The following is a 144,179-nucleotide window of genomic DNA, read 5'->3' as shown; positions in this document are numbered from 1 at the left end:
CTGTCTTTTAAAACTAGGCTTCCAGGCTAACATTGCATCTCCCTACACTTGAGTGTCCTCCTGTAAGAGGTCTCGTGTCCAAGGCTTGCTGAGAGCCAAGCTACAAGTGACGCCTGATGCAGGTTGGACACTTATCAGCTTACCTCAAGATTTGATGGGAAATGTAGGCATCCTGGTCTTACAGCTTGGCTCTCCATTTAATTGAAGTTCACAGAACCACCCCCACACACACACACACACAGCAGAGGGGAAGGGAAGGGATGGCGAGAGCCCAATGCCTGCACTCCCCTCCTGACTGCATGTTCTCCCTCCCATAGACTGCAGCTCTGTAAACTTCAATTAAATGGAGAGCCAAGCTGCAAGACCTAGGCGCCTACATTTCCTATCAAACCTTGAGGGAAGCTGACAAGTGTCCAACCTGTGTCAGGCATCACTTGTAGCTTGGCTCTGAGTCATCTATTCCAACAAGAGGGGGAGGAAAAAGAGGCTCTGGGCTTTCATGAATGACTGCAAGTTGTAGCCACAAGTTTCCATCCAGGGGCGAGGTATTCCAATCCTGAAGGATATGGAGTGGCTAATGCATGCCCTGCTGTGACAATTTTTCCCTTGTAGTCTGTGCTTTCCTGATGCTTTTCAAACCTAATCCGTCTTCCGAGAAAATCTCCCTCCAGGTTCTCTTCCTTCTCCCTGCCTGCCCACAAGCCTTATGGTTCTTGTGTTGCCAAATGCTCCTGCCCCATCAGTCGGCCTCTTCCTCATGCTACTTTTCTTCAAGCTCTCTAACAGCAGTGCTGTCTGTGTTACTGTTTGGAATCTTTCCTATCAATTCTCCTATATACTTTAATGTAAATGTGGGTGCCTTTCATCGCCTTGAAAGCCAGCGGGGTGTGTGCGCTTTATTCTATCTGTCAGAAAATTGGCATTGTGGGTGTCCTTGGGAAATACTGCAATGTGCCTATGTCTTGTTCAATTTGGATGGAAGACCATGAAGGTACTAAGGGAATCTTCCATTGAAATCAACGGGAAATGATAATGAAACAGAATTATGTAAATGAAACAACAATAACGAAAGAAATAAAATGTGAAACAACCCATTAGTGAAACGGTTCCTTTTGTAATGAATAACAAAAAGGAAAGAAACAAATTTCCATGCACAGGTCTAGACATTGCAGTGGGGCAGGTAGTTAATAGGAAAGGGGAGGGTCTACACAAGAGTCACTAACCAGGTCGTGATGCGATTGCATCTGAATTTAGTTGCAAGATAATATGGGCCAGCAACCACAATTGTCAAGAGGCGGATGACCTTCTTCCACACTAGCCACAGTGAGTGCAGAAACACTGAGCACATGAGTTGCATCCTTGGCCTATCAAGTTCAGTATTCCCAACTGACAGCTGTCTGTCAAGATCAATATTGCCTGCTCCAGGGTCTCAAGCAGTGATCTTTCACATTACCGACTGCCTGGTCCTTTTAAACTGGAGATGCCGGGGATTGAACGTGGGACCTTGTGCATGCGAAGCAGTTTCTCTGTCACTGAGTCATGGCCCCTTTCAGCAGAGGAAGCATAATTTCTGTGCTGGTACTTCTCATCAACTGAAGTGGAGGAAGACAACGGAAAAGTTTTAAAAGATGTGTGATTTGGCCTGAGAGCAAAACTGTCATTGTTATACGATTCCAATGCACACTCATTTCAGTGGACAAAGACGTCTGTTTTGTCTGCCAGAAGTCGCATTAGATATAGGCTGCTTTCTACTCAGTACAAAATGAAGAGGCGTACAGGCATGTCTGCATTGCACCTGTTAACCAACACAACCATATTGCTGTCTCCCAAGGGATCGTGGGCATTATTATAGCTCTGAATGAAATATCTCAAGCTACAAACGTGAAGTATTGAGTAGTATCTTTGTTTGCTGTGTTGAAGGACCACTGTGCAGCCCTCAGGCTGAAACCAGCAACTGAAAACAATGAGATGAACTTTTGATTAAAAACTTGGGTTAAAAGAAAAATCGGTCTAGCACCTCTCAGCTAAAATAGCTAGCAGGCGTGTCTCAAGGGGGAGGGTATTCCAAAGGTGAAAAAGCTCTGTCTCTAATCACCACCACCCACCTTACTTGCAGACCACCTAAGTCTGCAAGGATCAATTGAACCCCACCGAAAGTGGGGAGCGCAAGGTCCTTCAAGATCTTCTCCTTCCCAAACAGCATCACTTCCATCTTGTCTGGGTTCAGTTTCAATTTGTTCCCTTTCAGTCGCCTGACCACAGCTGTCAAGACCTTACTGTGTCACCAACAGGATTTAGATAGAGAGACACAGAGCTGGGTGTCATCCGCATATTGATGGCCTAGGCATCCAGTTCTATAGCTACAAATGATTTCTCCTACAGGCTTTACATAGAGGTTGAATAACACAGGGAATAATCTTGTGCCTTGTGGAACCCTGTGAGATAATTCCATAACTAGATAATAGTAATAAGGAAGATAACCATAGAGATGACAGACCTATGTTTTTTAAAATTATACTATTACAGTGCAGTCCTAAGCATAATCATACCCTTCTGAGTCCTTTGATTTCTTTTTTTTTCTTTTTTCCCTCTGTGATTTATTTTGAAAAACAGAATAATAATAAGAGAGACACAGAAAGAAAAAAGGGATTATATAACATAATTGTGTAAATCAGAGATAGTTAAATCTAACAGAATATGTAAAATGCAAAGTATTTCACCCCACCATCCCTTTCATTAGTTTTTTTGAGATACTTTCTATGAGATACAATGATACTTACTTAGGATCAGGCGTTTTTTTCTGGGAAAAGAGGTGGTGGAACTCAGTCGGTTGCCCTCAGAGAAAATGGTCGCATGGCTGGTGGCCCTGCCCCTGATCTCCAGACAGCTGGTGGCCCCGCCCCTGAGTGGCGCGGAGGGCAATCTAAACTCCCCTCTGTCTGGAGATCAGGGGGCGGGGCCACCAGCCATGTGACCATTTTCAAGAGGTTCTGGAACTCCGTTCCACCGCGTTCCCGCTGAAAAAAAGCCCTGCTTAGGATATGCTTATATTCAACAATTTAAATTACAAACGACACATTTCATAACTAATCTATTTTTACTAATAGTAATTCTTGGTTATTCTTAGTTTTCAACTACATAATCAGAAAAAGCTTTCCATTTTTCCTGAAATTCTAGGGTTGGCCTATTATGTATATGTTAATTTCGCCATTGCTGCATATTTGTCCATTCTGTCAAATTCCATTTCGCTGCATATACTGTCGCCACATATTTAAATAGTTGACTTCAATGGACTCAGAGAGATGTACCCCTGCATAGAATGCATTGGGAATTGATTGGCTGTTCTCTGCATGGGAGGTGGGGGTGGAAACTTGGTTAATATCCAGCAGCCGCTCAGTGCCTGCTCCCTGTGTAATACACCACCTGATAAAAAATTCAGCTCAACCCGGGGAAAAGCCGGTAGATCAATGGATTTGCAGGCTTTTGTTTCCCAGCAGCAGCTCCCTGTGATGTTACAAAAGAAACTCCTCAGGATCAGACTCATTTCCTTGTGCAAAAAGCTCCTGTCCCTTCCAGGGTAGCTTTGAGGGGGACCAAGGTACAGGATATAGCCTCACGGGCAGGCAGGGGCCAGCGCGATGCAGTAATGCTGCTTGTTTCTATAAAATATGGACAACAGCCACAGACAACTGGATGCACAGCATCCCCCCATTTGTAGGGAGATCCTCACCCATGTAGAAAGATAATCTTCAAAAGGAACACCTAAAGGGATTGGCACCCCCCTATTGACACACGTGAGGAAGCTCCATCACTGGAAGGTCTGAGAGTGCATTGCAGCACTTGGAATTTATTTATTTACTGCAATCATTTTCTACTTTTCTCCTCAATGGGGACCCAAAGCATCTTACAACACTCCTCCCGCATCTGTTTTATCTTCACAACAGTCCTGTGAGGTAGGTTAGGCTGAGAAAGGGAGTGTGACCGGATGAAGGTAACTGGGCAAGCTTCGATGTTGGGCAGGGGGGAGGTCTCCCAGATCCTATTCTGACACTCTAACCACTATACCACACTGGGATCAAGATGAAAGTCTGTTAAACACTTTGAGCATCAAACATGCTGTGTAAATTGTTGATTTACATCATCATTGCAGTGATACAATTTATTATTAAGAGACATTCCTGTATATTTAACAATGTTAAGTAGCATTGCCAATTGAGGGTTGGGAAACTCCGGGAGATTTGAGGATAGAGACTGGGGAGGGAGGGGTTTGGGGAGGTGAGGGACCTCTGTGGGGTATAATGCCATAGAGTCCAAGCTCCATAGCAAGCTCTAGGGGAACTGATCTGTTGTCTGCAGATAAATTGTAATTCCACATCTCCAGGACCTACCAGGAGGTTGGCCACCCTAGTTAAGGTGTGTTTGCATATGTGTGTGTGTGGGCAGGAGGGATTTGTCCTTGTTTTTAGTTCTAGAACAAGGTTTAGTGACCTTTGCCCCTTACTGTTTTCCTTACCTGAAATGGCCCTGGGTTACTATGTTGCTGTGTTGGGGAACTGTGCTTATAGTCCATTATTGGAATATTTAGATTGCACTGTAACAACATATTTTTATCACATTAAAAAGCAACACAATCTACTTTCTAAGAGCATTGAATAGACTTTAATGCTGTCCACATAATCGTATCTATCCAGACAGAGCTTATGAACAATTTCTATAGTCCATTACCTATTAGGTATCCCTGACAGTTTTACTGATCTAGGAAAACCATTTTTTCTGTCAGGTTGCCTGTATATGGGTCTGAAAGCCAATTAGGGTCCAGTGATAACCATGCCTTAGTAGATTCCGACAGGTCTCATCATGAACCATCTATCTGCCTATCTCCTGATTTATCCATCTCTCTAGTGCAATAGCAGAAGCTAAAAATATGTCTCTAGATGAAGGGAAATGATAAAGAAGCAAACAAGGGCTTAAATGAAAAGGGAAGATATATGCAATAACAAATCCATCGAAATCCAAATTTATGTGAGGCAGTTACAATAAAAATAATTTGGGATGAAATATAGCCCCCAAAATGCTGAGCTTGTGTTGCACTGTCTCGTGTAAATTCATCAAAAATAAAATGCAGTATTAATTCTTTTCTTTGACTGGGTTCTTCTGAAGCATGAAAAGAAAACCTTCCATCTTCTATGCATTTATGATAATTGGGTATCTGAAAATGTGGCACAGCATCAAGTTTGAAATCATCTCCAGAAATACAAAGACAGGATCCACATGTCATTGAATATTGAGCTGTTGTAACCATTCGTTGCCTGGGATCCACAGTCCTACATGACTAACGGCGCAATCCTAAAAAGAGTTACTCCTGTCTAAGCCCATTGTAATCAATAGGCTTAGACTGGAGTAACTCTTCTTAGGATTGCACTGCATGAGTCTCTCTACGCAAGACATTTGACACATGAAGAACACGTGTCGGGAGTCAGATTGTCAGCCAGGAAGGGTAGTGTAAAAAGACAAAGCCGGCAGCAAGGCAAAGGCTTTGCTATGAACTGGAGCTGTGTGAAGGGGCTGTGAAATGCCAGAATGGAAACTTCAGCCTATTATAACATCTCCAGGTCCAAGCTCAGCTCTAGAAGGCAGCTCCAACCCATTTCCATTTCTCGCTGTCCTTTGGTTGTGATCCCGCGCAGTTTTAAATGGGAGAGGTGAAATTGACAGAGCCTTTGGGGAGGGGAAGATGAAATTAACAAATGCTCTGAAGAGCGATCTCTGCTGGCTCTGTCTTTTTAAACTATGCTTCCCAGCTATCATTCCATCGTCCTACACTTGATGAACATGAGCCAAAGCATCTTGTGTTGAGAGACTCTAAGTTACACTCACTCAAGTGAATGATGGCCTTGTGTTTCTCAAAGCACTGCCCTCCCATACCTTCCAACCCAAACAAGTCCTTTTCAATTGTTATGTTTCTGTTGTATTTACCTCATGTACTGGGAGAATGTGCTATGTACAATTCTCTCCAGTCTCCATATTATGGCAGCAAGGTCTTCTGTTATAGCAGGACAGCTCCTGCCCCAGGCCCTGCCACAGAAGCAAAATGAGGAAGAATGGCATTATGAATCTGTATGGGATGCCACCACCACATCAGGGTGATACAATAGGATTCACCTGAAACTTTCCGGTAAAACCACAGAGTTTGGGGTGAATCCTAGAGCATCACCCCAATGTGGGGATGCCACTTCCTGGTTCACCCTGGAAGTGACATTGTGTTGATATGAGATCGATCTCCACCTCCCTGTCTCACCCAGTGGTTGCCAATGCAACCCTATTCCATATGTGTGGTCGCCATTTCATGTGACTAGCACAACACAGTCTTTTTCTGCTTTGGTACGTGCAAACTCAGAAACCAGGCATATTGCAGCTTTACGTGAAAAAATGTGTATTTCCTTGTTCACACAAGCAATCGGGTGTACCAGGGGGGATCACTTTCCCATTAGGTGGGATAAGAACACCAAAATCATCACTGAATGGAGCTACAAAAATCCACTTTTGAAACTGGGGGGACTTTCAAAAGCAATTGGACATGAGGGTGGGAAATAAACTGTTCAAAGAAATGTATTGTCGAAGGCTTTCACAGCTGGAGAACGATGGTTGTTGTTGATTTTCCGGGCTGTATTGCCGTGGTCTTGGCGTTGTAGTTCCTGATGTTTCAGCTGCTGGCAAAACGTCAGGAACTACAATGCCAAGACCACAGCTATACAGCCCGGAAAATCCACAACAACCATTGTTCAAAGAAAATCCCATTGGGAAGGTCATAAGAAAAGAACATAAGAACATAAGCAAAGCCATGTTGGATCAGGCCAGTGGCCCATCCAGTCCAACATTCTGTCACACACAGTGGCTAGAAATCCAGTGCCATCTAAAGGACTGTCAGTGAGGCCAGGACACCAGATGCCCTCCCACTGCCTTCCTTCCAGCACCAAGACAACAGAGCACCACCTCCCCACAAAGAGAATACCATCTATCTCCTGTGGCTAATAGCCACTGATGGACCTCTGCTCCATATATTTGTCCAGTCCCCTCTTGAAGCTGGCAATGCTTGTAGCTGCCACCACCTCCTGTGGCAACGAATTCCATGTGTTTATCACCCTTTGTGTAAAGTAGTATTTTCTTCTATCTGTTCTAACCCGACTGCTCAATAATTTCATAGATCTAATAGATCTATGAAATTCATAGATCTTTCATAGGTCTAATCCCCGGACCACAATTAAAGCAGCACTTTTGTCCTGGTTATTGTTTTCCATTGGAATGGTATGGTATAGCCTGATCCATCTGATCTTGAAAACTAAGCAGGGCCAGTACTTAGATGGGTGACCCCCAAGGAAGACTCTGCAGAGGAAGGCACAGGAAAACCACCTCTGCTTTTCACTTGCCTTGAAAGCCGCTCGCTGAGGTTATCATAAGTCAGTTGAGAATTGACAGCATATACATGTAGACATATTGTTCTTCAGAAGTGTTTGCCTAGGGTTACAGTACCTGGATTAAACAGATTCTTTATATTTTTTTATTCATACAACATCCTGGTGACTGGAACCTATTTTTACTTGCATTAAGTTGCACACTTAACTTCTGCATTGGACTTCAGCAAAATGCAAAATGTGCTCACAGAGGAAGCAGGCGCTCTATCAGCTCCATCCCTGACTTTGAATTCAGTTCTTGAATAGTTCTTACACCATCTGTTGGGCCACCTGGTACTGGGGCAGGCCTTTAGATAAACTGTGCTATAGAGGAAACAGATCTAAAGCAATAAACAAGCAAAAACTTGGTAAGAGAGGCAAAACTAGCATTAAACAAAACCACAGCAGTTGACTAGGATCATTAAACACCAGAGCTCAGAGGAAGGAGACAAGACCTGATCAGTCAAAGCAGGCATCAAAGCCCTTCCTAGAAAGCCAGGTTTCCCAGCAGCCATCTAAAAACAAGCAGCAAAAAGGACAATTGCATTTCTTTGCATTTCCATAAATATGGGGCTGCCACCAGAAAGGCCTTGCCAAGCATCCCAACTCTCCAAATCCATGAAATTGTGGGGTTGCATGAGAAGCTCTCAGAATCTGGGTAGATACATACAGGAAACAGGACATTTGTGTAAGAAACAGAATAACATGGACCTGGACAAGTTGATAGGATGGTTTGATAACCACAATCCTTCTGAAATTATCTGTACCAGTTTTAGAAATCTAGCAAGTAATTTTTTGTGCTGTGCCTTGAGATGGCATTGTAGAAGAAATAGGTACCTACGGAGATCATGAGTACAGGGTTACCAGCTCAGCACTGGCATCTGAAAAAAGACTGTGAGGGGACAAGGGCCCAGCTGACATGCCAGCCCCCTAGTGCCACTTCTGCCACAAACTAGAAGTGACATCATTGCATCAATGCTGAGGTTTTAAGGGCATCTCAAAGCATTGTGCCAATGAGACAACGTCTGGTTCACACTGGAAGTGACATCATGGCATTGGCATGATGCCAAATCACTTCCCATTTCCCCCTGACGCTCTGTTGAGCTATGGCAGAAAATGGCGGTTTGGGGGTGGGAAAGGCAGGAGTCAGGAGACTTGGCTTCCTTACATCAGTGCAAAGATTGTATCACTATGAAAGGCTGATCAAATAAAGATGCTCACATGTCTGCAAAAGAGAACCAAAGTTGGTCTCTATTCTCGCAACTGGCCATGCAAGCCTAGGCAGAGCTACCTATAGTTTTCAATGGGCTTACATTAGAATAACTGTACATAGAATTGCAGTGGGATTATCACCATGGAAAGAAATGGAGATATAGTCAATGTCCTCAAGCGTAAGGTGACATATGACCTCCAGCAAGGACTGCAATGGGAATCCAGTGTGTCTTTGATGGGGGACTTCTACCCCATTATTATATTCAGGGCTCATTTCGAGGGGGGATGCACAGGAACACAGTTCCGGCAGTTCCCCAAATAGGTCACATGTCAGGTGGCCCCGCCCACTTGACTCTCGGCCATTTTGGGCCCGTTTCAACCTGGATTGGGGCCGAAACGGTCCGGATCGGGCCTCTGATGGGTGGTGGATCACTCTCCCACTCAGCAGCAGCCACATCCTGACCATTTTGGGCCTCTTTTTGGCCATTTTCAATCCCTTTTGCCATTTTGGGCCCAATTTCAGCCCTGAATGGCCAGGATTGGGTCCAAAACAGCTAGGACAGGTGATGTCAGGAGTGTGGCATATGCAAATCAGTCATGCTAATGACACACTTCGGGTGATGGCAAGGGGCGTGGCATGTGCTAATGGGTTATGCTAATGAGCTATGGGTTCCTCCAGCTCTTTTTCTATGAAATGACCCCTGATTATATTATATATTAATGCTCATATATACTATTTTTCTTCCATCATAGAAGTTTGGGGGATCTCTCTCTCTCTCTTTCTGTGGTCCGAGAAGATGTCCCATCCAGGTAGTGACCACGCCCGGGCCTACATCGCTTTGACAAGATGGTTGGATTAGGTACTCTTCAACCATTAGATTTAATCCAACAATTCTGAGACCCATCCAGACATGGTTAACTAATACTTCCAGCATCTTTCCAAAATTTTATAGCCCCCAAATCAGCAGATACTTACTTCAGGTCAACGTCTGCTTGGTTTTGAAAAAATGGATGTCGAAGCAGACTCTATGTTTTTACACCATTATGTAAGAAGAAGCTTGTTTGTTGTATGGAACAAATACAAGAAATACATGGAAGAGTCTATACCAATGTGGATTATCCCCATGGAAGTAGTAAACCCAAGAACAGAATATGCAGGGGAAGACTGGTTGACATATAAAGAGATTCTTGAGATAAAGCAGAACAATTATTTGCTTAAAGGTAATGATGAATTGCCATTCCAATATGGATGGTTTCAATATATGCAGATAAAAGACTTATATGAGAAAGATAAAAGGAAAAATGCTTTTAGATTACAAAATTCTGAGATTGAGAATTGTTTGCTTCAGGGGGGGAAGAAAATAATTTCTAAAATATATAAGATATTACTGAAATGGTTTACAGAGGAGGAAGTTGTTAAAGTTCAGATGGTCAAATGGGCAATAAACTGTAATAAGGAAATTTCAATGGAAGCTTGGGAAAAGGTATGGAAAAATGTAGTTAAGATTTCAGCACGTACCACTGTGCGTGAAAATGTATATAAAATGTTGTATAGATGGTATTTAACACCGAAGAAGTTGGCCAATGGTAATAGCCAGATGTCTGATAAATGTTGGAAATGTAAACAGCATGAAGGTTCATTCTATCATATGTGGTGGACTTGTGATAAGGCTAAGCAGTTCTGGGGGGATATAGTTAAAGTTGTCAGATATTTTACAAAGGAATATAAATAAAACCCCGGAATTGCTGTTATTATGTATGAACCTAGAAGATTTTGATAAAATGGACAGAGTTATGGTGTTTTATATGATCACGGCGGCCATAATGTGTTATGCACAGATGTGGAAGACTCAGGAGATACCATCTATGGAAGATTGGATTCTGAAAGTTTTGAATATGGCAGAAATGGACAAATTAACAAGGAAATTGAAAGAACAAGAAGAATTGGACTATACATTAAGCTGGGAAAAATTTAAGAAATATGTGGAGAAAAAGTGGGACATGAAGGGGAAACTGTGGTCTTTGGAGAATTAGGGGAGATAGAAACTTACTTAAGCTTAAAAAGGGGTATATTTTACTGTATTTTATTGGATTAGTATAGTATATTTACAGGGGAGTATAAGTATGAGTAATAAGGTTATAGGGAGTATATGTGAAATATAGATAATATAGTTAATTGGTATGTAAGGAATAGTATGTTACATATATATATGTAGTTTTTTTCCAGTTAGTATATGTACCTATTATTACTTATATAATTTTTATATTTTTAACTAAGATAAGCAATATAGTTAGTGTAGATAGTTAAGATAAGTAAAGAGATTTGATTAGTATGTATAATATAGATATACATTATAGATTTTAAGAATTTATATGATATACTTTTTAGATTAAGTTGGGTATGGAAAACTGCTGGGAGTCACCAGAAAAGGGGGGGGGAGGATGGGGAAAATGCAATGGGGTGGATAATGATAACGATTTTTATGTTTATGTTTGTAAACCCATCCAATAAAAAATTCTTTTTTAAAAAATAAAAAAAAATAAAAAATGGATGTCAATATTTTTAAAACTTTATTTTGCAGCTTCTTTGTATAAGAATTAGACACATTTTCACATGTCGTGAGCACGCTGAGCCGCTAAGGAATTTATGACTGTAACCAAAAGGCCCCAGAGTGATTGCTCTGAACACATAATAAGCCAGCTGAGTGCTAGCTAAATTATGCATGAAAATAACTCATCAAAAAAACTTTTTAAAAAAGGCCGACCAATTATGCACTGGATTGAATTATTCTACCGGTTTGTTGTCAAATAGGAATTATTTGAAGACAGCTACTTTTCAGAAGTTCTTGTGAACAACTGTGTGAAAAATCAGGATGGTTTACTTATTTGTGACAGCTGTTGCGTGAATGTTTTCTTTTCTGCTTCATTAAAATGTGCCAAAATTAATACAAACCCAAACAGCCCTCCTTTGTTAAGTAGGTTTGATTCCTTAACAAGATTTCCTTGCTGGGCACCTGTAAGCAAGCTCACTAGAGATGCTGAGATGTCAGATACCAGGGAATTGCTGGCTTCTTCACTTTTATAACAACAGCAACAACAACAACATTCGATTTATATACTGCCCCTTCAGGACAACTTAACGCCAACTCAGAGCGGTTTACAAGGGCCGATTCCAGACGGCCCTCCCCATCCCGAAACGTCGTGCATCATCGCGTGGAAAACATGAAATATCGCGTTTTCTCGCGCGAGTTTTGCGTGACGTCGCACAAAACTCGCGCGAGAAAACACAATATTTTGCGTTTTCCGCATGACGACGCGTGACGTTTCGGGATGGGGAGGGCCGTCTGGAATCAGCCAAGGTGTGTTATTATTATCCCCACAACAATTACCCAGTGAGATGGGTGGGGCTGTGAGAGCTCCAGAGAGCTGTGACTGACTCAACGTCACCCAGCTGGCTTCAAGTGGAGGAGTGGGGAATTAAACCCAGCTCTTCAGATTAGAGTCCCACTGCTCTTATGCATCCATGGCAAGTATAACACCTTCTGCTAGACTTTTTCCTCCTTGGCGCAATCCTGATAAGGAACTCTACTGAGGAGTATGCTCCATCCTGCACTCCGGGCTCTCTGCAAGAGGTCCATTTGTGCCCTATTCTGCAGCCCTGTTAGTTGAAGGTGTACCTTCCTCTGTGCCTCACTGTGTCACCTCAGACAAGGTCACCCGCTTGAATATGTCATTTCTGTGTTAGGTTCAGAGGGCAAGGCCTTAGAGATGTGGCCCATTTGGTTTTCCCCCAAACACCAACCCACCTTGCGTCTGCCCACTTTCTTTCATGGATAAAGTCTAAGACATTAATGAGCCAAAGCTTGCTTAATAGGGTTGCCAACCTCCAGGTGAGCTTGGAAATCTCTCAGAATTACAACTGGTCTCCAGACGACAGAGATCAGTTGCCCTGGAGAAAATGGCTGCTTTGGAGAACAGACTCTATGGCATAACCCACTGAGATCCCACCCCTACCCAAACCCCACCTTCCCCAGGCTCCACTTCATAATCTCCAGAAATGTCCCACCCAAGACTTGGCAACCATATTAACAACAACAACAACAACAACAACAACAACAACAACAACAACAACAACAACAACAACAACAACAACAACGTGCTTATATACAGCTCTTCTAGACAGATTAGTGCCCACTCACAGTGGTGAATAGGGTTGCCAGATCCCTTTATCTTCCCAGCGGGAAGGGGGGAATCCGACACTCACATTTTTGTTTCACAGGCGCATGACGTGCAGGAGCACTTTTGGGGTGGCAGAATGACATCAGTTCCATGGCATCCTCATGCCGGCCCCAGGAGCGCTCCCGCACTTCACAGTAGGTTGATCTTGGCTCCAAACGGACATTTCAATTCAGGCCTGAATAAATCAGCCCATTGTGAAGTGCAGGAGCGCTGCTGGGGGGGGGGGGCGGGGCTGATGACATTAGCGACCTCACCGCATCACCAGGGAGAGGCCCCGGGAGACCCGTTCCCCCACCTTTCTCCCCACCAGCCAGGTGAGTGGTGGTGGGGAGCAGAGAATGGGAGCAGGGGACTCCCTCCCGCACTGGGGGACCTGGCAGCCCTAGTGGTGAATAAAGTCAGTGTTGTTACTATCCCCACAATACAGCTGGGAGCTGGGGCTGGGAGGAGTGGCTAACCCAAGACTGCCTCCTGAGTGTGAGAAGTGAAGGACTTATACCCTGTCCCTTGTTCTTGGTCTCAGGTTACAGAGGGGACCGTACTATAGAGCTAGAGAGGAAGACACACTTGCTCAATCTGATGCCATCCCTTTGATGTGTAGATTGCTACCCTCAGGGAACTTTCTTCCTCCAACTCCCTCCGTGCGCGCACGCACGCACGCACGCACTCTCTCTCTCTCTCTCCATCTTGCCACCACGGAGGACACAGGGCTTGCTGCATGGAGGACACAGGGCTTGCTCCCTGTATCCACCAACATCCCAGCTTAGCTAGATTAGATTCTGTCTCTCCTCTTTCTATCCTGAGTGTAGTTCCTGAATAAAAGTATTCTTATTTTCTTTACTGAAGTAATTAGACTCTGTATGAGTTTGTGGCCTGATCAGCACGCACACAGAAACACTTAGCTGTGCTCTCGGAATTGCTCTGCTTTACTTACTTACTTACTTATCCTACATTGCCGGCACTGAACTCATGGCAGCAGCGCAATGCAAACCTGCAGAGCACTGATTTGCCACCCAACCATTTAACCGCTGTGCTACAGCAGCTATTGCTTAGTCTAAGACTGAATAAAATCAATGTTGAAGAAAAGAGTTTCTAAATAATGTGTCCTTTATTTATATCTGTCTTATATTATTATTTACCCTGACCTGGATAGCCCAGGTGAGCCTGATCTCATCAGATCTCAGAAGCTAAGCAGGGTCAGCCTTAGTTAGTAATTTGATGGGAGACCTCCAAAGAAGACTAGGGTTGCAGAGGCAAGCAATGGCAGACCACTTCTGTTAGTCTCATGTCCTGAAAGCCTCACCAGGGGTCACCATACGTGAGCTATGACTTGAGGGCACTCTCCTCCTCCTCCTATATTATTAATTAAACAATTGAGTAATTCTGATCAAATAGGCCATTCAGAATTTGGTCAGCACAGAGACTTAAGAGTTAATTACAATAGTGGTCTTCAACCTTTCCAGACCCAGGACCCATCTTTAATCCTCAGGCAACAGCACAACGCACTCTGAACTGCAATCACATGACAGGAAGTCTCATCATATCAGTCACATGACAGGAACAGGTGGAACCAGAATAATGACGTCATTAGTGCATTGAGCTGAGAAGGGACTTGGGGACTAATATTTGGGAACACAAATGAACCTCTGTGATGCACAACCCCATGTGAAGTATTGAGCTGCCCAGTAGGGTTGGCAGCCTCCAGGTGGTGGTTGGAGATGTCCTGGAATTGCAATAGATCTCCAGGCCATAGAGATCAATTCCCCTGGAGAAGCTACAGAAGGAAGACTCTATTACATTGTACCCTGCTATCCCCAAACCCCACCCTCTCCAGGTTCCTCCCCCAAAATCTCCAGGAATTTCCCAACCTGGAGCTGTTAACTGTACTGCCCAGGCATTTTATATTGGCTATCTATCCTTCCAAGGAGGCCAGGCAGCATAAAGGTTATTATTCCATTTGACCCTCAGAGCAACTCTGAAATAGTGGTTTGTCCTGGGTAAATTAGCGAGCTTTGTCAGGATTTAAATCCTGGGCCGTTTCCACATGTCTTACCTGCCTGCCCTGGTCTCTAAAGAACACAACCATCTTTTCGCTAGGACATCAGTCCGCCCACCAGGTACCCCTCTTTCCTGTTAGAAATGCAGCAGGATTGTATACAAGATAGCTGCCATTTGTTGTTCTGGCGCTTTGCGAGGATGTTTTCCAAGGGCTTGGCACAAAGTAATTAAGAAGTAATGCTCCCACTGTGAACAGGATATGGAAGCGACACATAGGAAATTGATTGCTGCTGCTTTCTACCCTTTAACTCCAACAAGATACGGAGTTAAAAACGGAAACAGGCATCAATATAAATGTGGCACCTAAGAAAATAGCTCAGCTAGATTCAAATTTGTGTTATATATGAAGCAGAAGCTTTAGTAATGATTTAGTAATAAATATCTTTTGCTCGGTCCTTCTGAAAGCTACATGCAGATATTTGCCAGAACAAGTCCCTCTGCTGCTGATCCCTTCCTCCATGCCATTTCCCCCCTCCCAGATATTTTCCTCTTTTTTAAAAAAAACTATTAGTGGAAAACAGGAAAAAGAAACAGGAAAAAACAATGCAGTTAGGGCTGCCAAGCCTCTGATGGGGGCAGGGGATTCCCCCACCACAAGCTCCCATTGCCCACTACCACTTGCAGTGGAGGCAGTGGATTTAAAAACCCAGCAGTGTCACAAGTATAACAGCATCTCTCCTGGGGAAAATCCAGAAGTGACAGTGGGTAGCTCTATGAATCACTGGAAACTCTATCGTTTTTACCATAGAGGGCCAACTGGCAGCCAGGAGCAAGCTGAGTCAAATGGCCCCCCGAAGTGCTGCCAGTACTGCAGGAAGTGCCCTGCAATGGGAACAATGGTGTAGATTCATTGAGCCTCTACCCAGTCTGAGCCAAGCGACCCTTGCAGGGATAGAATCATAGAAACATAGAGTTGGAAGGGGCCATACAGACCATCTAGTCCAACCCCCTGCCCAGTGCAGGATCAGCCTAAAGCATCTCTGACAAATATTCATCCAGCCTCTTCTTGAAAACTGTCAGTGAAGGGGATGCCGGAACTCCAAGCATCACATGGCTCAGATTTCTTTAGGGTATCCATGTTCAAGAAGGATGAATTCACACCGGAGTGGCAGTTACAATGAATCCCAGATCGGCCGGTTTTACTTAGGGTAAAAGGAGGCTGAGTAGAGACACACTTGGAATCTACGGCTGCCAACAGTCATTGCTGATGAACAATGGAAGGTACTTCCCCTTTGAACTCACTGTAATACTTGCCATTCTCTGTTACTGGAAGCTTGCAAGCAACAGAAGAGGAAGGCGAGGGGCTCTTTGCTTCAAGAAGTAAATCCAATTAATTCCTATCTGGATCCCTAATGGAAGCCATTTTCCTCCAGTCCCATAAAAACCAATGGTGTAGTGAAACTGACTGGGCCAGATGAGGCTGGCCACTGTTGGAAACTGATGGACTTTGGTCTGACCCAGCAAGGATCTTCTTATGCAACTATCAAGCCCATTTACCACTTCTCTGCTCTATATGTAAGCAAATGATTTCCTCTCTTAATAGGTTCATTTCCTGCCCCTAGATCAATGTTCACCTTGAAAGGAAGGACGGAAGGAAAGTTCTCAACTCCAGATTAGGAAATTCCTGAAGATTTGGGGTGAAGCCTGGGGAGGGGAGGGTTTGGGGAGGGGGGACCTCAGTGGGATATAATGCCAGAGTCCCCCAAAACAGCCATTTTCTCCGCAGTATGGAGATCAGTTGTAATCCTGGGAGATCTCCAGGTTACCATTGTTTTCTAGTTTGGTTGGTTGGTTGGGACTATGGGGCTGCCCATAGTTAGTCAGGATCCAAAGAGGAGGCCGCATCTGCTCCCTTACTCTGAGGCTATTTCCCCCTTGCCACCATGGGGCAGGCTAAGCGGGAGGGGTAGGGAGGAATGGACAGTGCAATCCTAAGCAGTCTACGCCCAATGATTTCGATGGATATCGATCGAAGTAACTGCATAGGATTGCAGTGCGAGTGTCAATTGGTGCTCTGCCAATAGCCTTTAATTGTAACAGACTTTGAAGAAGAGGAAATTAGAGTTTTTAAAAAAAACCTTGGGATAATTAAGGGGGGGGGGGGAGATTTCCAGTCTCTTGTTACCATTACTTTAAAAAAAGAAAAGAAAACCTTGAAATGTTCGTAGAGCACCATGGTCCAAACTCGCACACAAGCACATTATAAACCAAGAAATGATTGTAGTCCTTTGTGCTGTACTTTGGAACTAATTATGAACAAGAAGCACTAGATAATTAATCCCTATAACATTGCTTCCCACCAGGCCTCTGTGTTTGTGCAGGAAGAAGCACGGAGGAGGCCACGTGTAGATGGGGCAAATGGAAAGCTTTCCATGATCAGCTCTTTGTTCCCTTCTCTTTGCTTTCCATTCCTTTTGCACCCTAGGCTTTAAAAATTATTGTTATTTATCTTTGTACGCTTGGTTTCTTGTATTTCTTGGACTCGCTTTGAAGTCCTGGTAAAATATACAGGGCATTATCTGTCCTGGCAGTAGGGTTGCCAGCCCTCCACTTGCAATTCCCTGGGGCATTCGGGGAGGGGGAGATTGAGGAGAAGGAGCTGTCCGGGGTCTGAGGCACAGCCCCTGGACTTGCCGGGGGGAGGGGACAGGGGACAGCTGGGAGACAGCTGCCCAGCCGGCACCCAGGGCCAGAACCTACCTACACAGGAGGGAGGGCAAGAAGCACCTAAGCCTCAGAGGGTTAGAAGGGGCAGGTGGAGGCCAGCTAGTCCCACCCTCCCCACCCCTGTTTAGCTTCAGGCACGATTTCTATACCACACATCTTATGACCATAAGTCTCAGGCTCTAATAATATCCAGAGGAACTGTGGTCAACAGTTTCTCAACAAAGGGTGGCACTAGGCTTGTTTGCCTATCCGTGGCAGGTAAACCCTGCCCTCAGCCCCAATCCCCCAACCTCAAGAAATTGAGCAGGAGAAAAAATGGCCAGAAAATGTCCTGCATAGTGACACTTTAGAAATTTCCCTACGTTTTTAATGGTTGTTACCATAGAGATCAAGGGGAATTCCTAGAGCATAACCCAGAAGTGGCATCACATCCTCCCCAAACTCCATCCTCAAAATCTGGCTTTTGCTGAGGCAGTGCTGGCAACCTGGGGTGACCGTTGAAACTTGGGTGGCCCTGTCTCTGCTGACCGCAGCTAACATGCCTTCTCTCCTTGTCACTCAGGCATCTTTAAGCACAGAAAAGCTATGCATGCTTGCTAGTATTTTCCAAACTGCTGCAAGATTAATCTCATGAGTAGCCATATTATGCATGTGCATTTTGCCACACTGAGTTTAAAGTTGCCTAGTAGAGAAAGGAGGAATGGCATGTTGGCTTCTCTGGCTCCTGGGAGCACGTAAGGGGCGAGGTGGTCATGGCAGTGATAATAGGGAGGACACGCAGAGGTGGCGATGAAAGCAGAGCGGCAGCCCCCCCCCCTTCATTGCCTGAGGCCTTTGTCTCTCCTTCCCTTATGACAGATGCTGTGGCAGAGCACCATGCAAAGAATCCCAGGTTCAATGCTTGACATAATTGTGTTAGCAAGAAAACAAATTTGGTGAAAAAGCCGAGATATTCGCTTGTTGGGTTAGAATAAAATGCTGATTGGTTAAAAGCATTTCAATATGCGCTGGCTAATTGCTGATCAGTTAATTCAATGAAAGGTCATAAATTGAGTTATCTTTGACAGGCTCCATTAGCGGAGACATGAAGTCTAGGTTGTAAGGGATAGAAGCAGGAATAAAAAAATCTCTGATTTGCCATATTATTATATGTCTTCGTATGTCTGTAGGATTCTATTGAATTGTTTCAACGTTTTATATAAACCTTATTTTAAATGCTGTTTTAGTTTTTTTTAATGTTTTAATATTTTGATGCTCCCCGCCTTGGGTAAAAAAGTGGCATAGAAATGTTTTAAATAAACAAATTAAACCAATAATTATTCTGTCCTGAAGCCTTTGACCTTTGTGTCTCTGCCTTTTGTTTGGCATATATTTGATACCCAAAGGCCACCCTCAACCTTCCATTCCTACACAGGGATTTTCCCGGTTTTCCTTTCCTCCCATTTCCCCTTGCAGCTCCAAGTGCCTACAAAAAACAATTTCTGAACACTTTCTGTTCTCCAGATGTTGGATGCAGGATAGGCAGCTGCAGCTGGAACTGAAAATCAGCAACGTGTTCGAGCAGACATTAATACCATTTATTTGTTTGTTTGTTTGTTTGCTTCATAACATTTCTACTTCACCTTTTTGTCCTCAAAAGAGCCACCAAGGTAGCTTACTAATGAAAACATACATAACAAAATCACATTTTCAACCCATTAAAACCACCACCCCCAACACATCATTAAAATGATTAAAACCAGAGAGAATATATATATGAAACCATAAAGACAATTAAAACATTGGGCAGGAAGGAGGGACTGTGCTGATGAAGTTGCAGAAGATTAACAGTGTGGTCCTATGTGGGTTTTTTTAAATCAACAGGCACTGTAACAGTGCAATCTTGCTAGTACTACACTGCCTCAGAAGGTGGTGGCAGCTTCAAGCATAGACAGCTTCAAGAGGGGACTGGATAAACATATGGAGCAGAGGTCCATCAGTGGCTATTAGCCACAAGGTATAGATGGAACTCTCAGTCTAGGGCAGTGATGCTCTGTATTCTTGGTGTTTTGGGAGGGGGGAATCAGTGGGAGGGCTTCTAGTGTCCCTTCCCCACTGGCAGACCTCCTGATGACACCTGGTTTTTGGCCACTGTGTGACACAGAGTGTTTTACTGGATGGGCCATTGGCCTGATCCAACATGGCTTCTCTTATGTTCTTATGTTCTTAAGTGCTGTCCACCAAAGCAGCCACGGTTGTTCAGGATACTAATCTGTCCAAATTGAAAAACGTGCCAAAAGTGGTGGTCTGAATTAGCAGCAAGCAACTAGAGAACTGGTACACTGCCTATCCATATGCAAGATGAGATCTACATGGGGAGAAACAGCTTTATGCAAGTCCTCTGTGAACCTCAGAAAGATTTTGCAGTGCCAGTACTGGAATTCTCACCAGGGCCTACAGGACTGGCAGCTTTTTTCCTGGTAAATTATGGATTCTCTAGGCATGCAGTGCTTCAGTGGCAAGGAACAAACTTTTTGCAGCCACATTATAAATCATGGGCTTCTTGATGCATCGTTTAAAATTAATGCATACAAAGTTGTAGAAAGACTTAACAGTAATTAATTAGTGTATTTCACTACCTTGTGGACAACGCTAAGAAGTTACCTTATAACTAATCAGCTCACTGGCCCATCTAACTCAATACAATCAGCTCTGACTGGCAGTGGCTCTCAATAGGCTGAGGTCTTCCCCAGCCCTGCTGCCTCAAAACTTTTGCCTGGATATTGAATCTGGGACTTTCCATATGTAAATCATGTGTCCAGCCACTGACCTACGGACACTTCCCAGCAAATTAGGCTTGGTAAGGTACTGGTTTTGTAACATGACCCCAAATGTCACCCCATCCAAGCTAATGGTCTGTACTGTACTTTACTGTACTGTACTGTACTGCACTGCACTGCACTGCACTCTACTCTACTTAACTGCAGGGAATTGAAGGGGGAACCTTCTGTATACAAAGCATGTGCTGTACCATTGATCTATCCTTTTTCTCCCAATTGTGTTTACAAAATTACAGAAAGCTTGAAAAAGAGATTAGACATATACATGGAGGAAAGGTCCATCTATGTTTACTAGCCATGATGACTAAAGAGAACCTCAACATCCAGCCTCAACATCCAACCATCCAACATCCAGCCTCAACAGCCAACCATCCAACATCCAACCATCCAACATCCAGACTCAACATCCAACCAGTGACAAGAGAGAACAACAGGGGGAGGTCTTGGCCTCTGTGCCCCATTTGTTGGCTCTTCAGGGCAACTGGTGGGCCACTGTGTGGGAAAGGATGCTGGTCTAGATGAATCACAGATCTGATCAAACAGCACACTTATTATGTCCTTCTAGCAATTCAACTTGATTGGTTATTATTTGTATGAAACCGATGAATTCCTCTCAAAAGTCTGCTCTCCCCCAACACGTATATTGAAAGGTGAAGGCAGAATGCAGAAATTGTTAGAGCACGTTTTTCTGCCTGCACAAACTACCCATTACAGGTTTTCTTTTCTTCTCAAGGCCATTGCTCCCAAAGTATGAAGAAGCCATAAAAGCTGTGAATCGGCGGTAGCTATACAAAAACGCAAGTCAGATTTTTAAAGAAAAGTGGAGGGAAAATTCCACCTGCAGATGGAATTTGATTCTGGCCAATATGCTGCAATCCCGAGGACAGGATCTTTGGCTGTTCCATACCTCATTATCTTGAGGTATACTGAGCAGTTGCAACTAATCACTGCGATGTATCATGCTGCTAAAATGTGCGATGGTGTGGTGCACCCAGGGAAAAATCTGAACTGCTTATGTTGTACATTTTGTTCACCAAAGAAAGCCGCAATTGATTCTGCAATGGTTTTCCTTTCTTTAGTGAAAACTGCCTACAGGACTGAGTGGCTGTATTTGTATTCAAGTCTCAAAGGGAAAGCGGAGAAAGAACTCTGGGGTTGAAGGGGCTTCCGCACCTCGTCTCCAACCCATCATTCCCCCACAGCATGTCCTTTTCTGGTCCATTGTGTGTATTTTAGTTTAGGGGAGGAAGACGCAATTATATTTAATATTTTCCATCATGAGATTGCTGTGTCATTCTGTCAAAGCTGCTGTTCTTCCCTGCTCTAGGCAGCAGCGTGAGTTCTGGAGCAGCTGCTAAGGAGCCAAAATGACAGCCAAGACCACCAGCTGTCCATGACTCCTGGAACAGGAGAGTTCTGGCAGATGTCAGGCCGCAACAGGAATTCAGTGAGGCTGGAGGTGTATGGTTACAGCAGAAGTTTGCCTGACTTCTCTAAATCTGCCCTTGCACATTTTCTTGCTGGAGCTAAAGTCCTTGTTCTTGTTCTCAGAGCTCTTTGCAACGTCAATGTGGCATAAGCAGAAGTCTCATAGTACCGTAAAGGCTGAAGCCACACAGCAACAATTCTCTATTGTGAATTCATTGCCACTGCAAACGCAGAGGCGTTCTCAGCTGCCTAGGATCCTCCATATCACGGTTCCCTGAACAATTTCCTTGCTGGTTTTTGGTGATGTGACAGAGAAAACAGTGGGAGAAAGAGGATGGCTGCAGTAAAAATGGCGTGGATGTGGTCGGGAGGTTTGGAAATGCACACCTTCCCATCGAGATGGTATTTTAACTTACTTGGGCAGAGATCTTTCTGAGAAAGGCTTGGGAAAGATTGGAACAAAGCAGGGGGAAACCTGGAGAGTGGACTCCAGTGGCCAAAACAGAGCAAAGCAGCTGTATTGAGGAAGCCAGAGGGTAACAAGATTTTATTCTGGCAGAAATATTTTTGAACTAAAATCCACTTCTTCTGATGCTTATTTGCAATGTGCTTTTCAAGTAACAAACAATGCTGGGGGGGGGGTGGAAATGCTCCCCCAGTGCCCTTTTGGATGGAAGAATTAATGCACAAAACTTTCTTGGGTTGCCGGGGTTACTCCAGGCTGCAACATGATGACTATTAAACTATTAAACAGCCTTGGGATGGGAGTGCATGTGGAGAGATAAGATGGATCCTTGGTATATTGTGCTTTGTCTGAGACTAGTTTATGCAGAAGAGAAAATGGGGAAAGAGGCTTTTGTGATGCAAACGAGCCACTAGGGCCAGATAGGGATTGCCCATGCATGACAAAGCGGTAAGCCCTTTGAGTCTTCTCAGCTAATATGGTCTAAATTGTGTGGCTTTTTAGCTGATCCAGGTTTTTCCTGTCCCCACCAGTGACACTAAGGGCCCTGAAAAGCAAGGGTGGATTTGAGGTTACGTCTACATATCATACAGTCTTTGTGTTTGTTGGGAACCACATAAGGGCTCTATATCATATGTGTTATGGTAATTTGGTGCCTCCCAGCTGCACACTGGCTCTTTTCGGTTTGTGATCATGGAATGCAGCTTTAGCCTCCCCCGTTCACATACCCACACATAGTTTTCGCATCCTCAAACTACCCCGTGGGCTTCATTGTGAAATATATGTGGAGCCACATAAGTAACAGGATTTTATAGAGGAGCCAATAGCAGCCCCATGGGGCAATTTGCAGATGCAAAAACTGCAGTGGTGGGAGATTCAAGTGGCTTCTGCATGCCATGGTCTCATAGTAAGAAATGTGTCCAACAGGGCCTGTAGACTATACTACTGGGTATTATCTATTGCTGTAGATATACTCCTCCTGAGATTTTCCACATCATTTAATGTGTTCATGTTAAATTACGCATGTTTTGTTTCTTCAAGTTTTCATATTTGTATTCAGTTCTAGGCTTGTTTTCAAATTTCTGCAATCCATACCCCATTGTATTATTTGTTGGGTTTATCAGCAATTGACTGTATTGACTTACACTGTGTAATCCACCTTGAATCACAGGTGGACTATAAATAACATGAACAAACAAACAGAAAAGAGCTGGTGTGTGTCTGGGAGGCACAAAACTCCTACTGCACGTGTGATACAAAGTCCTTGAGTTTTCCCCCAGACAAACACGAGGAATGTGTTGTGCGTAGACGTAGCATGAGGGGCAGGTCACTAAGTACTATGCCAGGCTCACTTAATGTTTTATTTGTTATTTACGTTCTGGTTTTCTCCCCCATGGGGACCCAAGGTATCCTGTCATATTGTTCTCCCCTGTGCCCTATTCTCAAAACAACAATCCTGTGAGGTAGGTTGGGATAAGAGAGACAAGCCCAAGGTCACCTAGTGTGCTCACAGGACAGAACAGAAATCCAAACTTAATTCTCTCAGGTCCAGCACTCTGACTTCTTCCCACAATGGCTCCTGACAGGGTTGAAGTATACCTGTTGCTGGCTACCAACTCAGCTGTCCACTCAACAGTTGACATAAATGATTATAAACCAAAAGGACTCGGGTTAACATTCTAACCTTCCACAACGCTATTTGTGACGGTGCATCGTTCAGTTCCTTGGTGTTAGACTATTATTCTCAAATTCAGAAGTTTCCCTGAATTGCTAATTGCTCCAGAAAGGGCGGATGGCCATTTACAACAGACATACGTTGCTTCAGATGGTTCAAAAATAAATTAAAAAGGTGCGGGGCAAGGACACAGCCTTGTTTAACTCCCTTCGTAATCGGGACGTTAGATGAAAGTTGGCCATCGAGGGATATCTTAACGACACCCGAAGTAGCTTCGTGTAATTTCTTAATTAAATAAAGTAAGCAGGGTTCCATCTGCAGTGTTCTGAGTTTCTTCCACAGCAGGTCCCTAGGGACTGAATCGAAGGCCCCCTTTAAATCAATAAAAGCTGCATACAGTTTCCCTCCTTTAGGCTTCAAATATTTATCTGCCAAAAAAGCAAGGGTGGCGCAATGATCGATTGTGGATCTCCCTTTAAGGAAGCCAATTTGTTCTGGTCCAATTATTTTCCCTTCGGCAAAAAGTATAAACCATACAAGTAAACTATGCATCAGAATTGCAAAACCGGCTACAAATGGGGAAAAAATAAGATGCTCAAAAGTTAAACAAATCAAGAGGGAGGGAGCAAAGAACTCCCTCCCTGGTTCCCCATTGGTGCAAAGCCAACCCTGGCAGCACCATCAACAGGGACACTGTTATCTGGGAGTTTTGCACGATTTCGTGCAAAAACTCCCAGATTTTGCAAAAAACTCCTGGATAACAGCATCTTCCAGGTGCGATTTCACGCGAGAAGACGGTGTCTTCCAGATCTTTCGTGCGATGTTCCGCAGGCAGGTAAGACATGTGGAAACGGCCATGGTTTGTTCACTAATGCTCACCAAAAACCAGGGGCAACGAGCACGTGGCTTTTGTTTGTTTTGTTTTTGACATGCATTATTAATTATAGCACCAATGTGAACTGGAGCATTGTGGTTTTCATGCGAATTACATCCTTTCACGACACAGTCGATCATCCTTCATAATTTCTCTCATTAGAAAGCAAACATCCATTCCTTTGGAAACAGCAGTGAACCCGAGCTACTCTAATTCTTTCACTTAAATATTGCTCCTGTTTGATAGATGTTCAGGCTAACCTTGTTCTCCAGATGTTGCTACTTTCGGATCATTTAAACAGCAACAGAATTTAAAGCAAACAAAAAAGGGGCTGCTAATTACTTTGGGGCAATGTGTGAGTTTATGCTTCATTAAGTGTTCAATGGGTGCTTTGTTTTAACTGCTCTTTAGTGGCTGGTGGTTATTCAGGCTTGCAGAAGCGGTAGGCTTGTTTTTAAGAAAAACTACCCAGAGGTGGCAGAAAACAAGCAAATTGTTCAAGGGTGAGGTGAGGGAACCCCTTCACAACTCTGCAGTTCTTAAAGAGCTTGTGAAGGCCAATCTTATGGATACCCCAGAGGAAAAAAAGGGGGGGGGTTAATAGAAGCTTAATGTGTGGAAATGGGCAGGAAAAGCATGGAAGTAAATAACATCGCCTGGTAAATAGCATTCCATTAAGTCTCCGTTAAAGGGGCAAAGCGTTTTTCCTCCCCATCTGGAATGCTGATATTCATGTTTGCACTGAGATGTTATTTTATTGGTTCTATCTATTGTACCTAATTTATGATTGTAACCCGCCCTGAGCCTGCTTGCAGGGAGGGCAGGCTAAAAATCTAATCCATCAATCAAATCAATACTACTAAGCATACAGTGGAATGAGAGGGTTATGAGAGGGAAGAGTGCTGAGGTGGTAGAATGGACTGCACCACTTCAGACTAAAGAGAGAAGTTACATTTTTCAGAAGTTCCCCTCCATTAACAACACCCTGTAAATAAAAAACAAGCATAGTCTGTGAAGGTATAAGCAAGAGCCCTTCTCTTCAATGTGTTAATTTTTAAGTTGTAGGAAATTTTACATTGGGGAGCATTTAAAACGTAGCTGTCCCTACCTACAGTCAGAAGTGGTACAGCCCTTTCTACCGCCTCAGAATTCTACCATCCCATTCTGTAGACCAAGGTTGTGTGTGTATGATATGAATCAGGCTGGCAGTGCTGGGAAAGGGTTAATGTTTAACTTGTTCTCCAGTTCTAATTCCCAATAAAAATGGCTTTCCTAAGCTGCTACCTTTATTGTGACTGTATTTTTCCCTACTAAACACATCTGGAGTGGGGGTACTTTAAGGTAGGAAAGTGGCACCTTTATCTTTCTAAATTGAGGGTTGGTATTTTAAAGGAATATAGACTCCAGATATCTCCAGGTCAGCATGACGATAGAGTAGGGTTGCCAATTTGCGGTTGGGAAATTCCTGGAGATTTGGAGTGGAACCTGGAAAGATCAGGGTTTGAGGAGAGAAGGGACCTCAGGATGGTATAATGCCATGAATTCCATCCTCCAAAGCAGCCAATTTCTCTAGGGGAACTGATCTGTATAACTGGGAGATCAGTTATAATTCTGGGATAGCTCCAGGCCCTACCCAAGGATTGGCAATCTTAGTATGGAGAGAGATGTAACTGAAAAGAGACATCTAAACAACTTGAATAAAAGTTCCTGAGCGGTCCAAACATTGTGAAGAAAGTTTGACCATTTCTGAAGGTTTTGAAGGAATTTTCACTATCTGGAAAATCTGCAGTTTTAAAAAGTATCAAAGAGTAAATGATATGCAAGACCTTGACCTGAGAACCTGGAGAGTTGCTGCCAGACAGAGGTGGCTGTACTGACCTTGAAAGACCACGGGTCCGATGCTGTTTAAGACAGTTTCATAGCATTAGCCACTGAAGATTATTACTGTTGAAACACATTCAACTATTTTGTTTTACTTTATTAATTATTATTTTAGTCACCAACATTTTCCCTTGCCTTTCAGCTCTCACAGGGCCACCAAGGCGGCCAATAAATGTAACACATACAAATTAAAATATTATCTTAAAAGCCATTAAAACCAACATATAAATGCATCACTAAAATAATTTAAAACCAGAATTTAAAAAAACCACAAAGATAAACAACAGTTAAAACATTGGGGAGAGAGACAGGATCACTGCGGGAATACCAAGCAAAACAAAAAAGTCTTCACCCAGTGGCAGAAGTCAGCAACAAAACTAGGGGACAAGTGATTCTTCCTGGACAGAGTTTTGTAGCCACTGCTGATAAGTCCCTCTTATTCTATTGCACACAGAAACCGTTTTTAATATTTTCAGGATTGTTGTTGTTGCTGCTGCTGCTGCAAACTTATGGGTTCTTTCAGATTTGAAGAAGTATCTATCTACCCTTGTCCTGGGTGGCCTCATTGTGTAGATTTTCTGATCCGCATGGTGGATTAATGGGAACAAGATAAATGATATATGTATTACCCACTCTGACTTGCAGCAGCTGTCCAGAATCTCAGCCAGCAAAAGATCTTTACTAACACTTGCTACTTGAGTGCAAAGGCTACATTCAGTTAAACCAGTTTATAAACCACTATTTGATTAAACTGCAGCGTAGTGGGGCTTCTCAACAAACTGCAGTTTGATGGTGGGTGCTAATCTGAGGTTCTAAATCACACCTCGTATGTGGGCTTCACTCATGGGCATAGGGTGACTGCTTAAGTTGGTGGTGCACCAGAACACTTGCTGCTACATTGTGACTCAAAAAGAACAATAACAAAACATGGGACACATAGCTCCTTAGGAAGAGGTATTGCTCATGGTGTCTATACCTGCTGACTTTGCTACCACCGATGAGAGAGAGATTTGAGGTTTGCAGCAGAGTTTGGATTAGAAGTAGTGTTATAAAAAAACCTCCCAGCAGTGCTTTCTGTCCCCCACCTGCACTCAACTGATGGTGGTGAGAAGTGTTGCAATAGAAAGATGTTATTTAATGTGCAATCATTGTCACATTAAGTGACTCTCTAGGAATCCCAACAATATCTATGGTAAAACCAAATTTTTGGGCGGGGGTGTGGAAAATGAAAAGTGTGGCATCACTTCCAGGTGAAAACCCAGAAGTGACATCAACATATGGAGTGATCCTCTAGAGATCCCGTCAACCTCTTTCTTAAAAACCATAGAGATAAGGTGAAATTCCTAGAGTTTTACTTGATACTGCGACATCTTTTCTCCCATGCCCCACCTCCAAAAGTTTCCCAGGGGTTTCAGGCATGCACCTGGCATCTTTAAGTGTGGAGATAAGCATAGAGATAGAAATAGTAGAGTAACACACACACACACATCAATTTCCAGTTTGATTTGGGAAATCCATTAACCTTTGCCTAATCTGCTTACTGGGCAGGGTTGGCCCTGCTCACAATAGAAGCCAAAAAAAATTGTGCCAAAGTGATACAATACAGCAGCTGGAGCTGGCCATAATTGGCGGTGCATGCTGTAAACTTGGTAATGCAATGGCATTGCTGGCCACTGCTAATGCTATCCCTATGGCTTATCTGTGATTAGTATTGACAACGGTTTATCTGAATGCAGTAATCCATCAGCTTGTTCATACAGAAACAGCTGTGCAGAGCATCAGAAAAAAATCTTGTCACTCCAGCTGCATTCAGCTAGAGATGGCGATTTCTGAGGACATTTTTCAAAAACGATGTTTTATTCAAAGGCTGCAGTCTTGTGCACATTAACTTGGGAACTGAATCGCCAAGTGGCCAGTTCTCCATGACCACGGCCGCTTTTTGCCCCTTCTGTGCAAGTGAAGTTTGTTTCATATATTGGATGGGACAGGAGAGAGGTTAGTTTTGTTTAGTGCCCTTTAAGGCAAAGGACTTTACTCTGATCCCTTAAGACCTCTGTAGCTCTAGACTTGTAGCTGATTTTAACTTCAGTTTTTCTTACGGGCATTTCTGTGTTCAGCTTCTCTAAACTCCACAGCTGTCTGACTACCTTTTTCCAGTTCCCTTCACTCCTAACATCACCTCAGTCAAAGAGCAAGAAAGAGAGGGTGGAAGGGGATAGAGACAGAGCACGGTAGAGTAGGGTTGTCAGTTCCAGTCCAGATCGGGAAATTCCTGGAGATTTACGGGTAGAGCCTGGAGAGGGAAGGGTTTGGTGATGGGAGGGACCCCAGCAGAGTATAATGCCACAAATTCCATCCTCCAAAGCAGCCAATTTCTCTAGGCGGACTGATATGTATGACATGGAGATCACTTTTAATTCTGGGAGATCTCCAGCCACCACTGGGAGGCTAGCAACCCAACAGCAGAGCCAAAAAATTGATCTAAGCTGCTTGGGCCAAACACTTTAGATAAGTTTTACCCTTTGATCGCACTTGTCCCACCTGATGGGGTGGGCCAGGCTATATTCCTGAGTGGGGCCTGCCTTTTGCCAGATTTGTGCCTTCCAAAAGTTAGCAACTCTGCTTGTGAGTAAGCTCCGTTGACAACCAAAAAATTACATTATAAACCATCTGCAATGACTTGTGTTTGGATATTAGGGTTGGGAGAAATCAATTTGACTAGAAAAAGAATTCCAGCTAAATAGAAGCAGCTCCCCCCGCCTCGGGCATATTTTTAATGCATAAACATTGTGCTGTCCTCAGACCCACCAGCTGTGTGAGAACACATCAAGTTATGTCTGAATGGTGACACTGAGAGATCTCTGTCTTTTGGTGCTACACCTCTGAAGATGCCAGCCACAGCTGCTGGCGAAACGTCAGGAACTACAATGCCAAGACCACGGCAATACAGCCCGGAAAACCCACAACAACCATTATGTCTGAATGCTTGGAGAGGATTTCTAACTGTCAAAAAACTTACATATCAGTAGTGGTAATATATCAGTTTTTTAATACTAGTATTTTTTTGACTGACACTTGTTGGGAATTCTTTTTTCATGGCCTATCCCAGCTTTTGTTATAGGCATTGCGGAATTTGGGGATATTAATATATTTGGGAACCCATAATATAGCACAGTAAGAAGTTCATGGGGGATGGACTATCCCTCTTGCCCTTATCCTCTCAACTGTTTCCCCTGGTGGACATATGGGCCTGCTCTATATGTGCACCAACATAAAATAGTAATGAGGTAGGAGCAAGGCTTTTTTTCAGCTGGAATGTGGTGGAACGGAGTTCCAGCACCTCTTGAAAATGATCACATGGCTGGTGGCCCCGCCCCCTGATCACCAGACAGAGGGGGGTTTAGATTGCCCTCCGCGCCGCCGGTGGCACAGAGGGCAATCTAAACTCCTCTCTGTCTGGAGATCAGGCAGCAGGGCCACTGGCCATGTGACCATTTTCACCGACAGCAATTTAAACTTTAAAAAACTCCCCCCTTGTTCCAGCTGACCCAAAGTGATGTCATTGTGCGGTACTGTGAGTGTGCGCACACTTTGCACATGCGCATGTAGTACCAGGGGCACCACCTCCCACTAGGAGTTGTCCCCTGTGCTGGCAACCCACTGAGTTCCACCACCTCTTTTCCCAGAAAAAAAGCCCTGGGTAGGAGAGTGCTGAAGTGATCAGATGGACTGCTCCACTTCAGACTGCAGGTGAGGGATGACATTTTCCAACACACTCTTCATTCGTAATTTCATGAATATGGCAAACTTAGAGCATCACATGTGAAGCTGGGCTATTAAATAAGGTTAAAGTCAAAAGGCAGGTAGGCAGGTGTTTGAACTGACGTAACAGAAAGGTTTTCATACAGGAACTTCACTGGTGTGGGGCACAAAACACTTGGTATAACACCAGGTTGCTGGCTTCTTTCAGAGGTTGACACTGCTTCACAAATGTTTCCCTTTTAAAGCACAGACACAGCATGACTTTCCCTCCTCTCCAGACTTAAGGGTGCTCCACTGAGACAACCCCTTCCTAGATACTGGGCAGGCGTTATAGTTATGAGCTATAACCCTGTTCCTGGCACTGAAGGGGAGACTCCTCTCTACCCACTTCCTTGGCCCTCTAGAATTCCCAGATCTCTCAAGTCTAAGCAGGAGTTAGTGCTGGTTTTTCCTGGGCTACAGCTTACATCTCTGATGGGCCATTTTTTAAGGATTTTTTTTACATGGGGCTGCATTAAAAATAGGAACTTGTCCGCCTGCAGCCTGAAATGGTGCCGTCTGTTCTGCCACCTTGGAATTCTGCCTCCTCATTTTCCTGAATGAGGGAGCCAGGCCACAGACCCAGCCATTAGAGCATCGCCTCGGAGCCACTGCGCCCCAGAATCTCCCAGAATGCAGTGGTTTCATAGCAGCGGCACCTTCTGGAATGTGTTCTTTTCACAGCTGTGGCAGATCTTTCTGTCTGCCAGTTTCGTGGCATGAACACAGCACTGCACCAAACTTGTAGAAAGCTTCAAGTCAGCAGGGCTGAAGGAATTTTTAGAAACAACTTGGGACAGAAATGGATTATTATTTTAATTTAATTTGGCATGAATCTCAGATAGAGGAAAACCTGAAATTAACCGTGAACATTTTAGAGTATGTGAGGCCTTCCAACCCTGCCAAGTCGGAGAAGGAACTAGAACTACTTAAGGTTGTTGCTTAGCTGCAGGCAGTGGCAGAGATTGGACTGGGATGAGATTGCTGGTCTAAAATGGTATTGGTTTTCCACTCTAACTCAGAGTGCAGATTATATAGGATTTCTTCTGCAGAGAGGTGATGGGCATATGCACCTGTCAACTCCTAATGCAAGCATGGGCCACACAAACTGTGTGAAAATATCATAAATGATGCCGATGTCAGTAGAGTCACCAGTTCTTGTAGATTTGGGGGCAGAGCTTGGGAAGAAGAATCTTGGTGCGGTATAATGCCATAGATTCCACCCTCCAAAGCAGCCATTTTCTCCAGGGGAACTGAGACTTGTAATCTGGACATCAGTTGTAATTCTGGGAGAATTTCGGGTCCCACCTGGAGGCCGGTGACGCTAGAAATCAGCCTGCTGTGTCTCTTTGAGAGCCATATATTAGGCAGAATTCACACATAAATAAATACATATCTGATATGGCAAACTCAAGGATCTCATTTTTAACTTTTTTAAAGAGTAATGAGAATGAATATATCTCACATTCTAATTGTGACACAAATACCCTGGGATTTAAAAGTAATCTAGCCTAAGTATTCTTAGGTCTGGCTCAGCCTAAGAGAAAACATGCTTATGGTAAAAGGGCTGTTTCAAAATTATTTTGGGGGTACCAAGCAAGGTGCATCCAGCCCCTCCTTGGCCTAGCCCTCACTGCATCAGCTCCCCCCTCATTGTGATGCCTCAAGAGGTGGCTTGGGGATCTTGGCTGGAGAGCGGTCCTTGCACGGCTGCACCATCGAATCCAAATTTAGTATCTGTATTACAGGATTCTAGAGATGTGAATGGTCTCTATTTTGTTTTTTAGAAATAAAGTGAAAGCTTTGTTGTTCAGTACTCTTGGAGAATGGAAGTTGCTGGTTAATCAAATGTGCCAAATATTCAAGCTTATTGTTCTGGCCCGCCTGATACCCAGAGGCATCCACAGCAAGCAAACTTTAACCCATTGGGAATGCCATGGCGAAACCCGCCAGGTCTGGTAGGACACTTTCCCTCTCCTCCCAGGCCATGGAGCAATCCAACACAGCAGTCAGCTGCCCAGGAGCTAGGGTTGCTTGGCTACAGCCAGCAACCCCAGGAGTAATGGTGGTGGGGCCAGGCATTTCAGCATTGTGCTGGCGCTGATGTCACTTCTGTGGAACCAGCAGGGCTTTTTTTTCAGCGGGAATGCGGTGGAACGGAATTCCGGCACCTCTTGAAAATGGTCACATGGCCGGTGGCCCCGCCCCGATCTCCAGACAGAGGGGAGTTTAGATTGCCATATGTGCAGCGCCATGGAGGGCAATCTAAACTCCCCTTTGTCTGGAGATCAGGGGTGCGGGCACTGGCCATGTGACCATTTTCACCAAGGGCGATTTAAACTTTAAAAAACTCCCCCCTTGTTCCAGCTGACCCAAAGTGACGTCATTGTGCGGTCCGGAGTTCCACCACTGAGTTCCACCATCTCTTTTCCCAGAAAAAAAAGCCCTGGGAACCAGCATAAAAGGAATCATAAGCGGCCCGTGTGTAATATGGTGTCCCCCCTTTCCTTCCAGCTTCTTCCATGGCTACAATAGAAAGTTTTCTATTTTGCCACATAGTGGAGCAGTTAAAACATTCCAAGGTTGACTCTCTCTCCAGAAGTGGCAAGAGATGAGCAAACACCCCTCCTCTCTTGAAAGATAACGTTTGGCACTGTGTAGATCATGGTGTTGGAAAAGGGGTTGGTGTTAAACTAAATAAGGCAAAAGATGCAATTTAGCAATATGATAGGCTATACAATGCTTGCAGAAATCTCACAAGAATCATTGTGTGAAGTGAAAAAACCAATCAGTAGATATATAGGTCAAGTGTATGTGAAAATCAATAATTAACCACTGTAAAGTGATGCCCTTAGTGATGTAAGCAAAAGGTGTAAAAGATCAGGTATTTCTTTGTCTTACTAGAACACATGGAGGCCTGCTTTGAGGTCGTGTTCTCTATATTGCAATATATAAATAAACTTTTCCAGCCCTTGTCTCATTCTGTTTCAAATTGGGTCAGGGCAAAGGTGCACAGTTCTGTGTAACACTTCTGGTAAAAACTGGAAGGGCTTTCTTTAGGTACTCTGGCATTTACAAAAATTCTATGGTTTTACCATAGAGTTTTTGGGAAATGCTAGCACGTCCACCATGTCACTGACTCAAGCGTGCCAGGACATTGATTGCGCACACTCCTCTCCCACCCCCATTTTCTCCAGCTGGAGCCTTTGGATACCAGGACACCTCCCACTCCAGCAGGAGGCCTGGCATTCCTCCTGGGAGCCCTCTAGCAGCTCCTGTTCTCAACCACTCAAGCTGGTGGGGAAGGAGGCAACGATAGATGACATCAACTGGTAGTGCTGGCTGTCAGAAGCCCAGCAAAGGCAAGAGGCATCAAGTTGGCCAACTGGAGAGGCAGAAGTAGGATCCGCACATGTCTGAAGATGCAGAAGTATGGAGGCTGAGGGGGAGGAGCTTGCCCTGGGAGAAGAGCAAATTAATTGAGCAGTCTGAATAATCAACTATCAGATAATAAAGCTTTTATTGTTTTAGTTCAGATTTTGTCAGTGGTTTTTGTTTTTTGCTTTGTAGATTTGTTTGTACTGTGGATGCATGCTGTCCTTTTTCACATGCAATGTATACAGACAAGGTGTGTGTCTGCAGCTAATTATAATGCAGGCAACACAAACTCGGTTCGCGGGAATAATATCCACTAAACCATGTAACGAAACACTAATACAAAACTAATGAAGCTCTCAAATGCAATTATATCAATACAAAATTATCTGTTCAATTCATACATACATTCAGTTCTTAAACATGTTTGATACATTCAATGTGCAAAAAATAGACCATATAACGTCACTTGTATCTCACAGTGACGTTATACGGTCTATGTTTTGTACGTTGAATGTATCAAACATGTTTAAGAACTGAATGTATGTATGAATTGAACAGATAATTTTGTATTGATGTAATTGCATTTGAGAGCTTCATTAGTTTTGTATTAGTATTTCGTTACATGGTTTAGTGGATATTATTCCAGGGAACTGAGTTTGTGTTGTTATAGAACTATTCCTTGGGACCACCTCCTTTTCTGATATAATTATAATGCAGGGGCGGCGGCATCCACAAAAACTGTATTTTACAGAAAAATTCAGTGTGAGGAAATAAATGGGAACAGAATTTAACAGGTTTGATACACAAAAGGGAGAAGCAAAATGGAAACAAGATTTTCAGGTGAAAATAGCAGCAAGGATAAAATATTTGGAATTGCCCTCATCTGAGGATTCTAAGGGCCAAACTGGACATGAACACATCCATGGGTCTGACCTATGGATGCTGTTGCCTTTTAAAAATGCCACAAGGGACTGCAGCATGGTGGGTCGAGGTGCTTTTTGTCCCCCTGTGCCTTTTCAGGGGGTACAGTCCCTGTGGGGGTGCAGCTGTTTGGGCACTTGAAAAGCAGGATGGGGGTGGGGGGACAAGAGCACCTCAGCCCATCTCACTGTGGGCTGGATCAGGATCGAGCTCTCATGGTATTTTTAAATCCCTTTAAAATGGTACAGATCCAGAGGAGTTAGCCGTGTTAGTCTGTAGTAGCGAAATAGTAGACTCCAGCTCTCTCTGACGCTGAGCTGTGGCTCTTGAAAGCTTATGCTACAATAAAGTTGGTTAGTCTTAAAGGTGCTACTGGACTCTTTACTACTTTAAAATGGTAGCCACTTCCACAGTTCAGACCCACAGATGCTATCATGTCTAGTTTTGCCCTCAGCGTATGCACTTAAAAAACTTTTTCCAAAATTTGCAGTTACAGTAGTGACTGAGACAGATCAATCCTAGTTCACCCTCTAGTGGAATATATTTGCATTGCAAAGGCTTTTCAAGGACCTTGAACGTCATGATGCTCTGTATGCGATTTAGTCAAATCTACTGAAGAAAATTAATAGTGTTCTACACTCAAGGGAAGAGGGATGTTTTGTTTATTTTATATATTAGAATTTTGGAATTACGGGTTTGGAGTATTCCATGTTTTCAGTTTTAAGTGCGTAGCCGTGTTGGTCTGCAGTAGAACAGCGGGATTTGAGTCCAGTGACCAAGCTTTTCAGGATGTAAGTTTCCAGGAGTCAAAGCTCCCTTCTTCAGATACCCTTCTTTAGCCATTTAAGTTCAACTTTCGTGAACAGGGAAGGTTGAATTCCTGAATGAAAATCAGATCTCATTAATAGTTTCCTCAGATAATGTATCTATTTAAATAAATGCTGCCCTAACAATGTTAAATGCAGATGGGGCAACCGAAGAAGGAATCTCAAAGGCTTAGTTCCGGTAGGCACAAAGATGGTTTAAAATCCAAAATTTCACAAGCAGGAAAACATCTGAGTACCTCTCATTGCTCCTGTAAATGCAGAGGCATTTAGAGTGGCAAGCAACAGTGCCCACATGGCAGTTTTCCCTGCACTTTGTCTCCCCCTCCCCTCACATTCCCCCCTCTATTGGAAGTCTTTAAAAAAAAATAATAATTGCCACATCATGATTGTGTAATAGTGAAATAACACATGCAGTTTTCCCTCCTTTTTTGAAAGGCTGAAAAATGTCTTCTGGTGTTAGAGGAAAACGGAGGCTGCCCTCAGGGGGTTGAGGCAAGGAAAAAAGTACGTGCAGGATGTTCAAAACTATGCACCTTGATGGCAATCTTGCCAAGAAACATTGTATCAAACCAGGTTTGGGAAACACAAACACAGAAAATGGATGATTAGGGATTATGTTCTCTGGATAAACTAAAAACTCCACTCGTTTAATTGCCAAACCAGAGCACAATCACTATGTGGAAGTCAACTAAATTACTGTGACTACGGCCGTTTCCACACACGTTGAATAATGCACTTTCAATGCACTTTAGTTATCCTTTAGAAGTGGATTTTTTGTTCCACACATGGAAAATCTGTTACAAATGTGCACTAAAGCGTATTGAAAGTGGATTATTCAACGTGTGTGGAAACGGCCTCCATGGATACAAACGTTTTTTAAAGTTTGGTATATATTGAGATATATACCAAAGACGGAATAGAAATCCAAATAAAATAAAATAAAATTTTACTGATTCAGTCCCTCTGAAGACTCATGCAAGATTGCACAACTGAATGACTTAATGATATTAAAATCATGTAAAACCTTTGACACACTGCGTCAATAAAACATTATGCAAGCTGTCAAGTTCTCTAGAACCCTTCATCAGCAGGTGTTAATTTGTTTTTAAGAAAATTTCCCAGGTCCATATTGCATATGAAACGGAGTCTAAAAAATAATTCGTGATTGGAGTAAAACTCAGCACTTCATTGAACTTTAAGGTCGGCGGCTTATACTTAGGAGTAAGATCCATTGGAACCAAAGGGACTTGCTTCCAGTAAGCATGCATATGGCTCGAGGGTTGCCAATTCCAGGTTGGGAAATTCGTGGTGACTTGGGGGTACAGCCTGGGGAGGGTTGGGGAGAGGAGGGACCTCAGCCTGGTATATTGCCATAGAATCCACATCCCAAAGCAGACATTTTCTCCAGTGGAACTGATCCCTCTGAACTGGAGAGCAGTTATAATTTCGGGAGATTTCCAGCCACCACCTGGAAGTTGGCAACAATCGGTTTCCCGCTCATTCCTCACAAGCCTCATCCCTTTTTCTAGAAATACGCGGAGCTTTCCTCTGCGTCTGCGCGTGGGGCACGCGTGAACGCCAGAGCGGCGGCAAAAAGGAAGGGAAAAAAGCCTCGCCCCCTTCCCGTTTGAAACGGAACTCGTTTCCCTCTGTAACGGTCAATGCCAATCCTCCAGGGCTTCAACCACAGAGGTGCCAAAGCTAGAGCGGCTTCACTCTCGCAGTCATGGAGGCTTTCCCGTTTTGCCGGAACTTAAAGCGCCACGTTAATGCCTCTGAAAGTTGCGCTTCCGGGTCAGGGCCGCGGCGCTGAATGTGTCAGGGAAGGCGGCGCCGCTGCGGGCGGCCTGACGGGCGGCGATGGAGCGGGATCTGCTCCGCCAGGCGCTCGGCTTCCACGGGCCCGCGCTGCTCTCTCTCCTCCGGACGGAGCAGCACGACAATCCCGATTTCCGCGGTCTCCTGCCGCCCGGGGGGCCCGGCCTGGAGACGCTGCCTCCTGCCAGGTGAGGGAAAGCCGGGGGTGGGCGCGGCTCCCGGGCGGACAGCGGCGCTGCAGTCCGCGAGGAGGGGAGCCAGGGCCGTCGAGCCTCACGGGCTTTGGTCCCAGGACCCCTTTTAGAGTCTCTGAGGTGCCGCGAGACTCAAATCCTGCAGCCCAAAGGGCGTGGCTGGGGAGTCAGTCTGGAAAGGGGGCGTGCCGTGCCGTGCCCTTGTCTGCAGGTTCGGTCCCCGGCATTTCTGCTTCTCGGCTTGAGACTCTGGAGTGCTGAAGCCGGATAGTGCAGAGCTTAGGGGTGCCAGTTGCCTGCTTCACGTGGGCAGTCTTCCGCTGCTGGGCCCCTCTGTGCCTGGCGAGAGAACAGTGTGTGTGTGGGGGCGGGGATGGGAATGATGCGTTGCTGCTGTCAACAGCTGATGCTATGAAAACTATTTTCCGGAGCGTTGGCTGATGTGTTGATGTCATGTGTGTGTTTTCACGACATCACTCCCGAAAAGCTCCCTGTGCCTCTGCCTGAACTAGATCCACCAAAAGTCTAGCTCTATGTTCTTTGTGTTTGTGTTCTTTGTGGCTTTGTGTTCTTATATGTCCCATGCAAAACATAATTTTTCTATGTAGTGATATTGAGTGTGCCATGTAATATTATTGTCCTATGTAATTAATGTATATTGTTATATGTGGCTGTGAATCAGCAGCCACAAAAATGCTTTCTACAACCTCACTCAAGCCTGGAAGATGGCTTCCTACTTTGACGTGGCCGATCTGTCCACCTGGATCCATACTATGGTAACATCAAGACTTGACTATTGTAATGCAATATGTCTAAGTTAACTAGGAGACTCCAATTGATGCAAACGATGCAAAACTGAATTATTCAAAAGGGATTTTTTACATAGATAGGAGGGCTGTATTGTAGGGAGATGGTCTCAAAGAGATGCTTTGCTAACAAGTTAAGGACCGTAGACTTCACCACTGTGTTGCCGTACACACTATATATTGCTTTAAGCATGTGCTCCTATGACCTTACTGAATGTTGACTAATGTCAGTTCTAGAATTGCTTATGCTTTATTTCAGCATCTCTTCAACTTCGTATTGGATTTTTACTGATACAATGTCTTTGTCAACTTGTATTGATTTACCCTATGGCATTGTTCATTGAAATGTCCTTGATAATGACTGTGCTAATCTCACTGTATGTAATCTGGCTTGAGTCTCAGAGAGAAAGGCGGACTATAAATGACATAAATACAAAATAAATAAATAAAAACATATTAATTGGAAATTGGTTTACATTAAATTGAGAGCCAGTTTGGTGTAGAGGTTAAGAGCAGCAAGACTCTAATCTAGAGAGCCGGGTTTGATTCCCTGCTTCTCCGCGTGAATGGGACTGCTCTCTCAGTCTCACAGTTTGCAAACTGCTCTGAGTGTGGTATTAAGTTGTCCTGAAAGGCAGTATATAAATCGAATGTTGTTGTTGTTACTTCTAATTCACAACCACAATCTTTCAATTATTTTTGCTCTTGCAGGCAAACTGTTTCACAGCATTTTCGGTCTGAGTAACATTGACATCACTAAACTTTTGTCCCATTGGTGCTTATCAGAATCCTGAGTACATTAGGGAGTAGTTCACACTGTACTGTGTTAAGATTTAGCTACTGAAGAAGCAGGCTGCATAAATCTTGGTTTTAGCCTGTGTTAATGGAGTGAGATGTGACTTCAGCATATTTCTGAAGGATGAACATAGTGACTGTAAAGAGCTCATTGAAGTGCAAAAGTGGTCAAAGACACAAATATCAGAACTGCACCATTGACTTTAAGTATGAAACATTAGGGGCTGGAATCAGCTGAAAATAGGTGCTTTATATTTTGGGGAATGAATAAGCATTTAACGATAGTTGGTAAATGTATTGTCAAATCAATATATCTAGTTATCAACATGGCGCCATGTTTTAAAACACCCAAAATAACAGAGGCTGTGCTCGATCCTTTATAAAACGAATACCATCTGAGGTCTCAGTGGCCATTGTGAAGATTGCTAGGCAACCATAACAATAGTGCCAGCTTTCAAACCTTGGTATCAATAAAAGGCATGGAGGAGGGGATATGACCCTTTTTAGGGCTTTTTTGGCCTCCCAGTCCACCCAGCTATCCTTCCTCTTGCCCTGGAAGGAGAACTCGGCAGGGTCTGAGTCATTACCAGGCAATAGCATAGAGTTGGAAGGGGCTTTGCAGACCATCTAGTATAATGCCCTGCCTAATACAAGAACAGCCTAAAGCATCCCTGACAAGTATTTGTCCAGCTGCTTCATGAAGACTGCCGATGAAGGGGAACCTACCACATCCCTAGTCAGCCAATTTTAAATACTTAAAGAGAGCAATATTGTCTCCCCTCAACTTCCTGTTCTCCAAATTGACCATTCCCAAGTCCCTCAGTCTTTCCTCATAGGGCTTGGTCTCCAGGCCTCTGATCATCCTGGTTGCTCTCCTCTGCACCAGTTCCAATTTGTCTACATCCTTTTTTGAAATGAGACCTCTAGAGCTGCACACAAGTACTCCAGGTGGGACCTGCAGAAAGCAGTATATAGTGGGACAATGGCATCCTGTGATTTGGATGTTATGCCTTTATTGATACATCACAAGATTGTGCTCACCTTTTTTGCTGCTGCATCACATTTATATTTAGCTTCCTTTCCACCCATGCCCCAAGATCTTGTTCACACATACTGCTGCCCAGAAGTGTAGTCCCCATCCATTATGCATGCTTTGTATTTTTGTTACTTAGGTACAGAACCCAGCACTTATCCTTATTAAATTGCATCTTATTCAGTTCTGCCCACTTTTCCGATGTGTTCAGATCTCATTCAATTCTATCTCTATCGTCAAGGGTGTTTGTTACTCCTCCCAGTTTGGTGTCATCTACAAATGTAATGGGTAATCCCTTCACACCTTGTCCAGATCATTTATAAAAACATTGATAAGCACTGGGCCCAGAACTGAGCCCCGTGGCACTCCGCTGGACACCTCCCTCCAATCAGAGATGATGCCATTGACAACTACTGGTTATCCAACCAGTTCTTTATCCATCTAACCATCCTAGTGTGCAGTCCACAGTTGTCCAATTTACCCATCAGAACATCATGAGTGACCTTGTCAAAAGACTTACGAAAATACAGATAAACTAATCGACAGTATTCCCACGATCCAATAAGCCTCTTGTTCAGTCATAAAAGGAGATGAGGTTGGTCTGGCAGGACCTGTTGGGGACAAATCCATGTGGACTTTCTTTCTTTCTTTCTTTCTTTCTTTCTTTCTTTCTTTCTTTCTTTCTTTCTTTCTTTCTTTCTTTCTTTCTTTCTTTCTTTCTTTCTTTCTTTCTGGCTTTCTTTCTTTCTGGCTTTCTGGCTTTCTGGCTTTCTGGCTTTCTTTCTTTCTGGCTTTCTGGCTTTCTGGCTTTCTTTCTTTCTGGCTTTGTTTATTTGTTTATTTGCTTTTGTTTATTTATAGTCTGCCTTTCTCATTGAGACTCAAGGCAGATTACACAGTGTGAGATTAATAAAGTCAATATCAGGAACATTTCCATAAACAATGCCATAGGGTAAATAGATACAAGTTCACAAAGACATAGCATTAGCAGGAATCCAATACAACATAGTGGTGAGGTCTGTGGTTCCTAACTCATTAGCAGGTCATCTGAGATCCCCTCCCTTCAATACAGCCCTCTTATCTGAGTTAAAAAGCGTTTTTGAACAATTTGGTTTTTCATAATTTGCGGAAAGCCTGGAGAGGGGGGGGGGCTCTCCTGACCTCCTCAGGCAGGCCATTCCATAGAGTGGGCGCCACCACAGAGAAAGCCCATGTATAGGCTGCTGTTGATTTTGCTGATGTGCAAGGTGGTGCCTGCAGGAGACCCTGTTCACAAGAGTGAAGCTGCTGTGGACAAGCATAGGGAGGGAGGTGGTCCCATAGGTATGCTGGATCAAGGCCATGAAGGACCTTTAATATCTGCTCTGGTATCTTCCCTGGGACAGAGGTTGGCCTGTAGTTCCCTGGATTGTCCTTTCCCCCTTTCTTGAAGTTTGAGATAGCATTTGCCCTCCTCCAATTTTCAGGCACGTCACCCTGTCCTCTTAAGAGGCCTGGAAGATGATCAACAAAGGATCTACAAGATCTTTTGAAAGTTCTTTAAGCACTCACAAATTGCTACCCTGCAATTTGTGCAATGCAGCAGTGGCTACAACTTGATGCTATGCTACTTGTCTGGCCCAGCAGCTTCCATCACACAACTCACATGAGTGGCTTGCTAAAGCATAATTTTCGCAGCATGGCAAGACTTTTCTCAGGGAGTGAATGCCAGGGGAGGAAGGGAGGGAAAGTTGAGAGCCAGTTTTGTATAATAGAGTGTTAGATTAGGATCTGGGATACCTAGGTTCGAATCCCCCCCACTCTGCCATGGAAGCTTGCTGGGTGACCTTGGACCAGTCTCGCTCTTGCTTTCTTGTTTGCTCTCTCAGTCTAATCTTTCTCACAGGATTGCTGTGAGGAAAAAATGGAGGAGAAGAGAATTATGTAAACTGTATTGGGTTCCTACTGGCGAGAAAGCTGATATATATAATGAAGTAAATAAATAATGAAACTGAAAACAGGGGCAAATAAAAGAATTTAATTTAATTTATTATATTTATATTCCGCCCTCCCCACTTTCGCAGGCTCAGGGCGGATAACAAAATACAAACATCACCCACCATTAAAACATTTAAAAGCATTAAATAATACATTTAAAAACATTTAAAAGCATTAAATGTTACGGTTCATACTGCACAGCGGTTCATACATGCATCTGTGTTCGCATAGGGGCGATGGTTTAACCCCCCCTCCACGTGGGGGGGGGGCACCGCCCAGCGTCAACCATATGCCTGGCGGAATAACTCTGTCTTACAGGCCCGGCGAAATGCAAGCAAATCTTGCTGGGCCCTTGTCTCGCAAGACAGAGCATTCCACCAGGCCGGGGCCAGGACCGAAAAGGCCCTGGCCCTGGTCAACGCCAGGCGGGCCTCCCTAGGGCCAGGGACACTTAAAAGATGTTTTCCACCAGAGCGGAGAGTCCTCCAGGGCTCATATGGTGAGAGACGGTCCCTCAGATACGTCGGTCCCAGTCCGCATAGGGCTTTGTAGGTTAACACCAAAACCTTGAACCTGATTCGGTACTCCACTGGCAGCCAATGCAGCTGGCGTAGCACCGGTGTAATATGCTCCCACACCGGTGCTCCAGCAATGACCCGCGCTGCTGCATTCTGTACCAGCTGTAACCACCGGATCGGGCCCATGGGAAGCCCAGCGTAGAGCATGTTACAGTAATCCAACCTAGAGGTGACCATTGCTTGGACCACTGTAGTCAAGTCACGGGGAGACAAATAAGGGGCAAGCTGCCTGGCCTGCCGAAGATAATAAAAGGAAGACCTGGCAACTACAAGTGATCGGGTCCTCCATCTTCAGGGAGGAATCCAGAATCACCCCCAGGCTCCTAACTCTCGGGGCCAGTGTAAGTGCTGCCCCATCAAGTGTAGGAAGCCGGGGTCCCAAAGCCATCTCCCCACGACTCACATACAGGACCTCCGTCTTCGTGGGATTCAATTTCAGCCAACTTTGTCTCAACCAACCAGCCACAGCCTCAAAAGCACGCTCCAGGGCATCAGGGGCCGATCCAGGCCGCCCGTCCAACAACAGATAAAGCTGGGTGTCATCCGCATATTGGTGAGGTTGGTTGGTTGGTTGGTTGGTGGCAATGAGGAAAAAGACAAGGAAAGGAAAAAGGATACAGGGGGGAAGTCTTTGCTTGTAAATTACTGTCTAATTCACAGTCTCAATTGTGTTTGTTGTTTCAGGAAGGACAGAGGAATAGATAATGTTGAAATACAAAATTTCATTGCAAAAAAAGCAGATCTCCTTTTTTCTCATTCTTGGAAAACAAATGTGCCAACAATAACTGAAGCAGATGAAGAAAATGAAGGTAATATTTCCATTGGCATAATGCAGGAAGAAAATTGATTCATTTGAAATGTGGTGCTGGGGGAGAGTTCTGTGGATACTATGGACAGCCAAAAAGACAAATAAGTGGGTACTAGATCAAATCAAGCCTGAATTCTCCCTAGAAGCTAAAATGACAAAACTGAGGCTATCGTACTTTGGCCGCATCCTGAGAAGACAAGATTCTCTGGAATAGTCCATAATGCTAGGAAAAGTGGAAGGCAGTAGGAAAAGAGGAAGACCTAAAACGAGATGGCTTGAGTCAATAAAAGAAGCCACGTCCTCCAGTCTGCAGGATCTGAGCAAGTCTGTTAATGATAGGAAGTTTTGGAGATCTTTCATTCATAGGGTCGCTATAGGTCGGAGACAGCTTGACAGCACATAACACACACAATAAAGTTGTAAACCAGTGAGATATATATCTCTGTGTGTGCTTCAACTCTCATATTCTTGTCATAAATGGGAAAGTGCTTGGCATGGGATGTGCATCTGTTCTTTCTCGGAATGGGAACCTTTGGGAGGGGTAATTAGGAAATAAAATCTTGTATGAGATGTATTGTCTGTTAGAATAAGTAGCATTTTAAAGTCATGCAGTTGCAACCAATTCAGAATCCTCGTAGATGCAAGCCTTGCTGTTACAAATGACTGAATGACTAAACAAGACTTTTCCTGAACTTACCATGAAGGGCTACCAAATCAGACTCTGGAAAAACTGTCATTGAGTGGATTAAGCCCAGGAATACAGCACTTAATAACAGAGAGTGCCTGTGGACCCGTATTGAGTATCTTTTCCCCCCGCACTGAGTAACTACTTCTAGCTAGCCTCCCACATATCTGAAGTTAGAGGGAAGTGCTTTACCTGTGAAAGCTTAGATTTTAGACAAGCTACATCTAATCACCTTTTCTTTAAGAGATCAACTCCTGACTTCCAGAAGTGACACAGCTTTCTTTAACATAGGAGGGAGAAACCTGTTCATCATGTAAAGCCACAACAATAAGCTGTCATTTGGTGGAAGCCATTACTTGCATAATTAATGCATATGACCTTAATGTCCTTTTCCATTATTAAAAGGGATCAGAGCAGAGATGTTTTCTTTTAAAAACTGTTTCTGAAATGATGGCCATGCAAATTTTACAGATAAATAATATTTTTGTTGTTTAAAAGTACTGCAACCAGCAGTGTGATAATTTTTTTTTCTTGCTAGGACTGATTAAAATATCACAAAATAGTGAATGCAAGCATTTGAGTTACTCAGGATTCTTCACCAGGCTGGATGTCAAATGCGCTAAAAAATGTCCTGCTATCATATTTTAAGAACTGGTTACACAGTATTTAAGCACTGTTCTTTTTGTTTCCATCTGTTGCAGATTATTATGCTATTATGCCTCCTTTGGAGCAGTTCATGGATGTTCCCAGTGCAGAGAGGAGAGAGCTGTTTTTCCGTGATATCGAACGTGGGGACATAGTGATTGGAAGGATTAGTTCTATTCGGGAATTCGGTTTCTTCATGGTGCTGTTCTGCCTGCGAAGCGGCGTTATTCGAGAGATAGCAGATTTAGAAATCACTGTAAGTCATGAGGATGACAGTCAATAAGTGAATTGTTACAGAGGAGGCATGCCTTTCTAATAGCTGTGCCAGAAGTCCTGGCAAAAAGAAACTCAGTGGGTGGCAGTTTGCCTTAGGGGAGTGTAAATGCTAGCGCTGGTAAAATTTCAGCTGAGCCTTGGCTTCCTGGGCACATGTGGGACTTGAACCAGCAACTCTTGATAGGCTATGCCTACCTGTTCCTCCCCACCACACTATGACTATCACTACTGACCTTATATGGCTGGTATCAGTGCCACAGTGGCTAATACCTTCTGCCATGTTATGCTGCTGTGTGCCCAGTTGTGTGCGTGGCTAGAGGACTGCCTAGGAAGCCCAGGCTCAGTTGAAATTTTTCCATCATTAAGCATGATCACTCGGGATGGACGGCTCGTGCTGCCCTACATATCCTTCCTTTTGGCCAGCAAGCTTTCATGTACCATCTCCATACCACATTCAGGGCTCATGACTGCCACCAGCTACCTTTTGCCCTGGCATCCATCCATCCTGCCCCCTCCTCGTCTTTGCACAAATTGCAAGGCTAGCAGACACCAGCTGTAGTTTGAGGAATGTGCCACCTGGGAACCCGTCCTGTCCCCCTTGCAAGAGAAAATCTTAGTGCACATTAGACTGCCCCCTCCCACTTTGAGCAGCCTGCTGAATCCAGAAGAGGTCAGTAATGAGCGTGAGTAGGAGTAGATCCCTGCCTATCAAACCGCATTCAGAGCAGACTGTACAGCTGTCACAGCTTCGGTTTTCTGTCAAGCTTGTACTCTTCTGACACAGCCTTGCTGCAACTGCTCTCTGCACAGCACAACTAGGGAATTGCAGAGGTGGGGCAACGTCCAGGGCAGAGTTTCCAAAAACTGCCCCCCTCCACTCACACTTGGCATTTTAAGTTCTGAATCAGTAATTCGTGATGCTCCCATACATTTGCTGAGGATTCTGCTGCGGTTTCATAGCAGAATTAATGATGAGATAGTTGCTTCTAAATTAATTGAAAGGATTTTCTGGACCCAGAAACAAGGTGAAAAAAGCTTTCTCTGCAAATGACTAGGTTGAGAAATTAATGCTACTGGATGCAAGCTCTTTCTTTAATTTGTAGTGGCTGGATAATTCTGATCAGTGTATCTCAAAAAGGACATTGACGACCTGGAAGAAGTACAGAAGAAGGCAACAAAGATGATTAATGAATTTGAGCGCCTTTCCTATGAGAAAAGGGAAGAGTCTGGGACTTTTCAGTTTAGAAAAGAGATAACTAAGGGGGGACATGATAAGAGGTTTATGAAATTATGCATGGAGTGAGGAGAGTGGACAGAGAGAACTTTTTCTCCCTCTCCCAGAACATTAAAACATAGGGGCACCCAATGAAGCTGATGGGCAGTAGACAGAGATGGACAAAAGAATATTCTTCTTTAGTCAACAAGGGATTAAAATGTGGAATTTGCTGTCAAAGAAAGTAGCAATGGCCACAGGCATAGATGGCTTTAAAAGTGGATTAGATGGATTCTTGGAGGATAGGTCTACCAGTGGCTACTAGCCATGGTGACTAAAGGGAAGATTCATATTCAGAGGCAGTAAAACTTTGAACAAGAATACCAGGAGGGAACACCAGGGAAAACTTCAGCCTCTGTGCCCTTTAATTGGTCCTCCAGGGCAACTTGTTGGACAGTGTATGAGACAGAATGCCAAACCACTGATCTGATCCGGCAGGGCTCTTCGTTCTTATGCTATTGGATAACTTTTTCTTGGTTTCTGTTTTAGGCTCTTTGTCCACTGAGAGATGTGCCTTCCCATAGCAGCCATGGTGACCCTTTATCATACTATCAAACTGGTGACCTCATCCAAGGCGAGTGCCTCCTACACAGCCTTTTGCGGCTTCTCTACAAGACCTCCCTTTATGTGTTTGCTCTCAACATGCTTGATGGATGATCTGCTTTGTGACCCTTGGGGAGCACATGTGTCTGGCCATTCATACATGCAGCCCCAACTCTGGGCCTCTTGGGACCTGAGCCTTGGTATACACAGATTGCAGATCAGCACAGTATTTTCCCATAAAATAATGAGTCCATTGTTTTAAAAGGGCTGACTTTTATTAACTACAAGGAGATTAGACTGAAGGTAAGACAGAAAGGAAAATTTAAAAGCCAGTTGGCAATCAAAGTGTTTGGCAAGTCAAAATAAAATCCTTCAGCTATCTACCTGTGTAAGTACTCAGTAATTCATCAGTTACTCAGTTATTTGATTAAGGTTATGTCTCAGTCATGGCTAGTCCATGAAAGAGCTGCACGGATGTGTGTGCGAGCCTCTGCAGAACATGAGAAGAAAGGCTAGATGAGAGAGGGAAAGTGAAATGCAAGATAATGCAAGAAGAAGGCTTGAGGATCTGAGAGGGAGAATTATGCTGAACAGCTGGACCCAAACAAGGGCTGGCCCAGAGAGCCAAGGGATCTGGAAAACGGCTTTGGGAGAGACGAGGGGGAGGGGCTTGGCAATGAACTCCTTGGGACTGAGGAGGAGATCTGGTCAGCCTTTTCTCTCTGCAGGGATGCTTAGACTCCTGACATTTGCAGAGTTAAATTTCATATCTAGCACTGACAAGGTCCAGAAGCCATGTCAGAACAATGAGGAGAGATAGTGTGGGGATCGTAGGCCATAGTAAGAAAAAGAGAGAGAGAGATTAAGAAAGAGGGAGAAGTTAAATCATAGATACCAGGGTGTTTTTTTTTTACTTTTTATTTTTCATTTTTCTTAAGTACAAATAACAAACAGGAAACATACCTTGGAATGGTCAATAACAGAACAGCCAGTACAATAATTTGCAATGTCGGCACAAAGGGTGTAGCAATGGTAAAGACCCATAATATAGCTAAAAATAGATACCGGTCTTGAAGAGTGAGCACCGTCTCCTTAGTGGCTAAGATAGGTTAGATGGAAAAACCTGACCTGGTGTGTATGGCTGAATCCCAGACCTTATATACTTAATTCTCTGTCTGAGGGATGTGTGTCCTGCAATAGTGAGTCGAATTGAATTGTCTTATTTGCTAGTTTCAGAACGCTATAAACTTATTTCCTTTATCGCTATTTGTTTGGGACAAATCCTGTGACCTTAAGTTGTATTGATATCCTGATTAACTCAAAACCAACGATTGAATATTTGCTTACAGGTGTGCTAGGATTCCAACTCAGGAAGGAGACTATGTTGCTCTCTTGAATGTGTTAGACATTTAGCTTAAGAAAATATCCCTTTATCTCTTCTGTAATATGTGTACTTGATTGTTGCAAGCACTGACTGTTTCTTGCGGGTGTAATCTGAAATGCTCTTAGCAAGTCAGGATGGTTCGTTTTTAGGATAAGCTTTCTTGCAAAGGGTATCTTGAAACACCTTTTGATAATTATTTCCTCTGTGCTTGGTCAAGCTGCTTCTTCCCCTTGGCCTTTTTACATCTTTTCTCGGGTATAAAAGTGCGGTGGGGGGCTTGTAGCTGCCCCCTTCTCTGTTTTCTGAGGCAGCCTGCAGCCCTAGATGAGTGTAGTGGAGCTGACCTAACAGGTTGTTTAAATTCAATGTTGTTGGTTTTTTTATTTTAACAGCTGCAATCAAGGATATTGATCGCTATCATGAGAAGCTCACAGTGTCACTGCACAGCTCTGCTCTTTCTCCCAGCCTAGCAAGTACCAAATTAGGAGTGATCAGCTCCGAAGACTTGCCTCTGCACTATAGGTATGGAATTGGAATGAGCTGCGTCTTTCTTTAGTCAATCAATAATCCTTTTGGCACACACTGGGTTTTTTAAAAAAGGGTAAAGAAAACACCCTGTTCCTGTAGACAGAAGAAAGGAGATGATAATTTTATAACAGTACTTTGATAATGCTAGTACTCGCTGGCTTTGTCGCTGCAAATACTCAGGGGTGGTGCATTCCAGCCCCTAGACCCAATTCAGCGGTTTCTGATGCAGGCAGGAGTTGCAAACACATATGCTGCTGTTTCAGCTTTTGTATGAGATTCCCCATTCACTTCATTGCAGGGGGACAGTGTGTACATGCACATACCCATCCACTTACCTATGGCCCTTTGCAAACGTGAAGCTGCTCCTTCTGTTGGAATGAGTGGGAAAGCAGAATTTTCTTGCAAGTATTGGAGCACCTGCAGAGCTGCTCATCAGGGCCCTTGTTTATCATTCCTAATGTCCCCAGTGGCAATGACTGACTTGTATTAAGCAAAAGTCTCTTCTATAGAGCTTGATGCCTGCAATCCAGCAAGTGAAAATAATGAATACAACCTGCTACGCAGCAGTTGGTGTGTGTGTGTTTCCTTCCTTGAGTGACAGCGGGGTCTGGTCGCAACTCTAGGCCTCTGGTTTCCAGCCAGTGTGTCCTGTGAAGGAAAACCTTGAGGCAGATGAAACTACAAGTGACATAGACTCTAATCATATGTTGCTTGTGAAGGGTCCATTTCCTGTGTAATTGGGGGGGGGTCAGCTGTGAGAGGGAGGGTGTTGCTGGACTGAGGTTGAAGATTGAGTCTCATGTTGAGCTATCAGAAGAAATGGCACAGGTGGGGGTGGGTGGGTTTCAGATAGTTTATGCCTGGATGTGGTTAATAGTGCTGGATAACTTGAGAGCGAGCTAGTTCGTCATTTCCGTATGAGATCTTTTTCTATTTATTTATTTATTTATTTAAACATTTATTAGCTGCCTTTCCTCCAAAGGTGCACAAGGTAGCTTACAGTATGAAGTATAAATATAAGTATATTATAAAAACAACAGTTAAAATACTGTCCTAAATAAAACTGTCTTCAGCTGTCCCCTGAAGCTAGAGAGCGCAGGGGCCAAGTGCACCTCCCTGGGGAGATTGTTCCACAGTCGTGGGACTGTCACTGAAAAGGCCCTCTACTGTGTACCCACCAACTGAGCTTCTTTGTTTGATGGGACAGTCAGGAGGGCCTCTCCCGGTGATCTTAACTCCTGGGCAGCAGCCCTAGAATCATACGGTTGGAAGGTACCTCTAGGGTCATCTAGTCCAACCCCTGCACAGTGTAGGAAATTCACAACTACCTCCCCTCCCCACACCCCTAGTGACTCCTGCTTCATGCCCAGAAGATGGCTAAACACTGTCAAGTTCCCTAGTCCAACTGACCTGGGGAAAATTGCTACCTGACCTCAAGTTGTGTATGGGAGAAGATGGTCCCAAGCCATGTAAGTCTTTAAGGGATAGAACTAGCACCTTGAATTAGGCTCGGAAGCAGACTGGTAGCCAGTGTAATGGTAATACCAAGGCCCCATGTTCCTGATAGCTGGCCCCAAACATCGGTCTAGCCTCAGCATTCTGCCATAGCTACAGCTTCTGAACTGTCTTTGGGAGCATTGCAGTAGTTCAGTCTAGATGTAACGAAAGCAAGGATCATTGTGTCTAGATCGGATTGAACCAGGAATGGACACAACTGATGCACCAGCTGAAGCTGGGCAAATGCACTCTGAGCTACCGCAGCCACCTGGATTTCTAAGGTGACCGCTGCGTCAGGCAGTATTTCTAATCTGTGAACTTGACTTTTCTGGGGAAGTGTAACCCCATCCAAGACCAGAGATCTCACATCACTGGTCAGCCTTTCTATTAATGCAAAGAACCTCTGTCTTGTCAGGATTAAGTTTCAGCTTGGGCACCCTCATCCAGCCCATTACTGACTCCAAGCAGAACATCAACAGCATCCTTGGAATTAGATGGAAAGGGAAGGTAGAGCCGGGTATCATCCACATATTGGTGACACTGTAGCCCGAACCTTTTGATGACCTCTCCCAGTTGCTTCATGTCCAGCCCTGTGGGACCCTGTAGATCTGTGGCCACAGGGCAGAACGGGAGTCCTCCATTACCACTTTCTGGGACCTGTCACCCAGATGGGATTCAAAACACCATAATACAATGTTATTTATACTGTATTTATTTATAGTTCCCTTTTCTCACTGAGACTCAAGGGAGATTACGTGATAAACAGTGTGCAGTCAGAAAGCATAAAACAGCTAGTGAACAATACAGTAGGACTAGGATTACAGAAGTAGAGAACAATGTGAACAATAAACTATTTAAAGCAAGGTATACTATAAACAATACAGAAAGTGGATTACAGGGTAGAGATAACACAGTAAAAAAGTTTCTGCATAATTAGCTTATTTTCTGTCCCTAACAAATGTGCAACTGTATCCTTCCTTGTGCAGTAAATAAATACTTTTACAGGGATTACTTAATCACTGCAACTACTTAATTATTGAGGTCTCTGGGGTAGGCATTTCTGGAAAATATTAGTAAGACTAGATGCTGGAGGCAATGTGACATAAAAGGATAACAGTGAGAAGACAAAGGAGGCTGCAGTGTCAAAGTACAGAAAAGGAGGTATTGGGACAAAGGTGGCAAGTTGGAAGGAGTGGGACAAAGCATCTTTCTAGAACAGGGTCTAGAATATAGAGGCTTGAAACTAGTTAGATGGCTTGTAGCTGTTCTGTCAGATAACCTCTTCATAGCAGTTTGGTGTTTAGTCCTTCTTGTTTCCTTAATATGATGGGAAAGATGTTCGAATGGAAGCCTCGTGTTCATAATTCTCCTCCCCCCTCCCCAGGAGGAGTGTTGAAATATCCAGTGGTTTGGAAACATACGAAAAAGTTTTGCAACACTCCTTGGGCTTCGCCAATCCAGCAGTAGTTGAGTTTCTGGTAGGCAAACTAGGACTGAGTGAATCCAGCCCACCATCCTTAATGAGAAGACTCCAAAGGTATCTAAGGAATCATCCATATCTTCTCTTACAATTTTTTTAGGCTTATTTTATCTGCATGATTGTTGACTAATGTCGGGGGGGAGGTTTCCAGAAAAAACACTTCTCTTCCTGAACTTGGTTGTTTTTTAAACTGAGCTGCCTCATCTAACAAAGCAACATTTTCCATACTTTGTATTTTTCTGACCCACAGTCCGCTTGAACTTTGATTTCGACAATTCAGTGCCAAGCTAAGCCAGGTTGCAGGGATCCCCATATATTTTATATACACATTCATCTCTAAAATGGGACGCTGGTTGGGGTCATATGCTCTTAGCAAAAGTAATGCATAGGTGAGGAGATTTAAACATTGCTCTTCCTCCTCTTTTCTTACATCCCTGCACTCTGATGCTTTCAGCATTTTTGTTTAATAAGGCCCCCGCTGTGGATGTGAATAGGTAGACTCGTATAAATACACCTAGGTTCCCTTATCCTTCTGGTTTGGCCCTTGATCTCATTGAAATCATTGGAACAAATAAATAGACTTAAATGCATCTATGTTTGTCCATGTATAAGAATATAAATTGGACAGCAAGTAACATGGGAAGTGGCTGAGGAGAGCCAAGAACTAGTTTACGTTTCTTTCCCAGGGAAATACTCAACTAAACTTTTGATACTGCTTATTACCACTGCAGGAAACTTTGGGAGTCCATTGAATCAGTGCCTGTAAATGTAGGTGACTCCTGGGCCTGGAAAATCCTCTTAAACCAGGGGAAATATAATGTTCTCTATCTTTCAGCTTTATTGTATCTTATTACTAATGGAGCCGAATACCAAATACGGGTCTTCCAGCCAGACTGTGTGGGCTTGGTATCAGATCAAATCCTCTTGACATGTTTCTTGGTTGTTGTTTTTTTTCCCCTCAGCCAAAATTTCCATGAAGAGGATTTTGCCACTGCGTTGAGAAAAAAGCAGTCTGCCTCCTGGGCCTTAAAATGGTATCCACGCTTCATTGCTAATGCCAAATGTTTATGTAAATTTAGGAAGAACAGATTGGTCATTTTCTTCTAAGCAAACGCATGTTGCAATGAGCAGCTGAAAACTCTGCCCACAATTTGGGAGAGAAAGAGACTTGCTTGGGACTGACATAACTGATCAAGGATAGCGTTAAGGTGCTCATGAAGGGAACGGTCCGATATTCTTAGGGCTTGATGGCCGTTGTTACGATGTGCCTCTAGCTCACTGCACTGGAAAAATCTTTTGTAGTGTTGTGCATGCTTGTACGTGCATAAAAGTGCCAGATGCACTATCAAGAAATAATGGAAGATTGAGATAATGACTACATTATCCTCATCTTACCTTCCTAAGGGTTGAATTTCATCTAAACGTTTGATGCATGGAAGCATACCCCTGGAATGCTGTTCCTGGGGGCAGCGGGGGGGGGGGGGGTGGCTATTGCAGGGAGAGCAGAATTGGTAAAAATCCCTCCTTGAGTGTACAGATTTTTTTTGATGGACTCAACCTTGTGACTTGAATCCCCACCACCATCTTTGTAGACTGATAAGGAATTCTGGAGATAATAATGCACAAGGGTGGTAGACAAGAGAGAGATTTAAAAGTGGAAGAAAATTGGGGTGTTATTACCAGCTTCAGTAAACGGATGCATTGGCAATTATTGCTAAACTTGTAACTCTTGGAATGTGTACTAGTATTTTTTGTCTGAGGAATGGATAAATTGATAGGTAACACATTCTTTGTTCATTTTTTTAAGCGTGAAGATTGGTGTTGATTATTTTAAAGAGGGACGCCATGTGGATGCCATGAATGAATACAACAAAGCACTGGAGATTGATGCGCAAAACGTTGAAGCCTTAGTTGCCCGCGGAGCCCTGTAAGTGTCTTATTTGCTACTGGAAGGGTACTTTAAAAAAAAAGAAAAGGAAGCACATGAACACATATAAAATACTTGCATTGTGATTTTCTTTTCTTTTTTTCTAGATATGCAACAAAAGGCAGTCTAAATAAGGCAATTGATGATTTTGAAATTGCTTTAGAAAACTGTCCAACGCACAGAAATGCACGAAAATATCTGTGTCAGACACTTGTTGAACGAGGAGGCCAGTAAGTGTAGCTTTCTATTTTTCGTTCTTGCCAGAAATTTTTTTGGGATAGTAGTTGGAATGTCTTAAGATAACAGCTCTGTGCAGATGACCTATCCACATGCTGAATCACCACACAGGGAGGGAAGGAGCTCAGGCGCACTGGTCCAGCTTACACTTGGCTGCTGGTTTGAATGATGCGAACATGCAGAGGGAGGGTCTGCACATACGCTCTCTCCCTGTGATCAGTGATGCTGCTTTCTGAACATGGGTGGGGCTGTCATATGGGCACTTTCCCCATGCGCTTGACTTGGCGATTGAATGGGTGGGGTGGTGGGGGTGGTGAAGCCAGTTCTCCCTTGAGTCAACATGCAAACAGGCCTTCTGCACAGAGCTACTGTGTGGCTTTGTCCAGTGCAGCGCATAGCCAAATCCAGCAAGTCAGATGTGAAGGAAGATACGCGTCATCTGCGTCTTACGTTGCTGCCACCTTTTCTTTCATAGAGACGATCAGCTATATACAAGTATGGTCTGCCTTGGTCCATAGTGGTTTTAAGGTACATTAAAAGGTACCCTCTCCCCTCAGATCATCCCCAAATCGGCTCAAAAGAGCATGGAGAAAACAGCATCTGCTGTGAACTGCCACTTGAGGAGTGAGGGCTGAGGGTGGTGGCCCTCTAGGAAATTTCTAAGCCACACTAATTTTCTCTTAGCTGTTGTCATGCTAAATCTCCTCCCCACCCCCACCCGCTGCCTTTGTATCTCTTCTGTACCTCTCATTCTTGTCTTCATCCTAACGTTTTTATTTTAGATCTTTTCTGTGTGTTTTTAACCGTGTGAGATTCCTATAGGCGTATCGTGACCTCACTGTTTCTTTTCCTGCTTGGGTGTCTGGCCTGGGTAGAACTCTGTGGTTGCTCCATCTTTACCGTTTGGCTTGGGGCTGCTTCATGAATCTGCCTCTGCTGAATTTCCTGCTCTCCCATGACCGCCAGCTTTTATAACGAGCAAGTGCCTGCAAGCCAGACATATGCATATCTCTGTGTTGTTGCAATTCTTGCTATTGCTGTGATTCCAGAAATTACTTGTGGTCATGACTGTTACAGTTACCTGTTTCTCTGGATCTTCTGAGTGCATCCGAAGGACTGAGTGGCTAGCTTAGCCTCGTTGATCTCCTAAAATGTCCCTTTAGTAGGCTCTGCCACCTCCCAAAGATTTTATGTATATTAATTGGCTGTCCTAGGTCAGCCAGTAATTCTTCCCTGAATGTTGTCTGCACCTGTATGTAAAGTAAGGAAAAGGGTTCCACTTCCCTTTTACTGTCTCAGCTGAAAGAATGGCTTGTGCAACTGGTGTGTGAGGGAAAGCAATCAGAAAGCCTCTCAGGAATTTTTTTAAAAAGTTGTAAAAAAGGTTTCATTCCTTGCACATGCAAACAAACCAAGGAGGAAGGCTGAGAGTTGAAACTACAGAATGCAGAAAGTAAAAAATAAAAGTTTCTTGCTACCTAAAACTTAGAACTCTTCAGACTTCTCACTCTTTGGAGACCAATCTCCTTTCCCCAAGTTGACATCTGGAAATGGGCTTAGCAAAAGAATGACAAAGGCTTGCAATTCTGTGTTTCCAAGAGATCCTTGGAAGCAAGGCAGTTCTTTCTGGCGCAGTCAGAAAGCGGGGTGTTCATTCAAACTTCCTGCCAAAAAATAACCTGCACGACTAACTCTTTGATTAGAGCCACAGGATTCTTTGCAGACAGCTGCTGTAGTATAGAGAAGAATCCATGGGTGTCAGACCAGAGGAAGTTTTTCCTTGATTCTCCCCAGGTCATTGTGACGGATGGCCAGGTGTGGCATCCGTATGCTGACCCTTCTCCCCCACCCCTGACCCCACCCACCCCCAATCCAGAAAGCTTGCATGTTTTGCTCATCTCAGTGCAATGGAACTTGTGGATCAGCTGAAAACTCTCACAAGGCTTAGCCTGTTTTCTGCGCATAATAGAGGGGTGTCCCATTACAGCAGGGCTATCACCCCTACCTGTGTTGGCTGGGGATCAGTTGCTTAGAGCGTGTCTCCCTCTGAATGCAGCTCGAAGCTCAGAAGCCTGCTGGACAAGGTCTTGTCTCTCAGTGCTGACCCTATTCTCTGTTGTGGGATGCTGGTGTACAGATGCACTTTGTTCTGTACTGGAGTTGTGCTTGGTGGATAAAGATGTTTTGAGTCTGATGACTACTGAAGCAAGGAGCCATCTTCCAAGCAAAGCTACACATTCCCTATTCAAAAACACTAAAGCTTTAGTAAGAGCAATGCTTTCTTCAGTATGAGTAACTGTGGAGTTGGAATGTTTTTTATGTGTGCCGCAAAATCATTTTGCCAGGTTGGAAGAGGAAGAAAAGTTGTTAAATGCTGAGAGTTACTACAAGAAAGCTTTAAACATAGATGAGACGTTTCAAGAAGCTGAGGATGCCTTGTTGAAACTTCGTAAGCAGATGCAGGTGATACTTTACTTTCTCTTGGTAGACTAAGAGAGATGATGATAGAAAACTCTACATTAAGAGGCAATCGTGTGTTAGGTGTTCGATATGCTGTCCTCTTCCATTTAGTCCCCTGCATGCATCAAGTAAGGGGAATGTTTCTATACTTATGAAAATCAAGCCTTTGTGTGTTGCTTTATAACTGCTGGTAGTCAGGGAGCAAGAATTGCCTAGAGATGCAGTCATGATTGCTGAATTCAAAGTGGCCAAATTGAGGGGAGTCCAGAGTCCTCTTAAAGTTAAGATCAATTGTGGCTAGTTACAGAAACTATAAATGAGGCTGTTCAAGAATACGTTTATTTGGAGATAAGTTTCATTTAAAGTCACTGGAACTTACTTCCAAGTTAAGTCTGTTGAAAAGTCTTAAAACAGCTGGCTAAGAATATCTTTTGTTCCAGCAGAACCAGGAAAAAAAAGCTACAATGAAGGCCTTTATTTTTGCCCTGTTGCAGTTGAGTTAGTACAGACTGAAGACCCTGTGTTACTCTTAGATATGAAGTCAGAATTCCCTGCTCAGTTTTTAGACTCCCTGGTCAGCAAGTGAATCTAATTTCACCAAAAATTCTTGACCTACAGGATGAGTTAACAAGCATTCAAGGGTTGCTAAGCAAGGTTTTCGCGACAAGATTTATTTATATCACGCATTTCAAAAGACGTTGAGGGTCACTTTGTACGTGCCTGTACTGGGTTTCCCCCTTCTGCGTTGGGACTCTGTGATGTGCTAAGTGGGATACCACATCTATTTTTACCAACAGATTTCCACATAACGTTGCCAGCAGCAAAAAGCATCCTGAAGCATCTTGTTAAAAATAGATATGGCGGCCCTCTTTTGCACACCTTTGCCTCTCTCCATTGTGGGGAGGATTAGGCACTGAAAGAGCGTGAACAGGCCTGTGCAAAGTTTCCGTGAGTGACATCTGGAAGTGTCAGGCTGTTTTCCCGTAATACTGATGGTATGTTTTTTTCTAATGCCTTTTTCTCTGAACTGGAACTGTTGCTGCTGTGTCTGACCTCTGGCGCTGCTCATCACCAACAACCCGCTGGAATATGATTACGTGTGTAAACCATGCATCAAACTGGGCTGTGGTACGATTGCCAAATGGTTTGTATTCATACATGGCCCCTTCTAATTATATTTTAATTTGGATCACATTTTAATACATAAATTTCGATAATGGTGCTTTCTGTGATCTCCCCATCACCCGGCTTGGCTTATTATTTGACATGGACAACTACTTGTAATGCTTTTTTCGCCTTCAATTTGGGTTGCTAATGTCATTACGTTGGGCTATGGGCACCAATGACCGTCTTGGCCTTACTTTTTCTTTTAAAATGTGGGCTTATATATTGGACATACAATCCTTAATACCATTCTTACTCATCTCAATGCTTTGCGCTCCATTTATACACAACTGTTTTGTCTTGAATGTCATTTTTTGGACACGATGCCCTTGGGATTGATGGAAACTGTGCATATTGTGGGGTGGGGGTGGAATTTTGGCAAAATTTTGGGGTTAACACTCTGGCTCGTTAATGCAATATTTTTGATGTTGGAATTCAAAAAAGAAATCTTTGGAAATGAGAGAGAAACAAGCTGCAAAAGAGGAGAGACAGAAAGAGAAGAAAATAGAGACAAGTGTGGAAAAACTGCGTAAGCTCTTAAAAGAAGAGAAAAGGTAACCTCTGTTCTGTTCTGTATACCTGTCCTTACTTGATCTTTCCATGGCTCTTTAGGACACGCTGTGCATGTCAATAAGCTGTCTGGTACCGTAAGTATAGCACTTTTGTTGCCCCTTTAAATTTTTTTGTAATGTTTAGTTTTTCGTAGCTTTTCTTAGAGGCATTTATAAAACTGCCTTTAAAAAGGAATTAAGTATCAAGAATGAAGCATGACATTTCATGATCGGTACCTGATTCTGAGGAAAGGCCTTTCAAGTCCAACCTAAGCCAAGTTGCATCTTTCTAAGCTCTATCAAAATATGCTCTTCTCACTGTGGCATGATTCAGATATAAAAACAAACATTGCTTGTAATTATGTGAATGGACCAGAAAGAGACTCAAGTTTGTGTGTGCCGTCATTTTGGGACAAAATACCAGTCCCAAGATTTTTTTGAAAATCAGTTAATAAACCCTTAGCTTTTTCATAAAGAGCAATACCGGTCCTGTTCTAACCTGAATAGAGTAGTATGCAGTGGTGCTGGCAAGCTGATAGCTAATAATTAAACCAGCAAACAGGAATTCCATAGCTACTATCCATTACATTTAAAAAGATTTGTACTTGTAGGTCAATTGAGTGTCAAGTGAAACTGCAGTTTATAAGATCGTTGTAGGGTAGTCAGAATGTTGGGTTTTTCAGCATCAGCACTATAGGGGGATGGGCTCAGTATGTGATTCATACCACATACGGAATCAGCCCCACAGCTTGAAGGACAGGAAGCATTAGCAGGAGGTAGATTGCTGCATGGTCCTTGGGTCCATCCCATGGCAAATAAACTTAAGAGGATAATTCAGCAATAATAGCATATTCTTGAGTCTAGGTCCACAGCCTTCACTAGGGAAATCTTTGTAGTTCCATTGTTGTTTGTACAGAGCAGTTAGCACATATGGTGCTATACTGAGCTTCATAAACACAGCAAGAGGGATCCCTAACCCCATGAGAGATACGAATCTAAATTACAAATTCCAGAATTGAGTCCCAGTGATGTCGACCTGTTAAAGCAAAACAAAGAAATCTTATGACACCATAAAGATTTATGAAGGTCTTAAGCTTTTGTGGTTTAGAACTACTTCATCAGATGCATAGAGTGTATCTTGTTGATGCACATTAAGAAAAACAAACATTGGGGTCAAAAGTGAGGCTTCATTGCCTTTTGACTCCACTTTCTACAACTTTTCTCCTCTCTGTACCTATGTGAGTATATATCTGCTGAAGGCTTCCTTTATTCCTCTTATGGGTATCAGTCCAACAATTATGCCATTATATAGCATAAGTGTGACTTTTGCTTTAATCTAAATTACAACAATATTGGAGGTTGATGAGAGACACAAATAGTATGGGATGAAAAGTGAAGTTACTTGTACTTGATTATAGTTGAGAGCGAGGCTTTAAGGAGTTAAGATACCTGGGGAGGAAGGTGGAGTTGATAAGAAGGGCAGCAAGGACGAATTAAGATTTTAGATGTTGTATATCTCTCATCCGTTCGCCTGTAGCCTCCAGGAATCTAGAAAAGCATTCCTTATAAAATCAGGATCTGTTTTTGGACTGGTCTGAACTGCTATAATGGGGGGAAAGGCCTTGTCATCTTGTAATTGGAACTTCACTCCTGCTTGACTATGGAAATGACAGAGCTTCTATTGGAGATGTGTGGTTGTCAAATAGCATATTAAAATGAAAATATTTTAACATGGGCACTTTATGCAGCAGTTTTGTTTCCCAGAAAAGCTGTGTAGCAGAAACAGAGTATCTTAACAGTGCAGTGCTAAGAAGAGTTACTCCAGTTTAAGCTCATTGAAATCAATAGGTTTAGACTGGAGTAACTCTGCTTGGGATTGTGCTGTAAGTCAAATTTCCAAATATATTACCCAGACTTGAAACCAGTCTTTCACTTCACATAATTATATGTTTGAAAGCAAATCTGCTCGAATCCCTTTCCTGTGGCTAGTCAGAACTTTTTTTTACATAACGGTGCTGAAGGTTAAAAAGTTTAAGAGCTTCTTGGCAATCTACCACAGAGCTTTGCCCAAAATGTTGAATTTTGGATCCTACTGGCAATGCCTCATGGTTAATTAAAACTTCTAGGTTGAAGAAGAAAAGAAAAAGGTCAACCTCCTCCTCCTCCTCTTCCTGTGATTCTTCATCTGATGAATCCACTTCCTCCTCCTCCTCCTCCTCTTCTGATCACAAAAAGCGTAAGAAAAGGGATCGGAGCCGGTCCGAATCCTCGCGCAGCTCTAAACACACACCCAAGAGTTCCTTAAATCAGAGTAGGAAAGATGACTGCTATTCTCCTCCAGCCAATACCTCTGCTTCCTTCCTTAATCAAAAGCATGAAATGGAGAAACTGCTGGAGAGGCAGGACAGGTTAGCTTATCAGAAGCCAGAAGCTAGAGACAGGTATTACTCTCTCCCAAGGACTTCTCTTTATGAGGAAGATCATGGAGGCAGGTCTGAAGATTCCAGGGATTCCTACAGCAGCGCCAAAACTCAGGCAAATAGTAACAAAACTGAAAAACAGGGTAAGGTAGACAGAATTTTCTTTGATAGGAGGGAGAGCACAGGTCCCTGTCGCAGGAAGTCTGATGACAAAAACAAGACACAGTATTCAGGAAAGTTAGAAAAAGATGGGGGGAGGAAGGAACAGCACCGGAAGTATAGCCCAAGCCAAACAAAATATTCCACATCTCCAACAGGGTCTGATTACTCCACCAAATCAGTTGAACACTACAAACGATATACTAGCCGCTGGATAAACGAATCCAGTCGGTACAGTGCTGACAACAGACCCGAGTTGGCACAGAGTAAAAGAGAGAGAGAACCTCGGAGCAGGGAAAGAGATCCTGCCCAAACACAGGAGGTAGATGAGGAAGCTGCCCTCAATGGCAAAGAACAATCAGGAAGTGGTGCTAGGAAAAACCTGCCTCAGAATCTACTCAACATATTTAATCAGATTGCTGAATTTGAGAGAGAAAAAGGAAGCAAGCAGAAAAACCAATGATTTTTTTAAAAGTTACTACCGGGTGCAAGTAATGGATATTGTTCAGCCTCTATAATCACTGGAGTCCCTGCTGTTCATAGAAAACTAGAAATGTTTTTTGTTCTTCCCTCCAGTCTGTTTGTTTATGTAGAGAAGGATAAATATGCAAGAGCGGTGTCATCTCTCTTTAAAAAACGGATATTTCTCATGCTCTTTAAGATCTAAGATGTGCTGATGTGAAAGGTTGAAAAATTCTTAGCTATTACGAAGGCTGCCAGCTGTGCCAGTTGGCATCTGACTTGCACTTTACAGAGGGAATTTTTTCCAAGGGCACCAATGACTGTTATTTTGTAATGTTAATATAACCATAAACTTGAAATGTTTCTAATGAATGTGCCATCAGTGTATATAGCTTGTTTTACAAGTAAACTTTTTAAAACAAAACTACTTCCCCCAGTTTTGTTCAGTGTCTGTGATTAATGCATTGTTGTTCTACCTTTGTCTTCCAACTACCCAGGAGGCTGCATGTAGGTTTCTAATGCTTCAGGTTCATTGAAACATACTAGCTAATAGAAAGTTTAAACGAGTTGTAGGAAGGAGGTGGAATTGGATTTGTCGAGATGGTTACAGTTAAACTCATTGGTTGCCTTTAAACATGAATCATGGTTGGTTAGTGATGAGAATTAATTGGGTAGTCCTCGGGTTTGCATGTCCTTTCCCTCACATGCTTTGCCAAGATTGAGGACTTCCTCATTTAGAACAAATTGCACTTTGTTGTGATGTACATATTTTAAAATTGCAGTGGTTTTTGTTGCTGATGAAACAACAACTAATCCTGATTTTAAATCTTGGCTTATAAATAAGTGCTGTTTGTTTAAAAGGTTTCTTTAAATGTCATAACTGATTATTTTAAACCAGGAAGTCTTCAGTCTTGGAGGGGCATGCCCAAGAGAGAAAGGAGAGAGTGCAAGAGGCTAGGCTGAGCTTCTTTGTGGACCAAACCGAATATGGAAATTCTCTGCATTCCCCCCTCCTATAATTTGGCTGTCTGAAAGCAGCCATTAGCTATAAAATATTAGTGTAACAAGTGACATGATACTCTGAATACAGAAAGAGTTGGTTTAATTATGCAAGAGCAATAATCTTCAGCTTTCTCATTTAAGACTTTTATTAAACTTACGTTTTTCCAACATAACCTAAAGTTGATAACTTTCAGCTACTTACCTACATCAATAAAATATACCACAGTTTAATAGAAATATTTCTAAGTAATGCTGTAACACCTAATCTCTTAAAACAATAGCACATTCCGTGCTCTGCAACACTCAGCCCTATTTTGGAGTTCTGCTGTGAGGAGTGCTGGAGCTGCTACTTTGGGTTGAAGGGCGTGAAGACATCACAGAAGTAGATGGTAAAGTCAACGAGACAACTTTGAGGTGTGCCTGACTAGAAGATGAAGCTGAGCTCTTCAGAGAGCTAGAAGGCAAAAAACAAAAAGAGAGAGAGAGAGAGAAAAGGCATCTAAACAATCAGGAAGCTGAAAGTCAGCTCAATAGAAAACAAAACCTGGTTATTTAAAGTACCTCAAGAAAAACTTTTAAAACCCAGTTGGGACAACCCAGCCCTAGCTTTGAGGTCCTGATTCAATCCCCTCCAAAATACAAGGAATTTTCCTGAAATCAGCCTTTGAAATTCCATGCCAATCCCATGGACATACAACACATTCCTTACAGGAATGTGGCAGTACAGAGAAAGACATGGGAACATAGTTGCCAAAAGGCAATGGGGGGAGGTCAGAGATACAGGCTCCCCTAGAAGCCGTCCTCTTCCCATCATAATGTCACAAGATGCAATGTGTTCTCCAACTGCTAGGGCCCCATTGCTCTTCTGCAAGAAGCACGAAGTTTGTTCTTTCTGATTTGTTCTCACGTACTCATATACAACCCATGTAGCCCATATTCCCCTAATGGGACTCTGAATGCATCAAGGAATGGTGGCTCAGTTGCTGCCCCCTAATTCAAAAGTCTTCTTATAATAAGATGATTATGAAATCCTACTAGGGAGAATTTTGTGATCAAATTTTGATATCCCTTGGAACTGATCTTTGGTTTGAAAGCTAACCTGCTCTGGGGATTTGCACTTCTCATGAGTATACTTGTCTGAGACACTGACGTTTGGGAAACTTGGGGAAAGCATACATGTTACAACAGAGAAACAAACCAAATTAGAAATCCCTTCAAAATTAGCCCTGTCCTAATAATTTCATTTATTTATTTTATGTCATTTATAGTCCGCCTTTCTCACTGAGACAAGGCGGATTACATAGAGTGAGATTAGTACAATCATTTATTGAGGACATTTCCATACAGTGTCAAGGACATTTCCACAACAATGTCACGAGGGTACGGCAATGCAAACTGAAGATTTTTGTTACAAAATCCTACCTGGATTTCCCCAAGCATGGAGGGGAACAATTTTTTGCTGATTCCTTCTTCCTGCAGCAGCCCCAAATGCCCCCTGAAATGGTACTCCTGGGGGAGGGGGGCAGCATGGTGGTGGAATCAGAGGTCTCCTGTGAGAGCAGGGACTGGTGAAAACTGCACACCCCTGCACCTATGGAAATCAAAATGGCATCCCAGCCATTGTTTCTAGCTAAGAATCTAAGCTGTATGAATGGAAGTGCCCAGTTCTACAGGCTGAAGGCCGGACCCAAACTAGGTGGGGGCTGTTCCATTAACAGTGATAGTTGCTTTGTGACTCAAAAGGGACCTGATTCAAACTGCCTTCCGCCACTAACAGACGGGCTCTCCCGTTTATTTCCCTGCTGAACTTGTGAGTCTCTGCAGCATTTCTTTTTGCCAAGTGACCTGTCGGAAACTGTGAGACATAACCCATGTTTGTCCTCACTGGCACAGGACTGTATGTGCTATTCAGTAAGAAACAGTTTAAAGCCTTCTATAGTACTAGCACTTACATGCTCGAGGTTGAAGAGCTGTGACCAGATGAGCGAGAACTATGTCGGCAAGAAACAGCAGGAAAGGATATGGCAGCCTAAAAGGTTTAAAAAAAAAACCCAATAATTCTGGAATTCCAGCAGGCTGACAGAAGTGAACAAAAATACTGACTTTATGGGACATGATCTTGTACAGCGCATGCAAATCTTTCAAGTAAGTTCACTGGATTGGATCTAAGGAACCATGAATAGAATGAGCTTATGGAATGGATCCCTTCCCCCTGGAGCCTCCTGTATCCCCACAAAATGCTGCAGAAGGTAGGAGAACCCTTAGTAACCAAGTAGGGTGTGACCCTCCCTCCCTCCCTCCTCCATGATGAGTGGTTTCTGCTTATTTTCCCTTTTAATGCCAATAATTTCTGAGCAGCACAGGAGGCTGAGGGCACATGGGGAGGAGAATCCATTCTGTGCTCCCACTCCATTTCTAGCTCATTGGACTCAAGCCGCTGTTGATGAGGAATATTAAGTTGGCAAGAAATGGTACCTGTTCAAAATATGTCTGGAGCACTGAGCTTAAATCTGGATTTGCCTCTGAAATCTCGAGGAGCATTTTATCAACAGATTTGCTGAAGTCTTTCAGCTCACGAAAATCAATATCTTGTTCTTCTAGTGTTTCTGACGTTGTCTTCTTTAGCGAGCGGAGCTCTCTGGATAATCGGAAAACCTTTATAGGCATGAAACAGTAACAGAGTTTTCTTTAATAAAAATGAACAGATGATGTGGTAAAAATGGAAATGCATTTCTTAATACAGGACATGTTTTACCAGCAGCTTACAATGTCCTCTAATATTGAAATGCTGGACTTTCAGACAACACTGATTATTCTGTGTTAATTTAAACCAACCTGTTTTATGACTCGTTCTAGTTTGGGCTTTTGGTAATCTATTTCTTTGGTCAGCTGTACAATAAGTGCATTTTTCTCCTTGGATTTTTCTTTGCACAGAGCTTCCTCTTTCGAAAGGTTATCAAGGGTAATCTGCATGGCCTGGAGAAATTAAAATAAATAAATAAATAAATAAATATATAAAAGCTTGTTTGAAACAACAAATATGGTATAAAATAAAGTGAACAAGGAAAAGCAAGTATACATTTGTTGTTTCTTTCTGCAATCACTTGCATTTTGGTAAAGTAATCACAACTTGAGCCCCCTAAGGAGAATTTGAACAGAGACTGGGCACCTATTTTTTGCTTAATAATAACATTCGATTTACATACCGCCCTTCAGGACATCTCAATGCCCACTCAGAGCATTTTATGAAGCGTGTTATTATCCCCAAAACAATCACCCTGTGAGGTGGGTGGGGCTGAGAGAGCTCCGGAGAGCTGTGACTGACCCAAAGTCACCCAGCTGGCTACAAGTGGAGGAGTGGAGAATCCGACCCGGTTCTCCAGAGAGTCACGCTGCTCTTAACCACCACACCAAACTGCTTCTTAATTTATATACCAATCTTCTGGTGGTACAGAATATAAACACAAAGTTATTCTCGCAGGTATTTGTTGCTATTTAAGGTGAGACACAAAGTTGCCTGATGCTTTAGCGCACCCCTTGAGTTGTGCCTAGCGAATGGCATGCTTGCTTAGGGGCCTATGGGCATACAATCAAATGAAATGTTCATCCTTGAACTCTTTAGTCAGTGCTGCACCAACTCTGTATTATAGGCATAGGGGCTTACACACACACAGTGCGTCATCCAGTGTACAAACTTAAGTTGGCTGCTGTAAGCTGACAATCTGTAACCCCTACCCAATCTACCCCCCTACCACTTTGCACACAGAAACCTATTCAGGGTTACATATTGTGGTCTTGATCTGAAGAACTAATGTATTGGGATTGCACAGCAGAAGTCAATTACAGGGTTGTGCAGTTATTAGGGGGGAAACAGGACATTTGTATCCCAAAAGAGTACCTTTGAGTAAGAAAGGAGCCCCCATCCTTGAGTCCTGCATCGCCCAACAACTTATTGGCCCTGAGAGACTCCCATTTTGAAAATATACTTACCATCTTTCCATATTCAGATTCATTTAATGTATACATTTATTTCGCATGTCAAAGGGCAGAGAGCTTATTCATTTTCAACTCAGGTTGCACCAAAAAGAAGCACTTAGAGCAGAGAACAATTAATCCACACTTTTAGGAACTAAGTTTAAAATGTTGCACAAGGGCCAGGGGGGAAGATTTGATATTTATCCCCACCTCGCACGCACTGGCTTTAGCAAATTCTGCTTAGAGGAGGAGGAGTTCTTCAGAGATAGAGAGAAAGCAGGTGATGACAACACTATTCCTTCAAAAGTTTATATCTGGAGAAGATTTACGCAAGCACTGTTGCACCCAGTTAAAACCAGAAGCCTTTTTACCTGGATATCCTCCTGCAGCTCCTTAATCTGCCTTCTCTTGTATCTGTATTTCTCATCAGCAGCTCTTTTCTCTTTTTCCAGTTGCACCTTTTCTTCATACTCTTCACCTATGAAACACTTTCATTGAGTGCCAGATCTTCGACAGGGTCATGTGCACCCCACATAGAAAAAAACAGGCTGCATGATTCTCTGTTCTCATACAACAGAATGGCTGCACTTCAAAAACAAGTCCTTTGGAGCCAGCATTTGTATCTAGGCTGTTTGGGATGAAGGCTCCTTAGGCTGTTAAGCGTGTGCCAATGTTAGCAGAGGGGACTGGCAGCTTACAACCCACCGTGGTGTTAAATACATTTGATTAATCTAAATGGTGATGCTAGGATGTGATGAGCTGACCACGGCCAGTGAGTGGGTAACATCTCTTGGCCGTGGTCAAAAGGCCGTCGGCATTATGTTTGCAGCCGCCCAAAGTTGCCTGATTTGTCCCAGTCTCTTATTTATAACAACAGCATAATAACAAACTCAAAGCCAGCAAGAGCTGCATGTTAAAAGCCCGTGGTTTCTCCAGAACTCTGGGCAAATCGTATTTTAACACTGAGGTGCAAATGAACAGATTCATGAGCTCTTGTTTAATAGCACGTTTTGCAAATGCCCTAGTATTTCCATCTGCACTAAAAATGATCTTGTCTCCTTAGAAAAAACAGCAGCCCTGTCCATTTGAAAGGACTCCAAAGCATCCTGCCAAAGTTTCCCCTGGGCCCGTCTTCGGCAACCAGGGTCGAGGGCCACATGAAGCCTGTTAAGGCTCTGCGACCAGCCGGCTAAGTATCATTTCCCTAGCTGTCCTTCCCCATTGTAAGCGTTGCCCTTTCCCCCCTCTCCACTGCTCCTAGAGCTTCTGTGTGCGGCATCAGAAGGAACTGGGAAGGCTGGACCTTGCGCACTGTCAGCATATGTAGGGGGCAAGTCATGGCCACAGGGCAACAAGCCAAACAGAGAGGGAACACAGGGCCAAGAGATGTTTAGTAGTATTTTACTAAAGACACAGTTCTGACTCTGCATTTCCTTAGGACAATTTCCAATCTCTCTTTGAATTAAATATTAACACAAATTTTAAAGCATGTAAAAACTCGCTGTTCAGATAAGCACATCTTCTCCCTTTTATTTTTTAAAATTTATTTGACTTATACCCCGCCCTTCCTGTGAGCCTTCTTTTCACTCATATCCTACCCTTACTTCAAAACCTCCTTCCTTATCCTTCCAGTAACCATTTCAGGAAGACTTTGTTCATTGTGCGGATAACTTGCTATTCAGTGAATTTCATAACAGAGCAGGGATTGGAACTCACTGAGCTACTCTCTCTCATCTTGTTCTGATTCCAATAAGATGACTTAAAAATTACTGATGGCTCCAAGACAGTTTGCTTCCCCACTCCCTGTCAGGAAGTACTCTGAATGTCAACTACTTGCAGTAGAGAAGGGAAAGGGCACTGGCTCCTATCACTGACGGGGGAATAAGGGACGCAGGTCAGAGTGTCTCTACACAAGACATCTTATACGAGCATGCTCAAGTGTAGGGAGATGCAAAGTTAGGCTGGAAGCATAGTTTTAAAAGAGAGAGCCAAAGGGGAGGTGTTAAATTGACAGAGCCTTCGGGGAGGCAAATATGAAATTAACAAACCTGAGGAGCAATCTCGGCCTTTGGCTCTTTTAAAATTATGCTTATCAACTAACATTGTGTCTCCCTACACCTGAGCATCCTCGTGTTAGGATGTTTCGTGTAGAGAGACTCTCAGTTGCACCACTTTCATCCATGCACAAGTCCCTTTGGCAAAATCAGCCCTGACCCAGCTGCATATCAGTTCTTGCTGTCATACTGATCTCCGTCCTTTGCCCTTTATTTCACTCCTCTTCCCTTGAATGTCTTGTCTTTCTAGACTGTAAGCCTCTTTCTGCTATTAACATGACCCACACTGGAAGATGACTGTCGCAAGAGTGGGGTACAGATCTAACAGCTAAATAAGTATTTTGCCCTCAGTTGACCCAGATTTGCACTGCTGTTCCCAACTGCCCTGCAACAGTCATTGAATGTTTGGTTTACTGTTCTCTGTGACTTTCTTGAATGAGTTTCGGTAGTTGCTGTTGCAATTATTAAGCACGTGCAGGGTGTTCTTCAAGGCATCACATTCTTTTTCGGCGCGCTGGATCTTGGCATCCAAAGCATCTCCTTCACGCTGCAGATCCTCCTTTTCCTGAGCAGTCTTCAAATAAAATAAAGAGATTTCAATGATCAAACCCCACCATATTCTGGGTATGCTTATTAGTTAGGTATTTGTTAATAAAACAAATGAGAGAAAGAGGAGATTCACATGCAGCACTTCTTAAGCAATACTTCAGTCGCCTGCTTCATTTTAATCCAGGGTCAAGATTTGATCACGAGGTCATGGATGACGCCTACTAGGCTTATGTGAAGCAACAGGGCTAATATTCTGAACTGTGGGGTACCTGCATGCCCCAGCAATCAGATGTTTCTGTCAATCACTTGTACAAATTCTTAGGCTTGAAAAGGATCGCGCACAGCAACGGGGCTTTCCTTGGGGACTGATTACAATGCTTTATAAAACTTGCTCACAGCTTGAAAAGCAGGCAATTTGGAAAGTTTGCGAGACACCCCAGGAGGTCGTCGAACCAAAGAAGTGGGAAGGACTGTAATTACTCAACCTGTGCTTCAGCAAGAGATTAATTTTGTGTTCCAAGCCTCTTCAAAATGAAAGAATAAATGGCAAAATAAAACGGGAGCAAAGTGCCGCATGCTTTCTGAAACACCTTCACAGAATGACTGACAGGTATCTGGAGCCAGAGCCCAATCAGCAGTGCCCAGTACAGTCTAAACGAGACACATTAGAAAAGTCAGAGCAAGAGGGCAGAACGGAGGCTAGAGAACCTTAATGGGATAATGGGGGTGGATGAGATTGGGTTAGTATAGCCCATTCAGGACACTGGATAAACCACGAAGGACTAACAGCTCCCAAAGCAATTTTAACAGGCTCCTATCCTATTTTAATCATAAAATGCTACCCAGTTTCACACATAAGGGGGAAAGGTTGTTTTCCCTTTGATTTTGTGATGTTAGCTCTCTGTCTTTCACATTTTGTACATAGTACCCCAGTGCATACCACTCCTGTGAAATGATGAGGCTTAGGTAGTGTGGAAAAAAAGATCCTGAGCCCCCCCGTGAAATGGTCACAGTAGATGGCAAAATACCCTCCAGCAGCATGAGAGGGTGATTTCCAAAGATGTCCCTCTCTGTGCCAGCCTGTCATTTCAAATCTCATGACATTCCTGGGTGGGGGCGCTAATGGAGCGGAGCACCATTTTAGTGGGTACAGAACAGTTGTGCGGCACGGGGGTAGGGCACTACTGTTTACGTGTTGCAGCTCCACACACACCACAGAGGACCCAAACTTATGTCAGGATGAGATGATTTAAAAGACGAGGTGAAATCAGGAGAGAAGGCGGATAATCTGACAGGGAGGTTTCGAGCTGTTGAGCAGCGTCAGGGTTGAAAAGTTACCTTGATGACGTAATAGACCTGACTTTTCTCCTCTTCTCCTTCCGGGGGCATCATGACGATGGTGACGATCTCGTACCTGCTCTTCAGTTTATCAATTTTACTTAATCGTTCATGAAACTCGGTACTGATTGAGAGAGAAATGCAAAGAAAAGCAGTTTGCCAAGGAAGAAAAACGGGGTTTGTGAAGTATGAGGTGTGCCAGGGAAAGGGGACACTGGTGCTGGATTTTCTCCCCAAACCAACTGGGAGACGGTTCGTTTTTCTTTAATGAGGTAAACATCATTAGCTGAAAAAGAAGCAGACTGCTAATCAGAAGCGGCACGACATAGCGATACATAGGTGGCGCAATCTGTATCACTTGTACATATAAATATGTATCAATTTACTATTTCTCAACAACATTATTTATTAACATCATTTATACCCTGCCTTTCTGCCCAATCAGGGCCATAAACGTTGCTGGTGGGGTTTATTCTAGCCTTCCAAGGAGACAGATTGCAACCTCCTGTGCTACTGAGTGCCTTGTAATGTTTCACGGGCTAGAAGCATCATCTCTTTTTGCCAGTGGCCAGAGCACTTGTCACTCGTGGCCCCTGGTCCTTCCCCACTCAGGGCTCTCTCAAACCTACATGGAAGGATACCAGATATGACATTGTGTTGCAAATTCCTGCATCATGGGGAGCAGCCAGCAAAGGAGTCTTACCAAAATATTGAAAGGTTTGGCATTTCAATCTTCCAGCTGCAAAAGCTGCCCCCTGCTGATTGTATCTTAATATTGCCACTGCTAGGAGAGAATAAGCAACAGCGGGAAACAACCCCAAATCAAATTATATGCAAGTGCCAATTAGTCATGTAATTATCCAAGGAAAAACACAGAGTCTGCTTGCTTGGCGAGAGGTTAAGCTCCAGTCACGCTAAATCACTCTAATTTCCTGTTGCGTGGGCTGTAGATGGAAGAGGGGGGCGGGAAGAAAAGGCTGCCAAATCCGCTGGGTGAGTGCTCATTTCCCAGTTGGGTTGAACCACCCGCTGTACAAAGAAGCTGTCGAAATCAGGCCTCTGCAGTTGCTCCCTGAGAATTTTGTGTTACTCCTCTGTACTATTTGACTAGCAAGGAGTCCTTGGACCCATTTCAGATAGTGGATCCCCACTGGAGAAAGACAGGAAGCTTTTGCTCAGGGTCTACAGTTCTTGAAGGAGGGGATTCCAGTCATGGGCTTGGGTAGCAGAAAAGTGAAGCAAATTTGAGCCCTGACGGAGGCCTTCCTGAGTTGCAGATGCCTCCTGGGGAAATAGTATTAAGTACAAAAATTGTAGCTGTGCCTTCATAGTTGGGTAAAACAAACTGACTGTTCTGAACCATAACAAGTACCAGAATGTTAACATCTCTGTGCTCCTTTCGGAACAGGAATGTGGGCTAGGTAAAGCCAGTGACAAGGCTGTGCGAGACGTGGACTGCAGGGCAGTGCTGTGACTCAATAGCAGACAGAGTTGCCAACTCTGGGTTGGAAAATTCCTGAAGATTTGTAGAGCCTGGAGAGGGTGGAGTTAGGGCAGAGAGGGACCTCAGCAGAGTATAATGCTACGGAGTCTACCCTCCAAAGCATCTGTTTTCTTTAAGGGAGCTGATCTCTGCAGGCAGAAGAACAACTGTAATTCTGGGAGATCTCCAGGCCCCACCTGGAAGCTGGCAAGCCTAGGGGCAGAGCATCTGCTAGGCATGCAGAAGGTCCCAGGTTCAATCCCCGGCATCTCCAGTGAAAAGGATTAGATAGTAGATGATGTGGAAGACCTCGATCTGACGAGCCATTGCCAATCTGAGCAGACAGTACTGATCTTGATGGACCAATGGGCTGATCCAATACAAAGCAGCTTCACATTCATGCGCAACAAGATCTTCTAATCCCTTTCAAGGTATGTTTGTACTGCAAGTGGACCCCTGAAACATTCGCTATGAGCTATATGAGGTAGCAGATATGAAGCCAGCTCTCTGACTGGGACTGATGCCCTCAGTATCAAATGGGTTCTTGCAAAAACATCCATGCCAAGCATCGCACGACACGACACACACAGGGCCATTACCTCATAGTCTGCCGCTCCTGCTCCGCAATCCTGATTTGGTTCTCCAGCATTGCCTTATGAACTTTAATCTCCGCCGTCCTTTCTTCCATCGCTGTTTTTAGCTGTTGCTTGCGTTTTTCAAGAGACAGAACTTTCTCTGCCTTGTTGTATAGCATATTCCTCACACGTTTCAGTTCCAGCTTTAAAAGATTATCTTCAATCATCAGATCCTACAGTGGACAAGAACCGCAAGGTTATTTTGCACTAAACCCAACATCTTAGTCAATGTAGCTTTGGGACAGCTCTGACTACTTTGGTTTCTGAAAGAACACCAAATGGTAAGTAGCACTGGGATTGCTGCACAGGGCCGTCTGACCGCACGAACGTACCAAGCTCTTGCCCAGGGCTAGCCCTGTTTTAGGACCGCTGATAAGGAAGCATGCGATCTGAGAGCTGCACCCCAGGATTTCTTTCACCTTCCCAGAAGACGCCAGCTACTACTCTCAGCATGCAGTCTGAGAGGGCTGGGCTTGTGCCCTGCCAATGATAACACATGAGGGATAAGGCTTATAAATAGGCTTCACCTTCCTCACTTGGGGATGGGGTGCAGATACAATAGCTGGACCCCACTTTTTTCATATCTTCCTTCTTCAGACAAAGAAGGCCCTGACTTTAGAGCAGGAAATCATCACTGTACCTGCTTATCTGCTCTGGCTTTTTTTAGCAACTTCTCAGATTTGTCAGTGAAAAGGTTTAGCTCATCCACTCTGGTATTCAGGCCAGCCATTTCTTCTCCGGTCTTATTCATAGCCAACTTGATAAAGTGTATATCATTCTGGAAGGAAAGCGGAAACAGCTATGAGGTTACACAAAAATGCTATTGTGTTATCAGCAGTGCCGTGCAACGTCTCCAGCCCACAGCAGAGCAGGTGCCAAGCACGTTCCTCCCCCCACAAGCTCTCGGGCATCTGGGATTTAGGCGCAAGGCATGTGGGTCAGACGGCACTGCTATTAGTCGGTCTGATCTCACCTCATCTCCTTAAATCTGTTTAGTTTATGTTCTCATGTTGTGAAAAAAATGCATCCTGCAAAAACTTAGCCCATGGCTTACCCTTCCTCCAAGGAGATCAGAACCATGTATGTCTTATTTCCAGGCAAACTCCTGGCAAATATTGGAAAACTAATCAAATTTTGGATTCAAAAAGTCTGAGGTATTGCAAAATGTTCAAAGTTGTCAGAACTTGTTCAGTTAAGAGATGGTCATATAAAAAGCGTGTTTTCTGACAGCTAGAAATCCTTTTTTGAGTTCTGGAAGAATAAATTAAATACAACACTAGACTTGTACGAATGTGCCTCATTTACATTAAATAGGATAATGGAAATGAGTAAATAGTTGAGAATTAAGTGTGAATTAAGTAATTGTTACCTCAACAAGCTTTAAAACTATATACATTATTATAATTAAAACTTAAAATGATTGTATTGTAATGACAGTTGGTTTGTGATTTTCGTTGTTGAGGACGAGTTGGTTCAAAATGAAAAGGAATGAAAATGATTTGGTAATATGGTCTGGTAATGTACTGTACATTTCTTTCTTTTTGAAATAAAAACGGTCCTGACTAGCCAAGGCCAAATGTGCTTAGCTTCAACAATTAAACAACTTTCAACCATTCTCCAACTTACAAATTAGTCAAGGCTTTAGACGCAGCAAAACCCACTGATGTCCCATAAGAATAAACAGCCACAGTACCTGAAGTTTCTTCTGCTGAGCTTGTAAAACATTGCATGCTTGTTTCTTTTTATCTGCAATCTTTGTAAGTTCCTCAAGTTTTGCTTCTAAAATTTGCCTCTCATCTGTATTAAGCTCCCCCTTTAAGCGTGACAGCCTGCGCTCCACTTGCTGAATATAAAAATCCTGTTAAGAATATTTTATAGCAAGAAATAAAATTAGCAGAAAGGCTGGGAAGGAAACAATTTTGATAAGTGCTAAAAAAAAGTTAACACAAAAGTTAATACTTTTGCTTTAGGACAGGCACCTAATTAAGTTATTGTTGTTTGACAATTGTTTCTGGCCTGTAGGCCTTCTCATTTGTAGACTGCCTTGAAATGTTTGGTGTGTGACACTGCTCACAAGTAATCTTCTAAAGATACAACAAAATGCCCCCAGCCCAGATAGTCTGCTTCAGGGAGGCTTATGGCTGAGTAGCAATCTTACCACTACCAGTGGATGGTGATAGAAAGGGGTAGATTTTCAAAGTGGCGTGTAGTAGTTATGCATACAAATCCCATTAGCAAATAACAGGATTTGAGCATGTTCGTCTCTTGTATCGCTTCAAAAATTTACCCTGAAGCAGTCATAGTTCAGAGAAGCCAGAGCAAAAAGCTCATTTAGGAAATACACAACTTAATGCTATAAATATATTTATTTGGAAGTAAATTCCATAAGGAATTCACTTCTAAGTCAATGGAGTCTTCTCTCTCTCTCTTTTGGGCTGCCTCAAAATAAATGATACTTTCAGGTAAGCAGATGTTACGATTCAAAGGGCAGAACTGAAAATATCAATTCATAAACTCAAATATATTCAGGTATTTTTCAAATGCTGCCAATGCTTTAGATATTGTTTGTGATCTAGAGAGATGGAAATGCACGCTGTTATCAGAAGTGACAATGAAAAAAAATAGCCTGAAGGTATATGTAAACAAGCAAGTGGCTAAACAGACATAGGCCTACATTGCCTTAGATAAATGTGCCGGCCCTTCACTTTCATTCAGTATCACACACTGATACCACCTGGGAGCCAAGGTTATGGTTATAAGGAGGGAAAGGATTTTCAGAAAGGTGATCTCTGCTTTGTGAGTTCAAGAAAGGTTTAAATAAGAATTATAAAACGATGTACAAGTACTTGACAATACAGCCCAGGGATGTTAGGATGTCCTCCCTGTGGCATTACCCTCCGATACTTACCTGTGCTTTCTATTCTTATTTAAACTCTCTTGCACTTACAGAAGACATCATCTCTGTGGGAATTCTCTTCCTTCTCAGAACTGTCACCTTGGCTCCCAAGGCCTGATTTGGAATCCAGATGCATTACTGACTCATGGTGGAGCGTTTGGCAATGGAGTTTTAAGCCAGTTTCCGTCTGATGAGTCACTCATTCACAGTTTTGTGACGGGATGCAATCTAAGATCAAGAGGCAACTGAATGCAACACTCTTTCAGATATGCATGCACACATAGATGGTATTCCCTTGCCTGAGTATACATGATTTCTTGTTGCCTGAGAGTCTCCACATCCAGCCGGTGTAACCGGAGGTAGAGGTTTTTCATCAGTCCACGATGTCCGTCGATTTCAGACAGGAGACCTTTCTCTTTTTCTTTCAGTGCTTGTAACTCCTTGGTTTTCTTGAATTGTGTGTCTCGCAACTGAAGAGCCAGGGTTTCTTTTTCCTGTTGGAATTCAAGGCTCAGGTCAGTGCTTTAAAAAAGGTTACTTTACACATCTTATTTTCGGTTCTAACAACGTCATGACTAAATCGCATTGTGATTTTTAATTTAAACAGAGGTTTAGTTATTTGGTCATCTTGGACGGCTCTCGATCACTGATGTACGTTCCCACTCTTCCTCCCTTCTGCTCAGGTACCCAAGCCACTCCTTCCCTGAAACCTCCATCCTGCTTTCTCCTCTTTCCAAAGCTGGGCTATTCCCAACTAGCCTCATCCCTCCTTCCCACTGCCTGAACTGCTATCACCCGGACTAGCTGTGGCCCTAAGTAATTAGCAGATATGTTTAAAATCTACAACCACCAACAAGTAAAGGAGAGTTAGCCATTCCCGTGTCCTCCCGAACAGAAGAATATAATTCACTTTGACTGAAATGGATCACATTTTGTTCCTTCTAATTTGTTAAGTCCCTAATAAACTTATCAGAACCATTCAAAGATCCTAAAATACAGACAGAGTGTTAAATAAGATTCAGTCCCTGCAACTCTGCTTTCCAACTGATACTGGGGGGAGGGGTTGGCCACGAGGAAAAGAAGCCCAAATGGAAAGAATGGGATTTTGTACGCATTATTCCTTCCCCATATCTTTTCATAGCAAATTAATAGATGTGGCAAACAGACACGCGTGGCTAATTTTGATGGAAAGCCTACTTATGACTAACACATTACAGACATTGTTCAAGAATAGTTCATCCTAGTGAAACCTCTCCCCTAGGCAGTGGAACCGCCACGCTCCCCTCTGCTTGGGTTATCTGTCCTCTCATATAAGGAAAAAAAGCTCTGCTAATGGTTTAGACAGCCAAATCAGAGTTCTAAGGATAATCTAATGCCATCTGAAGTCAGATTGGATGAATATTGCCACATCCTTTCTTTTTAAAAAATTAAGGAAATTCACAATCACTAATTCACATTTCACAAATTCTGTACTTGAAGCAGGGTTTCTAGTGCACTCTGTGGTATTATAGCTTCACTTCAGATCTAATCATAAGACAATCTACAATGGAAAATCAGAGTGGGACACAGTCCCCACCTCGCTCGTACGGCATCATGATCCGGTGCACTCCATGACCATGTCTCGGAATTGTATCCCATCAACACAACAAGGTGCAAAACCATTGTGGAAAAATAACCACCCTGGGAAACTAACAGCACAGTATTTTACTTAAAAGATTTATACCCCATTTTTTCCACCCATGGTCTCCAAGTTGTCAAATGAAAGCCATATAAGGATTTTTTTAAAAGTAAAGCAAATTTAAATCAATAGTGTCAAACTTAACAGTTAAAAATCCTGCGATAATTACATCCTACCCAAAATCTGAGAGAAGAAATAAGCTTTCACCTGGTGCCTCAAGGGCAGTGAAGGAGGAATATGTTTGGGGAAGGATTTCCATTACTGAAGTGCTGTGTCAGTAATGGTCCTTCGGACAGCCATCTACTTAACATCAGAAGGTGGGGCTATCCAGAGCAGGGATTCAGCTGACAATCTCAGTGCAGTGCAGCAGAGGGACAGGGAACAACAGTGGTATGGTTGCCAACTGTCCTGGAGAAAAAAATGCCTTGTCCCCTTTATTAAATGCTTGTTGGGATGTTACTGGCAAATGATGCTATTTAGCTCAGTGCTATGAAAAGCTTCAGCTGCCAACACATCAAGCCTCTTTTAAAGGGTCAGAACATTTTTATCCAGGACATCTGGCCACCCCAATCTCACCTTTCCTCCAAGGAGCCTATATGGCTCCTCCCCATCGCTCAGTGTATCCTCCCAACAGCTTTGTGAGTTACGTTTGACAGAGATAGCGATCGCTCCAATGTCAACCTTCACAGCAGAGTGGGGATTCACAGCTGGGTCTCCTCTGTCCTCCTAATTTTGACACACTAACCACTGCATCACACTACCCCACATTAAAAGAGCTGGCCCTCTCTTCTTCCCCAACTCTTACTTCCGCATCCACCTGCAGGACACTTTACATGGCTTACAAATCATTTAATGTCTGGAAAGGTTATATATGAGCCAGCATAACCATACTGCATGGCAACTATTTTTCAGAGCTCAAGGTAGTAAAACAAAACAATACACCTACAAGGACAACAATAGTTTCTATGAAGAGTGCACAGAGTTAAGGGTCTGGGGGGGGCACTCCAAGGCATATTCATGGCTTCCAGGTGTGGGGCAGCAAGGCACGAAGTGTATGATCAGCTTATCAGAAGCACGGGACCAAAGCAGGGTACCCAATCCATATGGCTGGCTTCTCTCACTCCTGGAGGTGCATTATAAAAGTGCCAAGAAAGTGAGGAGGGAACCCTAACACCCGTTTCCTGAAGGAAGTGGGGGCAGTAACACTAGAAACTGCTCAGAAAGCATAATACAGCCTGAATTATCTTACAGCCAAGCATTCAAGACAGTTAACAGACATAATGAACCAACAGAGCAAAAATTAAGCCAGTCAGTCAAAGGATGTGAAATTCCAGCCCTCCTTTGGCCACAAGACAAACTGCTGGAAGGCATCAAAGGGAAAGAGCCGTCACCTTGTTGGTTTTCTCCTTCTCCTTCAGTATCTCTTCCATCTTGGCTGCTTTTTCTTCGAGTGTCAATGCATGATCCGTCACAGATTTCAATTTATTTGACAGGCTTTCGTTCTGGTCCTTGATGAAGTTTAGCCTAGAAGATTTAAGGAATGAGAGATGTGTTTATGCACAGATCACCTAAAAGCATTTGAACTCGAGCTTCTCACATGTGCAGGGCTCACCTCAGCAGAAGCTTCTGGGCACTGGAAAATGGCGCCATCGTTACCAGAACAGTTCGCATACCAAGCTGCCTTAAACTGAATCAGACCATTTTCAGAATGTCAGCTTTTGACGGGACCTCTGACTCTCCAAAGCTGACACTCTGAAAATCTTGTCGGTCTCTAAGGTGCCGCTGGACTTAAATCCTGCTGTGCTACTGCAGATCAACACGGCCACCCACCTAAAACTATCCTCAGGTAGTTCTAACTACTTGTAAGTATTTATCAAAAGACCAAGAGCCAGATTTCCTCCTACTTCTCCAGGGATCTATAAGATGGTTGGGCATCCTCAAGAGAATTTTAAAAAGTGGCTTTGGATCAGGGCTATAGAAACACAAATTTAATTATCTCCTGCAGCCATCTCGAGCTGCCACCAGTCCCAACGGGGGGTGGGGGAGATAGGTGCATCAGCCGAACAGGCCTTTTACCCTACTGGGGCTAACAGCAGGTTAGGGCCCCTGATTTCTACCCGGAAAAAAACTCCAAGCATGGGGTTGGGATTAAAACCCTCTTGCCCAGTGCTGGAGCCCTAATCCACTCCCCCCACTCCCAGTAGATGCCTTTTAAGAAAATATGTCACACCTGCTTCTGGATCTCCCACAGAACTTGTTACTAAGCCTTCAGGTTCCACTCTGTTCATGCATGCAACTTCCTTCCGTCAGCAGCTATCCCAACGGTTCCCAAGGGATAAAAGAAAGCAGGCAGCCCACCGCTTTTATAAACATGAGGGGAGCCTCCAAATCAATGGCTTCTCTAGACGATAAGTGGCCCTCCTTGTGACGCTCTCTGTGCCTCCTTGTCCAGCACTGTTATTAAGTATCTGTTCTGTTTTATTAACCACAAAAACGCCGAGAATAACAACCATAGGAAAAAAACAGCAATCACCTCCACCATTTATCATTCCTACCGTAGTGATTTCTCCTGGATTTCCTTTTTCAGGTTAGCTACAGAGGATCTCATCAGTTCTAGTTCAGAAGCGGTCCCATCTACAGTCGCTTTCAGTGTATCCATCTAATTAATTAAGTGAATTTTGAAAAGACATGAAATACAAGTGTATATACTCAAGCCAAACTAGATGTGATGGCATCCTCAGGGCCGCCGCAAGGATGCCGTCTTGATTTTAAATCATTTAAAAATGCCACGAAGACTCAGTGGGCTGAGCCCTTCTTGTCATCATCTCCCTCACACCTTATCAAGCGCCCAAATCCCGCCCCCACGGCTGTTTCAGCACATGAAAAGGTGAACGTGGGAAAGAAGAATGCTGCGTCTGGAGCATTTTAATATGATTTTATAATGGGAGTGGTGTCCTTGTGGCAGCCACAAGGACACTGTCTCATCTATTCTGGTCCGCACTCTTAAGCACTTCAGGGAATCTTCTATTTGTAGCACTGACATTTTTAAAAATTTCTGGAAACCAATCAGTACACATTGCTAAAGTAAAGCAAGCCTTAATTTCTACAGTGAAACAGTATATTCTATATGTTAAGGGAACACATCTCATAGCTTTCTACATTCTAGTTAAAGAAATATCCATTCTAAGCCTTAGAGAGGGCCAGACTACACATTAAGCTTGACACCAGCTCACTGCAGACACCTGCGGCCATCCTGCAGCTGAGAATCCTGGTCAGGACTGTGATGCCGGGGCAGAAGGGCTCCCGCCTCCTTCCCATGCCATTTCTGGGAGCTTACGCTTCTCTGCATATGGAGTTTAAATTGCAATCAATGGGAAGAGCGGAGGGAAACAAGAAACTGATCTTCTTCAGCTGGCTAAAGCTGCCAGTTTTGAATTTCCCACGTTTGTCCCCCAGTCATAAATCCTGCACTGACTTGAATGTATATTCAATCTCTTTTCTGTTTTTACTCTGCATTTTAACAAGGGAGGGAGATGTAAATTGGGAAGCCCCTGAGGTGGGGGGTGGGGAGAGAAGCAGCTGCGGGAAAGATTTGGAGTGGAAAATCTCTGCCACGTCTCCATTCTAAATTCCCCATTCAAAACAGCAGCAGGGCTCTATTACACACATTTGCATGCAATGTGCACTGAGCTTTTTTAGCGTTGTGTGGGAAAATGCTAAAATGTTTCTTTTAGTAGAGAGATCCCATACATGTTCAACTATCCTGCACGTTATAACCTCTTCCAAGGTATCTGGCAATAAGCTGGCACGGGGCGCACTGCGATTGCCATTTGCTCAGGGTTAGAATCTGTCTCTGCTGTAACTGGGCATTTTGTTCCAATGGGATGCTAAACTGAAGGATTACAGACATAATCATATACCTAATTTGGAAATGCCCCCCTCCCCAGCATGTGGATGCTTATATCCACTGATTAAACTGTGGGCACATCTAGACTTGCTGAGAAATCTAAAAAATCACAAAAGTACATTGTGTTAGAGCGAGTGTTAAACTACGCTGCGGAATTAAACGCCGAGCTGGTCAGAGAGGCAAAAGCTTTATTTGAGGAAGTTACATACTTGAGGGAAAGGGGGAGAGATAGATCCTAGCTATCTGACCACATCTTGCAGAGAGAGAGAAGAAGTGTGGCAGGAGAGAGAAGAAGCAGGATATTGCCCTGTTTAGCCCAATAGGAGACAAGACAAGGAAATGACCCCCAGGAAACAAGAGAGGTGCTACTCTCACTGTCCTAACTAAGTGATCCTTGCTGCCCCCTGCGTGGTAGGCTCTTCTTACTTCTTGCTGCTGCAGTACACCAGACATTGTTATTTCTAACACCCCTTCTCAATGTCTAGTGTACAAAGTCCACAAAGTTCAGTCTTTCTCGTAGACTTTGAAATTTCTCTTTGGCAAGTAGCTTGGTGAGGATGTCTGCTATCATTTCTTCTGTAGGGCAGTACCGTAGCTCAACAAGTCCATCTTCTTGCATATTTCTCACAATGTGATTCTTTATGTCAATGTGCTTGGTTCTTGATCCAATTCTTTCTGTATTTGCAAGCTTTATGCAAGATTGATTATCTTCAAAGAGTTGTATAGGTTTGGGTTCATTTATCCCAAAGTCTTTTAATAGTTGTAGAATCCACTTGAGTTCTTGGCATGCTTCTGCTGCTGATATGTATTCAGCTTCTGTAGTTGATGCCGCTACTAGGTCTTGCTTTCTGCTTGTCCAACTGATTGCTCCTCCACCATAAAAGAATACTCGTCCACTGGTAGATTTTCTGTCTGTGATGTCTTCTGCCCAGTCAGCATCCATGAATCCCACTAGTCTGGGATTGTCGCTTGCTGGTAGCTTGAGCTTCAGTTGTGCAGTACCTCTCAGGTATCTTGCCAGTCTTTTGACTGCTTGCCAATCATTCACACTTGGTGATGCATTTTTCCTGCACAGTATTCCAACTGCTGCTGCTATGTCAGGTCTGGTCACTGTACTTATGTAGAGCAGTTTTCCAATTGCTTCTCTGTACACTTTGATGTTTCTCAGAGGTTCATTGTTTCCATTTTGTTTCAGGAAATCTGTTTCCATTGGAGTACATGTTGGTTTTCCATCTTTCATGTCCATGTAGTCTAGGAAATCCATGATCTTTTGTTTTTGATTGAGAAGATAGCTTCCATCTTCCTCTCGCTCTATTTGAACTCCAAGGTAAAAGCTGACATTTCCAAGACGCTTTACTTCAACCTCTTGGTTCAGGTGCTGAATTATTTCATCACAATCTTGTTGATCTTCATAACAAAGAAGAATATCATCTACATAAATCAGGATAAAAGTCCATTTGTTGTCTTTCTTTCTTGAGTACAGGCAGCGTTCTGCCCCGCCTTGCTTGAATCCTTCTTTGATGAGCATTTGGTTCAGTTTCTGATTCCAGGCTCTTGCAGCCTGTTTCAGTCCATAAATGCTCTTCTGCAGTTTGCATACAAGTCCTCTGTCTTTGGACTGTTCAAATCCAGGAGGCTGTGTCATATACACGTCTTCTTCCAGCTCTCCATGAAGAAAAGCAGTTTTCACATCCAGATGCTCCACATGCATCTTCCTTGCGGCTGCTATGCTTAGTAGTGTTCTTACTGAAGTGTGTTTCACTACTGGTGCAAAGGTTTCATCATAGTCTTCTCCATACTTCTGGGAATATCCCTTTGCAACTAGTCTTGCTTTGTACTTTTGTACTTCTCCATCTGCATCAAGTTTGGTTTTGAAAATCCATTTGCATCCTACTGTCCTTTTTCCAGGTGGTAGTTCTGTGAGAATCCATGTCTTGTTCTGGATCAGACAGTCAATTTCTTCTTTTGCAGCTTTTCTCCATTTCTCTGCTTCTCTTGCTGGCATTCCTTCTATGTCTTCCCAGCTAGAAGGTTCTGGTACAGCTTCTGTTTTTGCCAGGTAAGAGAATTTCAGTGGTGGAACTCCTTTGTTTGCTCTGTCTGAGCGTCTGACACTTGGCTCTGCTTCCCCTTCTCTTTCTGTGGGCTCTGCAGGTGTCTCTTGTGTCTCAGTCAGGTCCCAGAGTTGCACAATTTCTGGCTGCTGTGCTGCATCAGCTTCCTTTGGTGTAGACTCTCTGGTGTCAGGCTTGCTTGCCTTCTCTTCTTCATCAATGTACACCACATGGCGGATCTTCACCGTGTCTGTCTCTGGGTTAGGATTCGATATCCCTTGCATCCCAGTGCATATCCAACAAATATGCCTGCTTCTGTTCTGAGATCCATCTTAGACCTCTTTTCCTTCGGAACATAAGTGTAGGCTTTTGATCCAAACACTCTCAGATGCCTTACATTGGGCTTGCGGTTGTACCACAGTTCAAATGGTGTGCTGCTTGCACCCTTTGTAGGTAGCATGTTCTGCAGATAGGCAGCAGTGTTGATAGCTTCTCCCCAATATTTTTGAGGTAGCTGTGCTTCTTGCAGCATGCTCCTGCACATTTCTGTGAGAGAACGATTTTTCCTCTCCGCTATCCCGTTGAGTTCGGGGGTGTATGGCACGGTCAGGTGATGCTCTATTCCTTCAGCTGCTAGGAAGCTTGTCATCTCCTTCCCCACGTACTCGCCTCCATTGTCTGTGCGGATAGCTATTGGTTTTCTCTGGAATCTGTTCTGCACCATTGCTAGGTACAGCTTGAATTTCTCCAGTACTTGGCTCTTTTCCTTGAGCAGGTAAATCACAGTAAATCTTGAAAAATCATCAGTAAAAGTCAGAAAGTACTTACTTCCACTGGGTGTTACTGTTCCCATGGGTCCACAGACATCACTGTGAATCAGCTCCAGTGGTCTTGTCGTCTGCTTCTCACTCTGTTTGGTGAAAGAAGGTCTTGTGCCTTTGGCTTGAATACAGCAAACACATTTCTCTGCATCAGGACATTTTCTCATTTGCAAATCATTAGTCAGATTCTGCCTTTCAAGCTGATATATATAATCCATATTAGCATGTCCAAGCCTTCTATGGATAAGACTAGTACAATTCTTGTGGGTGCACTTTTCAATTAAATTCACTGCGCCTTCAGAGCAATCCAGCATATACAGGCCATCCTCTAATGTGCCTTGTGCAATTAATTCACCTTCATTGCTAATAAAACATTTCTCTCCTTTGAATACAGTCTCGATTCCTTTCTTGGCCATAGCAGAAACCGATATTAAATTAGATTTAAGTTCAGGTACGTATAGACAATCAGTGATCTGCACTTCTCTAGTTTGGCCACTGGGTAGTGCACAACATGCAGATACGGTCCCTTGTCCCCGAGCCGTTAAAGCCTCTCCATTTGCTGTATACAATTTGTCGTGGCTTTCTTTCATCTCATTAAAAAACTTCTCTTGATTGCATAGGTGGTTAGTACACGCACTGTCAATTGCCCATTTGCATGTGCTTTGATCATTTTTACCAACATTTAAACAATTCTTATCAGATCTGCTTTTCCTTTGACCATCGGCATTAGGTGACTTAATGGCTGCATTAGCATTCCTAAAGCCCTTTGTTGGTAACAAAATGTCAGACTGTGGCTAGATAAGGCACTCTCTGCAAGGTTCCCTTTAGAAGCAAGAATAAGTCCAGTGTCTGGCAAAGGAAGTTTTATTGCAGAAAAGGTCCATTATAGTCCACTGTCCTGAATAGGAGACTCAGGATGGTACATGATCATTGTTACCAATGAAGAGCAAGCATAGGATACAGAGTAACAATACCCATCTGGAACAGCCTCCCCCCACAGTTCTCACAACAACATCTTTCAGTCCTGGGAAGCTGCTCTCCTTCAAGGCCAATGCTTGGTGGAACGGTGTTAGACACAACAATCTCCTCTGGTGGGAATGCTGCCTGGGAACTGGTGCACCTGGGGAGAAAGCACTTAAACACTAGAAGCATTAGAAAATGGAGTCAGTACAGTTTAGATATATACTGGACCTGACACCCATCCATCGTGGCGGTTGCTTGCTAACTCTCTGTGAATCACGAAACCAACAGTCTTCCTTTAAATGTCCTTTCTTTCTGCAGACGCTGCAGGAGAAATCCCTTCTTGAACTGACTCTTAAAGCTAGCTCTCTTGGCTCACTTATATGATCCAGTTTGCTAAAACTTTCCTCTTGCAGTCTTGCAAGCACATAGTTTAAGCTTAAATTTTCTCTCATTTCCAAAACATGTACTATGTTTGTATAAGATTGAGGAAGACTAGACAGCAAAATTATAGCTAGATCCTCATCCTGGATCTCCTTTCCAGGGGTTCTTAATTTCTGTGTTAATTCCATGAAATTTGCAATATGATCTTTCAATTGTTCCTGAGGCTTCATCTCAATCCGATACAATTGCCTCATTAGCAAAATTTTAGTTTTAATTGATTATTGACGGTTTATTTCTAGAAGAGACGTCCACATTTGTCTAGAAGTGGGCTCATGAATAACTCTTATCAATTGTTTATCACTTAAAGCATTAATGATAATAGATCTTGCCTTATTGTCGTGCTTGACCCATTTGGCTTCCTTCTGAGGATCTCCAGTCGGTTTTTCATCTGTTATTGCAGACCAGACGTCCAGTTGAATAAGATGGGCTTTTATTCTTTCTGCCCAAAGATCATAGTTCCTCCCGTCGCCTAGTCGGTCGATCTGGAACCCCTGCTGTGCTCCCCAGGAGTCCGCCATCTTTCCTCTATTGTCTGCCCTCTGTGCTTTAGCCTGCGGCTACGGCAGAACTTTTATTGCTCTCTCTTAACTTCAGCTTGCGTTAATTGCCTCTGTGGCCCATTACCCTGTTAGAGCGAGTGTTAAACTACGCTGCGGAATTAAACGCCGAGCTGGTCAGAGAGGCAAAAGCTTTATTTGAGGAAGTTACATACTTGAGGGAAAGGGGGAGAGATAGATCCTAGCTATCTGACCACATCTTGCAGAGAGAGAGAAGAAGTGTGGCAGGAGAGAGAAGAAGCAGGATATTGCCCTGTTTAGCCCAATAGGAGACAAGACAAGGAAATGACCCCCAGGAAACAAGAGAGGTGCTACTCTCACTGTCCTAACTAAGTGATCCTTGCTGCCCCCTGCGTGGTAGGCTCTTCTTACTTCTTGCTGCTGCAGTACACCAGACATTGCATTTTGTTCCAATGGGATGCTAAACTGAAGGATTACAGACATAATCATATACCTAATTTGGAAATGCCCCCCTCCCCAGCATGTGGATGCTTATATCCACTGATTAAACTGTGGGCACATCTAGACTTGCTGAGAAATCTAAAAAATCACAAAAGTACATTGGGGGTTTAAAAGAACACAAAAAACAATCAACACACACATTTTCAGCACATGTGCAGAAAACTTACCCTTTAGCTCAGTTGGCCACTTCCAGCGCTACTACACAGATAGCACCACTGAGGTGGGAGCGCTGCAGTCCGGCCTGGTGAGTGCTGCGCTGCCACACACCAGGGCAGCACCACACCAGTGCAAGGCAGGCCAGCCCCAGGGAGCCCCGCCAAAGGTCAGAAATGGAAGGGGGAAACAAGAACCCTTTTTACGAGGAAAGGCAGGAAAGGGTTTGCGGGGGAGGGGCCAAGAGAAAGTTCTTGGGGAGGCAAAGGGAGGAGGGATCAAAAGGGGAAGGGTGTTTGGCAGGAGACTGAGAGCCAAGCTACAAGTGACGCCTGACACAGGTTGGACACTTGTCAGCTTCCCTCAAGTTTTGAAGGGAAATGTAGGCATCCTGGTCTTGCAGCTGTAATGGAGAGCCAAGCTGTAAAACCAGGACGTCTACATTGCCCATCAAAACTTGAGGGAAGCTGACAAGTGTCCAACCTGTGTCAGGCGTTACTTGTAGCTTGGCTCACAGACAGGGGCCAAAGGGGAAGGGGGTTAGGGATGGAGAGGGCTAAGGAGACATTTGGGACAGGCCACAGATAAATGGCAAGGATTTTTGTGAAGGAGGGGGACCATAGGGTAACGACGGGTGGGGAACAACAACAGTCTTTCTGAGGGAGAGGGAAAGCCCATCATGACTGCCTGGAAACACCACCACCCCAATGAATTTCACGGGGCTCCTCCCTTGTACTTCCTAGACTGGTTTTGATATTTGTCACACAAATGTTCATATTACCTCATCCTGCAGCTGGTTTCGATTACTCTCCTCTTTCTGGTAGTCTAGCCTCAGCCTGGCAGCCTGCCGATCAGCTACGCCAATTCTCTTCTCGTACTCCATGTTATTGCCACTCTCATTCGCCAGAAACTGGATTTTGTCTTTAAGCACGCTTTCCTTGGCTCGTATCGCTCGCCTGGCCTGGGCTAACAGCTAGGTGAAGAAAAGGATGCATCTGAGAGAGCATCCTGAGCAACCAACCACCAACCCGTATACTAAAATGCACCATAAAATAAAATCCAGATATCAATTAACTTCCAGACCTTAAACCAAAGTGCCAAAGTATGCGTGCACAATATCTCCTGAGTACCCAGAAGCCCAAATGCACTGCAACTAACCCAAGTCCAAGAAAATGGTTTACCAAGCCACAATGGTCTATTTCTTGATCTCTTCTCTGCATTTGTTCTATGGTGTTTTCCCACTGTTTGATAAGCTCTTGTCTCTCGTGATGAACCCTGCGGAAATCTTCAGCTGCCTTATCCAACTCGATCTGTAATAAGAGATGGAATGCAAACATAGGCGCCTGCATTCAAAAAACCCTGCAAGCAATGGGAAGCTCATGAAACAGGATTTTCCCAGACCCTCCCTCCTGCTGCAGCAAGTCAGGAGCCTCTCAAACAGAACAGGGTGCAAAACGGCAGTCTGCAGTCCCTGTTCCCTTCCACCAGCAGCCAATGTAAGGGCACTTCCACCAGCAGCCAATGACAAGGATACAAGTCATACAGCAAAATCTCCAGTTGCTTCGTGGACACACCTGAGCGGCTAGGGTTTCTGTCAGCTCGTTGTCGAGAATTTTGCGCCTGCGGTTACAGTCTTCAGTCAGTAATTCTATCTTCAAAGTCAGCACCTGAAATGAAAGGATGATGAACCTTGTAGATTCTTAAAACTGGTTACCAAAATATTATCTCTGTCATATTCTGAAAAGGGATGGAACCTCAAGGTCATTGAATCATTCTGTCAAAAGGGACTCACAGATTACCCGGTCCAACTATGCAAAGTTCACTATCATGTGTTCCCTTCCACATGGATCAACAATTTATGGCAAATTTACCGTCCAATTTTGTGGCTACTTGATGCAAATTATTAACATTAGGTTTTAATCTGTCATCAAGATAACTGGAGCATTAAAATGACATTTTAATGCTAACTGGATTAATATTCAATCAATATATTGTCAAAGGCTTTCACGGCTGGAGAACGATGGTTGTTGTGGGTTTTCCGGGCTGTATTGCTGTGGTCTTGGCATTGTAGTTCCTGACATTTCGCCAGCAGCTGTGGCTGGCATCTTCAGAGGTGTAGCACCAAAAGACAGGGATCTCTCAGTGTCACAGTGACACTGTGCTACACCTCTGAAGATGCCAGCCACAGATGCTGGTGAAACGTCAGGAACTACAATGCCAAGACCACGGCAATACAGCCCGGAAAACCCACAACAACCATTCAATCAATAGTTTATTAATACGGTCAAGCACCAGCACAGAATGTCCAAAACTGTTCCTTCGAACAGAACACAAAGTTGCAATACATAAAACATAATTTACACAAAATTCTTTGAAAATAAATAATAGTTTAATCAATAAATATTTCTTTCCTGGATTCCCTTCTTAGAAAAATTCCTTTGAAAATAATTGCTGTGCTTTGATGCAGTGGAGCCACCCCGGTTGCATTATGGTGAAAACTGTCAGGAAGCTCTCCTCTTGTCTGCGAGGGCACATATGGCTTGGCCCCACATCTCTTCCCATCTGTTCTGAAGCTACAAGTAACAGAGAGTTGCTGGTCAAAAATCACACTCAGCCATTCAAAAATGATTCCCATACCCTTAATTTCCCATCATCTTGCTGGGCATATTTCTGGATCACCATGGCATCATTGTCTTTACGAGCAGACTCTTCTAACCAAGCCTCTAATGCTTGTTGGTCCCAGTTCATTTGGCATCTTAAGGCTTCCAGCTTCTGTGTCACTTTGAAGACACTGTTCTAACAAAGTTGGAGAAAAAGAGAGAGACATCAGAAAGGTGTACAAAAGTCATACTCATATGAGAAATGCACAGCTTCTGATAGCCGCTTTACCATTCGTCCAAAACTTAAACAGCTCAAACAATGCCAGACTACATTTATGTATACTGCAGGTCTCTACTGTCTCCTCTCCAAAGCAATCCCAATTCCTACTAAGTCCATAAATCTACCCTGAAGATCATCAGTTATGTCATAAAGTTATGAGCCCCAATGAATGAACACAACTGGCTTTTATAACAGGACATGACACTTAAATACTGCCTTTCAGGACAACTTACCCCCACTCAATGCAGTTTACAAAGTATGTTATTATTATCCCCACAACAATCACCCTGTGAAGTGGGTGGGGCTGAGAGAGCTTCGAGAAGCTGTGACTGACCCAAGGTCACCCAGCTGGCTTCAAGCAGAGGAGTGGGGAATCAAACCCGGTTCTCCAGGTTAGAGTCCTGACGCTCTTCACCACTACACCAAACTAGCTCTCACAAAAGGGTATTATCAACTCATCACACGGGAAGGTTTTTAATGCATATTACTTTTTCCAAGACAGATAATTAGACTGGCAAGCTTCTTCCAAATCCTTGCCAGATCTGTCATTTTATGGAAGTAATGATGGGCTGAATCTGAACCACCTGGACCAACCACAGTTATGATACAGAGTTCTGCAAACCCCCAGGATTTTAGCAAAAAAATTGGAATTAAAAAACCCTGATTTGGGCACACAAAATCCCAAAGAATTTAACAGTGTTGTCTGTGAATGTGTACCCTGCTTAAAAAAAGATTAGGGTGATCTTAATAGGAGTGCAAAGATACAAAAGTGGCAACCAGAAGCAGAGATGAAAATGGATTCAGCTTTCCCTGCCCCTTCTCTCCCCCCACAGCTCTGGGGCAGGGGGAGGTCAGTGAGTGGGCAGGGACGTTGATGCAAGCCAGTGTGAGAAGGAAGCAGGGGGAGGACAGCTGAAGCAGATGGGGAGGCAAGTAGGGTGAGGCAAGCCAGAATCATCATGGCAGGGGGACAGGTGGAAAGATGAGCAGTGGAGACGCTGATGGGAAAGGGGAGAAGCCAGGGGCAGAGATGGGGGGAGGGAAGCCAGAAGCTGCACCAGCAATGAGGAGGGAAATGGGGTTTCTCCTCTCCCGCAAGGGTCCCCCCTCCTTGCATACCAAAGTCTATAAACAAGTTTTTAAAATCTTATAAAATTAAGTGGCAAAACTTGGGTACAAGCAATCTTCAGCCAGCACCAAGGGCCAAACTACATGTTAGATACTAACTGTAGCCCAATGGCTTTTTTCTTTCAAAGGAGGAAGAGCTGTTTTTATGTGATTAAGATATACCGTCCTTTAGGACAAGTAAGAGCAGTTTACAAAGTTTGTTATTATTATCCTCACAACAATCATCCTGTGAGGTGGGTGGGGCTGAGAGAGCTCCTAGAAGCTGTGACTGACCCAAAGTCACTCAGCTGGCTTCAAGCAGAGGAATGGGGAATCAAACCCGGTTCTCTAGATTAGAGTCCCGTAGCTCTTAACCATTACGCCAAACTGATAGAATGTATTTAATTACTTCACTTATAGCCTACTTTTCTCCCCAACAGGGACTCAAAGAGGCTTATAACATTCTCTCCTTCTCCATTTTATTCTTACAACAACCCTATGAGGTAGGTAAGGCTGATCTCAAGGTTACCAAGCAAGCTTCCATGGCAGAGCAGGGATTTGAACTTGGGTCTTCAAGATCTTAGTCTGACACTCTAATGACTACCCCATGCTGTAATGTAATACATGTCAGGTAATACAGACTCACCGCTAGACCATAGGAAGATTTCTGATAACCGTTACCACATTATATTGGTTTAAGAGACAAGCTACTTAAAGATTTGCATTGTTAAGATACTGTATAAAACGACAGCTGCAATCAAATAGGACTAAGGGCAACACCGTTGTCATGTGATGATATCTTTTGTTTAAGGAAGCAACACAGTTCATTTGCAAGACGAACAGGGGAGAAAACTTCCATCCTAAGCAAGATAATTTTCAGAAATTGGATGAAATAATTGAAACATACTTCTTGACTATTTTTCTTCTCCCTTAATGAAACCATCTCATTCTCCAGCCTTTTAATCTCACTTTTCAGGCGTCCCACTTCTCTTTCTGCAATGGCTTTAAAATGCTTTTCGGTTTCAATTTCATTCTTTCTTGCTCTGGAAAGAGACTAAAGAGAAAGTCAGTTAATTATTTTTGTAAATTGATGAGCGATGATGATTAAGAGGCATCATTTACTGTTTCTTCATTTTCTTAATGAAACAAATTAGAGATTAAAAAATGGATGTAAAGTTATAAAGTGTATAACGAAAGATTTCTAGGAGTTTTGTATGAAAGATCTAGTATTCTCTCTCAAATTAGTCCTCTATAGCTAGCTAGCCAAGTGATACAAAATTTTCAGATGAATCCATTATTTTATTTTTCTGGAGTCCAGTGTTGAGTAAGACTAGAATCTATAAATGAAATCCTAAGAAGAGTTACTCCAGTCTAAGCCTGTTGGGTTTAGACTTGAGAAACTCTGCTTAGGATTTCACTGTATGACATTTACATGGGTCTCTCCTCCGTCTTACGGCCTGTCTGTTCCAGGAAGCATGACTGCTATGCACGGCTTACTGTCTTGAGCTGACATATGAATTAACTGACACTGATGAGGTCTTTTTACCAAAACAGCTTTGAACGTTATCTGGAAAAATATCCATCTGTTACATGATAAAAGTTCAACCATTTATTATCCAACCAGCTTGTCAGTTAAAATATCTCGAATTTTAAGTGTAAATATCTTTTACAGTATTCAGTTAAACATGTTAATGAGCTCCCTTTCAGTTTCCTGGACTCCCTTCAATGTATGAGATTAATATTTTTTGTGCATTTTCAGAGAATAGATTATTTTGCTTTAAAAAATTACAGAACATTTATGTTATATATTATAGGTAAGATCCCACAATCCACAAACACAAAGATCACAGATTCCCCCCCCCATTTCCTCTCCCTGCAGTAGTTTATTCCTACTTCTGCAGTTGTCCCAGATTACAGAGATCAGTTCCCCTGAAAAAAACGGCAACTTTGGAAGCTGGACTCTTTGGCGTCACATCCCTGCTGAGGTCCCTCCGCTCCACAAACCCTGCCCTCACAACGCACCACCCCCAAATCTCCATGGATTTCCCAAACTGGAGTTAGCAACCCTGCCCCAGTCCATGTGGGCTATTAGAAAAGGAGGATCTTACAACCCTTGGAATGAAATGACTTGGGGGGAGGGAACATGGGCAAGATCTACAGTCTTTGTATCCACCCTTATATGAGCAGAAGGCACTTTCACAGATATTGAGGAGGGAGTGTTCCATTTCATGGATTTCCCGCTTAAAGTGCAGCTGCCCCATGCTATATAATCCCATGCTGTTTCTAAGGGCTCCCCAAAGCTGGAGAGGTACTGAAAACCCTACAGACAAAGCAGTTTGAACTTATCAGAAAGAGTCCAGTAGCACCTTTAAGACTAACCAATTTTACTGTAGTTTGAACTTAGTTACAGATTTGGGGGGGGGGGGGGAATAAATTAATAGGTCTAGTATCGAGTTCTTTTTGTTTCCGACTGCCCAGTCCCAAGTACGAGGTCACTGTGTTCTTAGGGATACATGAATTTCAACAAAGCGTTTCAGCCATTTACCTGTGTCAAATTAAATTCCTGTTTGACGTTCTTTAAGTGTGCCGTCATTGCTGCAATACGCTCTTCGTAGTCAGCCACCTGATTTTCGATGCTGACCTTTTCTTTTTGCATATTCCGAAACTGGGAAAACATTGAAGGTATTTTAATGTTAGTTTGAAGTCGTTAATAACACTCTGTTTTGAACATAAACTGCTTCCTGATGGCTGGGCCTCCTCTTGGAAGGGGTGTGGCATTGAAAAACAGAGCCTCCTCCGTGAATCCTTGTCAGAAAGTCCTTAGGGACCACCTGTATAGTATGGGACACTATTCATTTTATTTAGTATATTTTTATCCCACCCTTTCCCTAAGGAACTTAGGGTGGCATACATCAGTCTCCCCTACTCCCTTTTACTCTCACAACTGTAAGCAAGTTAGGCAACAAGCTTCATGGCAGACTAGAGATTTGAACCTGGATCTCACAGATCCCAGTTTGAAGCTCTAACCCAGTAGTCCCCAACGTAGTGCCTGTGGGTGCTGTGGCGTCCGCCAACACTTTTCCTGGTGCCCACCAAGTGTTTTTAGAAAGCGGGCAGGGCCTGGTAACATTTTGTGGTTCACTCCACTTCTTGTAGTGGCCATTTTGTAGTTGACAAGATCCTTCTTGTACAGCTGCCATTCTGTAGTTGTACCCACCACTCTGTGTCAGAATTTCAAAAGTGCTTGCAAAATCGGAAAGTTTGGGGACCCCTGCTATACCTCACTAGCTCACAAGGGTTTTTTAGCCCCCTCTTCTCCCTTTATCACATTTTACCCCATTTTAGCTGATCCTATACTGAGCTAGGTATGGCTAATCTACTTAGTTCAGTGGGGTTCGTTGCACATAAACCCGTCTGAGATGGAACTGTAAATCTCTTGCTGGTCATAAATTTTCAACTCCTACATACCTATATAGTATAACTGCTTGAATAGTTAAATGCACAGTTAGAAACTGCTCACTGATACCTGGTGGTCATTATAGTTGCTTATTTTCCTACCATTTTCAAATTTCAGAACGGGGATGGCAAACAAAGAAGCACAAAGTGGCTACTGCTACAAAACAACTTGAATTTGTTTCTTTAAAAAAGAATACTTATATTCTTTGCTGCTTCCAGAAGCTATTTTTGTTCTCAGTTTTTGAAACTAAAGGCAGAACAGAGTGGACATTAAATTCAACCTTCAGGGGAAATAATAAATGGACAAACCTTGCCACTCGCACAAAAGCAAAACTTTTACTGTATAAAATGGGGTTAAACAAAAACAGGGACAAGGATAACTAAAAAGAAGGCTAAGTCTTTCAGTGGAGATTATCCAAGCAAAATCTTCGTGTTCAGAGGCAACAGGACTCTGCATACTGGGTGCTGAACAGCAAGGACCAGAGGAGGACTGGGCTACAGTCTCCAATCCTGCTTCTGAGTTTTTGGGAAGCATCTGGCTGGGCCAATATTGGAAAGAGGCCACAACAGTGTCTCTGTTTAATTCAGAAGAGTTCTTCTTACATCTTCCTCTGTGGGAATGCTACTGCATCTGCTTTGGGGAACAAAGGTCTGAACCATCTCCAGTCCAGGGGCGGAACAGAATTATTCTGACCCTGTCTGAAGATGGGATCTTTGACTTTCGAAAGCTCACACCCTGAATATCTTGTGGCTGTCTAAGGTGCCACTGGACTCAAATCTTGCTGTTCTACTGCAGACCAACATGCCTATCCTAAAACTAAGATCAGAACCATGAAAATCATAACATTAGAGGTGGATTCCTGCTGGATCAGACCATCCATTCTTTCTAGTCTAACATTCTGTTTTATCCAGTGGCCAACCAGGTGCCCTAGAGGGCCAACGAAAGGGCAAAAAGGCTGAGACTTCCCCGATGTTGCCTCCTGAGCACCGATATTGAGGTTAACTGCCTCTGAATGTGGAGGTTCTCCTTTATTCACCCTGGTCAGTAACCATGGGTGGATCTTTCCTCCATGGATCTGTCCAATCCCTCTTTAAAGACACTGATTCCAGAATTTAATGAATCCAAAAAGGGTCCCTGTCGGCATCTGGTCGAGTCAAAATCAAGGACTCCAGCAGCACCTTCAAAGGCTAACAAACAACAGACGCTTGCTCGCTTCATTGGACGCAATTTAAGGAGAGGAATGGACTCCTCACAGAGAGGCGGTCGGCATCTTCCTTTGATAGTGCAGCTTGTTGGGTCTGCAAACAGCCTATTAGTACAGAAATTAGGGTTGCCAACCTCTAGGTAAAACCTGGAGACAGACACCCACCCCCACCGATTTCCAGCTTATTTCCAGACTAGAGTGATCAGTTCCCCTGGAGAAAATGGTTGCTTTGGAGGATGGGAGGGTGGACTGTGTGTCATTACACACTCCCCTCCTTAAAACAATGCCCTCCCCAGACTCCACTCCCAAATATCTGGGAGCGTCCCATCCTGGAGTTGTCAATTCTGGGCATTTCTAAACATTGCCGGGGGAGATGGAGCGCGCGCTCTCCCTCTTTCGAGGCGGCGGGGGCTGCAGGCGCTGGTGCGGGGGCCGTTTCCCGGCTTCTCTGGCCCACGCCCCGACTCAAGCGGCCCCTGCCTGCCTGCCTCCCCTGCCCGGGCTTTGCCTTTTCCTCCAGCCTCTTGTTTTCCTCGCTGGCCACGGGGATGGCGAACCCATCGTCCCAGTTGAGCTCGGCCAGAACCGAGGCGGTGGAGCCGATGGTGGCCCTGCTGCTGACGCCGCTGATAACGTCGCCGCCGCTGCTGCTGCTGCTACTGCGCCCGTCGCTGCTGCCGCCGCCGCTGCTGCCGGGGGAGTTCATGGCGGCCCTCCAGCCGGACCCGCTCCCCGCTCTCGGGCCTACGCGGCGCAACCGCCAGCAGCGCCGTTGGTTGCCTTGGCAACGCACGGCGCCGGGCCTTGGCAACCGCCACGCCACGCCAGCGCCGGCCTTTCCCCACTCGCCGACGCGCCCGCCTTCTCCACTCTCTAGCCCGCCCCGGGTTGCTTATGGGCCTCCAACGGGTCTCTCCGCTTCTCCGGGAGCGATTCTGCATAAGCTTGCTTTGTAAGGCATTGAGAAAACGAATTCAGAACCTCAGGACAGCAGGATTTGAGTCCAGCGGCACGTTAGAGACCAACAAGATTTGTAGCGTATAATTGTTGTTGTTTACTTACAGTCTGCCTTTCTCATCCCTGAGCTCCAAGGCAGATTACACACTCAAGTGAATATAAGAGCAATAGCTAGGACTTTCACAGAGAGCAAAAATACAAGATGACCAAAGAGGACATTCAGGCTGCAATCCTAAAGACACTCTCCTGGGAGTAAGCTCCATTGAATAACATACTTCTGAGTAGATCAAGATGAGTAGCCATGCTAGTCTGTCTGTAGCAGTAGAAAAGAGAAAGAGGTCAGTAGTAGCACTTATAAGACTCACAAAATTTGTGGTGGTGTATGAGCTTTCCTGAGTCACAGCTTACTTCTTCAGGTACCTGTGACTCACAAAAGTTCATACTCTAACACAAATTTTGTTAGCCGTCTAAACCTTCTTAGGATTGCTCCCACTATGAAAACTGATACAATAGGATTGACAGCCAGTAGGAGCATGTTTATTTTTTTCCCAAATTCTGTTTATTGTTTTTAAAATCACTAACAATACAAATAACTTTTACAAGAATAGGTATCTATAAATAATTATTACATACAGTATACATTTTCTAAATTATTATACATTCATACAATCATAACATATTTACAATTCATATACAATCATATAGTGGTTATATCTTATTGTATTGAATATCCATCCAGTTATGTGCTATTGTATCTGAGTATGTGGAAGTGGATGTGTATAACTAGTAGTGGAGATGTAAGAGCATGTTTACATCTGCAGACGTTACACAATACCCTAGTCTATAATCCCTGTCCCTTACCATGGTATCTCTTTGAGCTAAGAGAGCTTTGACCCTTGAGAGCTCATACCCTGAAAATCTTGTTGGTCTCTGAGGTGCCACTGTACTCAAAACCTGAAACTATCATTACCATAGAGTTCTGTTCACTTGTTATGATTTTTGGCATTCTCACCCTGTGAAAAGGGAGAAAATACTAACCACAGTTCTCCCAACACAAGCAGTGGCCACTTCATGTGAACAGGGCACATATGAATGTTTTCCAGATCCAGTGTGCACAAATGCGTAGCCTTAAAAAATTTACCTAAAAGAACTGGAAATTCTTGACAGATGAATGTCTCTCTCAGAGCACTGAACATAGCGTTACTATTATCCCCACAATACAGCTGGGGAGCTGAAGCTGAGAGAAGCAGCCAGCCACCACTGAGTTCATGCAGTAGTAGGACTTGAACCAGAAGAGTGCTGATTCACAACCCAACCACTTAACCACTATACTACAACAGCTGTATTTTTCTAGACCCGCTTCTAACCATACTGTTCTTTTGTGGGACTCACTTTCCCACATCACATGAGTTACTATTGAGGAAATTGAGAGCCCCGCTGGATCAGACCAGTGGGCATCTACTCCATCTTATCTCACATAATGACAAATCAGTTTTCCACAAATGGGGCACAGAGGCCCAGGCCTTCACCTTATGTTGCCTCCTCCTAGCACAGTTTAAGGTGTACAGACTCAGGATATGGAGGCTCGCAGGGTTGCCAGACTCCAGGTGAAGGCTGGAGATCTCCCTGAATTACAACAGATCTCCAGAGGACAGAGATCAGTTCCCCTGGAGAAAACGGTTGCTTTGGAGGGTGGACTGTACGGCATTATACCCTGCTGAAGTCTCTCCCCTTACTGAACCCCAGCCTCTTCATGCTCCACTCCCCAAATCTCCAGGAATTTCCCAACCCAGAGCTGGCAACCCTATCCCTTTGGTCTTTTGGGCAGAAGAACAAAAGCCAAATTTGCCAATCAGCCTCCCAGAAGCTTTCCTCCCAATTCATCTTGTTCCTCCTCTCTCTTGGACCTTCTGCTAGAGAATTGTGACTCGTTTTTGGGCCCCCAGACTGCAGTTTGAGAACTATCCATTTATAAGATCCACTGCTGTAAAATAAAGTGATGATACAACATTCAAAGTACACAATGCAGCTGGCATTTCCAACATGAGAAAGAATTAGGGTTTTTTTTAATGAAACAATTACTACAATACCAACAGTGCAATCCAGTGCTGATTTACTCCAGTCAAAGTCCATTGATTGCACTGGACTCTGCACTGGATTACACTGTAACTCACTAATCGAATTTACATTCTACAAACATCAACAATAACCTTGGCATTGTTTCTACTACAGGTGTGATACGGTTGACTGTGATCTATGTTACCTGCTTATTCATTTCTTGATTGTTTGGCTATGGCCCCAAATATGTAACCAACAATACATGTACACAAAGAATTAAAATTTTGGTATCTGTAGACAGTTTTCATTTTACTATAGCAAAACCACAAATAACACATATTTCTTGAAAGTAACGGATATATAAACTTTGTTTGCTCCAAAGGAATATCAAAAATAGAATATCACAGATCAGACTGTTACATAAAACCATGAGTCATTAGCAGTCTGGTACATTTGCAGAGACAAACTTTGTTTTCGCATGTCCTGCTGTAAAGGCGCATAAAGCCACCATTTCTGTTATAAATAGGGTATTGTTGGCAAGCAGGAATTGTATTTTTGTTGATTGGCCTCCAGGAGGCAAAGAATCTCCAGGACAGTTGAACATTAGATTAAAAAAATAAAGAAAAGAGAGTGTGGAGGAGAAATTGGCTTGGTCGACAGTAACATCCTAAGCAGACTTTACATCCTTCTAAATGCACTGATTTCAGTGGACTTAAAAGGGTGTAACTCCACTTAGGATTGCATTGACAGTCTTCCAGAGCTCACTTTATGGTAGAGAAAGGAGTTAGAGATGGAGGTTAACACCATCTCCTAAGAAGAACCTCCAGTTCTTTCTCTTTTCACATCTTCCTTGTAGTCTTCCCAGAAACATCTTGCTGCCCACTGCTGGAAAAAGGATGGGCACAACCCTCTGTCCATTCCAGCCAGGCTCTACTTGTGTCCAATGGGGCTTCACTCTTGGGTAAGAGTACGTAAGTGTCAAGCTTCCAAAGGGTTTTGTCTCAGTACAACAGGGTCTAGCCTCCAGAACCTGCTCCCAAAGCCCAGGACCAGATGATAACATAAGCCCTTTCTTGTCAGATCAAGTCAAAAGTCCATCTAGTTCAGCACTTTCCTGCTAGGCAGTGGTCAGCCAGATGCCTCTGGAAGCTTAGAGCATGAATGAGAAGGAGGCATTCACCCATTGGTTGTTTCCAGCATCAGATTGTTTTTCAGTCCCCATAGAAATTAGATGGAGCTCTCATGGCTCACGGCTGTTAAGAAATCTATCTCGTCTTGAACAGGTTAGTCCCTGGCATCACCAATTGAAATGATCAGGTGATGGGTAATATGAAAAATTTCTTTCTGAGATTTGCTGGTCAGCATAAACCATACTAGATAGCCTGATTTTTCAGATAAAGCATCTTCATGGATATTTGTGTGAATTTGTTGGGTCCATTCTTCTAAAGGCAAATAAACTAGATCTAATCACATTTTGTGTCACAGAATCCCCAAAATTAATTATGTGCTTCATGAAATGATTGATTTTTCTGTATCCTGGCTCTATTGCCAAACATTGGAGGATCCCAAATTAGAATTTCAGGGGAAGAAAATGTATCTGTTCTGTATCCCTTCTTCCTGTTCCTTTCTTTACTTTGTATAGTTCTCCTGCCCATTAGTCATATTTTTCCTAACCCCTGTCCATGCTTTAGCTTTTCCCATAGCAACTATAACATAACAAACCACTATAAAGAGGCATTACTTGCCATGATTTTAAGGGCTGTTTCACACATGAGATTCTCTGAACACAAATACATGTGAATATAGAATATTCATATTAGTGTTCTGTATGATAAAAAATACACTGGAAATATTCACATGTGGCACTAAACGGAAGAGTTGTCCTATATTTCATATCATTTGCAGAGCAGCTGCAATTTGTGCAGCAACTGTGTTTGCTGAGTGTAAATTCACATTTCTGAGAACAAACCCTCAAGATGTGATTGACAGACATACTCCCTAATCATCCATAAGCATAGGTGCTTAAGGTATAAGTGCTATTCACATGGCAAATAAAATGTGCAGCTGCTTTTATGGAACCCTTCTTTTCTGAAGAAAAGCCATAGAAATGTTGTCCTGAAAAGTCAGGTGCATAATTAAGAAGTCAGTTTTTCATGACGTATGTTCTATGATACACCATGTATTAAACAAGACCTTTCCCTCTCTGGACTCCTGTGCTTTTAACTTCTGTATGACGAGAAAGAAATCCCAGGATCATGAGGGTAGCCTCCCTCACTGAAGCTCAGCCTGTTACGGAAGGATTTGAGTGTAGTGGCACCCTAGAGACCAACAAGATTTCCAGGGTATAAGCTTTTGAGAGTCAAAGCTCCCTTCTTCAGATACAGTCAAGCAATGAAAAGGGTAAGCGAAGAAGGGAGTCAGGATGTAAAGGTACAATGCAGCTTGATTAGAGCAGACATTAGCATCTGTAGTGAGATAAGACTCCTATGTCTATAATCAGCCCTGATTTTTTAATTTATTTATTTTATCTTATTTATTCAATTTTGATACCGCTTCACTTCAATTAAGTTCTCAGAGCGATTCACAGCAGTTACAACAGTTAAAACCAAAACAAAAATATAATATTCAAGAAAATCACAATAAAACAACAGCCTAATACAAATAATTAAAAGCCACTCTGATCCCAACCCCAGCCTATAAAACCCTGCGGATAACAAAAAAAATTCAGGGAGATAAAATTCACTTTGCCTCACAGAAGAATATTAGATAGCAAAATCATGCCGGAGTAGTTCTACCTTACAGAGTTTCCGAAACATAAACATCATTATTCCATTATTCAGAACTTGTAAATAAATTTCAAGTTCAGCAATCTCACATTGTAATCTGCCTTTGACTTTGTTTACTGCTCTGAGTGGAGCATTAATCTGTCTAGAAGAGTGGTATATAAGTGCAATTATTATTAAGGGGAAAACCATAAATGCTACTTTGAACTGGAAAAGAGAGCATGCAAAAAATAACTCCAATTAGTTTGTTTAGATATTCCTTTCCATGCTTGCATGTGAACAAATATTCCTAACATGCTCAGTGTTCATCCACGTAAGATGCATATTGTAAGACACCTGTGTTCAACGGGCAGCCATTTTTCACTGTAGAAGCAAACTAAAAAAGAAAGAATCCAATGGCACTTTGAAGATTGACAAAAATTAATCCCATAATGGCTTTTGTTCCCTGACCTGGAAAGTAAAGGCAAGCCTGATTGTGTCAGATCTTGGAAGCTAAGCAGAGTCGACCTTGGTTAGTAATTGGATGGGAGACCTCCAAAGAAGATCCAGGTTGCAGAAGCAGGCAATGGCAAACCACCCATTAGTCTCTTGCCATGAAAACTCCACCAGGGGTTGCCATAAGTCAGCTATGACTAGATGGCACTCTCCACCACAAAAGTCTCGAGCTCACTTTGCCAGGGGCATGGTATACATCTGTGAAGCTGATGAATCTCTATTACTCTAAGCAACAGAAGGGCAAGAATGGGAAAATGATGCAAAGGGACCAGTTTCAAACACAATTTGGTCAAAAGAGTAATCAATCTGCTAAGAGTGGATTTGCTTCAAATACACAGACACAGCCTCGCTTTGTAACATGCCACAACCACCTTAATTTATGGATCTCATGCGTCTGATGAAGTGAGTTCTAACTCCTGAAAGTATATGCAGGAACAAATGTTGATTGGTAGTCTCTAAAGTGCCACTGGACTCCTCTTTTATTATTCCAGTAGATGGTGCTGCTTGTCTGCATTTTAGTGGTTTTATCATTATTTTTTTTAATAAATGAATTTATCTGTGTCCCTCCTGAACAGTAGCTTCATGCTAAAAACATCAAACCCAGAAGTCTTTATGGTTTAAAATCCATATGACTTCCGTGGAAACAAAACAAAAAGAGTTCTTACAAAGAAAATGAGATCATAATAAGTGACAATTTAGTATTTCTCTGCAATGAATGAGAGACTCAGACATTTCATAGGGTTGACATGGCTCGGGAAGAGTTCCGATGCCTTTAAGAGTTGCAGACCAGGAATAAGCACACCAGATGCTACTCTTCCTTTAACTTAATCAGGAAAGTTGTGTGTATTATATTTCTGTTCATCATTTAGATGCAAAAGACATGGGTGAGCTGCCAGAAAGAGGCAACCCTGTTTCCCGTTCTATTTAATTCCATTTTTGGCACCAAAATCTTTGACACTGATTGGCTAAGCCAGTAGCGATTAGAGGCAGGGAGACTCAGGTTTGAATCCCCACTTTGCTATGGAAGCATTTTGGGTGACCTTGGGCCAGTCATATACTCTCAGCCTAACCTACCTCCAAGGGCTGTAGTAGGGATAAAATGGAGGCAAGGAGAACAATGCAAGCCAATTTAGGTTCCTGTTGGGGAGAAAGGAGGGTGCTGAAAGAAATCAGCATCCAAGAAATCTACACCATCAGCTTCAGGAGGCTGTCAACAAATTTCCCAAGGTGACTTCTGAGGTTTGAGGTGCATTGAGAGCCATTCCACGTAAGTGTTTTCAGTTCAGAATTTCCACTGCCCCTGGAATTTTCCAGCAGTTCATGGAGATCCTGCTTTTGGAATTCCAGGATTTATTCCATACTTTGAATATGTTCTGGTTATGAGATCAACAGAGGGTTAACTTATCTAAAGACTGCATGAAGTCCTTCTTTGTTTTGACAAATCAGATCTCCATATGTGAAACTGGAACTTGTAGTGTCACATTCTTGGGCTATCTCATTGATGCTGCTGGTATTCCCTCTATTAAAGACAAGGTACATGCAATCCAGGATGCACCAACCCCCAAATCCAAAGCTGGAGTTTCAAGCCTTCCTGTGGCTACTCAGTTTTTACCATGTTGGCCCTTCCACAAAAGACAGCCATACTGAGCCACTGCGTCTCCAAAGAAGACCAGGATTGTTATGCAGAGGCAGGCAATGGCAAACCACCTCTATTAGTCTCTTTGCCTTGAAAACTCTAGCAGGGATCACCCTAAGTTGACTACGACTTGACAGCACTCTCTGCTGCAGCCACTGCATCGCCTACTGAAAAAGGGAATTCCTTGGAATTGGACTAGCCATCACGAAGATGCATTCCAGAGCATTTAGAAGTTATTGACTTCTGATACTGTGTTTATACATTATGAAAAGAGACCACTGATGCTTACTGTTGATACTTCACCTTATGGTGTTGGAGCTGTGCATAGCTACAAATTGTCAGATTGTGCAGGGACACTGATTGCTTACTATTCAAGAACTATGTCATCTACTGCAAGAAATTATGTGCAAATTGATAGAGAACTCGATGCTGTTATCACAGATGCCAAGAAATTCAACAACTACCTCTATGTCCGTGCCTTTGAAATTTGCAGAAATCGCTACCCTCTCTTAGGGAGTGATAAGATGACACCCTTACTAACTCTCACCGCATATGCAGTGCTGGAGTATTTTGCTTAGTGCTTATGATTATACTTCGTTCTAAAAATGTGGAAGAACAATCGCTTACACTGACAACACTTGGAGTTGGTTACCACCACTTCATATTTCTGATTTGGAGGTGTGTCCTTCATTGGATGTCTTGATGCTGGAAAGTTTCCCAGATGCACCTCTTGGATTAATTAAGGATCCCAGAATTGCCTTTGTTTTAAACTGGGCATGGAGGGGATGGCCAGCCGATTCAAAACCTGCCAGCATTTGTTGTTTGCCCATAAAAGGATATTTGTTATGGGGAAGCAAGTGATCTACCACTGAACTACAGCTACACTCCAAGTTTGCCTCTCATAGAAATCTCTACCACAAGGGTATAATTTTGAAGACTGATAGCAATATATTAGATTTAGCATGTTTTCATTAGGATTTGAAAATGCATTGTTTGTATTGTGTAGACATTTGGTCTGATAGCCAAGGCATTTCAGCTTACAGATGGCACTGTAGTTAGGCCCCAAATTGTACACTGTGTTGTTGTTTAGGAAAAGGCTCCCCGTAAAAACACACCTTTGTAGCTTTTGGTTAATAACCTCCTAACAGACACAATCAGTCTTCATTCTCCTATTCCTGCGTTCTTCTAATGTCTTTTATGGCTCTCGCTGCACACAGCATGAAGCCATGGAGCTGTATTCATCAGTGACTCACACCCTTGCTTAGGTCCAATTTTCATGGTAGCTATACAGAGAGAAGCGTGAAAAGTTCCTCTTCCATGCAGTGCTCAAGACAAAAATCGGTACTCATTACTACTCCAAAAGACTTGATGCCCTTTGGAGATGTTCAGCCATTAAGGATGTGCATGTGTATAAAACTTAGTCACCTTTACCTTTTCAGTGCTTTCAAAATAAAAAGAATCCTTATTATTGCTGATACCGGTCAGTTGAAAGGTGACTGGTGATCCGGTAAAGTACACAATGTCCAGGATTGGGTACAGAGAAGCAAAAGGTTTGATCTGGTTCAGATTAGAAATATATGCCCTGAACCCTCAAGCAAATACCTTGTTATAATTCTCCCTTTCAGCCAGGAATGGGATAGAATCAGAGTCTTTTCAGAAGTTTTAGAAAAGGAAAGATAACTTTGGCTCCTAGAGAACAGAACTATAGACAGTTGTTTCTGGGCCATTATGGAGGAACTTGCTTTTGAAAAATATGCATTTGTTCCAGCAGAAGACAAACCAAGCTCTGTCCAAAAACTTCAAAACAGCAAGCACTTTGGTAATGGGATCATTTGTTCTTTGATTTCAAGCCAATGAAAGGAATAGTGGTTAAAGTGTGGGGATCTGATGTGGAAGACCCAAGTTCAAATCCCCATTCTGCTCTCGGGCTTGTCACTCTCTCTCAGGCTAACCTACCTCACAGGGTTTTTGTGAGGATAAATGGAGTAATGGAGAATTATTTCTACTGCCGTGAGTTCCTCAGAGGAAGAGCAGGATAAAAATGTATTAAAATAAAATAAGCTGTATTCCCATAAATAAGCATAAACAGCATTGTATTGAAGAATGCTATGCCTCACATCTGTACTTTTCACAAAAAGGGTTGTGCTCAGTGAAGTCCAGTGATGCTATCCCATGTATTTGGTCTGCTCAGCTTTCCAGAGACAAAACAATCTACCATATCCTATCTTCCTTCAGGGAGCTCAGGGCAGCACTCCTTTTATCCTTACAACATCTCTTTGAGGTGGGTTAGATGCTGGACAGAAGCACTGTGGGAAGGAATGGATCGGCGGTTGTTTCTGTAATGATACAGTGGGTTTTAATGTTAAAATGTATTAGCCACTTTGTATTAAAATTTATTAGCCACTTTGACCTTTGAAGCAGGTAGGGTTTCCAGGTCCCTCTAACCTCCTGCCAGGAAGGTTGGGAGTCAGACCTGGCGCTTACCTCTCTCTGGCCTGTTTTAAATCTTCGTGCACCACTCCAGTGGCGGTATGATGACATTACTTACGGAAGCAACATCACCATGCCGTGCATGTGGCGGCTAGAAATGGGCACGAACAGCAATACAAACAAAAAAAACCCACAAACAGCCCAATCTGCTGTTCGCGAACAAGCTGTTCGTGACGCCCCATTCTAAATGAACAGGTGGTTGTTGCAAGCCTCGTTCGTTGTTGTTCGTCAAGCCAGACAATCTGGTACCTGCAGTCAATTCCCTTGGCAACTTAGGCAGGGATTGTTTGAACTCTGCCTGAACTCCTGCTGTTGCCCTGGAAACCCCAATCTAAGCCCAATTTATCTTGATAGGCAGGTCTTCCTTTCAAGTGTGGAGCTCCAAATTTGTTACAAGAAAGCAAAGACTATGGTGGAGGGGGGGCTCCCAGCTGTAGCTAGTCTTTGCAGACAGTGGAGAGGGAGAGAGACAGCTGCTGCTGGCATTTTGAGAGAGAGACAGGGAAAGTGCATTGGAGCTTGAATTTTCTTTGTGTGTGGTGGGATAGGGATCTACCCCTTCAGGTTCCAGGGCTGCTGCCAGGCTCTGGGGCCAAGCTATTATTTACTATTGGTACCTTTCCTGCTGCCTGCTCAGGTAAGGTTTTTGGGAGTGGTGCAGTAGGGATCTACCCCTTCAAGTTCCAGGGCTGCTGCCAGGCTCTGGGGCCAAGCTATTATTTATTATTGGTACCTTTCCTGGTGCCTGCTCAGGTCAGGTTTCTGGAAGTGGTGCAGTAGGGATCTTGACCAAACTTGGATGATAGCTGGAGGAGAGCCTGCTGGCCCCCACAGACATCCAACCACGAACATGTTCATGAACAGGTCATGCTCATAAGTGTTTGTGAGTCCCTGTTCATGGATGGCAATGAACAACGAATATCATGTACATTTTTTTTTCTGTTCGAGCCCATCTCTAGTGGCAGCGTTACTTACATAAGTGACGTTGTCGCACTGGCCATGGGAATGCTCCCGAGCTCCACACGGCTCCAATTTGGCCGATACTCAGGCTAAATGGCCCTCCTGTGCCTTCCCAACCCTTCTCTGGCCCTACCTCTGCTCCAGCGAGGTAGAAGGAAAACAGGACTGAAAGTTTGCTTTGGGCGATAGATGCTCCCTTGAATTAATGGGCACCAAGAAACCCACTGGTGGACACCATGGCATCCATGGTGCCATGTCTGGGGGTCACTGATAGGGTTGCTAGCTCCAGTTTGGGAAATTCCTGGTGATTTGGGCATGCAGCCTAAGGATGGAGGGGTTTGGAGAGGGGAGGGAACTCAGTGGAGTATAATGTCATACAGTCCACCCTCCAAAGCTGCCATTTTTCCCAGAGGAACTGATCTTTGCAGTCTGGAGATCAGTAGTTCCAGGAGATCTCCAGATCCCACCTGGAGTCTGCCACCCCTACATGAACTAGATTCTGCCCTTGTTCCTTTGATCTCATAGGCAGGCAATTCTTACTTATAGTGAAAACAGGATCAAAACCATGCTGAGGCATTGTCAGCTTGAAGTTAACAGTGGTATATTTATTGCATACATTACAATGGAGCAGTCTGTTTCCACTCTGATATCATCGTTTTGAACAAACCGGTGTCAGAAGTGGCCAGTTCTACTTTGGTTCTTCAGCACTGTACAAGAAGACTCCAGATTCTACCCTGTGGTCAATCATAGAATATTTATCCATTGTGGGGAATTAGGGGGAAATTGGAGATGACGGGAACAGAAATTGAAGCTGTACGAGCAAACTATACTTTTCTGTATAAATGGATAAAATTAAAGGCAGAAGAACACAGACACATGGCACTTTACAATCAGAACCATAGTTAATTGTCACCTGTGAGATAGGGCTAGGCCTAAGGTCAATCAGTGAGCTTCAGGGCTGTGTGGGGATCTGAGACCAGGCGTTAACAGTGGGCAAATCCACATGCCCTCAGAGCATCCCAGCGTTGCGCTAAATGTTCGCTAAACACCCGGAAGTATAGCATCTTTCTAGCGCTATTCAGAAGTTGCGCTAGAAAGATGCTATACTTCGGGTGTTTAGTGAACATTTAGCGCAACGCCGGGACGCTCCAAGGGCATGTGGATTCAGCCAGTAACAACCCTGCGCAAATTCAGAGCATGCATTTTGTCACGTGCTATATCATGTGAATACATTTTCTTTCAAAAAAAATCTAATGAACATACAAGGAAGAATATACACGAAGGTTCAAAACTTTGTATCTGCCAAAGACATTCCTGTTCCATATGTTAGATGCGCCCCACCACATCTGCTTACTTTTTTCCTATAAGAAAAAAGCATACACTGTGCTGCCTTATTTGCACAGATGCAAATAATATTCCATCTTCTGTGTATATATTGTCTATTTGCTTTTGTTCCTGTGCAGGAAAATCATATTTCTGTGCTCTGAAGTGCTCTTGTTGATGAGGACTGAAGTGCAGAACAATAGACACGAAGCCATTATCAAACAAACGGAGCAAGAGAGCGCTTTCTAAAAAAGTCATCATAAGGGAACACTTCTGTTTTCTCCAGCCTTAAGCCCGCTAATTCGCACGTTTATGCAGACAGGACTCTCATGTTGTTTGGGGGATATTGTTCTCAAAGTCTGCTGCTTTGTCAAATATCTCTGTGTTTCCATTTTTTGTTTGACAATGGCTTTATGGTTAAAGCTGAAGTGAGCTGATTATTGGAGAATGTGAACTCTGCCAAAAATAGACCTTCCATCGTGGTACCCGCAATGGTCTTGTTTCCCAGCATCCTTTGAGACTGATTGCTCTGGAACCTCTTGGGAGTCCGATGCATGACTGGTTTTGGAAAATGGAACTGATTGTTTTATCCATGCTTCATTGAAGCTTCCAAACGGTCCAGTTCTGAGATTTAACCCAATTCTGAACAGCTCCAAAGGCTTTAGATAATGGGACCTAAAACAGGGATTTTTCTTTAAAGAACCTGTTGTGTGTGTGTGTGTTATGTGCCGTCAAGTCGTCTCCGACCTATGGCAACCCTATGAATGAAAGACCTCCAAAACTTTCTATCTCTGACAGACCTACTCAGATCCTGCAAACTGGAGGACATGGCTTCTTTTATTGAGTCAAGACATCTCGTTTTAGATCTTCCTCTTTTCCTGCTGCATTCCACTTTTCCGAGCATTATTGACTTTTCCAGAGAATCTTGTCTCCTTGTGATGTGACCAAAGTATGATAGCTTTAGTCTTGTCATTTTAGCTTCTAAAGAGAATTCAGGCTTGATTTGATCTAGTACCCACTTATTTGTCTTTTTGGCTGTCCATGGTATCCTCAAAACTCTCCTCCAGCACCACATTTCAAATGAATCAATTTTTTTCCTGTCAGCTTTATTTACTATCCAACTTTCACATCCATACATGGCAATGGGGAATACCATAGTTTGAATTATCTTGATCTTGGTTCCCAGAGAGACATCTTTATCTCTAAGGATCTTATCTAGCTCCCTCACAGCTGCTCTTCCAAGTCATCTTCTTCTGATTTCTTCATTGCAGTCTCCCTGTTGGTTGATGATTGAGCCAAGGAATAGAAAATCTTGAACAACTTCAATTTCCTCATTGTCAACTTTAAAATGGAGTAATTCCTCAGTAGTCATTACTTTTGTCTTCTTGATGTTCAGTTGTAATCCTGCTTTGGTGCTTTCTCCTTTAACTTTCATCAGTAGTTGTTTCAAGTCTTCACTGTTTTCTGCTAGTAATGTGGTGTCATCTGCATATCTCAAATTGTTAATGTTTCTCCTACCAATTTTCACTCCACCTTCTTCTAGATCTAATCCAGCTTTCCTTATGATATATTCTGCATAGAGGTCGAACAGGTAGGGAGATAATATGCATCCTTGTCTGACACCCTTGCCAATTGGAAACCATTCTGTTTCCCCATATTCTGTCCTGACAGTAGCCTCTTGTCCAGAGTACAGATTGCGCATCAAAACAATCAGATGTTGTGGAACCCTCATTTCTTTTAAGACTCTCCATAGCTTTTCATGATCTACACAGTCAAAAGCTTTGCTGTAATCCATAAAACACAGGCTGATTTTCTTCTGAAATTCCCTAGTGTGTTCCATTAGCCATCATAAATTTGCAATGTGATCTCTGGTGCCTCTTCCTTTTCTGAATCCTGTTACGTAGTACAAATCCTTTTACTTAGTATAAATAATTTGTATGACTTCTCCTTGTTTTCAATTGTCCCAACAAGACACACAAAGACTTCTCTTTGAGTTTAATTTTTATTCTTTGTTGAAATAAACTCTAATCTTTTAAATTAAGGAAGAAACTAAAATATAAAGGATTATTAAAATGAAACCTATAACTAATGAACAAGTACATGCAACAAGGATTAACTTTCCTAATAGGTAAAAGGTAAAGGTAGTCCACTGTGCAAGCACCGAGTTATTACTGACCCATGGGAGGACGTCGCATCACGACGTTTTCTTGAAAGACTTTTTGTTACAGGGTGGTTTGCCATTGCCTTCCCGAGTCATTTACACTTTACCTCCAGGAAACTGGGTACTCATTTTACCCACCTCGAAAGGATAGAAGACTGAGTCAACCTTGAGCCAGCTACTTGAACCTGGCTTCCGCCAGGATCAAACTCAGGTCGTGAGCAAAGCTTGGGCTGCAGTACTGCAGCTTACCACTCTGAGCCTAATATCTCTCAAATAAATCTAAGATTGATTTAAAATCAGATCTATTATGAAATGTGTTGGATTTTCAATAAGCACACAAATACATTTCTCACCTAGATCTTAAAGAGATTCCCTTCATTAAAACCATAATCTCTTATCTGGGTGGCATCTTTTATACTAATACTAATTGGCATGTGCTATCTACCAAGAAATCTAAGATCATGTGACAACAATATTAAAACATGATAGATCAAGATGTGTAGCCATGTTTGTCTGTAGCAGACAAAAAAGAGCAAGAGTCCAGTAGCATCTATAAGACTAACAAAATTTGTGGTAGGATATGAGCTTTTGTGAGTCACAGCTCATGAAAGATCATACCGTACCTCAAAGTATGATTGGTTTTAGATCAGCCGATTCTCCAGATTTTCAATTATGTGACATTCGACCAAGGTCGCTTCCCCATGTTCCTTTTTTCCCCGGACTTTCTCTGTCCCAAAGTCAAGTCTTCCCGACCCGCTTTCGGAACTCACCTTCTATACTCAGTGTCCTCATGTGTATCTTGTGTGTGTTTGTAACAGGGGGAAAAAAAGGTCCCGAAACAGAAAGCGTGTTCTTTCTGCACCTTGTCACAAATGACGTTGGTACATTCCCGCCCAACTTTTCTTTTTCTTTTCTTTTTTGAGTGCATGCAGGACTGCACTATATTATTGTCCTGTCTTTCAGCTCCTGTAGAAGCTGGGCATGTGTAGTACTCCGTTCTCTACTGTTGATTTCCCACTCAAAGTTTTAAATGCAAAAGTGTTTAATAAATATGCAAACAGTAGAGTAGCGCAATTGCGCAATTTCATATCCTACTATATAAAAGGCAAAACATGTTCCCTAGCATTCACTCCCTATCCACACGGAGGCGCAGTATGCAGTGATAAGAAGCGAGGGGCAAAATGGTTTGCCTCTCTGCTGCCCCCCTTGGGGCCTCCAGAGGCCTAGAAGAGCTCAGCATGGGCTGCGGGAAGGCTCAGTGTGGAGGCAAGGCCCTCCCAACATCTCACAGCAGCAGGGGTGGTGCTCCCCACCAACTGCTTGGGGCCTTGGGAGGGCCATGCACAAGCCAAGTGGCGGCCGAGGGGTTGGAGGAGGAGGTAGCCCCTGCTCTGTTCCCCAATCCCCTCCTTGACAGATGCTGGAGGGGGGAAGAGGTGCGGGATTGGGGGGAAGTGCAGCTAGGGGGTGTTGTATTTTCCAAAACAACAGGCTTTAATGCTAGTTTGAAATAAAATCAGAAATGGCATCCCAATGTTGTTCCTAGACTGATAGTCTGATTGCTGAGTGATTCAATGTAACAAGCACTGCATCATAATAGCCATTTTAAAAAAGTAAAAAAGGGGGAGGAGGAGTGATACGATCACGCATGCGAGCCAGATGCTTGTGTGGGAGGAGTAATGGCAAGAGGAGGGGTTGGAGATTTGTTGGAGGGCACTTCAAAAGTGCAAAAAATCCTCCAGACGCATTGATATGCGTAGATAATAGCATGAAAAAAGCAGCATCAAAAATGAAAACGGAACAAAATAAGTTTCACAAAAAACGCTTAAAAACCAGGATCTTCACAACCCGCTGGCGCATGGGAAACGATGATGTATGCAATGAGTGAGATAACCCACCAAAGTTCTGTTAGCAGGCCATCTCATTAAGGACATGTGGAAGCAACCCAAGCCCAAACTGATGCCATGGTACTGTTACAAGATAAGCTTCATAACTCTTCAGAAGTTGACAAAAAAGTTAAGTGAACAGATCAAGATCGGTCAATTTTTGTAATTAAAGAATCATTTATCTACCACTGTCTGCTATTTTTAATTGGTTATCAAAAATAAAAAGAACATCTGTGTGGTGATACAACCTGTTGACAAACTGCATTGAAGATCATACACAGTTCTCTAGAATACACATGTAGTATATTGTGATATAATAATAATAATAATAATATTTGCTTTATGTACCGCCCTTCAAGACAACTTAACACCCACTCAGAGTGGTTTACAAATTGTGTTATTATTATCCTCACAACAATCACCCTGTGAGGTGGGTGGGGCTGAGGGAGCTCCGAAAGAGCTGTGACTGACCCAAGTCACCTAGCTGGCTTCAAGCAGAGGAGTGGGGAATCAAACCCAGTTCTCCAGATTAGAGTCCTGCTGCTCTTTACCATTACACCAAACTGGCCTATTCCTGTTACAGAAATGTCTTGGCAAAGATGTCTACAGGGCAGGGTCTGCTGGGGATGTTGCAAGCGAGGAGAAAGGGTGATTCCAGCACTCAGTTTTATGTACTGGAGGAAAACTCACATCATCCAGAGCCTCAGTTCCAAAAGCCACTCCTCCTTACCCCAAGTAAATTAAATTGTATGGAGGGGAGCTTGAGATAAGCTCAATAGAATGACATTTCAGAAACTGAGGAGACCCAGAGATTTTGGCACTTGCTTGATGGATCATGTCATTGCTGTCCAAAAGTACTAAAGAGCTCAGTTCCCTTTGGACAAAATCTGGTTATCCAGCAAGTTCATCCTTCCTGTTACTTCAGATTAAATACTGGATCACACTGGCAGGGTTTATGTGAACAAGGGCCGTTTCCAGATGGCTTACCTGCACCCGGAACGTCGCGCCACGTTGCGGGGAAAACGCAAAATATCGCGTTTTCTCGCACGAGTTTTGCGTGGGAGAAGGGTAAAGGGTTCTGCGAGGCACTGGACCTTCTCCTCAGCTACTGGGTCTTAAGGGGGAAAGATGCTGTTTGAGGAATAAAGCCCCCCAAACTGGTTGGTATACCTTTGGATGCTGGTGATTAGATAGCTTAATTTACTTACACAGCACTAAAGGGAAACCTAGAATTCAAAAGCAAAGTGACAAATGTAGGAAAGGAGAAAAGATGACTTTCTTGTTAGGAATATCCCTTAGACCCTGTGAGCAGAGGTTCCCTGGGAAGCACCTGGTAACCAGCTGCCACCAAACACCTCCTGAGAACATCAGTTCAAGACTGTACTTAGAACAATAATGAAGTAACCAGGTGGAACCCTGGGAAAGACCTTATAGTGACTATGTAGCACCTGTGCAATCTGACAAGAGGGAAGAGATTCAGAGAAACATCCCAGAGAAATATATTGTACTACTGAAGCAAAGAAAGAAAAGTCTGTATGAAAAGGTTTATTATAGAAAAAAGGGGGGAGAGAGCGGTTGGATTCAAAAGGGGGAGGAAATGGGACAAAAAAAATACCCAAAACAAAACAGGGAAAGAGCACAGCAGTCTTTCAGATTAAAGCAATGCAGTTGATCCAACTCAGCTAAATTCACTTTACCAAGATTGTATCTGGTTCTTCAAAGCTATGGGACAGAGACAGCTCTGATGGCTTTACCTAATGACGTCCATCTGAATTTAGACAATGCTTCTTTGTTGCTTCTCCTGGATCTATCTGCAGCCTTTGATATAATACATCATAACATCCTGTTGAGGCATTTGGAGGCACAAGAGGGTATTAGGGGATGTATTTTGGAAGGGAGCTATGATGGCATATCTATTAGGGTTACCAAGTTGGCAACTAGTGGGGGGGGATGCAGTACTTATCAGGGCTTCATTCTTCGTGTGTGCTCAAATTATGCATGCACATTCAGCCGGGACACGATGATGTCACTACAGTCATTGTACTGGCTACGGGAGTATTCCCATGCTTTGCACAGGGCCAATTCTTTAAGAATTGGCCTGTTTGGGATGGAAATTGGCCCTGTGCAAAGTGTGGGAGCACTCCCACAGCCCGCATAATGATGTTACTTCTGGAAGTGCCTCCCACCAAACTGTTTGCCTCCCACCAGTAGGAACCTGGATGGTGGAATAGGTGACGCAGAGCCAAGCTACAAGTGATGAATGACACTTGCCTGGCAAGTGAACAGACTCACGCATATTCCTCCCTGTCCACTTGCCAGGCAAGTGTCATGTGTCACTTGTAGCTTGGCTCTCAGCATGCCTTGGACACTGGGGAGCACTGTAAGTCTCTGTGTATGTGTAACTCTCTTAATAGTAAGCTGCTTCTCTTTGTCTAAGGTGGGAATGACTCCTGACACCTCCTCTGTATCTTTTGGGAGATTCTTTCTTCTTGCCTCTTGGCTTTCTAAAAGGGAGGGATGTTTTCTTCAGAGCTCCTGCCATGAAAGGCTCCTCCACATACCCGCTTGCAGCCTCGATGCTGGACAGCTGGCTGTGGTATATAGGGAAAGTGACTCTTTAAATTAGGACTCTTTCTACTCCAAAACATTGCCATGAATGGAATCTACCTCAATAAATAGGAAATTCTATCTTTTCTACAATCTGATTGCCTAAGGATTAATTACTACATATTGAGGGAAATGCTTTGGACTGAGTACTTCCACTACCACACAAAATATAACTATTTCTAATACGGGCAAGCCTAATATCTATAAATTAAGAGGAACTCAGCTGACACTAAGCTATGTTTGTTTCATGAGCTCGTCTGCTTTGAAGACATGAAGCTGTCTTCGGTTGAGTCTGGCCCTTGACTTATCAAAGTTTGTATCGTCTACTATGACTGGCAATAGCTCTTCAGAATGTCTGATCAAACTCTTTCACACCACTTGTTAACCCATCCTTTTAATTGGAGATGCTGGGGATATTAACTTTATTTATAGCCCACTTGAGGAAATTCCTGGAGATTTGGAGGTGGAACCTGGGGAGGGCAGGGTTTGGAGTAGGGAGGGACCTCAGTGGGGTATAATATCATAGAATCCACCCTCTAAAGCAGCCATTTTCTCCTGTCTGTAGTCTGGGGATCAATTGTAATTCCAAGAGCTCTCCAGGCCTCACCTGGAAGTTGGCAAGCCTAGCTGAAGATATGGTAGCCCTACTTGGACCCAGCCATTGGTAGTGCAGCCCCAACAGGTGATACCACATACATCCCCTGCTGATGATGGGTGGAAGTAAGCTGAGTCCCTTCTTGAGGTGCGCTGGTGCCCTCCTCAGTGTACCATCCCAGGCAGTTGCTTAGACATCTTAGCTACAGAACTCCCCCGAGGGAAAGTGATGGGTCTTTTCCTTGAGGTCCCCTTTCTCGAGACCTAGAGCTACTGTGTTCCTTTCAGCAGACAGCACTTCCTCTTGCAAACCCTGGGCTCTTCTTTAGTGTGGTGTAGTTTTTAGAGTGTGAGACTAGGATCTAGGAGACCCGGGTTTGAATCCCTGCTCTTCCATGGAAGCTCACCGGGTGACCTTGGGCCAGTCTCTCAGCCCAACCTCCGTCACAGGATTGTTGTGAGGATAAAATGGAGGTGAGGAAAACGATGGAAGCCTCTTTGCCTTCCCATTTGGAAAAAAAGGCAGGGTATAAGTGAAATAAACAAATAATCTAAATCAAGACGGGTCCCAGAAACAAATGCACAAACTTGTGGCAATGCAGTCGCAAGGTTTGTGCCTATCATATTTATCAGCTCTCTCTGTCCAAAATTTTCATAGTTCAATTTATGTATATTTCTTTTTCCTTTGTTGAAGATCTCCTAGAATATCAAATCGTTTAAAATTCTTTTTAATTGTACATGTGCCTCCCTCACTCTCTTGTCCCCTCCCTCCCTCCCTCTATATATAGTGTAAGAAAAGACATTATAAAATGAAATAATGCTCCAAGCGGCATTAAAAAGAGTGCAATTTGAGAAGCTAATGGGATTGCTGTCGCTGCTCAAACCCATCACACGAAAGTTTGATCCTAAAAAGAGCAAAATAATATCATTAACAGAAATTAAAGTTAAAGTCACCATGAACTATGGACTTGTAAGACCCACAAGAAAATGAAAACCTATTGTCTGTTGTAAAGCCAAGGGGTCATATAGTCACACAGACCAGCCAGAAGCTGTACCAATTGCCTTGATACGTACAGTGCTTCAAAATCCAATTAACTGTTTCAAGGAGAAACTCCTCATTTTTCTCTTTCATCAGGAAGGGAAATTCGCAATCACACATTCCAATGAAAGTTAAGTTGTTTTTGATCTGATAATTGTCAGATGTATTTATCTTAATTTGTAGGGTTTCTAATGCTAAAGCCTCAAACTGCAGAGATAGAACCGAAGTGCTGGGGAAATGAGGTACCCCCCCTCCCAAAATGGATGGAATTCAAATTAACCAATAAATATATTTTAATATATATCAGCGGGACTCTAGAGGATTCCATTAATGTTGAAAAATAGAAAGGATTTAGGTTAATTTGGTAAGAAGGCAGGTCAGAACGTTTACAACAGTGGCACAGAATTGTATAGAGATGCAAAAATTTTCAAGAGAGTAGAATTTTTTTTTTCAAAAAACGCTGACTCTAGCTGTCACAGCCCTGCCTTGGTTAAATCCAGTAGAGAGATATGCGGACTTTCTAATTTGCGTTCCCTCTATTTTAATAATAGCTGTGCATAAGTAATTTATGAAAGGCCAACCAGGCAGTGGGCAACAGAAAATTAAACTCATTTTATCGGAAAGCAGGTGGATTTCTATATATCATTAGCATGCATTGAATTCTCACAATGTTATTCTCATACTGATGGAATGTAACCAAATAATATATGAGTTTTTTGCTTATGCACAAGTGAAATTTTTAGATAAAAGTGCCGGCCCCAATGGCAATTTTCTGCAGAACGAAAACTAATTCTGCGAAGCTTCTTATTGCTGGGAAGACTCATTTAGCTTGCATTAGAGACTGACATAAGTGACTTTCGGATTTTGCTAACAGATTAGATGAGATGAGGCCACTGGCTGTATCATTAGAGAATGTCGCAGTAGCCAGAGAAGAGGGGGTTTTTTTACACTTAAGGATACTGGGCAGAGTAAATTGTTTTCAGGTTTTGACATGCTTTGGATAATTCTTTTTTGCTCTGATGAAACATGTTTTTTTTCTTCCATTCCTCCTACTCTCCTTTTCATCTCTAAACTTTTAGACATGCTTGGATGTAAGTTAAGTTGTAAGGAATTCTAAAGAGCAGCTGACTCTACTTGCTGGGTCTTGTTTCACCTGTATTGTCTCGACAGGATACTAGTCCACATTTTAAAAATGGGGCACAAGATAGCTTGCCACAGAAAATCTGAATGGTTCTCCCAAAGAGTAAAAGTATAATGACATGGTAAACAAATAACTGTTTGATGGCATTTCTGCCCTGACCTGGATAGCCCAGGTGAGCCTGATCATATCAGTTCTCAGAAGCTAAGCAGCGTTGGTCTTGGTTAGTAATTGGATGGGAGATCTCCAAAGAAGGCCAGGGCTGCAGAGGCAGGCTAATGGCATATCAGCTCTGTTAGCCTCCTGCCATGAAAATGCCACCGGGGTCACCATACGTCTGTTATGACTTGAGGTCAGGATTTCATTTTTTTTTATTTATACCCCACCTTTCACAAGAGCCCTGTGGTGCAGAGTGGTAAGCTCCAGCTCTGCTCACTGAGTCTGATCCTGGCGGAAGCTGGGTTCAGGTAGCCGGCTCAAGGTTGACTCAGCCTTCCATCCTTCCGAGGTCAGTAAAATGAATACCCAGTTTCCTGGGAGTAAAGTGTAGATGACTGGGGAAGGCAGTGGCAAGCCACCCTGTAAAAAGTCTGTCAAGAAAACATCATGATGCGATGTCCCCCCATGGGTTAGTAATGACTCGGTGCTTGCACAAGGGACTACCTTTACCTTTCTTCCCAATGGGGACTCAAAGCAGCTAACAGCATTTTAATAAGGCATCCCCCAAAGGCAGAAATAAGGACAGTGATTTACTGCAGACAGATATTAGAAACTGGAGAGAGCCTAGGGATGTCAGGCCAGATATGACATCAATAGTCAATGCTCTGTCCTGACCAGGAGAGCCTGATCTCATCAGCTTTCAGAAACTAAGCAGGGAGCTGGGTCTTGGATGGGAGACTTCTAATGAAGACCAGGGTTGCAGAAGCAGGCAAGGGCAAACCACCTCTGTTAGTCTCTTGCCATGAAAACCCCACCAGGGGTCACCATAAGTCAGTTATGGCTTGAGGCCAGGATTTCATTTTTTTTCCATTTATACCCCACCTTTCTCCCCAATGGAGATCCAAAGTGTTTAATAGCTTTTTAATAAGGCATGCCCCAAAGGCAGAAATAAGGAAGTGATTTACTGCAGACGGATATTAGAAACTGGAGAGTGTCTAGGGATGTCATGCTGGATATGACATCAGTAATCAGTGCTCAGTCCTGACCTGGATAGCCCAGGTGAGCCCGATCTCGAAAGCTCTCAGAAGCTAAGCAGGGTTGGTCTTGGTTAGTAATTGGGTGGGAGACCTCCAGTGAAGACCAGGGTTGCAGAGGCAAGCAAGGGCAAACCACCTCTGTTAGTCTCTTGCCATGAAAACCCCACCAGGGGTCACTGAAAGTCAGCTATGACTTGAGGGCACCCTCCACCACCAATGGTATTTCTAAATCTGTCCTTGTCTGTTGCCTAATGGTAGGGACCAGGGCCAGCTCCAGCATCACTGGTGCCTGAGGCAGCTTAAGGCGGCTGCTGTGTGCGTGTGCATGTGCTGGGTTGCGTGATGATATCACTGTGTGTGATGTCATCACGCAGGGCGCACAGGGGGCCTTCCAGACCTCCCGTTCAGTTGCTGTGCAGGCCAGGCACAGCCGGCTGCCCTGTCCACCGGCTGTGCCTGGCCCACAGAGCAACTGAACAGAAGGCTGCCCGCTCAGCTGCCCCACACAGCTGCTGCCAGCACACACTCCTAGCTGGGCACAGCAGCTGTGGGCCAGGCATGGCAGGTGGCCGGGGTGGTGCACGGCGGCATGCATCCTCCCAGTCCTCCAGCTCAGGTGCTCCATGCGCCACCCCTGCCGCGCTTGGCCCATAGCTGTGTGCTGGCGGCAGTGGCGGCAGTAGCACAGAGCAACTGGGCCGGAGGGCTGGGAGGCATCTTAGCACCCGAGGTGGCTGCCGGGACGGCCTCAATGGGCGGGACGGCTCTGGTGGGGATAGCTCTGAGGGAGAAAAAACTTTGATGCTTTCTGTACTACATTTGCATATTTTAAAAAGATATCTTCTAAGTACCTGTTAGAAACTGAAAAAATATTGCCTCCATTTCCAACTGTTTCTATACATTTCTAAAGTTAGTCACATTAAATAAATGGTGAGGAGGAAGAAAAGAAGAGGAGGAGGAGGAGGAGATCTCTCTGATTATTACTTCCCGACTGTAGCCTCAAGGCTTCCGTCTCCAATTACATCTTATTTAACAACAATTGGCACATGTCATACTGCATTTCTCCCCAAAGCAAATGAAAGTACATGATAGCACTCATTTCTATAATGAGTACATCAGAACTGAACAGTCAAAATAATTGTCATAAAGTAAGCATCCTTTCGGCATTCTCTCTCTCCTTTCCTCCATGAAAAAGTTGTGTCACTAAACATGCGCTTGTGCTGGGCATCATTCTGGACATCAAAGTACCATGTAAAAGAGCAAGAGTTTTTCAAATACTGCTAAATTGTGCAAGAAACCCAGCATGGTGTAGTAGTTAAGGTGTCAGACTATGATCTGAGAGACTCAGGTTTGAATCCCCACTATGGCATGGAAGCTCACTGGGTATCATTGGGCCACTTACACACACTCAGCCTTGTCTACTTGACAGGGTTGTTGGGAGGATAAAATGGAGGAAGGAGAATGCACTTGGGTCCCCATTGGAGAGGAAAGTAGGGTATAAATAGCTAAGAAAATACTTTTGTGCAAAGAGGAATGGCAGCAGGTGAAGCAGTGGTACCTGTTTATTTTTGCTCACCATAGAAAGGGATATGAGGCAGTTCAGGAAAAAGGGAACAGAGTTGTAGTGTCTGTGAAATTTTAGGCAGCATTCAGTATGTGTGTATGTGTGTGTGTGTGTGTGTGTGTGTGCGCGCGCGCACACACACACACATATACACACAGGGCTTTTTTTCAGCAGGAACACAGTGGAACAGAGTTCCGGCGCCTCTTAAAAATACTCGGCAATAGGGCGTGAAAATAATATTATTTCAAAAAATCCGGTGTGTTTCTTCCTCATTTCCCTCTTGAGAGTTCTACCACCTCTTTTCCCAGAAAAAAACCCTGTGTATGTGTGTGTATGTGTGTGTGTGTGTATACTGGTTTTTATTGCATTATTCTCCAGTATTATGTTTTATTCTGTATGCAGTAATTTTCCAGTGCATTCTTTAATTTCGTAATCTATCTTTATTCTCTTGTTTTCTGTATGCATTATACTGTTCCCATGATCATGTTTTAACTGTGTAATAATCTGCCTCAAGTCTCAGCAAGAAAGGAGGACTATAAAGTATTAATTGAATAAATAAAGATAAAGTCTTGCTCAGCCCTCTTCTCGAGAATTCACCAGGCATTTTCCTGCAAATTCTAAACCTTTATTTGTAGTCATGAGGACTAGAAAATAGATAGTATTTTTTAAAAAACTTGTGTTCTTGAGGATACTGATTTTCCTAGCAAATATTGAATCCAAGGCTTGTGCTACACAGCCGCAAAGTATATAATTTATTTGTATGTGCTTCATGCTAATAAAAATGAGATGGCTTGACTCAATAAAAGAAGTCACATCCTCCCGTTTGCAAGATCTGAGCCAGTCTGTTAATGATAGGACGTTTTGGAGGTCTTTCCTTCATAGGGTCGCCATAGGTCAGAGGCAACTTGATGGCACATAACATACACACACATCCTAGTAAGTAGATGTGTTCTTTTTTATTATTTATGACACTTTCTTTATGATACTCTATAGTCATACTACTACCACTGTCTACAATCGTAAGTAGATATGTCCTGTTGCTAGTAGCTCAGAGGTGCTTCTCCCTGTGGGTCTGTCTTCCTTTTTCTGCATGTGGGTTTCTTTTATTCACCATTCAGGTGTTGAAGGTGGGCTAAGAGGCAGTGTGAAGAATGCAGATTTAGCTGCGAAATGATGACGAATTCCTACAACTGCTTCTCATGTGCCTTCCTCTGTGGTTCCACCTTTGCTACATCATCTGCTCACAGTTCTGACCACATGCTCTGATTCACATACAAATGGACAAATAATCAAGGGGACTTTTCTGCCATGCAGTGGTTCTTGTTCAAGCCTTCCAGGACAACTACAGTCTCATTTTTCTCTTGAGATTTTAAATGGACAGCTTTAGAAATGTCAAGGAACAGAGTTTTGCAAATGATCACAGACTTTAACAGAAGTGCACGGCAGGTAATTAAACAACATTGAGGCGCTAATCAAATACATGCACAAGAATAAGCATTGTTGAATTTAATGGGATTTTTTCACCTGCCTCCACTGATTTTCTTCCAAGAAAACGTATGTAGGATCAGGCTGCCCAGTTCACTGGGTGGTTATTTTTAAAAATTATCAACAGGTGGCACTATTGCCTTTAAAGACTGCTCTGTTTAATGGAGAGCCAAAATAGCTTCTGCTGGGGTCTCCATTAATTAGACTGGTGTTCCTGGAAGAGTTCCTGCACCTTGCCTGCTGTCTGGGTGTGACTGACATTAATGGAACATGGTTAACATAAGCAGGTAGTCCAATGGCACAACATGATTTGCAGATAAGAAAGGTCAGACCTTCCTTTCCCCTTATATCTCCATAACAAAAAGGAATAGAGATTAACTTTAAAAACAGAAGCAAGATGGATGTTCAGAGAAACTACTAGATAATGAAAAAGAGTCCAGTAGCACCTTTAAGACTAACCAACTTTATTGTAGCATAAGCTTTCGAGAATCGCAGTTCTCTTCATCAGATGCATGGAGGGCAAGAAGAAACTGGTCAGATATATAGGTGGAGAGGGGAGGGAGGAGTAGATGCAAACAGTAGGTACTCCTCCCTCCCCTCTCCACCTATATATCTGACCAGTTTCTTCTTGCCCTCCATGCATCTGATGAAGAGAACTGTGATTCTCAAAAGCTTATGCTACAATAAAGTTGGTTAGTCTTAAAGGTGCTACTGGACTCTTTTTGATTTTGCTACTACAGACTAACACGGCTAACTTCTCTGCATCTACTAGATAATAGTGATAGATCGTTCTAATGTTATTACACTACAGCAATTGCTGATTTATTTTAAAGCCCAAATAGCATGCCAGTGGCACAGGTGAGGAATAGTGGCCACAGGGGCTGAGGCAAGTAAAGGGACAGAAAATAGTTTGTTGAAGTGATAGCTGGTTCTAGTGCTTAATTCCAGCTGTTTTGCTTTGTGCTGCCCCTTGTGATCAGTTATCTTAACCCTGTCTCTCACTAGCAAAAAAATAGGCATCCAGAGAATTTCAATACAAACATGATCACCAGGTGAGCTTACCTTGCCTTAACTACCTCAATTACATGCCAGCTATGCTCTGGATTGGATTGACTCCATTATATCTGCTGGTGAAGTTCTTCTGGAGCATGGCATCATGCCAAGCTGCTCTGAACCTGCATGGTGTTGTGTTACAGGGCCAGCTAATTACAGCTTGTGGCTATTTTTGACCAGCCCAAGAATTAAATCACATCAGTTACCAGATAAGTATCATGTATCCCGCAGGTTCATGGCTGAGTCACTAAATTGACCAACTTGTGTACAGCACAGGATCGCTTGCAATTCATCCCCATTGCACCCTGAAGTTATATGTATCCTTAAAATGACCTTAACTGAATAGATCAAATTGCTTGCTTTTTGTATTTGTGTGGTCAGTAGCATCTGATTGCAACTTGCAAGATTAGCTTGTTTCATGGGTAGACAGAGAAGACACACTGAGCCATCCAGTAGTAAGTCACAGTTCAAAAATTTCATTTCTTCTTTTTATTGTGTGCCTTTTAAAAATTGGAGGCACTAGCAGACGGGTGCATGGGGCTGGCAGCTGAGCGAAAGCAATGTAATTATTCAAAAAAGTACTGGAATTGTGCTAATCAGATGCATCCAAATTTGCTCACACGTGTAAAAGGCTCACCAATCAGCTGGCCCTCTGCCCATGATCAGTGAGGAGAGCATGAGCCAAACTGGCAGGTGCTTGAGAATGCCTTTTTTAAAGTCAAGTGAGATGAACTACACTTTTTAAAAGCCTGGAAGTACTGTACAAACAGTTGAAGGATTGTTATAGGTTGATCCCTCACACAGACAGAGAGCTTTGAGTGACAGACTACTCAATGGAATCTGTTTGAGCTGGAAAGAAGAGGGTTTGTTTTCAGCCCTAGCTGAGAGGAATCTAGTGTGAAGTGTTGGGTGATGGGGTCTTAAATGAGATCAGTTTTAACACTGACTGGAGAATTGGGGGAAAGTTGACAAGGAAGTTTGGGAAATAGGCACAGACTCCCGTTTGGGCCAAAGGAAGGGAATAGATCTTCTAAGGAGAGGAGTCTTTCCCTACCCAGTCAAACAGGGAGGTAGATCTGGAGAATGAAGAGATCCCTGGTCTGCTGTGGTTGGAAACTGTCTGTGGAGGCCCTCAAATTCAGTCAAAACCTGAAAGAAAGCACTGGTGTTTGAAAAAAAAGGAGTTTGGGGTACTAGAAAGTGAGTACCAGCTTTCCAGGGCTCATTTTGAGAGGGAACGTGCAGGAATGCAGTTCTGGTAGTGCTCCACAAAGGTCACATGACAGGTGGCCCCGCCTACCTGGTTTTTGGCCATTTTGGGCCCATTTCGGCCTGGATCAGGGCTGAAATGGCCCAATTCAGGCCGAAATGGCCAGAATCAGGCCCCAAACAGCCAGGATTGGTCCTGAAACAGCCAGGATTGGGCCTCTGACCATTTTGGGCCCCTTTTCCAGCCATTTTCAGCCCCTTTTGCCATTTTGGGTCCAATTTCAGCCCTGAATGGCCAGGATTGGGTTCAAAACAGCCAGGATAGGTGATGTCAGGGGGGTGGGGCACATGCAAATCAGTTATGCCAATGACACACTTCTGGTGATGTCAAGGGGCATGGCATATGCAAATGAGTTGTGCTAATGAGTTATGCTAATGAGTTCCTGCAGCTCTTTTTCTACAAAATGACCCCTGCAGCTTTCCTAACCCCAGAAAAGAAAGAGAATACTAAAGAGAAAGTATACTGGAATGGTTGGGGAAAACACTCCAAACACGGGAACAAAAGGCCTCTAAACGTAAGCATTTAAGTATCTGTGAAGAGCCTAAGAACTAAAGTCTCTGTGCGTACTGATTTTACCTCAGAGATTTCTATATTGACTTACCTCAGAAATTTTCAACCCCTAGTTTCACCTGACCTTTCCCCTCTAAAATAAATAAAATAGTTACTTTTGAATTTTAAAAACTGCTTCTGGTGCCATTTCTGCTGTTTAAGGACAAAGAGGAGGAGAGAATGTTGTAACAAGTTTATCAGCCCATCCTAATTATAAGATTACAATCTTCCCAAACAGTTTAGAGTTGGCTGTTTTGTTCATTAGCTGTTTGAGAATGTAAGGCTCATTCCCTCTCCTCTGAGCTCTACAGGTGCTCTCAGACAACATGGCTGGAGTTCCTGATGCTTTTCGATCTGGGAGAAATGACATGGCCAGGCATCTGCTTGAACAAGGAAGGAAGCTGCAACAACATAAGACTGGATTCACTCCAGTTTTTTCTGTGAACGAAAGGATTTCCATTCACAGCTGGCAAATTTCTTGCCTCCCCCTGCCAGCGGCAGCCTAAAATGCCTCTTGAAATGGTGTTCCTGGAAGTCTCCTGTCATCCACCAGAGCTTCAGCAGGAGGGGGGAATGCCATGCCTGTGGGCAGGAATCATTCCATACACGGAAACACTGGTGGATCCAAGTCCTGCATTTTAGGAACTTGTTTGGTTTTGTTATCTGGCATCACATGACCGCATCGGTCAGTGCCGAATGTTTGCATTTTTCTCGTCTGATAATGTTTGTCTTTCTTGCTTTTCACCTCTCTGTGCTTTATAAATCCTGATTTATTTTTATAATCCATTTCTGACTTGTTATTATAATATTGTTCCTCTGGGATCTTTTTGCAATGTTCATGCTTTGGGCATACATACCTCACCTTTCTCCCCTGTGGAGAAAGCCAAAGTGGCTTACATTGGTCGCCTCTCCTCCATTTTATCCTCACAACAACCCTGTGAGGTAAGTTAGTCTGAGAGTGTGTGACTGGCCCAGGCTCACCCAGCAAGCATTCACTGCAGAGCAGCGATTTGAACCTGGATCTCCCAGATCTTAGCCTGACACTCTAACCACCACACTACACTGTCTCTCCGATGTGATGAATCATTGTCTTCAGTCACTTAGTGAAGTGGCAGCAGTATTATTTAGAAAGTACTACACTGGTAGGGTCAGGAAGAGCTGGAGTAGGGGTGTAGGAATCTGGTTAGGCAAGTACTCGGCCTATTCCTTGATGCTTGGGTTCTCCGTGTAGAACTGATATGGAAGTTTGCTCACACTGTTGCATTTAGTTCAGCCAAACAATGCATACAGAAAACGAGAATAAAGATGGATTACGAAATTAAAGAATGCACTGGAAAATTACTGCATACAGAATAAAACATAATACTGGAGAAAAGCATTAGGAAAAGCAGTTCAGTGTGTTTGGTGTAAAAACCACTTACGCACTGTACTAACTAGATGTCGGCTCATAATGTCACAAAATCAGCTCTCTGGTATGAAGAGAAATTATGGCCATCAAACAAAAGATTATACTGTTATTGCAATTACTGGGTTTTTTAAAGCCCCCAAACAATCCTCAAGCACTATAGTGGAGAAAACGGTGTTTGTGAGGGGCTAGCAGCAGAAGAAATGGTGTTGTGTTGATGTGGGTGCAGCTTTTGAAAATGTGCCCTATACTGTCCAGATGGCATGGCAACATGATTGGACTGCGCTCTTTCTTCCTGAAAAGATGGTAGCAAAGCAGGCTTTGCCAACGGTGTACTGAGGATTTCAGCACGATGTCTCGTGGATGCTCCAAGAGAGCACTTTGGTTTAAATGCCAAAGTAGAGAAAAACCTGTGCAGACAAAATGCTAAAGCAAAAGTTCAAAAAGTTTGTCATTTCAAGAATTTATCTTTTAACACACAGTTAAGAAATAATTTTGAGCGTCTCTGAAAAAAGCAGAATATAAATCAAGTAAATAAATTTGGCCAAATGAAGAGAATCTTGAATTTTAAATTTCATTGAACCTTAATAAATACTGGGTCATAAGAGTCATATTTAATTTAAAAAAAACAATTTTATGAACCTCTAGTGTTAGAAGAATCCTCAATACCTAATGTTGTGACAAAGTTTTGTTGATGATGGGCAGAGTTTGGGGGGGGGGATACAAAATAATTTCATTTTTTGTGTGTGTACGTGCTGTCTCTCTCTCTCTCTCTCTCTCTCTCTCTCTCTCTCTCTCTCTCTCTCTCAGTGCAACCCTAAAAAGAGTTACTCCTATTGATTTCAATGTACTTAGACTGGAGTAACTCTTCTTAGGATTGCACTGTCTTTGTGCCAGGATCAAGTTTGTACATTTTGTTTATCTGCAGTTTTTATTTGCATCAATAAGTAAGCAATGATGTTTTTACTCATCATTCCATAATTTTTAAAAGAAACAAACTTTTTAACTTGCTTATTTCTTGTCCACCTGCTTTTTTAAAAACCGAGAGAGGTGTGTATGTGTGTATGTGTGTGGAGGGGGTGAATTTTGTTAATATTGTCATTCTGGAAAGCCATAATAGCCTCTGATTTCCAATACTGGGCAAAGTGCAAATATATAAAATATACTTGAAGCTCAGCTATAAGTAGATTATAAACATTTAATATAGAATGTTATCATAATATTCAGAGCACCAAATTGCAGACTTCTGTCACCCACTCTCAAGCTTGCTTCTGAAGATCATACTTAATTCTGCTGATTTATGGTAATGCTGGAACGCTATCATACGCAGCATCAGAAACCACTAACAAGCTTAGTATAAGCTTGGACTGAAATGGTTTGAGGTTTAAATTTCTGTAACGATTATAAACTAGAAGGAGTAAAATCCCACTTCAGCAGGAGTGTTACAGTTCAGGGTTGCGCATCCCTCTCCTTTTCATGTTCCCTAGATGATGGGGGGTGGGAGGAAGAGTTATCTGAAGTCAGGGTAACATTTTTTCTAAATATTAAAAAACATTCTTTTGTTAGATAATTGGGCTTCATATATAGGAGGCCCACTTTAGTGCGCTGTAGTTAGGAAACACAACTAACCTGAAAAGTGTTAAAAGAAGATGTATTGTCGAAGGCTTTCACGGCCAGAGAACGATGGTTGTTGTGGGTTTTCCGGGCTATATTGCCGTGGTCTTGGCATTGTAGTTCCTGACGTTTTGCCAGCAGCTGTGGCTGGCATCTTCAGAGGTGTAGCACCAAAAGACAGAGATCTCTCAGTGTCACCAGACACTGTCTTTTGGTGCTACACCTCTGAAGATGCCAGCCACAGCTGCTGGCGAAACATCAGGAACTACAATGCCAAGACCACAGCAATACAGCCCGGAAAACCCACAACAACCATGTTAAAAGAAGCTTGATAAATTTGTGATTTCCACCCCCCTCTTGCTCATGGCTTTAAAAAAAACAGCTTCCTCACAGAACGTAAAGAGACTTCAAGGGTTTTTGAGTTTGAGTTCTCCTCTACAATCCCTCTGCCCCCAAGTGGACTTGCTAGTTCCTGACCCAGAGACAGTGATTGCTTTCTTACCAGTTCCAGGAGGAAAGGAGGGGAATGGGCTTCCACAACCTTTAGGTGGGAGCCACAGTTCCTCCATCATATATTCCTGCTGTAAAGCTTTGCTCTTTAAGAATTGGCCCCTTCAGGGCTAAAATCAGCCCTGTGCAAAAAGTAGTTGCACTCCCATGGCAGATGCGACGATGTCACTTCTGGAAGTGACATCACTGTGTCTGCCAGGAGTGTGTACACTGCACGTGTTCCCAGAGTGCCTGCTGGTGGCGGTAGGTTTAACAGTTCCCTGCTGGTGGTGGTCAATCTCTCAGGGGTTTGCCCAGTTGCCCGCTGATCACTGGAGATTGGCAGAAGGTGGCAAACCCCTCAATGATTGCCTGCCACCGACAGGCAACTCAGAAAAGCACACACCGGGCACATTCCCAGCAGGGCACAACGTCATTTCCTGATGTCAGCACATCAGCTGCAGCCATGCTCTGATCATTGTTGTCTGCAATTCAGGCCGAATCCACACTTCCTTTTTGTTTCCGCGCCTTTTTCGCAAGCGGCACACTATTCATGCAGATACTCACATGCTTTCCCATTGCGCGTGTTCCCCGCCATCACCGCACCACTATTGTGCCTTCCCTCGAAACCACGTAATATTGGCAGAAATCCGTTTTCTCCCCTTTTTTTCATAGTGCATAAATGTCAGTATACCGGTAAACCAACCGTAGTGAGCAGCGGTTTGCGTGGGAAAAGAAACGGTCACCGGAGTCAAGATATCAGTATACCGGATAATTGGCCCCATTTTATTAAAAAAAAAAACGGGAAGTGACGAGCGCCGTCAATTCTGACGGCAGAGGATGGAACCGCCCACTGTGACACTTTACTCAGTGGCGTGTGGAGAACTAATTGCGCCATAAAGACGCAATGGAAGGGTGAATGTGAAGATGCACAGCATGGTAGTGGAATGAACCCGATTGCCACGACTGCGCAAGATAAGCAAGATAAGCAAGATAAGCGGATGGTGAGTGAGTGTGGATTTGGCCTCAGTTGTAATTCCAGGAGCTCTCCAGGCCCCAACTGGAGGCAGCAACTGTAATCTATGCATGTGCAATGTTATGTACATAGCATTCACTCACAGGGACAAAGCGTATGTAGAGACCCTTGTAGATGTCTTGCTCACGTTCAAACAACTACACATAGTGGGGGAGGGGGGGAAGGCTTCCAGACTCATCCTTGCTCCCCTTTTACACACACTGATTGAAGATCCTATGTGATGTAGTGATGACCTAGGATTTGGCAACCCAGGTTTGATTTCCCAGTCTGCCATGGAGGCCTGCTGGGTGATCTTGGGCTGTCATGCTCTCTCAGCATAATTTACCTCACACAGTTGTTATGAGAATAAATTGGAGGAGAATGATGTTAGGTGCTGGGGGAAAGAAGAGGTATAGACAAAGTAAAAATTGTTTTCAATGCACACGTCATCTGAAGAGGACAACTGTAGAAATAAAATCTATTTCAATAACTTGAGGCCTTGTTATGTGAGGCAGAACATGAATTGGGTAGGGGATTCCCCCAACCTCATTCATGTTACACAGCTGACTGGGGACTTGCCTTAAAAATTGCGTTTGGACCTGATTCTGCTGTGGAGCATGGTGTGGCGGAAGGAGGGGCTCCAACCTTCCTTCCCTCTCACACTATTTTCAGGAGGAAAAATGGCTGTGTGAGAGAGAAAGGGGGGCGTTTTTGTCCCACTGCTGGTTCCACAGGTCTGCCTAGGGTAAAGTTGCCAACTCTGGGTTTGGAAACACCTGGTGATGGGGGCGGGGCTTGGGAGGGCAGCGGGGAGGAGCTAGAGCTCAGTAGTTTATAATGCTGTAGAGCCTACTGTCCAAAGCAGCCATTTTCTCCAGAGGAACTGATCTTTGCTGCCAGGAGATCAGTTGTAATTCCAGGAGGTCTCCATGTAGGAAGACCCATGGAACTGGCAGCAGGACAAACAGTCCCCTTGCAGCCATTTTTGCTACCAAAAAACTGTGCAGCATGGAAAGAAGGGAAGATAGAATTCATTCTTCCTGCAGTGCTACACTCTAAAGAAGAATTAAATCCCCAAGCAATGTTTAAGGCCAGTTGGCTGTGTACCGAGGCCCTAAGGTGGCTGCACCATTGCAATATTTCTGGACTGTTGTTCTCAGACCTGATTGCTAGTTTTAGATTTCCCTTTAAGATTTTATTGGAACAAAACATCATGCAATCCAGTTAAAATGCAAAAAACGATTTAAAAAAGAGTAGCTCAGAGATAAAACATATCCTTTTGCTTTTTTATGAATTGTTGTAAAGACTCTTTCCCCCACCCCTTTTCTTTGTATTAAGTTCTTATGTGGGGTAATGTATGCAATAATAACAATAAAAAATTGAAAGTGCAAAAAAAATCACAGTCGCTCACAGCAGGCTGAACATAGTAAGGCTGAATTTGCATATCCTCTCAAATATCAGAACCTGCATAGTTTTCAATTACTTATTTAAATGGGAAGGGGGAGTTCTTGAGCCTTAACAAGGAATAGGATTATCTTTCAAATCAGAACGAGCAATGTGTTAGCATGAAGAAAGCACAATGGAAATGGGCAGCAAATGTAAATGGAACATTCCCAAAAGCTCCAGCATGTCTGTAATACACCACCCCAATAACTGCATGAGAGATGTTAATCCTTATGCAAAGCTAAATGCAAACATAGCCAGAGAGCTCTATAAATTTTGCTGAATAAGAGCTGGCTGAGGAAGCCACAAAGTACTCCGCAGTGGGGCTTTTATTCAAGCAAGCTGGTGCTTATTCAGTGAAGAAGAGACAAGCTTGAGTGAGAAGTCTCTCTACATGAGACATCTTGCACTAGAATGCTCTGTCAATGTCTCTGTCAATTTCACCTCCCCTACAGGGAGGCAAAGAGGAAATTAACAGACCCTCTAAGGAGCTATCTTGGCTCTGTAGAGAGGTGAAATTGACAGAGCCTTGGCTCTGTCTTTTTAAAGGACGCTTCCAGGCTAGCATTGCGTCTCCCTACATTTGAGCATTCTCATGTAAGATATCTCGTGTAGAGAGACTCCACCGGTTTGTTCCCAAACTTTGGCACCTTTCATCACTGATGGATATGTGGTTACTTTGCCTGCATTGTTCATGTTTGCCCTTCTTTCAATGTGAGGAAAGAAGGATGGAAGCCATGACAGTCCATTCATTTCAAAGCAAGATCTAAGAGCAAGACCCAAATCTCGCTCTTCAACTGCAGACCGACACAGCTTCCCACCTGAAACTATCTTCATCTCAATACGTATCCCAAAGCAAGTTCTTAAATTACTTTGCTACAACAGTTATTCAGGTATATAGGCCTTCCTCTCTTGGCTGCAGAATGGGGTGTTTCTTTTTAATAAAGAGAAAATCAAAAAAGGATAAAATGCCAATGAAGGAAAGGGAGTGTCCTCAGGTATAAAACTCTTTTTTGTTTCTAGAAACCCAGAGGCTTCTTTTTTGCTCTCTCTGGGCTGGTCCTTCTGGAATGAGGCTCACTCACACTGGCCTTCTTTCTCCTTTCTCTTTGCTTTGACTTGGGGTTTCCTGGAGAAGGTTAAGTTCCTGACGGTCTTCTTTCTCAGCATCTTTTGTCTGTTGCCTTTTGTCCTTCTCCAGTCATGGACCTGCCTTCTGCATGCTTTCCTGGCTTCCTCTTCTGGCTCTGCTCTGTCGTTTGTCTAATTAGAGCCAAGCTACAAGTGACGCCTTACACAGGTTGGACACTTGTCAGCTTACCTCAAGTTTTGATAGGAAATGTAGGTGTCCTGGTTTTACAGCTTGGCTCTCCATTACAGCTGCAAGACCAGGATGCCTACATTTCCCATCAAAACTTGAGGGAAACTGACAAGTGTCCAACCTGTGTCAGGCGTTACTTGTAGCTTGGCTCCACAGGAGGAAGGCCTGCTAAGTGGGGTCAAACCAGCAGTTCTTCTCTGAGATCCTGGATATTATTGCTGTAGTTCTGCTCATTCTACCTTTGCATGAGCAGGTTCTGGACCTTTGCTAGCAGCACAGGAGACTGCACATATAGCATGGGGCTGCACCACAATAACACTTTTTCCCTGGAACAGTTGGCATATGTAACTTTATCTCTGGTTGTAAATATTCAGGGAACATCCAGTGAATATTGGAGAGCACAAATTTATAGAACAGACTCTTTGCCGGCCGGTTCATTTAAGGCTCTAATTAAAATATTGATCATGTGGACTTCTTACTGAGGCAGTCAATTTGTGTCTGGGCTGTACCACTTCAGACTGTAGATGAGAATTGCAGGTGGTGAATGTTTCATCATGCAAGAGGATTCCTCCATACTGAAATCTAGATGTCAGGCAGAATGAGCTTAGCCTAATGTTCTCCCTTACATGCTAGTTTTCTGTGTCAAGGCCCCCCCCCTTTTTTTTTTGCATGGAGGAGAATTTCATTTTGTGAGCCCTTACCTATTGTTTGTAATGGTACAACCCTAACAAATGCAAAATTGTCCTCAGTTTCCCTACTCCTAGTTGTGGGTATTTTATCCATAGCAACCCAAAGAAGTAGGCCACACTCCAAACCAGAAAAGAAACAATAGGCAAAGCTAATAAATTGCAAATAAATAGTTAATGAAAATTTCCAGCTGCATTTTACTTTTTTGGGTTTAAAAGAACACACATATAAAAGGAGACAAGAATTGCCTCCCTGTGTAAAGGAACTACCCTACATAGGGTGGAAATACATGTTACTAAGTACCTAGGGATGCTCAAGTGCAGGATTGTATGTGTAGTCCTCAGTTCATGTGCAAGTTGTTCTTGCTTGGTGCACATGAATGCTGCTTTCATGGGAGCTCCCTTTGTATAATCGCATCTGCAAGTGATTCCAGAGGGCAAAGCGCCAATTTGGCTCTGTTTTCCTTGCAAGTTCTAATACTGTAGACTCCTTTGACTTGCCAATTTGCATTTCTTTAAAGTGTGTGAAAGTGTCAGGATCTGCATTTCAATGAAAAGATGTGTGTGTGTGTGTGTGTGAGGGGGGGCTTTTAGCAGTTAAGGAGAAACTGATATTGAATGCACGAATGTACTCACAGGCAGAGCAAATGAGTGCATGGAAAGTTGGAGGGGGGGGCATGTGAAATGATAGTCCCTAGGTACTTATTTGATAGTCTCTAGGAACTTATGGCACAATCCTAAGAAGAGTTACACTAGTCTAAGCTTATTGATTTCAGTAATGTGTATTTCCATCCATAGACACATCCCAGGAATTTTGGAGAGGAACCTGCTATCTGCTGCCTAAAATACACACGCCTGGCAACCCACAATGCCTCATTGTTGCAATCACAGTAAGGCGTGGTTGCCAGCTGACCAATACATGCCCCCCCCCGCCGCCCACCCACCCACATGACTAGTCTTTCCTTTCTAGGCAGTCCCTGGATGAGGGCTTTTCCCCTCTAATGGAGGGAATGGGAAATGGTTTTTAACTGTTTAGTGCCTTTTGAACTAAAGGAATTTGCTATGCTGCATCTTTAAGACCTTTGCAGCACTAGACTTTCAGCCAATTATTTTTCAGCCCAGGCTTTTTCTATGCTTCAGAAGCAATTTGTCTCAGCATCACTGTTGTGTTTGGTTGCCATTTCTACTTCCCTTTCTCCAGAGCGAGCGAGCGAGAGAGAATGAATGAGAAAGCGTTATGAGACTTGGCTTTGCCCTTTTACCCCTCAGCTTGGTTCCTGAGCTTTACACATCTCCTATTCACCTTCTCTTTACCAATTTTTCAAGCATAAATTTTTGAAGCAGGATAAATGTATGCCGTGTACATAAAGATGTGCACCTTCCTTAATCCCTGGACAGGGTTTGAGTCTTGGTGCTCAATTCAGATTTTGGGTGCAGAATATTTCAGGGAAGGGGGCAAAGCTCTTGTGTGTTTGACCACCATACCCACTCCATGTTTGGACATGAAGATGCAGATTCAGACATGACGGAAACAAGCTCCCATGCTGTTTGGGGGAGAGGTTGTGTGTCTGAAATGAAGGGCACATAAGGCCTGTAGAAGATCCCAGAAGGCCTTGTAGAAGGGCCTGTAGAAGATCCCAGGTTCAATTCCTCCTGATATCTCTAGTTAAAAGATCTGAGACACCATGCAAGACCTTTTTCGGGCTGACACCTTGGTTTGCTACTGTCAGTCAGCATAGACAAAACTAAGAGCCAAGCTACACGTGACACCTGACACAGGTTGGACACTTGTCAGCTTCCCTCAAGTTTTGATGGGAAATGTAAGCATCCTGGTCTTGCAGCTGTAATGGAGAGCCAAGCTGTAAAACCAGGACGCCTACATTTCCCATCAAAACTTGAGGGAAGCTGACAAGTGTCCAGCCTGTGTCAGGTGTCACTTGTAGCTTGGCTCCATGCTAAATGAATGAATTGAGCCACTTGTATAAGGCAAGTTTATGTTCTTAGTTCAACCCATCTGTCTAGCTCTGTGCGATATCCTCATGCATCTCCCTCAATGTTTCCTTGAGTTTCAGAGTAACTCTCAAGTCAGAAATGTCACAGAGAGTGTTTTCTAAACAGATTAGAAACCATAACCCCAGTTAGCTTTTGTTTGGCTGTTTTGCTGAGGGTGATCTTCTAACAACATGCCAGAAATGAACAGCGAGCATTAAAAACTTTGATCATTCTTTAAAAGCGTTATTTTTGTTTTTAAAAAATATGACAGCAAGAATTTGCTTCAGCTCTTCTCTTTCAATAATGGCGGAAATGTTGAAACGGCAACAAACACCATTACATTTGCATGCACATTTCTGGAGACAAAAATTGTCATTACTAATTTGGGTGGAACATTTTCTCATCTGCCCTCCAAACAAACAAAATCAGTTTAAGCTGTTTTTAGCCGTCAGCTGCAAATCAATATGAGCAACATATAGACAGACTTGCTGGCAACTTATCAGAAAATGTCCTATTTTGGTTTTTAAGCGGCAGATTTTTTAAAATGAAAAAATACCATTATTTTAATTTTTGAAAGCATAATGAAATTATTTAAAGTCTTCCACAAGTTGCTATTAGAGTGAAATAAAGTACTTTATGCATTGGAAATGGACATAATAAGAGTATAAGAAATAGCTAGTAAGCCTTGTAAGAGACAGTGTAGTCTCTTAGGTAAAGCTCTGGACTTTGTCCCAAGTATCCTAGCTTTAAACATGAAATAATTTCCATTTTCTTTCCAACCTCGAAGTTATTATGCCAATAAAATATAAAGAGATCCAGTGTGGTGTAGTGGTTAGAGTGTCAGACTAGGATGTCAGACTAGGATCACGGAGTCTTGGGTTCGAATCTCCATTCTGCCATAGAAACATGCTAGGTGACCTTGGGCCAGTCGCTCAATCTAGGCCAAACTTACCTCATGGAGTTGTTGTGAGGATAAAATGGAGGAGAGGCGAAGCACGTATACTATCCCAAACCCCTTGGAGGAAGGGCAGGATAAAAATATAATAAAGTATGTATTTTGTGATTGCCCCAAGTGGCAGTCATGTTGTGTGGGCACCCACTCCCTGTCCTCAAAATTCCAGACATGCCCATGGGCCCAACAAGACTCGGGACCCCCGGCTGATGTATCATTCTTCCATCAAAATAATGGCTCCCCTCCAGCCATTCTCAAGCTGGTATGGTGTTCGATCCAAAGCTACCTTCCTGTGAATCAGGTTTCACACTTCATTTTGGCAGAGTGAGCGCACAAGAGACGGCCACACAACTGATTAAGGATCAGAAATCTTTATTTAGGAAGTAACGCACTGGAGAGAGAGAGAGAGAACAGCATTCTTAAGAAACAGGAGGGAAGGACTCTTAGCAAGGGAAAGAAGGAGTCTCTCTATACAGGACATCTGACATGTGAAGAGCACGTGTCAGGAGATGCAATGTTAGCTGGGAAGGTTAGTTTAAAAAGACAGAGCTGGTGGCAGGACAAGGGCTTTCCTATACCCTGGAGCTGTGTGAAGGGGCTGTGAAATACCAGAAGGGAAACTTCAGCCCATTATAACCTCTCCAGGTCCAAGCCCAGCTCTGGAAGGTAGCTCCAGCTCATTTCCATTCCTTGCTGCCCTCTGGTTGCAATCCCACACAGTTTTAGACTGGAGAGGTGAAATTGACAGAGCCTTTGGGGAGGTGAAGATGAAATTAACAAACCCTCTGAGGAGCCATCTCCTTTAGCTCTGTCTTTTAAAACTACACTTCCTGGCTAACATTGCATCTCCCTACACTTGCTGAATATGTGCCAAGGTGTCTCGTGTAGAGAGACTCAAGGTAAGAGACTCATACCACATTCCTATCTAACTAGCTTTCCTTATGCTGCCACCTTCGTGAACTTCTTCTTGTACACTAAACATTTGCTGTTTTCATGCATGTTGGATAAATGCTCTTTAGCAATGGTTTGCAAGTGGATTTTCCTGGGAAAATCCCAGGAAAATCCACGTGCAAACAGTAGCTAAAGTATATTGAAACTACACTGAAACTGTGTTATTCAAAGTATGTAAAATCAGCCATTGCATACACCCACACTTTACTGGCCTGCTAGTAAAGAGCCTTTTACTGCACCCAAGAGGAGGAGGATGCCATATTTCAAAGCTCTTGAAGTTCCATTATGGAAGAAGGACTTTCTGGCTTTTCTCTGAGCCCTCTGGAGCCTTCCAAGTGTGTCCAGCCAGTAGGTCTTAATATTCTGTTTATTGCTTCTGTGATGTGAGCAAGTCCGAAGCCAAAGCTATGTTGGAATAACTTGAATAAAGAGACTACAAAGATTCTGTGCCCAGTTTGATTTTTAGATCTGACATTAGTTAATTTTGGTTATTTGTCTTGTTCAGTTTTTATGCTTTTTTTTCTTTCGAGCATTATCTTGCTTAAAACCTTTCAATAGTATGCAACAATAGTATTTTTAAAAACTTTCTGATTATAATACTATGGTGGGTGGGGGTGTGCTCTGAGCTCCCCTCCAAAGCTCCCCTTGTTCAGCTTTCACGTTCCTCCCCTTCACACGATGCCTATGATCTCAGCTAGAAGCCTTTCTAGGAAACCTGCAATAAGAGAGCGCTTGCTATGTTTTTCAGTTAAGCAAAGGACTAAGGGTGAAAATACATGTTACATATGTTGGAAGGGGAGGATTCAGCGCTGTCCCTTTCCTCAGGTTTCAGAGGGGGATAAACCAAAGAGTTAGAAAGATAGAGAGGTCAGGGCACTCTGTTTACTGTTCACTGCTCTGATAGTCCTTTGATATGTCGATTGCTATATTCAGGATTTCCTCCTCCTGACTTCCTCCCTCTCACTTCTTCTCTTCCTGGCATTGTTACAGGTAACACCTCTCTCCTACTCCTCCCTCCATCTTGGCAGTATGGATGCAGAACTTGTTCTATCATCCATGTCCATCCTTAGACTAAATAGGAAGTTAGGCTCTCTCTCCTCCTTTTCTATCAGAGTATGAAGTTCCTACAATAAAGAATTCTTATTTCTTTTCTAAATATAAAGTAAGTGTATGATTTATTATTTTCTCTTACGCACACACATCAGCCAGCAGAACGAGCTCACAACCACCTATAATAACGCTTCCCATGCCAAATGATAGACTCTGCTAACGGCCCAAACATGGAATCCTTTAATTAGATTTCTGGGGCCTACATAATGATTTCTTTATCAACAAAGTATTTTGAGACACTCAAGTGAACCTCATTTCACATATGCCCCCTCCCTATGCAGTCGCTCACACAGTCACACTTCAATTCACTCTGTGTGAATACATACACACATTCAATATCAGTCCTCCTCAGCTGCTAAAAGTATCCCAGTCCCCACCTCCCATTTCAATTCACTGAAATGCAGATCTTGACACTTTCTTACACCTTAAAGAAATGCAAATTGGCAAGTCAAAGGAGCCTACAGTACTTGTTCTTGCAGCAAAAACAGAGCTGAATTGGCCCTCTGCCCTCTGGACACACATGCGGATGCAATTACACAGAGGAAACTTCCATGACAGTGACATGCATGTGTGCCGAGCAAGAACAGCCTGCATGTGAATTGAGACCACACATAAAATGCTGCACTTGAGAGTGCCCAGGTAATTCGCAACGTGTATTTCCACTCTAAATTAAGTAGTTATAAACTCCTAGAGAGGTGATTCATTCCATTAAGGATCAGCGACGTCCTTCCCTTCCTATGCGCATGTCTCTTTCTTCCTTAAACGTGGAGAGGAATAGCCACATTTGGAATAAAACAGAAATTTGGGGGGAAATTGAGATATATGTAGAAATATAATATATAGGGATATGTAGGGCAGCTTCAAAGTCCATCCTCCAAAGCTGCCATTTTCTCCAGGGGACTTGATCTCTGTTATCTGTCGATCACCGATAATTCAGGCCCCACCTGGAGGACGGCAACCCTAATTGTACCTCTGCATCCTGATTCCAACTGTCCCTTTTTTGTAAATCCCCTTCCACCTTCTGATCACTACTCTTAGATCAGTAGTGGAATGTCCTGGAAGATTAAAATGTTCTCCCACTAGTTTCTGAGTATAAATCTGACATTAAAAATCATAATACTCACAAACCGGTGGGAGAACATTTTAACCTTGAATTTTGTTCTACAGCTGAAAAGTGACATGGCTGCCCGCCTGAAACTTTAGCTGCACTGTTTGAATAGTTTTTTTTTATTGCAGCTGCTGAAGCGGATCTGTAGCAGTAGTCTTCAGGGGAGACAGAAGCGCCTCGTCCCCTGCATAGTGACATTTTTAAATCACCAGTGTTACATCTTCAAATAGCGGTGGCCATCATGTCTGGTTTAGCCCTTCAACTTTTCCCAGTCTAGGACTGAACTGCAAGTATGTGACATCAGAGTCCTGGAAGAGGGAGCCAGAGATATCACTACCCCATGTCAAGGGAAGACCTGAGGGCAGCAGCCCAAGAGAGCTGGAAATAGGAAACACAAAGTGAACATCAGGAGGTTTACTGTAGTGAGACACAAGCCAAAGGTCAGAGCCATGAAGGAATATTCTTCACCACTGAATGACTGGTCTTCCAATTCCATAGCTCGCCTCACTGTGTGTGCAAAGAGAAGGGAGAGCGGTTATAACAACAACAACATTCAATTTATATACCGCCCTTTAGGACAACTTAACACCCACTCAGAGCAGTTTATAAAGTATGTCATTATTATCCCCACAACAACAAACACCCTGTGAGGTGGGTGGGGCTGAGAGAGCTCCTGGAAGCTGTGACTGACCCAAGGTCACCCAGCTGGCTTCAAATGGAGGAGTGGGGGATCAAATTCGGTTCTCCAGATTAGAGTTACACACACTTAACGACTACGCCAAACTGGCTCACAACTGGCTGTTGTGTCCTTGCTCTTTCCACAGGCACACTAGCAGCAGGTTTTTTCAAAAGATAGCCCACAAAGTGGTTCCTGAGAACCCAGCGGGTGGGGCTCTGTTACTAGAGGTGTCAACAGGCTGGGAGAGAATATCGCAAGTGCCTTTAACAGAACCTTAATTGGATGTTATTGTTTTTTTAAACTTCATTTATACCCTGCCTTTCTCCCCAACGGGGACCAAAATGAGCTTAATGAGTTTGTATTGCTGCCCACACATAGAGCAGGACACATGCTGGATCTAATCTTTGGGGTGGGGATACAGGTGGTTCTGTATGATCCTATAGTAGTGCCATGGTCAGACCACCTCGTCCTCAACCCCTCCCTCCGCCCCCCCGCTTGGGTGACGAGCTGATTTATGCTCGCTCGCGGAGTCAAATAAATCCAGTTGGATTCTAGAACGCTCTGCAGGATCCGATGCCCCCTGGCAGCTCATTGGATGAGCTGATAGAGGACTGGAATGCCCATCTCTCTGATGCCATCGATGAGATTGCTCCCCATCACCCTCTCCACCCCCAAACTAGAATAGCTCCCTGGTATACTGAGGAGCTACGACAGATGAAACAGGAGCTGAGATGGCTAGAGCGAGTGTGGCGGCGACTCCATGACGAAGTGACAAGAACATCTTATAGGACGTTTATGAAGGCCTATGAGGTGGCAGTGAAAGCTGCAAAGAGAGATTACTGTGCAGCCTCCATTGTGTCTGCTAGTTCTCGCCCAGCACAACTTTCCAGAGTGATTTGGGCTTAACATCCTTTACACATGGGACAAAAAAATGTGAATTCAACAATAAGCTGTGAGGCTTTTGGAGACTATTTTGCAGATAAGATCCTGTCACTCCGCCGGGACCTGTCCACCACGGTTGATGCAGTATGTGAACTGGAGGCCCCTTGACCATCTTCAGGGTTGACATCACCACTCTCCCAGGAAGAGGTACGCAGGGCCCTGCATGCTGTGAAACTTACCACATGTCCACTGGACCCGTGCCCATCATGGCTGGTGAAAACCGGCGGTGCTGGGATTCGGGTCCCGTTAGCTGACATCATTAATCTTTCCCTGAGTTCTGGGGTTTTCCCAGACTCATTGAAGGAGGCAGTGGTGCAGCCCTTATTAAAGAAACCATCATTGGATCCTGTTGATCCAGCCAATTACTGCTCAGTTTCACATCTTCCATTCCTGAGTAATGTAATAGAGAGGGCAGTAGCGGAACAGTTACAGATATACTTGCCTCTGTCTTGGACCCATTCCAGTCCGGCTTCAGGCCCGGCCATGGTACGGAGACAGCTCTGGTCATCCTCACAGATAATCTGCTGCAGCACCTGGAACAGGGCTGGGTGGCACTGCTTATACTTTTAGATCTTACGGCAGCGTTCAACAGAGTCAATCATGGTCTCTTGACCCACCGCCTCACCGACATGGGGATTTGTGGGACAGTCCTTCAATGGCTGAGCTCCTTCCTCCACAGTCAGGGACAGAGGGTGGCACTTGGGGAACAGATGTCCGCCCGCCATTCCTTGGTGTGTGGTGTCCCTCAGGGGGCAATTCTTTCCCTGATGCTATTTAAAATCTATATGCTTCCCCTCACCCAGGTAGTCTGCAATTTTGGGCTGGGATGTCACCAGTATGCGGGTGACACCCAGCTCTGTCTGTTGATGGATGTCCAGTCTGACTGTGCTCTGGACTCCTTGGCCACGGGTCTTGAGGCTGTGACAGTATGGTTACGTCAGAGTCGCCTGAAATTGAATCACCTGAAGACGGAGGTTCTGTTCTGGGTTGTGGAGCAATGGGGTTGGGGACCTACTTCCCAGCCCTCAGCGGGGTACAACTGAAGCGTTCGATGATGGTGAGAAGCCTGGGTGTGACTTTGGACCCCACACTTTCAATGGAGGCACCGTTGCCCGGTCTTCCTTTTTTCACCTTCGACAGACCAAGCAACTGGCACCCTATCTCTCATCTCAGGATCTGGCCACAGTAATCCATGCAATGGACACCTCCAGGCTAGATTACTGCAACTCACTCTACACTGGGCTGCCCTTGGGCCTGACCCGGAAGCTGCAGCTGGTCCAGAACGCAGCAGCTCACATTCTTACAGGAACACCTGTTAGAGCGCATATCCATCCTGTGCTGTGCCAGCTGCACTGGCTTCCAGTGAACCAGAACCAGGTGTTAACTTTGGTGTTTAAAGCCCTCCACGGATTGGGACCGGCATACCTGCGGGGCCACCTCTCCCATTACATTCCTTGCAGGGTGCTATGCTCTGCAGATAAACAACTCCTAGTGGTCCCCGGCCCAAGGGACATCCAGCTGGCCTCCACCAGGGCCAGGGCTTTTTCTGTCCTGGCCCCAGCCTTGTGGAACACTCTCCTGCTGGAGATCAGGCCCTGCGGGACCTATTACAATTCCACAGGGCCTGTAAAACGGAGATGTTCCACCAGGCCTTTGGCTGAGGACCAGCGGGTGTCCCCCCTTATCCTATCTGAGACCGCTACCTCTTCTATGACTGCCCTTGGCTATGCGTTTTACCCACAGCTATGACCTACGCAGGTCTTTTATTAGTATCCAAAGTAGCCTATATATAATGGCACCAGAGTATTTTAATATAAGTTTTTAAATCTGTTTTTAAAGTTGACTATTAATTTATTGTGTTTTAATGATGATGTGAGCCGCCCTGAGCCCATTCGTGGGGAGGGCGGGATATAAGTCAAGTAAAATAAATAAATAAATAAATAAAATAAACATCTTTCTCCTCTCCTCCATTTTCTTCCCTCTCACAACAAACCCTGTGAGGTAGGTCAGGCTGAGAGTTTGTGACTGGCTCAAGGTCGCCCAGTGAGTTGCCATGGCAGAATAGGGAATTTGAACCTGGGTCTCCTTGATTCTTGTCCAGCACTCTAGCCACTGCACCACACTGGCTCTCAGTTTTGCCTTTTATTTACCTCCATGGCACGAAAAGCTTCAGCTGTCTATTTCCATACATTATACCACTGTTTAAAGGACAGGGCTTTTTTTTCCCTCTAGGCCTGCTGGCAACTCTGTCCTTAACCCTGCCAGCTGAAAGTCCTGACCTATTGGTGGAAGTCCGATGAAACCTGCAAGTGATTACAGTAGCTCTAGGCATCGCTGGAAACTTTATGATAAAACTGTGGCTGAGTTTTTCCCTCCCACCACTGCTTGGAGTGGTGGCAGGCAACAGGAGCTTGGGATGGAGGATTCCCTTCTCCAGCTGGGGGCTTGGCAGCCCTACCACTGAACTACAGGACAGTTATGGCTAGCAGACCCAACAGGGGTTCAAAGCCTTTTTGGAAAAGTGGAGTTAAAGGGACTGTGATGATGTTTTAGAGACTGAGCAAGAAGTCCAACTATTAAACGATATAATTGGGCCCAAATCAGGATCAACTGTGAATGTTTGGGGTTAATTCTTATAATAAAGGTTTGGCACACCTGAAACTGCTTGCTTCCAGTTCATGTGGGGGGGAAAGATATTCTTATTGTGGTAGCAATTTGCACAGGTAATAAGGTGATTTTTAGCACTGTAATAGTAGCTTAATCTTATACCAGATGATTAAACATATACCAGGCAGGAAAGATTACATCATACAGGAACCTGGAACACAGCCAGGAGAAAAGTATGAAGGGAAAATGGTGTTGTTGATTCTGGATTATGAGCTGATACTGAAAGGCACAATTTAATGAGAAAAACGTGGAGTAAAAAAAAATTACCTTGCTCATTCACAATCCCCTCCCACGTGTATTATTATTTATTTAATATGCTGCTTTTCTCTCCAGTGGGGGCCTAAAGCAGCTTACAAAAAGGAGAAAAAACAATATTGTTCTCTGCTCCTTTGTTTTATCCTTACAACAACCCTGTGAGGTGGCTTAGGCTGAGAGACGTTGGCTGCCCCAAGGTCACCCAGACAGCTTCCACAGTCGACTGGAACTCTGCTTAGGACTGCATTGTGAATGGAATATAGGAGTGACAGAAACATAAGGGCTTATACTTCATGCTCGAACTGGGGCCAGGAGATCCACAAAGTGAATGGTTCAGTCTAATGCGAAATATCTGGTGGTGAACCATTTAAAAAAATCAGTTCTGACACACAAATCTGCTGAAAAAGTCAACCCACCCTGACTTCAGGTACAACTGAAATAGAATTGTGTACAGATTTCAAAGCGTTAGATTTGAGGTTGATGGAAACACTATTAAATTTAAACACTATTAAATTTTGCGCCATGCTGTGTTTCCCCCTCTTGGAACGTATGAATCAACCACCAACTGTAGTTAGAGGACTAGTGAACCGTATCAGTCAACCCAAGCCAGGAGAATGTGTTTCATGTTTCCCCTCCTGAATTTTGTTTCCACTCTAACATCAACCCACAAATGAGGCCTCGTTCATCCTTGGCAATCTTCATGTGCGGCAATTAATTAAAGTCTGCATTTTGTAGATGGGAGACACACGTGCTGCATACGGATGATTTTTTCCCCCAGTATTCCGGATCTGGCATTAGTACCTTGATAATTGTACAAATATAACATCTTTATTTATTTAATTTATACCCCATCTTTCTCCCCAATGGGGACCCAAAGAAGCTGGACCGGAAGGCGCTCAACAACAGGAAAAAACGGGCCCTTTACTGTACTAAAAAACCAAGATTTCAAAGAAATTTTAAAACAATGCTCAGGGCATGATGGGAGTGTGTGTGGGGAGGGGGGAAATAGCTGTCCATCACCAGCAAATACTTCTGTTGTGCCTCACACACATCCATTGCAAGCATGCTGATTCTGCTACAGGAAACTGGTTTCCGTTTTTCCCAAGCGCTGCTAAAAGCATCACAAAAAATCGCAGGCGTGGTTGATCTCAGCATGGCAGAACCCCAAAAGACCATTATGAACAGGTATTACAGCCGCACACATCCTGCCTCTGAGTCTCTGAAGAATGACCATTTGCCCCCAGCTATAAGACGGCAGCAACAGGGTTGACCTCCATCTGACACGATGTGGGATGC

At 43.5% G+C, this 144,179-nt stretch overlaps 2 protein-coding genes across 3 annotated transcripts; one reads left to right on the top strand and one right to left on the bottom strand.

Annotated features, from left to right (window-relative positions):
* Positions 1–37,504: 37,504 nt before the first annotated feature.
* On the top strand, positions 37,505–61,852 carry TTC14 (tetratricopeptide repeat domain 14). 2 transcript variants are annotated; one of them, XM_054983259.1, is made up of 12 exons: positions 37,505–37,700; positions 43,580–43,704; positions 45,090–45,289; positions 47,072–47,156; positions 48,902–49,031; positions 51,919–52,071; positions 52,977–53,048; positions 53,822–53,941; positions 54,049–54,171; positions 56,524–56,641; positions 58,247–58,356; positions 60,480–61,852. In XM_054983259.1, the coding sequence occupies exons 1-12, from the start codon at positions 37,555–37,557 to the stop codon at positions 61,393–61,395; spliced, it is 2,298 nt and encodes a 765-aa protein (XP_054839234.1). In that variant the 5' UTR covers positions 37,505–37,554; the 3' UTR covers positions 61,396–61,852. The 2 variants fall into 2 exon arrangements, 1 of the variants encoding a protein (XP_054839234.1); XR_008597318.1 differs by lacking the exon at positions 60,480–61,852 and having other exon boundaries at positions 56,524–57,782; positions 58,247–58,341.
* Positions 61,853–62,533: 681 nt separating this feature from the next.
* On the bottom strand, positions 62,534–97,163 carry CCDC39 (coiled-coil domain containing 39). Its single transcript, XM_054982768.1, has 21 exons — positions 97,109–97,163; positions 95,519–95,883; positions 92,895–93,014; positions 91,257–91,403; positions 89,000–89,158; positions 87,937–88,029; positions 87,544–87,672; positions 87,144–87,335; positions 79,560–79,663; positions 78,396–78,528; positions 75,626–75,820; positions 74,124–74,288; positions 73,071–73,208; positions 72,395–72,603; positions 70,313–70,436; positions 68,840–68,999; positions 66,743–66,849; positions 65,232–65,372; positions 64,872–65,051; positions 64,349–64,425; positions 62,534–62,850 (listed from the first exon to the last, which is right to left on the bottom strand). Exons 1-21 carry the CDS (start codon positions 97,161–97,163, stop codon positions 62,706–62,708), a joined length of 3,138 nt encoding a protein of 1,045 aa, XP_054838743.1. The 3' UTR covers positions 62,534–62,705.
* Between the last annotated feature and the right edge of the window lie 47,016 nt (positions 97,164–144,179).

The sequence above is a fragment of the Eublepharis macularius genome, chromosome 6 (assembly GCF_028583425.1).
Source record: "Eublepharis macularius isolate TG4126 chromosome 6, MPM_Emac_v1.0, whole genome shotgun sequence".
NCBI lineage: Eukaryota > Metazoa > Chordata > Lepidosauria > Squamata > Eublepharidae > Eublepharis > Eublepharis macularius.
Note: the sequence above shows the minus strand (reverse complement) of the source record. Positions and strands in the feature narration are given on the sequence as shown.

Excerpts from the sequence above, each read along its gene's own strand:
- TTC14 (XM_054983259.1), top strand. The coding sequence starts at position 37,555 with ATGGAGCGGGATCTGCTCCGCCAGGCGCTCGGCTTCCACGGGCCCGCG. Across the intron at positions 47,157-48,901 it reads AACTGGTGACCTCATCCAAG|CTGCAATCAAGGATATTGAT; the intron begins GCGAGTGCCTCC and ends TTATTTTAACAG. Across the intron at positions 56,642-58,246 it reads AACTTCGTAAGCAGATGCAG|AAATCTTTGGAAATGAGAGA; the intron begins GTGATACTTTAC and ends AATTCAAAAAAG.
- CCDC39 (XM_054982768.1), bottom strand. The coding sequence starts at position 97,163 with ATGTTCAGTGCTCTGAGAGAGACATTCATCTGTCAAGAATTTCCAGTT. Across the intron at positions 78,529-79,559 it reads ATCCAGGAGAAATCACTACG|GCTAAACTTCATCAAGGACC; the intron begins GTAGGAATGATA and ends TAAATCTTCTAG. Across the intron at positions 64,426-64,871 it reads TCCAGACATATTTTGAACAG|GCTGCCATATCCTTTCCTGC; the intron begins GTACCATTTCTT and ends TAAACCTTTTAG.